Genomic DNA, 107,585 nt, shown 5'->3' on the forward strand with positions numbered 1-107,585 from the left:
CCATGCCCGATGTGAGTAACAGCAGGGCCAGCGCGCCCAGGAGCACATCTTTTTTGACCGTAAAGGAGACAGGAGGCCGACTCACTGCCTCGGCTAAATGGAGAGGGAATTTCAGCAGGGCCAGGGCACAGGCATGGACCTTTTTCAGCTGCAAGGGAGGCAAGAGCAAGGTGCGATGTAGGTCCCCGGGGCCTGCTGGAGGTCCAGGTCCATGCCCGATGTGAGTAGCAGCAGGGCCAGTGCGCCCAGGAGCACATCTTTTTCGACCGTAAAGGAGACAGGAGGTCCCCGGGTCCTGTTGTCGTACCATAGGCACGAGTGGTGTGTGTGTGTGGCAAAGAGTTTCTGTGCAGTGTACCAGGGGCACGGAGAAAGGTTGTTGTACCATAGGCTCGAGAAAAGTTGTCGTACCATAGGCACGAGAAAAGTTGTCGTACCATAGGCACGAGGAGAGTTTGTGTGGCAAAGTGCTACTGAGCGGTGTACCAGGGGCACGGCAAAAAGTTGTTGTACCATAGGCACGAGAAAAGTTGTTGTACCATAGGCACGAGAAAAGCTGTCGTACCAGGGGCACGGAGAAAAGTTGTCGTACCATAGGCACGAGAAAAGCTGTCGTACCAGGGGCACGGAGGAAAGTTGTCGTAGCATAGGCACTAGAAAAGTTGTCGTACCATAGGCACGAGAAAAGTTGTCGTACCATAGGCACGAGGAGAGTTTGTGTGGCAAAGTGCTACTGAGCGGTGTACCAGGGGCACAGCAAAAAGTTGTACCATAGGCACGAGAAAAGTTGTTGTACCATAGGCACGAGAAAAGTTGTTGTACCATAGGCACGACAAAAGTTGTCGTACCATAGGCACGAGAAAAGTTATCGTACCATAGGCACGAGGAGAGTTTGTGTGGCAAAGTGCTACTGAGCGGTGTACCAGGGGCACGGCGAAAAGTTGTTGTACCATAGGCACGAGAAAAGTTGTTGTACCATAGGCACGAGAAAAATTGTTGTACCATAGGCACGAGAAAAGTTGTTGTACCATAGGCACGACAAAAGTTGTCGTACCATAGGCACGAGAAAAGTTATCGTACCATAGGCACGAGGAGAGTTTGTGTGGCAAAGTGCTACTGAGCGGTGTACCAGGGGCACGGCGAAAAGTTGTTGTACCATAGGCACGAGAAAAGTTGTTGTACCATAGGCACGAGAAAAATTGTTGTACCATAGGCACGAGAAAAGTTGTTGTACCATAGGCACGAGAAAAGTTGTCGTACCATAGGCACAAGCAGTGCGTGCGTGCGTGCGTGCGTGCGTGTGTGCGTGTGTGTGGCAGTTCTTCTGCGCAGTGTACCAGGGGCACATTTCAATGTGCTTTCTGGAGTATCAGGGGCATTTTGCCAGTGGTGTTCTGCTTTGTTAGTGGGAGGGGGCTTAAGTGTGGGTCCCCGGGGCCTGCTGGAGGTCCAGGTCCATGCTAGATATGTGGTACAGGGTAACTGCAGGAGGGGGGGGGGGGGTAATGTGGGTCCACGGGGCCTGCTGGAGGTCCAGGTCCATGCTAGATATGTGGTACAGGGTAACTGCGGGGGGGGGGGGGGGGGTAATGTGGGTCCACGGGGCCTGCTGGAAGTCAAGGTCCATGCCAGACATGTGGTACAGGGTAACTGCGGGGGGGTAATGTGGGTCCACGGGGCCTGCTGGAGGTCCAGGTCCATGCTAGATATGTGGTACAGGGTAACTGCAGGAGGGGGGGGGGGGGGGGGGGGGGTAATGTGGGTCCCCGGGGCCTGCTGGAAGTCAAGGTCCATGCTAGACATGTGGTACAGGGTAACTGCAGGGGGAAGGGGGGGGGGGTGCAATGTGGGTCCCCGGGGCCTGCTGGAGGTCAAGGTCCGTGCTAGATATGTGGTACAGGGTAACTGCGGGGGGGGGGGATCTAATGGGGGACTAGATCAGGGGAGGATGTAATGGCCAGTTCGACAGCAGCATCTTTTTCGGCCGTAAGGGAGAGAGGAGGCCGACTCACCACCTCGGCCAGGCCCTTTTTTTCTCCCCTCTCCAGTTGAGCAATCTAAGGGTAATGAGTAGCAAAGGTGCCCTCCGTCATTTATGGGAGACGGGTGTCTGAAGATGCGCAAGTCAGCAGACACCCTCGGCAATGCTCGGACGGCACTGGGACGGCGCGAGAGAGCGAGTTGCTGCCACAGCAGCCTCCTCTTCCGGCCCACCTGCCTGCCAGCCTTCCCTCCCACCCCGATCGACTGGCAAACGTGGCCTGCCATCAGAGGGCTGCCGCCGGGCCCGGCGCCTTCGGGCGGTCAGCTCCTCCAGCCCGCAGGCTCGCCTCTAGCGCCGGCCGGGGGTTACAGCGCGAAGGTCGGAGGGGGTGGTGGTTCTTGGACCCCGCCCTGTCCTCCCCGCGCTTCCCCCCGCCAGTCGCGATCGCTCGGTAGCGAGACCGAGACGCCCGGTCCGTCCCGGTGGTCATACCACGGCGGGCCTCGTCGCAGAGTGGGTAGGCAAACCCAGAGTTTGCCCACCCCGCGAGGGCGACGGGGCCCCGTCCGGCAAACATGGTTTCTCGAACCCTCGCCCCGGTCCACACCTGCGTCCGGAAAGCCTCGCCCTGGTCGACAGGGCTCAGTAGCCCCGAGCGAGCGAGCGCGCGCATGCGCGCCGCTGCTGCCGCTGCTGCCGCCTGAGGGGCTACCTGGTTGATCCTGCCAGTAGCATATGCTTGTCTCAAAGATTAAGCCATGCAGGTCTAAGTACATGTGGCCGGTACAGTGAAACTGCGAATGGCTCATTAAATCAGTTATGGTTCCTTTGATCGCTCATCCGTTACTTGGATAACTGTGGTAATTCTAGAGCTAATACATGCAAACGAGCGCTGACCCTCCGGGTATGCGTGCATTTATCAGACCCAAAACCCATGCCGCTTTGGTGACTCTAGATAACCTCTAGCCGATCGCTGGCCCTCCGTGGCGGCGACGTCTCATTCGAATGTCTGCCCTATCAACTTTCGATGGTACTTTATGTGCCTACCATGGTGACCACGGGTAACGGGGAATCAGGGTTCGATTCCGGAGAGGGAGCCTGAGAAACGGCTACCACATCCAAGGAAGGCAGCAGGAGCGCAAATTACCCACTCCCGACTCGGGGAGGTAGTGACGAAAAATAACAATACAGGACTCTTTCGAGGCCCTGTAATTGGAATGAGTACACTTTAAATCCTTTAACGAGGATCCATTGGAGGGCAAGTCTGGTGCCAGCAGCAGCGGTAATTCCAGCTCCAATAGTGTATCTTAAACAGAAAGCAGTCCTTTATTTGGATGATTGCAGGGGTTAAACAAGGAACCCTAAGCAAACTAAAAAACACTAAGAAACAAATACTACGAAGTTCTATGACTATGGTGGGGATAACAGACGACCCGACAATGACATTCAGAAAACAGAGGACTTAAATACACACATGAGGTGATCAGGGGAAGTGGAGACACATGAGGAAACAGCTGACTAGGATAAACATACTGATGCACAGGCAAGAGTAAAACTAACCACATGAACACAGAACACAAGACCCTTTTCAAAATAAAACAGGAAACATGCAGACTTAGACACGACAACACAACTTAACAGGCCTAACACGCATGACAGACTAGACAAGGAACCAAACATAACCACACAGACATGACACATGAACCAGGGAAACTTAGTACAGGGGAGATGACATAACTAAGAAACAGGACTACACAGTAATCTAGAAATTAACTAGGTGCACTAAGCTAAGGCACAAAATAAATACAAAAGATACATAAACTCAAACACTGGGTCGCTTGACCCAGGACCATGACACCATTGTAACCATATCACGGGAAACCCAACGATGTTCACATGAACATGCTTTTCAGCATCTCTTTATTGACCACTTTTCACAAATGGTTGCTGTACACATATAGCTTTCCAGCTCACAGCCCAACACATACCAACACAACAGCAGACAGAGCACAGACTATAAGCTGACAAGGCGTGATTGCGGATGCCACTCAGGTGCGTCCGCCTCCCCTGCACCAGCACCGCAGACCACGCCCTGCCACACAGATTAACCGGGTAAAATAAATATTTATGCAGATATTTTGCAAATATTTTTTTTCATTGTTTAATGACATCGTTTTAACCCACTCCTGTGTAAGCACACAGGAGTGGGTTCAGGGAGGAGCTGGACATGAGTGCGCATAATCATAACACCCAGGAACTTCAGTTAACTGTGACTTTAGTTTTAAAGAGCTAACAGTTTCACAACAAAAATAACAATCAGAGCCCTTTACAAAATTGAATGAAAATGAAACACATTGTCCTTAATCATTTGAATTGTCCCTTTGAAGGTATTTTGTTAGGTTGCAACCTTATATTTTAGTTTGTTCCTCAGAGTTTTATAGAGTTGAGGGTCAGTCAAGTCAAAGCACAGATCAGGTGAGGGAATGATCTGTAATGATCTGTCAGTCAGCAACTCACAAGTCTAGTGAAGTTTCACGCTTGGTGTATTTATAGTCTAGGGGGTTGGCAACCCTGGGCACGCGATCCACAGTTGGCACACGAAGGGTTAACTGATGGCATGACCATAGCTGGACTGGCCATCGGGCATACTGGGCATTTGCCCAGTGGGCCGATGGTGATTTTTCGTTTTTATGAATTTTATTTTTTTTGTAACGGTATAAACAATGAAAGCTCTTGGATTGGCCAGATGCTGGCCGATGTATAAAAATAACCCAGTTGTTTGGTGGTGGCTATGGCAGAGCTGCCACAAGAGGCCAGGTGGATGAGGGAAAGGTGAGGCAGGAGGAGGAGAGGAGGAGAGACAAGGAGGAGAGAACAGGAGGAGAGGCGGCTGAGTGTCAGGTGAACTGAACTTCAGGTAAGAAGTTATGACCTGCAGTCTACCTGGGTCAGATATAAACCGAGTTTAGGTGTAGTTTATTTTCATTGTGCTGACTTTTTACAGTCAGTTATAATAACTCGTACTGCGAACTAGCTAGCATGACAGAGTTTCTACAGCTGGGTGGGTGCTATGACGTTACTGATAGTGAACTTTATTTTATTCATAAGGTTACCCATATGGAAAAGAAATAGTAAAAACTTATATGTGATTACTCATGAAAGTGGCCACTTCCATGAGTAAATCATATAAGGCTTACATGATTTACTCATGAAAGTGGCCACTTTCTCATTACTTTCATACATTGTTTTAGTAAGTATCCAAAACATACAAGTTTCATTATGTAATTTTTCAAGGGATCTTATATCCGTTTTCACTCTTATATGCTTTTCATACAAGTTTCACACAAGACAGATACAAGCTTTATAAGATTTATACAGTGGGGCAAAAAAGTATTTAGTCAGCCACCGATTGTGCAAGTTCCCCCACCTAAAATGATGACAGAGGTCAGTAATTTGCACCAGAGGTACACTTCAACTGTGAGTAACAGAATGTGAAAAAAAAAATCCATGAATCCACATGGTAGGATTTGTAAAGAATTTATTCTTAAATCAGGGTGGAAAATAAGTATTTGGTCAATAACAAAAATACAACTCAATACTTTGTAACATAACCTTTGTTGGCAATAACAGAGGTCAAACATTTACTATAGGTCTTTACCAGGTTTGCACACACAGTAGCTGGTATTTTGGCCCATTCCTCCATGCAGATCTTCTCGAGAGCAGTGATGTTTTGGGGCTGTCGCCGAGCAACACGGACTTTCAACTCCCGCCACAGATTTTCTATGGGGTTGAGGTCTGGAGACTGGCTAGGCCACTCCAGGACTTTCAAATGCTTCTTACGGAGCCACTCCTTTGTTGCCCGGGCGGTGTGTTTTGGATCATTGTCATGTTGGAAGACCCAGCCTCGTTTCATCTTCAAAGTTCTCACTGATGGAAGGAGTTTTTGGCTCAAAATCTCACGATACATGGCCCCATTCATTCTGTCCTTAACACGGATCAGTCGTCCTGTCCCCTTGGCAGAAAAACAGCCCCATAGCATGATGTTTCCACCCCCATGCTTCACAGTAGGTATGGTGTTCTTGGGATGCAACTCAGTATTCTTCTTCCTCCAAACACGACGAGTTGAGTTTATACCAAAAAGTTCTACTTTGGTTTCATCTGACCACATGACATTCTCCCAATCCTCTGCTGTATCATCCATGTGCTCTCTGGCAAACTTCAGACGGGCCTGGACATGCACTGGCTTCAGCAGCGGAACACGTCTGGCAGTGCGGGATTTGATTCCCTGCCGTTGTAGTGTGTTACTGATGGTGACCTTTGTTACTTTGGTCCCAGCTCTCTGCAGGTCATTCACCAGGTCCCCCCGTGTGGTTCTGGGATCTTTGCTCACCGTTCTCATGATCATTTTGACCCCACGGGATGAGATCTTGCGTGGAGCCCCAGATCGAGGGAGATTATCAGTGGTCTTGTATGTCTTCCATTTTCTGATGATTGCTCCCACAGTTGATTTTTCACACCAAGCTGCTTGCCTATTGTAGATTCACTCTTCCCAGTCTGGTGCAGGTCTACAATACTTTTCCTGGTGTCCTTCGAAAGCTCTTTGGTCTTGGCCATGGCGGAGTTTGGAGTCTGACTGTTTGAGGCTGTGGACAGGTGTCTTTTATACAGATGATGAGTTCAAACAGGTGCCATTCATACAGGTAACGAGTGGGGGACAGAAAAGCTTCTTACAGAAGACGTTACAGGTCTGTGAGAGCCAGAGATTTTCCTTGTTTGAGGTGACCAAATACTTATTTTCCACCCTAATTTACGAATAAATTCTTTACAAATCCTACCATGTGAATTCATGGATTTTTTTTTCACATTCTGTCTCTCACAGTTGAAGTGTACCTCTGGTGCAAATTACTGACCTCTGTCATCATTTTAAGTGGGGGAACTTGCACAATCGGTGGCTGACTAAATACTTTTTTGTCCCACTGTATATATCTTTTCCATATGGGTAGTTAGTAGAGTTGCCAACCACCTTTTAAAAAACGGAATCGTCCCATATTCAGAGAAAATATTACATGTTTCGTGTTGACGTGAAAAGGAGCTCAGTTTGTCCCGTACTTCAGCTAGAATGAAAAAAGACACAAAGCTGGAGTTATTCTGTGTCTTTACGCTGTCAGCTGCCTCTTCTTCTCTCATTCAATCATGAAACTGATCAATGAGCAGCTGATCGGTATTTCTGACGCAAGTCCCGTCTCTCGTTTGTTTATCTAATATATATATATATTTTAGGGGTGCAACGATACACAAAATTCACGGTTCGGTTCGATACTTTGGTGGCACGGTTCAATATTTTTTCGATACAAGAAAATGTTCATGCCTTTTTAATTTGTCATTTATTACAATTATAAATATATATTTTAACTCAAAAGTACAGTTTTTAAATTTAATGTTGCTGAAACAACAAAATAATAAAAAAAATAAATCTATCTGATCGAAAAATCACTCATCTTTGGAAAAGAGAGTTTATTACAGAGAAATGGCTCTTTCCAAAATGAAAGCTATACTATACGCTTATTCTGGGGTATATTCTCAGCAGCATATTAAACATATCAGGTCCCCATAAGGAGAATCATGTGCTAATGGCTGTCTAAATGACTCGGATAAAGTTTGTAGCATTCGTGCTTGTTGTTTTTGTCTGCTTCCACTTGTCTTTGCACTAGGATAATGTCGGCGTAAATGTGCAGTCATATTCGTTGTGTTCCCACTACTGCTGTCAGCGTTAATCTTGTTAAAATGACGTAAACACCATAACGTGGCAAATCTCCGTTAATGAGTTACCGTGGATCCCCCCGTGCGTGGGACTGGACAGCGTCAACACATTAACGAGCTAACTGCACTAATGCACTAGTTCCCACCAATGTAATTGAGCATTGCGTGGCACATCCGACATACTGTTTTACATTTGGCCATGACACGCTTACCATCAGGGTCATACTTCACATGAAAACCAAAATAGTTCCAAATGCCAGATCTAAATGAGGGTGGGGGAGGTTCAATTTCGGGTAGCGTTGAGGCAATTGCCATGTTGCAACGAGCTTAACTTCTGTCTCGCTAGCTTGCACTGCGCTCAGTGGATCTGCGCTTGACAGTGTAGCCTAGGCAGAGTAGTCGAACGCTGATCCACTGAGCTCTCAACACAGACAGCATCGTCAGAAGAAAAGTTGATGAAATAAATTTTGTATTGTTCGATACATATGCGTACCGAACCGAAAGCACTGTCTCGAACGGTTCAAAACCGATACATGCATTGTTGCACCCCTAATGCAACAATACGTGTATATATATATATATATATATATATATATATATATATATATATATATATAAACACCCAGGATCGCCTGGATCAACAAGGTCCGCGTCAGGTGTTGAGGAACCAGGGCACCCTGACGAAAAGTGGGCTACTGGAACAAGAAGGCATCGGTGGGCAAGAGACGAAAACAGGGCGTTGTTGGAATGCTACTACGCAAGTAACCCCGACGGAAGGGGCTACATGAATAGGATATATATATATATATATATATATATATATATATATATAAAAAACACCCAGCACGCCCCTGCGGGCGGTTTATCCTTCAAGCTCGGGTCCTCTACCAGAGGCCTGGGAGCTTGAGGGTCCTGCGCAGTATCTTAGCTGTTCCCAGGACTGCGCTCTTCTGGACAGAGATCTCCGATGTTATTCCCGGGATCTGCTGGAGCCACTCGCCTAGCTTGGGAGTCACCGCACCTAGTGCTCCGATTACCACGGGGACCACCGTTACCTTCACCCTCCACATCCTCTCGAGCTCTTCTCTGAGCCCTTGGTATTTCTCCAGCTTCTTGTGTTCCTTCTTCCTGATATTGCTGTCATTCGGAACCGCTACATCGATCACTACGGCCGTCTTCTTCTGTTTGTCTACCACCACTATGTCCGGTTGGTTAGCCACCACCATTTTGTCCGTCTGTATCTGGAAGTCCCACAGGATCTTAGCTCGGTCATTCTCCACCACCCTTGGGGGCATCTCCCATTTTGACCTCGGGACTTCTAGGTTATACTCGGCACAGATGTTCCCGGCCACTTGGTTATGGCGTTCCATGTATGCCTTGCCTGCTAGCATCTTGCACCCTGCTGTTATGTGCTGGATTGTCTCTGGGGCATCTTTACACAGCCTGCACCTGGGGTCTTGCCTGGTGTGATAGACCCCAGCCTCTATGGATCTTGTACTCAGAGCTTGTTCTTGTGCTGCCATGATTAGTGCCTCTGTGCTGTTTTTCAGTCCAGCTTTGTCCAGCCACTGGTAGGATTTCTGGATATCAGCCACCTCCTCTATCTGCCGGTGGTACATACCGTGCAGGGGCCTGTCCTTCCATGATGGTTCCTCGTCTCCCTCCTCTTTCTTGGGTTTCTGCTGCCTGAGGTATTCACTGAGCACTCGGTCAGTTGGGGCCATCTTCCCAATGTATTCTTGGATGTTCCTTGTCTCATCCTGGACTGTGGTGCTGACACTCACCAGTCCCCGGCCCCCTTCCTTCCGCTTAGCGTACAATATATATATATATATATATATATATATATATATATATATATATATATATATATATATATATATATATACATATATATATATATATATTTTTTTTTAATTAAATAGAATAAACAATAAAATAAAATATACAGAGGTTGGCAATTGGACATGTGCAAAACAAGTGGCATTTATATACAGTATGGAGTGCATAATGTTGAAGTTCTGGTAAGTGAAGGTGAGGTGTCTATGAAGTGTTCAGCAGTCTGATGGCCTGATGGAAAAAGCTGTCTCTCAGGCTCTCAGTCTCAACGATCCTTGAGGGCCGCGTACTCAAAGACCGCTAAGGCCGGAAGTGCGAGGCTTGTGAAATGGGACGGTCTAGCCTCCGTTGCGCTGCCCAGGTTGCCTAGCAACCATGATACTAACAGCTAGAAACGTTTCATACAGCTTTGTTTGACAGAAATGAAGGAGAAAATCATTTGTTCATTTGTTTGTTTGTTTCTACATGAGCTTTGATCATTCTTTGTAAGATTAAGCTCAGCTATTGAACGGCGTATATTTTAAAGTAAAGGCTTTAAAACCAAGTTAGTACAAACGTCACTAATGTCACATAACTTTGCCGACAAGTGGCCAACAGTAATGTTTTAATGTTCTTCGTTATTAAACATTTGCACATAAATAAGTGACATAATTTTCAGTACTTACTTAAAGTTTACTCTTCGGGCGCCCCTCATCCGCTGTTATTTTTTGGCAAAATTATCCACACCCACCGCCACGTCCTTAAAATTCAGGGAAATGAAGGACGCATTTGAGGGCCGCATTTTGAGCAGCCTTTGAATTGGGACAGCCTTCGTCATGTCGATGTGACATAATCGGCCTTAAGGCTGCAGACCCTGAATTGGGATACAGCCTCAGTCTGCTGGTTCGGGACCGGATACTGCAGAACCCCCTTCCTGATGGAAGTAGTCTGAACTAGCGGTGGGCGGATCGATCGGCCTGGTGATATCAATTCTTTACTTTGAGTTCTGCTCATTTACAACGCTGTGCTTTCGGCAAAAACGAAACAACCAGGTTGCTGGACTCACCGCTCCTGTGTCAGCTGAGAGCAGGCACACTTTGCTCCCTCTCACCCACTCTTATGTTTCGGTGTTGCACTGACACGTCACGTGACTTAGACACTTTGGGGGTCGTTAAGTTGTTTACATATTAATTATATTTTTTTGAGGTTTTTTTGTTGTTGAGAATTTTAATTGTAATTTTTGTATTAGTTCATCAACAGTATTTGTTTTAATTTGTTTACTGGTTTGCGTGCACTTAAGATTTAAAAAAAAAAAGATCGCCACCACAGCAGACCCGATGGCATTTTCATGCTTCGCAGCATCATTTATTCTTACAATAATCACACGGTTGTTGTAACAGTACATTCAACGGCTTCAGCTCTCCTGCTGGCAGCCATAAACATCACCACCACTGTTACGGCTGTGGCCATAAGAACACTGTGTGGGGTGTTTTGTTCTGTGTCTCTTTACTGTGCTTAGGACCTGTCACTACCCGATCCGTACCGGAAACCCGATCGGTACCCCGCATGCGCAAATCTTACGTCACTTCCTCTCTTTGCCAACATTGCGACATTCATTATATTTGAATGATACGGTTAGCGCCCAGTTAGCTCCTAGCATTTCTCAGCAGCTCTGCCTCCTTTTTGACTACCGGGACATTTAAACAATGAATAATCCGTATCCGCAACAAATTTTTGCTTTTCTCCTCAACAGAGAGCGTCCCCCGATTGAACAACAGTGCCGTAAAATAAGAAGAATGGTGCCTAATGACAGAGTTAATAATACAGACTTTATAATATGTCACGTGAAGATTCAGCAGCCAGATGAAGTGTTTACTGGCAATTGACAGTGATAGCGGACATCATCATCACTATTCCAACAATCCTCTCCACACAGACAAGCATAAACACACTCGATTATCACTAAATCAAATTTAACACACCTTAGAACACATATGCATCAACACTACAATGAGCGGGTGGAGGGAGGTTTGGAGTCTTCTCCCACCCCCATTCTCTGCGGCCTGCTGGAGCGGGAGGGCTAGTAGGAGGAGTTGGCCGTCCGACTGCGGTCTGGGGTGTGGGGCCTCCCTGCTGCTGTGGAGTCGGGGTGGTCTGCCTCTCCCCACCGCAGGGAAAAGGGTAACACCACCTGGGTCTGGGTGCAATTCCCCCCTCCAGGGGCAAGGGTACCTAGACCCGGTTTGTAGAGTACGCTTGGGGAGTGTGATTGTGTGTACAGCGTCTCTTTATGTCTGTCTCCACGTTGGTTGAGTATGGAGTGAGTGCATATGAGAGCATGAGGGTGGGAATGGATGTTTGTGTCTGTGTGTGCCTGTATGTCTGTGTCTATATGTCAGGTTGGGTATCAGACGCCACCTCTCTGGGGACACCTCAGGCCCTCCAAGGTTTGGAGGCCTATCTCCACCCACCACCACTTCCCCTGCCGGTGGCGGACTCCCTCAGGTGTCGGTGTGTTGGTGGTTCTTTGTGTCTGGGGGTGGGCGTCCGGGTACACACCGGCTCACTCCTTGGCGGCCGCTTGTCGGGGCCTGGGGCCTGGGGCTTGCTCGGCCCCCTTTGGAGGTGGGGTGCCCCCGGCCTCTCGGCCTGGGGCTCGGTCACTCAGGCGCAGCTGGGGGCCGGCGGAGCTCACGGGCGCGTCACAGCAACTCCCCCTGACTTCTGCTCCGCGGCTGCTGGGCGAGCCCTCATCTGGGACTCTCCTCAGCTCTTACTGGAACAGTGGCGCGGCTGCCCCTCTGTTGGTCTTCCATGGTCTCTTGTGTTCTGGGGGCCTCTGGATGTCTGGAGTTTTGATCTCCTCCATACCCGCTTCACACCCTGGAGGACGGGGCTGTGGCCCCCCCACACTCCCTAGCAGATCATTACATGGAGAAACCTTTGGAATGCAAGCATGCTGATCCACACAGGTATGCACACATGGGTATTCACAGACGCGGACTAAAGCTTTCTTGGCTGCTGCCTCAAAGCACACTGTGCGCTGTCTATCTTGCGTGCTGCACAATATCGTTTATTATTTAGTAAATATTGATATCTATGACTAGCTAGTTTATTGTGATGGTGCTTTGTTTTCTCTATTATTATGTTGCTCTTTGTTGTTTGCTGTCTCCTCTGTTTTTTTTTTTTGTTTGTTTTTTTTTTCTCCATACAGGTGACCCAGGAGTTCTTTTTTTTTTTTCTCTCTCTTCCCCCCCCTTCTCACAGTCTCTTCTCCCCTTTGGTTTTCTTTCTTTCTCTCCCCCTCTTTCTCTCATTCATTCCCCCTGTCCTATTTATTAAAAAAAAAAAAAAATGACAAAGGATGAACTGAAGCTCTGCCATCACGTAATGTCGCATACTGCTGTTTCTGATGTCATTTAAAAAAAAAAAAAAAAAAAAATTTAACACACGTTTGTAATGACGCTAATTCAGTTTACAATAGGGTTCATTCGCTCAGTCAGCAGGTGGCGGTATCCTCGTACACTGTGGAGTACACTGCCATTAAATGAACAGAAGAAGATGAAAACCCCTGCACATGCGTGGTACGGATCGGGTAGACCCGATTTGTACAGTCCGACTTTGCACATGCGCAGTTAGGCTCGGGAGTCCCGATCTTTCGCTATCTTTTTTTTTTGTTTGTTTTTGTCTACATTATATTAAATGTTTCATTATCGGAAACATTTTAAGAGATACTTGTTATTCTTAACATCTTAACAGATACTATGACCTGTAACTATCATAAAATGCTTCGACCGGAAGTAGACACCTCTCGTGCATGCGGGGTACCGATCGGGTTTCCGGTACGGATCGGGTAGTGACAGGACTCTTTGCAGGTCCCTCCCCTAATGAAGAGTAGTGAGCAGCTGATTGGACCGTGGAACACGTGACCGTGTTCAAAAAGCCGCTCTGACAGCTCCCACCGGAGAGAGAGAGAGAGGAGCGAGTGAGCGAGTGAGCGAGCAGTTTGACAGCTGACTTAGTGCTTAGGCACCCTTAAGCTGAAGCGAAAGGGGCGAGCCGCCTTTTTCTTTGGAAGAGTTTTCTCCTGTTTTTCGGGTTAGGGAGCGAGGGTTAGTACTGTCATTTGTTTGTTCTGTGTCTTTCTTAGGGTTTAGTTAGTTTTCTCTGGTGGGACTTAGTTGGTTTTGTTTATTATTTTCGCCTGGGTTCATCCTGGAGCTATGCCTCATTACCTTCAATAAAATCACCTTTTTTACTCAACAACTGGTTTTGGATGTTTGGCTTGGGAACCAGGGCGGGTATTTGTCTCTCTCTCCTCCAACCTTATGTGCGTCTCTACACGCCTAGACTCGAGGTGTAACATAAATGGGGGCTTGTCTCTTTTAGTTCGTGTGATTGGTTCGTTTCCTTTTTGCATTTGCGGTGGGGGGGAAACGTCGTGGAGGGTGTGGGAAGACAGAGAGTTTCATTCGTCTATGCGGTAGGCGCGAGTTTTGCGGCTCTGGAGTGCGCGGATGCGGTTAGTTGTCTACAGAGTTGTGTTTTTCTTTTTTGCTTTGCTCGTGATGTCGTTTGACATGGATGATTTTGCGCAACAGCCCCGGTTAGCTCCTTTTCGACTAATGTCCCGGTAGTCGAAAAGGAGGCAGAGCTGCACAAAAGCAGTGGTGCATAAAAGCAGATTTGTTAGTAGTGTCTAATTTATTCAATGTGGATGTTCCCTTGCATTCTAAGAAGGCGGAAATTAAGCAATGTTTGATAGAGAAACTAGTGGACAGGGGAGTGTTTGGCAGGCAGAAAACTTCGCCGAGTGGGTCTGGGAGTTTGGAGACGGCAGTGGGGGCGGAAGCTGCTGCGGCCGTCCCGAAACCATCCAAGGGGTGGATGACGTCGGGGGTGAAAGCTCCTGTCGCTGTTCAACCTCCTAAATTTGACCCGACTGGCCAGGTTGCGGCGGGTTTGGTGACGGAAGATCTCAAGCTTGCCCTTCACTTGAAGGAGGTGGAGCTGGAGGCTAAGGCTAAGGAAGTCGAGCTCATGCATCTCCGCATACGAGCTATGGAGCTGGATCCTTCTCGAGCGAAAGACGCTGTTCCCGTCCCTGTAAGTACACTCCCCGACACTTCCATCGTAGACCAGTTTAACGCTAGCAAGCAGATTGTTTTGGTACCTCCTTTTAGGGAGGGAGAGGTTGATTCTTATTTCACTGCTTTTGAGCGCATCGCAACCACTTTAAAACGGCCAAAGGATGTCTGGAGTCTGTTGTTGCACTGCAACTTAGTAAGAAGAGCGCAGGAGGTTTGTGCGAGTTTTTCCATGGCTGACAGTCTGGATTATGAGATTGTCAAATCCACTATTTTGCGGGCTTATGAATTAGACCCCGGGGCGTATCGGCAAAAGTTTCGTGCCTGTAGCAAGTTTGACAGTCAACCTTATGTCCGTCTCTACACGCCTAGACTAGGGGCGTAACAACCACCAAACCTGCAGCAGCATCGCAGAACATGCCTCCCTCGCCCGCTTCACCTCACCCCGAGAGCAGGCGAGGGAATCGGCCCGGACCATCGGCGCCCCATGCCCCCGCCAGAGTATCCACTCCGCCCGCCAGAAGTGTCCACTCTGGCGGTCGCCCGCACCTCCAGCGGAAGCCCCGGAGCTGGCCTGATGGCCACCCATATGGGAAACAGCGGGGCGCAGCAGGCGTGGAAGTGAGCTGGGGCTCACGGGCAGCTGGGCAGACGGCCGGCACGCAGGACTATGCAGCCTGCGTGCGGAAGTGGACAGCACGCCGCCCTGTGGCAGAACCCCCGTGCACCTCGACCTCCGTCTCCAGCTTGGCAGGTCCTGCTGGCGCGCCAGCCTCCGGCTCACCCCGAGCCGCGCGCTGTCCACACGGTTGCTGTAACAGTAGCCTACATTCAATGGCTGCAGCCCTCCTGCTGCAACAACAACACCAAAAACAACAACAGCACAAGCAGCGCACAGTTTTAAGCCGGCGAGGCATCATTGTAGATGCAGTGAAGGTGAGTCCATCTCACCTGCAGCGGCATGGCAGACCACGAGATGCCACATTAATAAAACATTTTTTATTTAATTATAAATAAATTATTTCTCCTAATTATGTCCTGGGTTTTAACTAATTAATAATACCAAAGGAAACATCACAAAAAACACTTAAGGTTATGAAAATTAATTGCGATTTAGCAATTCAATTAGGCATCCGCCTTATTTATTGAAAAGTATCGGTATTGGTATCGGTGATACTGGCCCGAATTTACTTGGTATCAGATCGATACCAAAATATGCAGTATCGCACACCACTAGTATGAACAGTTTATGGCTGGGGTGACTGGATTCCTTGATCCTCCCCGCTTTCCTCAGGCACCACTTCCTGTAGATGTCCTGGAGGGAGGGAAGCTCATCTCCAATTATCCGTTCAGAACACTGCACTACTCTCTGGAGAGCTTTGCGTTTGTAAGCAGTGCTGTTGCCATACCAGGTGGTGATGCATCCAGTGAGGATGCTCTCAATGGCACAGCGATAGAAGGTCCTGAGGATGCGGGGGCTCATGCCGAATCTTTTCAGTCTCCTGAGAAAGAAGAGGTGCTGTTGCGATTTCTTCGCTGTCTTGTTTATGTGTCCTGACCACGTAAGATCCTCAGCCAGATGTACACTGAGTTTAATAAACTCAGCCGTCTGCTCTTTGCTATCTAAAATATAACAGGACACTGGCGTAAATTCTCAATCATCTCAGACTTCTGTTTAATCAGTTTTCCGTTTGATGTTTATTCAGCTGTACTCTCAGCCAAACCAATTTACTCAGGAACAAATAAAACACTGACAAAAGCCAAAAAAGAAAAATTTTAAGTTATCTAAGTGACTTATATATCATGTTTAACCTGAGTAGCGAAAAACCGCGGGGATCTGGAAACGATGTGCCGGGTGTCCAGTGTTCTCGCCGGCTCTAGTGAGCCTCGACCTCCTGGTCAGCTTCAAACTGGTGGGTAACAGACGTCTACGAAACACTTTTGCAAATATGTGATCTCTTGATAAACCGAGCAGATATTTGAAATTTACACATCTACAATCTCGCCTGAAAATATCTGGTGACCCAGAAAGAGTAGTATGAGGAATATTAAACTAAGTAGCTGCCGCCATTGCTGGAAACTGGAATTGGCTGGGCTGTACTATGAATTCTGGGATAGGTTGGGCCACGAAGGATACACCCGACCCATCCTACAAATTGGGGGAGATGAAAGACACATTTGTCATGTGCCATGTTTCTTTATATTTTCTGGCTCCTCCCTTTAGAATGTTAGTGAGTGTGTGTAGCTCTTTCTCCTCACTTCAAAAACTCTTGTGTATGTGTTGGCTGTTGTGACCAGTGTTGCCAATTTAGCAACTTTGTTACTATATTTAGCAAGTTTTCAGACCCCCTTAGCGCCTTCTTTTCTAAAAAGCAACTAGTGACAAATCTGGCGACTTTTTCTGGTGTTGTTGGAGACTAATGATGACTTTTTGACATGAACACATGTATCGCTCTTACTCTATTTGTGACCCGTGGTAGGTACCTATTTAAAATAGGACAAAGCCGTAGGCGCGCAGTCAGTTAAGAAGAGTTTAATCTTTAATACAAAATAAAAGTAACAGTGTAACAGCGGCACCTAAAAACAATTAAAAAGCTTTACCTTATTAAAAATGATAAAACTGTATGATTGCCCGTGAGACAGGACAAGCGCTGCGGGGAACCGTTTAAGAACAAATCGACATAGCACACAGGTTAAAAAGGGAGGGCAACTCACACATGACCCCAAATGGGCAAAACACTATAGAAAAAAACCCCCAAAATCTTCAGTGCCGTCTTCACTCAGGCCCACCGCTGTGCATGCAAAAGCGGCAAGACAAAAAAAGGATTTGTTTTCCCTGCAGCGCCTTCGCGACAATATATATATTAAAAAGGGGTTAAAATACTAAAAGAATCAATATCTGTGGTGCCTACTGATACAGAAAAAATTAAAACAAAAAAACAAAACAATCGACAGCTGCAGCAGTCAGTCTGTCGACTTACTTTTATTAATCCTTTATTTATCCAGGTAAAAATCTCATTGAGATTAAAAATCTCATTTACAAGAGAGACCTGGCATCATAGCAACAAAAGTCACATACCACATAGGTATATAACATTTAAAACAAATACAATATCCCATACAAACATGTGTAAAATATACAATAACAGATCAAATTAAGAGTACATTAAAAACAATCACACTGAGTAAAAGAGCTGTTCTCTCGTTCCTTTAAGACAGACTTAAACTCTCCCAAGGTAACCAATTCTGATAATTTCAGTTCCTTCTGCAGATTATTCCAGGAAGCAGGGGCAGCGTATTTAAAAGCCCTTTTCCCCAATTCTGTTCTGATTTTTGGGACAATCAATTGAATGATTTTGTTCGAACGAAGGTTGTATTGGTTGTGGTTTTTACACATATAAATACCAGTTTAAAACAAATTAAAACACACTGATGTGTCGGGTCCTTTGCCCGCAGCCAGAAATCCACCTGGCAAAGCAGCAGCTCGGTACTCTGTGAATAAAAGGCAGGAGATCACTTAGCTGGACAGTAAAACACAGGAATATTCCTCAACTGAATTGGTTTTGTTACCTGTCCACAAGTTCGTGTCACACCCTAATAAATGTGGGTCAGTCGTGCCAAAGGCGTCGTGCCACAGGCGGCAGGTAGTCCTCATGCAGCAGTCGCCCCCAGCTGATGTCTGAGCAGGAGATATTCACCCCTACGCATACAAACTGCAAATGAATCACGCATGAGCGAAGCCGCTGCTTTTACTGCTCTTTTACTATTACTTTTTATGGATCACAAGGTATAAAACTACGCACACACACACACACACACACACACACACACACAAAAAAACACTCCACTAGAGTGCCTATTTCTGGTCACTTTTGCTGGTCGCAAGTCCGGATAAAGGAGGAGGGTTGGAATTGTGACATTACAAAAGCAATAATTGCTAAAAGAAATTTTATTTGTAGTTCTAAGTGTATTCTAAATGCTTTTAGGGTGTTTTTACTCACTTTATGTCTCTTCCATGATGTTATTTCTCTCTCCTACAGCATCTGTTACAATTACATAGGCATGACTAATTACGCAAATTAGGCGATGATGTCATTTAGCGACTTCTAGAGACTTTTAGGACAGCCAATAGTGATTTTCCTTACTGAGGAGTTGGCAACACTGATTGAGACAAGTGGGACTGCTGATTGGCTGGTTTGAAAAAGTTCCTGAATGTGGATTGATTGGTTGGATGGATAGCAGTCTTTTAGCCTCAAGACATCCACCTCGCCCTCTCCTTGCCTCGTCTTCAATTCAATTCAGTTTTATTTATATAGCACCAAATCACATCAACAGTCACCTTATATTTATTGTACGGTAAAGACCCTACAATAATAGAGAGAAAACCCCAACAATCAGATGACCCCCTATTAGAAAATACTTTGTGACAATGGGAAGGAAAAACTCAATTTTAACAGGAAGAACTCCTACCGCCATCTTTGGGGTAGGGAGAGGGAGACAGGCAACCCGTTCTCACTCCCAAAGCGTAACATTTTACGCTAGGTGACAAATCGTCACCATATTACGTTTTCGGCTACCCACCACGTTCCTAAATGAGAGCTTAGAAACACGCTATTTAACATCATTAAAGTCCTGGTTAAGGTCAGGAATAAGGTTATGGTCAGGGCTAGGGATAAGGTTAGGTTTAGGGCTGGAATACAGGGCTGGAACGCCTATTACCGCGGGAGCGTCATTGCACTGGATTCCAGCCATAACCCGCCACGTACCATAAGAACGCCGAAGGTCCTTTCACATTGTTAAGGTTCAAAAATTGAGGAAGGAGAGTACAAACCACCCTTGGTCCAGAAGCTCTTGGTCAAACAATGATTTTTAATGAATACACACGTGTGGGAAGAACACTCTGTGCGCAGACAGCAAGTGGTCTTCGACTTCCTCAAAGCATACACAGATTTTATACCGTCAGGGCTTGATTTACTGACGCCCCTTCATGCGTCACAGACAGGATATATACACATACGTCAATATCAAAACCACAACGACTTTTGACACAATTTAAAAGAACAATTGTCTTTTATCTTCATAACAGGTGCTTCCTGTCATTGCCGGATGCTCGCTTGTCATCTTGGCACCTCAGCAGCAGTTCTGCGACAAACTGCTCTTTTTGCAACCCCAAGCAAAACATGATTAAAACTTTTACCTATAAATGATTCTCTCTAACTGAGTGTGTGTGTGTCTGTGTGCTAACCACAATTGCACCCTGTTTCACCTCGCCGACTAGCTCCTGACCTCTAACCAGACAGAGAGACAGAAGCCACCCTCAGATATGTAATAACCGAACTGAAACTATGTATGTGTCATCTACTAAATAAATGTTTTAATCAAGAACCCCTACTAAAAGCTTAATACAAGAATATGAACATATAAAAGATATTAAAATGAACTGTTGTGTAAGCATGTATTGCAATTCCTTCTATGTTCTAGTTTTCCCTCAGCATGGATCATCTAGACACTCTCACTAGTGAAGCTTTAGACCATTAATGAACCTGAACATCAACTCAAATAAGCACAGATATGCAATATGTATAAAATAGTTATAACTGCACCTGGAATACAAAGTTAATTTAATACCTGTATGCATAAAACCTTAAAGCCTTCTTAAAGCTATCTGTTACATTGTTAAAGCAATGATCAATTTGAATAACCTAGTAATTCAAATGGCCTCGTCTGGCCTGCTGCTCAAAATAACCTAAGACTGGTTTCACTTCTGCAAACTCTCTGCAAGCCTGTTTCCTGTCAGCCTGTGACTTTTAGCCTTTTCTGAAAGACACACTGTTCAACCTCTGAATGCAATATAAACTACAGATTATATTATTAATGCAATGGTAATAATGATGATTATTTAACAATAGCAGTAAAATAATTTCCCTGCTCCACACTCCCTCTCTCGACCTCTGGAACACCAGAGGTCGCAATACATTGTGTCCTTGCTCAGCAAATCAGACAACCTCATGTCATCTAATTGGTCCAGTAATAAACACCAGCTCCCCTTCGAGAACACTCCATGTGTAAGCTTTGGTTTTCTCGGTCCCTCTCTTGTGGTCTCGGACCTCCCTGTGGTCGTCGAGATCTTCTGCAAAGGAAACAAAACACCTTTTCCTGCACCTCCCTAACTTATCCTATCTGTAATCAAAAGCCTGATCCTAATTATGTTCTTAACTTATTGAATTGTATTTATATATATTCTTCAACGTTACTCATCACTTTGAAACTCTTTAAGCGCTGCTTTCACGTCCGGTTGCTTGCTCTATTTTCCCTTATCTGATCATCAACATCCTGTACACACAAACTGTCGCTGCTGCAAGTGCCCCCACTCTAATCTTAAGTCACCTTTTTAACAAGAAAATCATTATAAGCGCCTATTCTACTAAAAGCTCCAAAAGAAAACAACCACTTTAATCAATTAAGTTTAAGCATATAAGCAATTACTCCTGTATACATTTCATCATAGTTAAATGCTGCCTAGAAACAACTCCTGTGTGTTAACACTAACTTCATTTTAACCTCACATTTCCTATGTTATAACCTGTTTTTGGTATAGCCTTTTTGTTTCATTTTGCTCCTTTTAATGTAACAATACCTTCTAATTTTAGTTTATCAGACTTAACCAAAATATATGCTTTCCTTCCTCTTTGGTCCTTCTTTAAGTTCAGTTAAAAGCTAAATGAATTTGAGGCCTTTTGCCTGGAATCAATACTGTCATGTGTGTTTCTGGACTCTGTGTCTGTAAGCGTGTAATTATTTCTATTTATAAGCTCTCCCATTTATCCTAAAAATAAATCTATGTAATATCTGTATGTGTAAGCCTACATTATAACCACTTCTTCTAGAAATCAAAAGAAATCAAACCTGTTCTCCTCCTTCAACCCTCACTAATTTTCCCCCTAAAATTTATTCACAGCTTTGAAACACTGGCATTGTATCTTCTAAACAGGATTCAGTTCTTTAATCCTTTAACCTTAACATAAAAATAACAGTTTCAGTTTTACCATACCCAAATGACCAAAAAACCCCAAAAAGTCCTGAAATAATCCTAAATTATTAAACCCTAAATTCCCCCTTTTATTTTTGACACATTTCATGTGTCAAAAATACTATACATCCACAATACTATACAAAACTTAAAATGCTCAGTTTTCCCCACTCATGTTCCAATCTATGTCATAAAAATAAACTTAAAACAGAACAATTATCAGTCATGTGTTCCTCCAATTAATGGTAACTGAGTCATAACCGAAAATGTTTCCCCTTTAACATTTGGCATTCTCCCAACAATATACTATAATCCCATAATCTAACCCCAGTCAACAAAACAGAAATTTTCTCTGGTAGAAGCCAATTGTTTGTCCACATTTATTCATTCCCCCACCTTCATCCAGTCACACACATTCACATTCAGTCACACCATATATTTGCTAATAGTGGAGCTTCAGATCAGATTCTCCACCCTCGGCAAAATGAGCTCATTTTTTATTTTCCATAGGAAAATATTTCTTTATGCTTTTGGACTGGATTGAATCGCCACAATCCTTTTTACAGGGACTTAGACCTGATCACAGGTAGCTTTCTCCTTAGCCAGTTGTAATCTGGAAAGCCCCCCTTACATTTGCTCTCCCCGAGAATTTGTCAGCGCTGTTGCAGGCCTGCTTAGAACAGAAATGAGAAAAAATAGAGCTGATCATTAGCTCACAAAACACAAAACAAAATCACCTGGCAGGTTTTCTTTAAGTGCACTGTTAAAAATAATGGGCCAATTTTTAGACATGTCCATGTTTCCTAAAACTCCCTCTATTAAAAACAAAAACAACCACAACCCTAACCTAACTGACAGAATCAACCCATCACCCCAACAACCTCAACAACCTTAAACACACAAGTTTTGCCACCACATAATTTCACCTCCTCAATACACCGAAAGTCTCATTAAAACCACACAATTTGCCCACAAAAATCACCCCCTTTATGCACTTTAACATACTTCAATTCAGCATAAAACATAACCCCCCTTACAACAACATATCACTAAACTATAAATTTCCTACCCAAATCTGCACTTCTCTTCTCTGCTATGCTTCCTCTTCTGAAAGTCACTTCCTCAGTCACACACACACACACACACACACACAGGAAGTTCCTCCGTCACCACTCACTCCAGCTAATTTGCATACTGAGTCATCTCTCAATGAGTTGCTGTAACAACAGAAACATATGTTTAAACATTACCACCTTATTAAATCATTTTATTTCTTTCTACAGTGATCACTGGTTTTGATCACTCAGTACGAGAGAACACTCCTAAGTCACTCTTTTTAAAACTACTTTAATCACTTTTATTTTCATAACTCCCTTTGTCATATAGCTTCTTTGAGTTATTCCTCAACTACAAACTCAAATGTATTCTATTAACCAGTCACACCATTCTACCACTCATATAAGTAGCAAGCTGATCTTCATTGCATATCTTGTGTTCTAAGCCAGGTTTAATCAGTGTCTATGCATTAATCTCCATGAGCTTGTCTTGTCTTTTTAAGGTTAATGCATTTTCTGTTTGTGTATGTGAATTTGCATATGTTGCTTTTGCAGTGTGTCCGACTCCTGCACAATTCTCCACTTAAGCCGTCAGTTCTCTTTCCCAAATTTGCTAACCCAAATTTTAAGTTCCCACCTTATTAACAGCATTCCTGCTCCTCAGCCAGAAGTCAGGGCTCCACTTGCCACTCTCCCCCTCTGCCTCAGCCCAGCGGCTTTACCCGTGAGGTCCCGTCTTCTTCACTTCATCTCACCAGTGAGTCTGAGCTCACAGGGACTGAGTGAGGCCGAGTAATCGTGACTGTGCCTGCCTTAGGTTGTCCCAGGGTTTCGAGGTGGGATCTTACCCGTCATGGGCTATCCAGCCTTCCATACTCGCCTGATACGGGGCCCAGGTGGGCAGGGCAGGGAACACACTGGCTCTGGAAATTAAAGGAGTGTAAGCTGCTTCCTTCATTGCATCTTATATTAAACTATCTCGCTTCTGATTCTTTCCTCGAATAATTTCACATATGGCACTTTGTGTATGTATGTTTTCTATTCATTAATGTGATTGTCAGTTATTTTCTCTCTTCATTTTACTTTTTTTTTATCTGTTTGTAACGTTCTACTTTAGTTCTACTAAATCTTGATGTAAAAACAATACACCCTTATTTCACGCACACACACTCTGCAGACTTCCTCTGTTCACACACTCGCCTATGAGTTATTATTATTAGTTATTTATTATTTTGTTCAAATCACACAGAATCATTCAAATCGAGTACTCACAGCATTCACATCACAACCTTCAACGTGCTCACTTTTAATCCTGCAAGACGCAGAGATCTCCTTCACCTAACATAAACTAAATTACCATATCAACATACAATTACTGAAATTCAGACTCAAATACACCGTCTGTTTTAATAAAGTCAAAGAGTAAACGGGTGTACCAAGTGTATGTACTTATGCGTTCTTGAACTGAAAGAAAAAGAAACTCAAACTCTTATAACATCACTCATGCCTCTCTCAAATTAAAAACACTTTCAAACTTTAAAACATCCTACTTTACATAACCAAAGAAATACCTCTCACACCTTTATTCCTCATTCAAAACCTTCTAGTCACCGCATTCACACTTAAACTGTGACCAGAGTTGAGGAATATAACTCAAAACACACTTTCCTAAGAGTATTTTAGACATGCTTGTCATAATCAGAAAGAGCAAGTCAAAAACAAACAAACGAAAAATTGAAACCTCCATTAATTCTCACCGCACACACAAGAAATTGAAAAAATAAACCACACCAGCAACTAATGCTGGAGAAAAGTTACTACTGAAAGTAATGTGTTAGTCTTAAATATATACAGTGCACTCAATATATTTATATATCTACATCCAAACTCAGTCAATTACTATACATCCACTACGGCAACTCAAAACTTTATTTATAGTCCTCTAATAAACATAAATGGCATCTTAAACACACACTCAACAATGTTTGCAGCAGTATTTGTAAAACCAACTGTGGTTTAAACAGTTCACTACTTACTCATTTGCATTTTCACACTCACACACACCATCTAAAAATAGCAGCAGACAGTCAGTGCATTACTGACTCGACACACAGCCTCCTCTCACTTTATATTACAAAGACGTCTTATATTTACAACTACTGCCAGATCTGTCAGCTTTAGCGCCTACACAATTTCGACAAATTTAAGTTAACGGTCCCACCGAAAAAGTCCAACTTTTTTGTAATCAATTAACCAGTATCTGTCCAACAGTTTCTGGCCTCATCTCTAAAGTCCCTAACAACTCAATTTAAAAGCGTCAACCAACCCAAACTTTGCCTGAAGCTCTATTTTTTGGCGTTTCCCAGCCAAGGCTTACCCCGAAGTTTTAAGTTAAAGTTACACGCCCGAAGTCCAACTTCTCCTGACCAAAAAAGCGCAGACTACCGTTCCAAACGGTAAGGAGACTCTAACTCCTAGCTTCATTCCACTCCACAACATTCCTCAGGAACGCCGTGGGACGTGACAAAACGTCGACATGTTACACCTCGGGAGTGAGAACGCTCTGAGACAGGACAAAATACATGCAACACCCAACAAAGCAGCCAACACAGAGCCAGACATTTGTTAGTAGCATTCAGTGTTTGTGTGTAAAGCCTGAATAGAAGGGAATTTTGAAAGCTGAGTTGTACTCCAGATATATTTCTTATTACATGAAAGCATTTTGTAGATAGTCTTTGTAAATAGTGATCCGTAAATACCACTCTACATATGGAACACCTTGTAGCAGTTCAGTAGTAGTGAGAAGCCTTTTTTGTTTGTTGGTTAGAAGCCTAGTTTAAAGAACTGTCATTTCTTTGCCTTTTATTTTCTGTTAGGGAAAACAGGGATCATTAGAAATTGTTTTGTTCTTTTGGCATTGCTCCCCTTTGAAGCCAAAAAAAACTGCTGCTCAGTAGTTTTGTTCAGTGCTGCTGGGCTTTCCCTAGGAGTGGCTGGCGTGGAGGACTCGAACCTCATGTTATGTCTCAGTTACTGCTAGACAAGGTTATAAATGACTGTAGCTACTACTGCCTCTCATTTGTGCATTGGATGGCTGATGAAAAATATGGAACTTTTTTAACATGTACGTAAAGCGCTTTTGTATGATGTTTTTATGTAAAGGGAAAATCCCTGATTAATTTAATAAAGGTTTTTATCCACTTGACCTTTTGATCATTGCTGCTTACTTTGTTTTTGAAATTTTTGGATGTTTGTTTGGAAAAGTTGGTTCAAGAACTTGGGAGAGCTTTACAAGGGCTTTAGTGACTAGTGTCAGTGCTTTAAGAGTGACTACCTACACATGAATGGTAAATGGCCTGTATTTATATAGCGCTTTACTAGTACCTAAGGACCCCAAAGCGCTTTACATATCCAGTCATCCACCCATTCACACACGCATTCACACACTGGTGATGGCAAGCTACATTGTAGCCACAGCCACCCTGGGGCGCACTGACAGAGGCGAGGCTGCCGGACACTGGCGCCACCGGGCCCTCTGACCACCACCAGTAGGCAACGGGTGAAGTGTCTTGCCCAAGGACACAACGACCGAGACTGTCCAAGCCGAAGCTCGAACCGGCAACCTTCCGATTACAAGGCGAACTCCCAACTCTTGAGCCACGATCGCCCGTAGATGATCTGATATCGTCGTGTTGGTGTTGTTACCAGATCATCATGAAAATGTTGTTCCAGGTTCAACATCGCAAGTGACCAATCACATTGTTGTGACGTTATTCTTTTGCGCGCCAAGCCATTCGTGCATTTATGAAATTCCAATGTTGCAAGGACAATATCAATTCTGCTTACCGTTTATTAAAGGGTTATGGTTAGGTTTAGGGTTAGGGTCCGTTGATCGGCAGACAGAAGCGGTTTCTCGCAGCTTAAACTTAGAGTCCCCCGAGAGCAGCCATTTGGCTTTTCTACCTTTAAAACCATTTGTACAATATGTGTACAAATGGTTGGTTTTTTGTACTGTTTTTATCAATAAATCTCAGCAACAAAGGAAATACACCCATGTGTGTTGATTTCTCCCTAAGATGGCAAACTGAAACACTCCAAGTTGGTGACTTTTGGAGATTTATTTCCCTGGATGATTGAGAATGCATCAAGACGAACACAAAAGGAAGTTCACAGCTTTTAGCAGCTCCCCCACCCGCTCATTCACACACCCCCACTCCCCTCCAGAATTCCCAGATAACAACCTAATTTACATATGAATGACTAGACAATTTAGCTTCCACTTGGCTGAATCTAAAGCCTAGCTAAAAGCCTACCAGCTATTTGGCTGGAAGGCGGGTTTTAAAGGTAGAAAGGTAGAAGGCAGGGCACTGCTGCTCTCGGGGGACTCTAAGTGTTAAGTACAGTCTTTGGTTTTACGGCGTTTTTTCCTGAAGTCGCAAAAGTATGACGTCACAACATTCTGATTGGTCACTTGCAATGTTGATCCTGGAACAACATTTAGTATGATGATCTGGGAACAACTCCAACACGACAATATCATATCATGCACCTACACACATCTTCAGGAAGTGGGGTAGAACTGTCACATTCCTGATATCAAACCACTCTGGAAGCATAGATAACGACAGAAGCATCTTACATAGGCTATGGAGAAAAAGGATTGGATTGTTGTACCGGGGTCCAAAGTCTTGGTTTCACATGAAAGTGAATTTTACATTTCTTTTGTAACTCGGCTCCTTTTGTCTGGAGGAAGAACGGAGAGGCTTTGAATTTCAGTGTGAAGGTTCTGTAGTCTGTGATGACTATGATGATTATTTGTTGGCCCACAGTGTTTTATCAAGTCAGCATAGCATCAACCAGGACTTTTTTTAGAGGAAGATCAGAAACAACCTGGGCTTCAATAACAGCTCAGCAGTGCCAGAAGCTCATCATTTTAATACAATATAGATGCAGTTATTCACTGTAAAGGAGCCCTAACCAAATGCCGAATATGTAAATGAAGGTACTCTTCAGAAGAAAAGATTTTTTTTGCAATCTTGGAAATAGAAAAAAGAGAGATATAATCCCTGATGTGTCAATAGATTAATAAAACTCACTGTAACCCACTCTGCAACACATAACAAAGATTTACCAGTACCGATGCTCTCCCAAATAACCAGAGACTTTGTTTTTAAATGGTAATTGCTTGGCATCCAGTCACAGGCTAAATGGAATGTGGTCAATGTGTGGCCTTTAATTAAGCCCTTCCACAGGGGAGAATTTACTGCTTTGGAAGGAGAAAAGAATACGTACATGGTATTTTCCCCACCCACTTAGGCCAGTAAGTCATAAAGCATGTATGCTGTGGGTACACAAGGGAATTCCTGCTTTACTGATGCATACAACAGCATTAACATAATGCACTATATCTCCAATGGGATGACACAGAGTGGCTAAATTTGAAAAGACCTTGCCTCAAAGGGCAACACATATGATATGATACAAATATGTCTTGTGCCCCATTTCTTTCTGACTCAGCTATGAGCTCTTTTTGTGATTAGATGAAGGTCTTTTCTGAGGGCTACTATGGATGAGCTGATAGTGTGTCACAATAGGCTAGGCTGTTCTTCTCAAGTCCTCAACAATAGTTTCTACTATGAAAATATTTTTGAAATGCCCCAAAATTCTAAGGAGATATTTTTCTTCAAACGTTTGCAGAGATTCGTGCTGGTCTAACGGGCAGGGACCGCCGTGTATCATTTACAGTTTTTGCCCGTTGCTTGAACACCATGAACCCATGCCTAGACTAAAGTAACACAAGTTGTAGCTTTTGTTACCATACCTCAAACACATGTACCCCTACCTTAAACAAAAGCGCTGCTTTGCACCCCAGTTCCAATTATGCAACACACCTACTCCTTTATGCAACACACATGGTCCTGCATGCTACACTCCATTTCATACATAAGACACTTCGCTCACAAAATGAAATTTCAGGGTGCCATTCGGAAAACACATGTATCCAAAATACAAAACACATCGGGTAATTGCAACCACTCAAATACACACCTGAAGGCACTTACTTGCAAAACCGAACACCAATTAGCCAACTACAAAAAGCCCTCAGCGTAGCCATTTCAAGAACTTTGCAAGCATGGATGGAGGGAGAGCAAGAGGAAGAGGAAGAGGAAGAGGTAGAGGTAGAGGAGGAGGAGGAAGAGGAGGAGGAGGCCGAAGAGGCCATGCACGGACCCATATTTCTGATGAAATAAGAGCAACTTTGGTGGACCATGTCATCAACCATGGCCTGACTATGAGGGAAGCTGGGCAGAGAGTCCACCCACATCTAAGCCGCTTCACAGTGGCATCTGTAATACGAACATTTCGACTAGAAAACAGGTATGTCTTCACCTCCATACCTTCTGCTCTACTCAGATGGTTTTATAGCACTGTTCTACAGTATATCACATTACCATATCAAGTGTACGGGGTGCTAATGCTCCTTTTGCAGCCAAAGTGGCTGATTCCTTATATTGAAGTACAGTGTTGTACAGTGGATGACACAGTACATACAGTAAAGTACTGTAAGAAAAATAAGCAAACCGATGACAATATGTCGTTGTATTTCTCCAGAATGACTCGAAGACCTTCTGGGGGAGGACGGCAATGCCTGTTCACACAACAGCAGGAACTTGCCGTTGTGGACCTAGTGAGGGTAGACAATGCCATCCGTCTCCACCAGCTACGACGGAAAATACTTGCAGACAGGCGAGTGTTCAGCAACATAGACCATGTGAGCATCACCACCATCAGACGCATCTTGGGTAAACACAGCATCACCATGAAGCAGCTCTACAGAGTCCCATTCGAGAGGAACAGTGACAGGGTCAAAGGACTTCGAGCTGAATATGTACGGGTACGTGTAACTGTCCCTTACATTTACAATAGAGTATTGGTGAAGTCCAGTAGCAGCTGAATATGTACCATATCAGTACCACTTGGATCTATTCTGAGAGCTACACAGGTACCTGTGTGATGGGGTGAGGGTGCTGTATGTGTAGCACTGTAGTACAGTGATATAAGATCAATCTCGGAGCTGCGGACGGTGACCTGGAGCTGGCAGAGGAGCTGAATATCTTCTTTGCCCGCTTTGAGACCAGGGTACCGGAGGTATTGGAGCCACAGCAGCAACACGCCACCCATAGCAGCACCACCCTCACCCTGGAAGAGCACGAGGTGAGGCGCATGCTGCAGGCTGTTAACCCGAGGAAGGCGGCGGGTCCTGATGGTGTGCCAGGTCGAATATTGAGGGATTGTGCAGGACAGCTGGCTGGGATCTTCACCAGGATTTTCAACAAATCCCTCGCACAGGCGACTGTCCCACTCTGCCTGAAGTCCTCCACCATAGTCCCCTTGCCTAAGAAGCCCCACATCACCGGCCTGAATGACTACAGACCAGTGGCACTCACCCCAGTGGTAATGAAATGCTTTGAGAAGCTGGTCCGCAGACACATCACAGCAGCCCTGCCCCGCAGCCTGGATCCACACCAGTTTGCCTACAGAGCAAACCGATCCACGGAAGACGCTGTAGCCACAGCACTCCATGCTGCATTAACTCACCTGGAAGAGCATGGTAGCTATGTGCGGATGCTCTTCGTGGATTACTGCTCAGCTTTTAACACCATCCTTCCACACAAACTGGTGGCCAAGCTACAAGACCTGGGGCTTCCATACAGCACCTGCATGTGGATCAATAGCTTCCTCTCGGGCCGTAGACAGAGAGTCAGAGTTGGCCATCACACATCCTCAGCCCTGAGTCTCAGCACTGGCTCACCCCAGGGCTGTGTGCTCAGTCCACTGCTCTACTCTCTCTACACACACGACTGCACTCCTCGCCACCACAGCAACATCTTTGTGAAATTTGCAGATGACACCACAGTGGTGGGGCTCATTTCCAAGGGAGACGAGTCTACGTACAGAGACGAGGTGGAGCAGCTGACGTCATGGTGTAAGGCCAATAACCTCCTCCTCAACACTTCAAAAACCAAAGAACTCATAATAGACTTCAGAAGGAAAAAGGCAGAGATCCAACCACTATTCATAAATGGGGACTGTGTAGAAAGGGTGGCAAGCTTCCGCTTCCTGGGAGTCAATATAGAGGAGAACCTTTCCTGGAGTGTGAACACCTCCGAGCTGCTGAAAAAGGCCCAACAGAGACTGTACTTCCTGAGAATTCTCAGGAGGAATAACATCACACAGAGACTGCTGGTGTCCTTCTACAGAGCCACCATTGAGAGTGTTCTAACTTACTGCATATGCATCTGGTACACTAGCTGCACAGGGGCTCAGAGGAAAGCACTCCAAGGGATCATTAACACCGCCCAAAAGATCACTGGCTGCCCTCTCCCCACACTGGAAGTTCTACACAACGCCCACTGTTTTAAAAAGGCCCAAAACATCATAAAAGACACCTCACATCCTGGCCACTCCCTGTTCGAACTGTTGCCCTCAGGCAGACGGTACAGGGCAATCAGAGCAAGGACTAATAGACTCAAACACAGCTGTTATCCAACTGCAATAACACATCTGAATACTACAAAAAAATGTCCATCACGCCACTCTTGTGTTAATCTATGCACGGTCTGAAGCATGTGTGTGGGAATGTATGTGAATGTTTTACTGTTATATCTTATTAGTATTTTAAGTATTCTATCTATTTTATTTATTGAATTTTATTGTTTTATTTATATTTTGATATTGCTAGGGATGATGCAATGATCGGGGACCATTCTTAATTTCGTTGTTCTCATGACAATGACAATAAAGTTTCTGATTCTGATTCTGATTCTGATATGATCCCCTTTTTTTCAGAGAATCTTGGCCATGGATGGAGCTGCACAGCCTCATGAATACATTTTCATTGATGAAGCTGGATTCGACCTGAGCAAAACAAGACGACGGGGTCGTAATGTAATTGGCCAAAGGGCAATTGTGCACGTCCCAGGGCAGCGCGGGGGAAACATCACATTATGTGCCGCCATATGCCTTCGAGGGCTTCTGCACCATCATGCAATACTAGGTCCATACAATAGCCAGCACATACTCACATTTCTAGATGCTCTCCATGATATAGTTGTACAGAACAGACCAGATCAGCCCAGGTTTGTGGTGATATGGGATAATGTCAGTTTCCATCGGGCTGCTCTGGTCCAGGCCTGGTTCTCCAACCACAATCAATTTGAAGTGGTATACTTGCCCCCTTACTCACCATTTTTAAACCCTATAGAGGAATTTTTTTCGGCTTGGAGATGGCGTGTATATGACCGCCAACTACATTTCTCCCACAAAACGCTACGTCCAGATGAACAGAATCAACTTTTGGAGATGTGTCTTGTCATGTTTTCCTGTTTATTTTGAAAGTCCAGTTTTCATGTCGTTGTGTTTTAGTTTACATTTCCTGTGCATCGTTATGTTCATCCTAGTCAGCTGTTTCCTCATGTGTCTCCACTCCCCCTGATCACCTCATGTGTGTATTTAAGTCCTTTGTCTCTTACTGTTCATTGTCAGGATGTCTGCGAATTTCCCTCATGTCATCTAGTCACAGTCATAGTTTTACCTTTTGTTATCATGGTCAGTCATAGGTTCGTCATAGTTTATCATAGTTATGCTTGGTGTTTCATAGTTTCATGTTTTCAGCCGAAATAAAGGCTCGCCTTCAGTTTGCAAACCAGCTCCTTGCCTCCAGTGTCTGCTTTTGGGTCCGCTCCAACAAACACACCGACGCACCCCGCCGTGACAAAGATAATTATAGTTATTAATATTTTAGTAGAAGTAGTGGTATTTTTTTCCTAATTAGAGGAAGTGGTGTGAATTCCAGTCCATTTATAGATCTTTTGGGATGTTTTAGCATTATTTATACTCTTTGCTAGTGTTATTACATTCTGGAATTTATTATTTAAATTATGCTACTAGCAACCATTACTAGCCCCAATTTTGTATATCTGAGCTGAGTGTGTCAAAATAGGATAGGTTGTTTATCTCATATTGCTAAGATGTTATTGAAGCCCAGGTCACTTTTGATTTTTGGCTCAGATGTCCTTCCTCTGGACAATGCCCCACAGATTCTCTATGGGCTTCAGGTCATAGAGGCGGATTGGCTGGCCAGTCAAGCACTTGGTAGTAATTTTGACACATTTTTGTCTGTTTTATATTTGTCTATGTTTTACAGTTTTTGCCCGTTGCCTGAACACATTTTGCAAAACTTTGCTCATTGTGCCAAAACCCTAAACACAAGTAAACATGACACAACACTGGGAAATATACCATTCACATCTGCACCAAATTGAAACTCTACTCTCAAAACCTAAACTCTGCTATCAAAACCTAACATTCCTTTGTCAAAATGTAACTCTGTTGACAAAATGACACATACTTGCATCATATGCAAACACTTACAGAGCAGGAGGAACACACTAGTCTACTTTATATAAAGCACTGCAGTCTTTGATTTCCATTGTTCATTCAGAAGGCATATTTTCAGGAGACACATTTGCAAACAACCAAAAAAGCAAATAGACCTACTCAATATTGTACATTGCAGTACTATGAATTCAGATAAAGCAAAAAAAAAAAAACCAAAAAAAAAAACCATAATACAGTAATAGAAAAAACACTATACTGTAAACAAAAAATCATGACAATTGTGCATACGTGGGCTCATGGATCCCGCCGTCTGTTGGGGTCTGGCCACAGGACCTCATCAACATCGCAAGCAATGTCTTCTCCCGCTAGGCACCGGGGAAAATATCCTCTTCCATGTCAAAACCATCCATGGATTGCTGTCACCTGAATGTTGCCGCAGGCCTGTTCCATTGCCTGCAGAAGAGGCATGCAGGCATGTAGTTGGCGGTCATATACACGCCATCTCCAAGCCGAAAAAAATTCCTCTATAGGGTTTAAAAATGGTGAGTAAGGGGGCAAAAGCATACCACTTCAAGTTGACTGTGGTTGGAGAACCAGGCCTGGACCAGAGCAGCCCGATGGAAACTGACATTATCCCATATCACCACAAACCTGGGCTGATCTGGTCTGTTCTGTACAACTATATCATGGAGAGCATCTAGAAATGTGAGTATGTGCTGGCTATTGTATGGACCTAGTATTGCATGATGGTGCAGAAGCCCTCGAAGGCATATGGCGGCACATAATGTGATGTTTCCCCCGCGCTGCCCTGGGACGTGCACAATTGCCCTTTGGCCAATTACATTACGACCCCGTCGTCTTGTTTTGCTCAGGTCGAATCCAGCTTCATCAATGAAAATGTATTCATGAGGCTGTGCAGCTCCATCCATGGCCAAGATTCTCTGAAAAAAAGGGGAACATATCACTGTACTACAGTGCTACACATACAGCACCCTCACCCCATCACACAGGTACCTGTGTAGCTCTCAGAATAGATCCAAGTGGTACTGATATGGTACATATTCAGCTGCTACTGGACTTCACCAATACTCTATTGTAAATGTAAGGGACAGTTACACGTACCCGTACATATTCAGCTCGAAGTCCTTTGACCCTGTCACTGTTCCTCTCGAATGGGACTCTGTAGAGCTGCTTCATGGTGATGCTGTGTTTACCCAAGATGCGTCTGATGGTGGTGATGCTCACATGGTCTATGTTGCTGAACACTCGCCTGTCTGCAAGTATTTTCCGTCGTAGCTGGTGGAGACGGATGGCATTGTCTGCCCTCACTAGGTCCACAACAGCAAGTTCCTGCCGTTGTGTGAACAGGCGTTGGCGTCCTCCCCCAGAAGGTCTTCGAGTCATTCTAGAGAAATACAACCACATATTGTCATCGGTTTGCTTATTTTTCTTACAGTACTTCACTGTATATACTGTATCATCCACTGTACAACACTGTACTTCAATATAAGTAATCATGGTATGTTTCACAGAAACTACCACTTTGGCTGCAAAAGCAGCATTAGCACCCTGCAATACCCTGTACACTTGATATGGTAACTTTAGAACAGTACTATGAAAACCATCTGAGTAGAGTAGAAGGCAGTGAGATGAAGACAGACCTGTTTTCTAGTCGGAATTTTCTTACAGTTTTTTCTGATTGCTTAAGCACATTTTTTGTAACTATTGGCTAATTTTGCAAAACTCTTCACACAAATAAGAAAACCTGTCACCCAATCATCAAAACATTGTAGTTCTCTTGCAAAAGCGAACACAGCTAGACTAACTCTTCACACCTTCGTAAAAGTGGTGTTTCCGTATCAAACAGTACACACAAGCCATCATCTACTAAGCACACAATGCGCCAACTGCACACTGATGGTATGAATACAAAACACATCTGGCTTTTGCTTTCTCTGTGCACAAGGTAGGCTATGTCAGTTTGAGCTCATACTTCTGTCATAGATCCATAAGCATAGAGGGATCCAAACTTCAAGTACTGGTGTTTATTCAAACACATCAAAACAAACACAAGTGTTCATTTCCAAGTATAGGATTATTTGCAATCGCCATAATGACTATATGGGTTACTTGGTCTGCAGTGAACATGCTTCCTCTGCCCCCAGCATCTGGTCATCTAGCAATTCTGTAAAGTAACAATTTCAGTATTTTTACATCAATGGTATTGGTGTGTTTCTCATTGGCATATGGCAGTGCTACAAGTCTTTGTGCGAAGTGACTGTACTAACCGATTCTCATTTCAAGATGTCCCTATGGTACTTGCTACAGTGTAGCGGCTCGAGTTAGGCTGGACCCGTTGGCCAGCTACCCTCAGGGTCATTCCACGGTTGATTACATGGTCCACTATTGTAGCTCTGATGTCATCAGTAATTCTATTTCTTACTCTTCCTACCCTTCCTCTCCCCCCTCCTCATTTTCCTCTCCCCCCTCCTCATTTTCCTCTTGCTCCTCCTTGTCCTTGTCATCCTCTTCATCCTACTTCTTCACCTCCACGTCCTCTTCCTCGGCCTCCTCTTCTTCTCACTCTTTCTGCTCCCTCCATTGTACTCCGCACACACAGCTTACCTGTATTATAGTGCTTAGGCAGATTGCAAAGTGAACGAATTATCTAAAAAAGTTTTCACATGTGAAAGTGTGCCAGACAGTTGGCAAATTAGTGTTAATGATAGCCATACATGTGTATACTTTTGCTAGGAGTGTGTTGGAAATTTGGTAATTGAGTGTTGTGCAGTGAATTGTGCCTACAGTTTTGCAAAGTGTGTGTTACAAAATTGCAAACTGAGTGCAAAGCAGTTTTTGTGCTTTTAGTTTTGCAAACTCAGTGAGTGGTTTTGCTATAAGTCTGAATAGTTTTAGAGATTGTGCTACAGGAATCACAGTTAGGGTTTAAGCATTCAGAAAAAACTGTATTACAGATGCCACTGTGAAGCGGCTTAGATGTGGGTGGACTCTCTGCCCAGCTTCCCTCATAGTCAGGCCGTGGTTGATGACATGGTCCACCAAAGTTGCTCTTATATCATCAGAAATATGGGTCCGTGCATGGCCTCTTTGACCCCCTCCTCCTCTTCCTCTTGCTCTCCCTCCATCCATGCTTGCAAAGTTCTTGAAATGGCTAAACTGAGGGCTTTTTGTGGTTGGCTAATTGGTGTTCAGTTTTGCAAGTAAGTGCCTTCAGGTGTATATTTGAGTGGTTGCAATTACCCGATGTGTTTTGTATTTTGGATACATGTGTTTTCCAAATGGCACCCTGAAATTTCATTTTTGAACGAAGTGTCTTATGTATGAAATAGAGTGTAGTATGCAGGACCATGTGTGTTGCATAATTGCAACCAGAGTGCAAAGCAGCACTTTTGTTTAAGGTATGGGTACATGTGTTTGGGGTATGGTAACAAAAGCTTCAAGTTGTGTTACTTTAGTCTAAGCATGGGTTTATAGTGTTCAAGCAATGAGCAAAAACTGTAAAATCTATCAGTTGAGCCCTTGGATCCAGGATTTGCTGAATTACATTATTTTCTGCTTCCACGATTACAACCATATTCTTCAAATTTGTCCCCTTGTTTCATGATGGTCCATCAGCCATCAGTGAATAACGGAAACATTTAATTATCCCAAACTGATGATCAGCATGCCAGTAGCAGAGTAGCAATTACAGTTTTTTCTGAATGCTTAAACCCTAACTGTGATTCCTGTAGCACAATCTCGAAAACTATTCAGACTTATAGCAAAACCACTCACTGAGTTTGCAAAACTAAAAGCACAAAAACTGCTTTGCACTCAGTTTGCAATTTTGTAACACACACTTTGCAAAACTGTAGGCACAATTCACTGCACAACACTCAATTACCAAATTTCCAACACACTCCTAGCAAAAGTATACACATGTATGGCTATCATTAACACTAACTTGCCAACTGTCTGGCACACTTTCACATGTGAAAACTTTTCTAGATAATTAGTTCACTTTGCAATCAGCCTAAGCACTATAATACAGGTAAGCTGTGTGTGCGGAGTACAATGGAGGGAGCAGAAAGAGTGAGAAGTAGAGGAGGCCGAGGAAGAGGACGTGGAGGTGAAGAAGTAGGATGAAGAGGACGACAAGGACAAGGAGGAGCAAGAGGAAGACGAGGAGGGGGGAGAGGAAGATGAGGAGGGGGGAGAGGAAGGGTAGGAAGAGTAAGAAATAGAATTGCTGATGACATCAGAGCTACAATAGTGGACCATGTAATCAACCGTGGAATGATCCTGAGGGTAGCTGGCCAACGGGTCCAGCCTAACTCGAGCCGCTACACTGTAGCAAGTACCATAAGGACATCTTGAAATGAGAATCGGTTAGTACAGTCACTTCGCACAAAGATTTGTAGCACTGCCATATGCCAATGAGAAACACACCAATACCATTGATGTAAAAATACTGAAATTGTTACTTTACAGAATTGCTAGATGACCAGATGCTGGGGCAGAGGAAGCATGTTCACTGCAGACCAAGTAACCCATATAGTCATTATGGCGATTGCAAATAATCCTATACTTGGAAATGAACACTTGTGTTTGTTTTGATGTGTTTGAATAAACACCAGTACTTGAAGTTTGGATCCCTCTATGCTTATGGATCTATGACAGAAGTATGAGCTCAAACTGACATAGCCTACCTTGTGCACAGAGAAAGCAAAAGCCAGATGTGTTTTGTATTCATACCATCAGTGTGCAGTTGGCGCATTGTGTGCTTAGTAGATGTTGGCTTGTGTGTACTGTTTGATACGGAAACACCATTTTTACGAAGGTGTGAAGAGTTAATCTAGCTGTGTTTGCTTTTGCAAGAGAACTACAATGTTTTGATTATTGGGTGACAGGTTTTCTTATTTGTGTGAAGAGTTTTGCAAAATTAGCCAATAGTTACAATAAATGTGCTTAAGCAATCAGAAAAAACTGTAAGTGGAGAAATACTAGATAGACTCTATAGAAATGTATTTCTATACCTTTGTTTCAGGGGTTGTCTAGTGTGCTCAAAGTGCCTTAGTTCCATCGTTTCTCATTGAGATGAATCCAGGTGTGGCATAACTTCAATGAAAAAACATTTTAAGCATGGCACTAACAGCAGACACTAAAGTAGACTTTGGCTAGGATTTACTCAAATTGCAAAACAAAAGGAAAAAAAAAGAAAAGAAAATTGTCCAGTGTAAACTCTTCTGCAAAAACCTTAACACTTTTGATTCTACAGTTTTTGATTGATAATATAATTAAAAAATCACCTGAATTAAAAAGCTTGGCCAGTCTATGACATGGGAAATTGTCCATATCTACAGTGGGGATTAAAATATGAATGAAAAATAAAGGCGGAGTGTTGGAAAAATTGTTGGTTAAACATATTACATTAGGACAATTTTTTAATAGATCCTAATCTGAAAAAAGCTTTGACCTGATCAACTTGCCTACTTAGATAGAATGGTCAGAGCTGCAATCATCTTTCTATTATTGTCACAGATTTTATTGCTAATGTATTATCTTAGTTAATAATAACTTTTTCAGACTCCATTCTCTACATCACACATGTTGTACAAGCTGTTCACGAAGATGAAGCTCCTCTGTTACAGTGATAAATCGCTAAAGCTCTTTCACTTGCTAATGCTAGCTGTGTTTCCACACAAAGGGCATAACGTAACTGACCTCAGAGCAATGAAAGCTGAGCCAGCAGAAGCTTGTCTTGCAGACTGATCTCCCATCAATTAACCGTGAAAGATCAGAAGTTTATCCACAATGTACAAGTGCAATCACCAGAAAATGCTCCTGGACTCAGATTGTCCAGAATTGAGACAGCTGCAGTTTCCTATGAACACAAAACAAGTGCAGCTTTCAGCGCAATAGCCAACTGTGGCTACAAGATGGCAGTAATGTAAAGGATAGATGCAAACAGGCGAGACGTTTTATGACAACACTGTCCAAGATGAGGGAGCGATTGATTTGCTTTGGTACCTTTTATTAATATCTATTTTTAGATTTGTCAAGCCTTTCTTGTCCTGACAGAACACCACTAGCTAGTGCTGTTCCCACAAATGGACAGAAATTATCCAGCCTTCTCTGAAACAAACGTCCTGATTAGAACTGGATTACAAAGTACTCTCACAAACAGGTCTACACCTATTGTAGCCCATGTTACATATGCTGATCAGAAGTTCCTCTTTCTGCTATATTAATGGGTGTCTTAAAGCTTACTACTGTACATTTACATTAAGAGACTCCTTTACCAGCAAGTCAGACTCCACACAAAGTCACACTTGTCATTGAGTGGGGGGTATAGAACCCAATTTGGAATTGTTCCAGTGTGTCTATGGACATAAGCTTAAGTAAAAGGTGTTCTAAATTACCACAGATGTCATCTGCTCCACAGACATAGTGTTACTATTCTTCACACTGTCCATCAATCAGTTAATTAATCTTCTCCAATTCAGGAATACTAGGTGGGGGAGGGGGAAGTGGAGCCTACGCTACTACGCTATATGTGGAGATGTGGAGAACATGTGAATATCACACAGAAAAGCCCCAGTCAGATGCGGATTCAAACCCAGGACCTTCTTGAAATAAGGCAACTGCACTAACCACCACACCACCATGCACATGAACTCTATGCTATGGGTTTGCTGTTACAGAAGTAGACATCATATGCTAAGAGTCATAATCAACAGCCTCCTATTAGTATATATATTCTTTTGTTAATAAACAGCCTTTTGTGTGACTGTGTTTTATATGGAGAGAATAGCAACGATCACATCCACGATCACAACTCTACTCAGGTTCCTGTTACTAGATCTCAAAGATTCATGTTTGTTTGAATAAAAAAAAAAAACCACTTCATATTAATTTTCCCATTTTTGTAGTCTAAGTGCCAGTTGGTGCTGGTAAACTATATAATCCTTTTCTGGTTTGTGTACATTTTGTGGGGGGCAGGATATATTGAAAAATAACTAATGTCACTAAGATCTCTGGACAAGTACTAAGGGAAGGTTTGCAGTATATGCTGACTCATGAGTGCCCATATGCACTTGAAGACTTGAGAGTAGGACAGGCCCCATACATTTGGCAGGAATGAACCTCAGATTCTGTGAGTTTGCAGATTGGGATTGCGCCACTGAAGAGCAGGTGCATTCATTGAAATTTGCTGTGACGAGTTCTAATACTGCGCCAAAAAAAAATAATGCCATGGCACCTGCGTCTCATGATTATACACATGGTTTCCTTTGGCACAGATGTCTTGATGCACCAGCATCTACAATATTAAGTCCTTGAGAGATAACTGTCGCCCTAAGATCTGAGATGGCAGGAACTAGCGCAGGTTATTGGCTGGTTGGAAGGTTGGTGGTTTAATTCCTGGCTGTTGCTCCAGGATGCATGCCAAAGCATCCTTTGGCAAGATACTAAACCATCGATTGTAACTGTGTGTGAATGTTAAATATAAAGCACTTAGGCATAGAAAAAAGTGCTTTTGTGAATGAGGCATGTTGTTTAAAGAGTGCTTCAGTGGAGTAGAAAAGCCCTACACAGGAACCAATTAATTTACCAAGACAACCTGCCATTTGGTCTTGTTGGACCTTTGCTCCCTTTAGCATGTCTATACCAATTCTAAGAAAAGGATGAATCAAGGTCATTTCTGAGAACTGCAGTCCATGTTAGTGTCCATCCAAATATAAAGATATATCAAGAAATATCTTTATGCACTTCTCAAATGTCCATTTAAATTGTGGAGGATTTTGGCAATATGAACGTGAATAACTGGACAACTTACAAAGACATACTTTAAAAAAAAAACATCAGGGAGGTCTGTGCTGAATGATCCATTTACACCACCATGCCTGGCCTGCACAAACCACTCAGCGTGAAGCACTGCACAAGTTGGGTTTTCCCCATTCATGAAGCTAACACTGACTCATTTCTCCAAGTGCTGCTGGTCATTCAGCCACCTGCGGGAGCATTTCACAACTATCATGTTGCCTCCCCGGTTCCCAAAAATAACCACGGGTCACCCCTCTCCTCCCTCCCGCCACATCCATCCTTCCTCTTCAACCCCGCCACATGGTTACAGTTAAGTACATAAATCAGGCGCCACCGCTGGTGTGAGAGCTGTAGAGGCAGACAGAAGGCATACACACACATACTCACACACACATGCACATCCCACTGCCGCGGCTCGTCGCTGCTACTGCAGCCGGTGCAGAGCAGGAGACTCGCAGCATTCTCTCCATCACACGCAGGCGGAATGGCTTGAGATCAGACATCATGGACTCGTCTCGTTCGGCTCACGCACTATGATTTTGTGACTGTCTGAGTATGCGTGCGTGTATGTGCGTGCGCGCGCGCGCGTTAGCCCGCCTTGCCGCGAATTGCTGCAGTGCTGTTTTCCAGGTGTGCGAGTGCGTGTGTGTGAGAGTGTGTAAGCGTGTGTGCATGTAAGAGTGTGTGCATGGTGTTGTAGCCTGGTGTAATTCTCTTACGAATTGTACTAAGCCGGGGAACGGAGTCTGATGTCACATGTGCTTCATCGGAGGACACGGGGCATCTGCAAGCTGGATTTTGTGGAGGATGCTGCGGCAAGTGATACACAGAGGGCTCAAGGCTTCGTTCTACTGGCTGGGCTTATTCGTTAGCAGACATCCCGTTTTCTTCCTCACCGTCCCTGCGGTGCTCACCATCATTTTCGGATCTACAGTGCTGAGCCGATTCAAGCCGGAGACGGACCTGGAGGTACTGGTCGCCCCGACTCACAGCCTCGCCAAGATCGAGCGGAGTCTCGCTAACAGCTTGTTTCAAATCGACCAGTCAAAGCACAAGCTGTACTCGGATTTGCACACCCCGGGCAGATATGGCAGGCTGATCCTGCTCGCCAAGTCCGGGGGGAACATCCTGGAGCTGGCCGATCAGGTCCTGCAGGTCCACAAGCAGGTGTTGGATCTGCGCGTCAATTACAAGGGATTCAATTTCACGTTCGCGCACCTCTGCGTCTTGAGCCACAGGGACAAGCGCTGCCTACTGGATGATATCATCACCATCTTCGAAGACATCAGGCAGGCTGTGCTTTCCAACAGCACTTTCCACAAGGTGCCCATTAGTTATCCGAACACAACATTAAAGGTGAGGGTTTTTTTTTCTCTCTTTCTCCCTCTCAGCCAGGCCCTTCACGTGCGCATACACGCTCCCCAAACCCATCTCCATCAGAGCAGCAGCCCCAGCAGTCAGCATGTGAAGCTCTGAGGCTGGCCCTCGGAGCTTGCTATAATTTCTGAATGAACAGAAAACACTTGTATACCAGACTGTAATTTGGGGCTGCACAGTGCCTCATATATCAGCCAGCGAAGGGGAAGCCTCTCCATAACACACACACAGCCGGCTTTTCAGTTTTCACCCTCCCTTTTTGGTGCAGGTGAATTGATTGGCTGCATGCCGCTTGCCCTGATCTGCTCCTCCACCTTCACTCACTCACATCACAAACGCACACACACACACACACACACACACACACACACACACACACACACACACACACACACACACACAGGGATATCCTGACTATATGACTTTTTTTTTTGATGCAGTGTCTCCCTCCTGGCTGCACAATCATTGGCCACAGTAGCTATGGCCTTACAGGTATCCCATCTTGGTTGCCTGTAGCTTCACCTGTACTGGATCTGCAGCTGTATTTATTACAGGCCACCCACCACAACATAAAAAAAGAATTCTAGATGCAACATGTAGACATTAAGGTATATTGGAGCTCAGAAGGCTCACATATATATGAGCTGTAAATCTGCTGCACTCTTGCATGATTTTCAATAAGGAATATTCATTTCCATTTGTTGTTGATAGAGATTAGCACACTTTGCAGTATTGTCACTCCACAAGGCAGGCAGTGGAGTGCATTGTGGGTTCAAAGTATAGACTGGATATAAAAAATGGACAGATCACTCTGACATCATCTATTAGTTAGCAAATGACTTGTTGTAAACATTCAAGCTGAGCGTTTTGGTTGTCAACATTAGTGACATCTTAGTGTTTTGAAACTGGTAATGTCAAGTCAGCATTAGTATTATGGCCACAACCATGCTAATCAGCTAATGCTAGCTTTGTTAGCAAGCCATATCAATAAACATAACTACCGCGATGCACAGACATAGAAAATGCTAATTAACACTAAATAATAGACTAATTCTGAAATTTCACTCATTAAAACTGCAAACTTTGGCTTTGAGTATTTGTCAGGTATTTCCAATAAAAATCTCTATAACAGCACAAACATGGTGGAGAGGTCTATCTCCCTAAATATTGGACTTCGAATAGATGTGCATATTGGGTCTGTTGGTCCATGATCAATTCTGGACATCTATATGGCGTCCAAACTAGGTTCACAATTTGGACGTCCAACCATGGCCTATCTTGGACGTGAATAAGACGTTCAGCATTTGAACTTTACAACTGGGCAATTCTTTTGGAGGTCATGGGGATGTCTATGGCAGGTGCAAGAAATTTACATTGTTAGTAAATGTTATATTTTTTTATTTACAAATATCAGTATTGTGTTATCAACATGATATGCATGAATACAAATTATTTATAAACAAACACAATCTATTAATCTATTATGTGTTAGTCTATTGATTTATTCAGTACCTTTTTTTGTTATTTTACATATTCCTGTTTTTTTAACTGGTTTATCTGCTTCAATTAAACAATTTAATTGTTTGTAACCAGGTTAAATCTGTCATATCTGTGATTCCTGAGATTAGGGACAAAACAGGTTTTAATTTTCTAAAATATAATTTTTGATTTTTCAAAAACATATTTACATATAATTGTTACACAAAGTTTTGGCTGTCTCACCATGTTTTGGTACAATCTCCCAGGTGTAACATTTTTTAATAATTTATGTTTTTGCTGGAGAAGTGCAAGGTTTTTGTCAACACCGTCAGACACAAAGAAATGCAAAAATATATATTTTAAATTAAGTTGTTTCAGCTATTTTGACTATTAGCAGCTTCTCTGTTCTATTGTTTATGCACATATGTTTTCAAAGTAATTATACCACATTTAAAAGTAAGATTGTTTTGGCTTTTTATTATTAGAGTTACAGTCATACATATTTTCAGAAGCTTGTATTTAATCTGTATAAGAAACAATCATATTAAGCAACATGCAAATTACACATTTATTGAGAAAATTACATATTTTTATTGGAAGATCATGAGGGAGGAAACTATATGGTTCTCCAAAAGAGAAAAATAAACAAAAACTCCATATTATGGAGTTGACAAGGTGCTGACGGTGGTGACACAAATCTGACGGTGGTGACACACTAGTAGAAAACAAGATATTATTTCTTTCAAAATGACAATTAAACCTTAACAACCTTTGTAATATCACAAGACACATCATAACAATTCTGTTTTTGCACATGTCAAGTTCTACATCTTAATAGTTCACCAGCTACCTACTACTCCTTGATTCCTAAAGTTCTCTGTGGTTGTGTGTTTAGACCTTGCTGGACTTTCTCTCCTTTAGACTCTCTGTGCTTGTTTCCAAAACCTTCTCTTCTGACTTTTTTCTCTTCCTTTCAGATCACTGGTGTTCTTTATTTTTCCCTCTTTCACTCTATTTCTCCATCTTTCCCTTTCCTTTATGAAAAACTCTTTCTTCAACTCAGGCTGGCTGTTATTTTTTTCTCTCTTTCTTTTTTGATCATCCCTGTTCCTTCTCTTTCGTTCCTCTGCTGACAGGTTCCCCTTTGCTATTCTAGCCTGAAATGTACCATTTTTTTAATTACTATAATTCTTCTGAACCTTGTGCTTTTTCACAGATTAAGGATGAATATTCACAACACAATTATGCATTAAGCAATAGAAATGCTATCCAGCCATTAAGTTTGATGTCATTAGCCATTTCCAGGTCCAAACTCTGCTGCAGATCCCAAAGCAAAGGAACTCTGCGGCATCACTGAGAGTCACAAACTGTCTAAATTCTTTCATCTTTAATAAAATGATCAGTGTGGCTGCACTAGCAGGTGTAACATCCAGGCATCCATGAAAACAGAATATATGAAATTTAAAGTTAAAGTTAGATTGCTTGTTTCCACCTGAACATGATATACCAGCTCTGCTACCACTTCCAACATAAATGGAGACAGAAAACTAAACAGCAGTGACTATTGTCAGGTTACTGAAGTTGGGCTAGCTGGTATATAGTGATGTGCTACGTGATCGCTAGCGACACAGCTGTGTTAGCATAACATAAACACAGTGAAGCTGGAGGATGAATGCTAACTTTTTTCCACTTGATAAAAGTTAACGTGAGGGTTTCCGATGGTTAGGCTGACAGTGATCACTGGCTGTTTTTAGGGGCTTGTTCAGATGTAATAGAACAAGATAAAAAGCATTAAAACATTTTAACAGCACAACAGGCTTAACAAACACAGAGTAGTTTGGGCCTGGAAGCAGGATTCATACATCATCACTTAAAGAATAGCTCTCGGGGGACAGCTAGCTCAGTAGATGCCACATGATCGAAAGGTTGGGCGTTCAAATCCAACAAACAGAGGCTATCCTGGATTGGTAGCTGCCCACTGCATCACTGAGTGAATGGGTTAAATGCAGAGGACTAAGCATTTTCCTACAGGATTAATAATGTATACATACACAATGAGATTCAAGATAAGGCAAATTTGATAATATTTGACACATCCGTGAAGCAGAAATATCAGTAAAATACACAAGAAGTAATATGACTGAAATATTAGTAAAAAATAACTTAATATAAATGGTGAATAGCACACTTTTGTGACATTTGTCAACATCATTAGAAAAAGGGTCAACACCGTCAGACAAAAATCCTGATGGTGTTGACATCTGATGGTGTTGACAAAATACCCTACTTTCTCTAAAGATTAGATCAGCAGACATCTCCAAGATGTCTGCTGATCTCTGTACAGAAAACATGCCCTCCACCCTCTGGAAACATTAGACTGCAGATACTATAGAAGCAGTATAAAAATGATGTCTAAGTTGTTTGATATTAATAAGACATCCACAATGGCCACGTTTGGATTATAGGTAGCCTGTAACACAGAGGTCAGACAGACGGCAACATAACATTCATAAACAATTCCTTCAGTGGACCAAAATTGTACATCCAAAAACAATTTATAAAAGATGTCACTCCAAGTCACTTTGCGCAGTGGGCATAGACTGCTTTGACTACCTAACTTGAAGTGCTACGAGTATATACCAGAGTCTATGAGGATTGACTTCCTGTTGGAGCCAGCCAAGTAGCTAGTAGAAGAACTAGAGTTTCGTGTTTCGTGTCAGCTCCAAAGTTTGTTGCTTACAGTAGGTAAAGCATATGCTGCTTTACTGTCCTGCTGGACACTAATGTTATCCATAATTTACAAAATGTACTTACTATTGTGTTCAGCGTGGCTTGAAAAAGTGACTAGGCCTGAAATCTAACCAGAAGAGTATTTACAGAGGTAGGACAGCAAAGAAGTTGAGGATCAGTTTCCCATAGAACCACAGGTCTTTGTCAACTACCGTTAACCAGTGATGGGAATAACGGCGTTACAAGTAACGGCTTTACTAACGGCAAGTAATCTAACTAATTACTCTTTCTATCATTACAACGCCGTTACCATTACTAACAAGAAAATGTAGTGCGGTTGCGTTAATATTTTTCAACAAACAGACGGTTGAAGCTGTGTTCAGCTTACCACATCTTATATCAGTTGCACGGAAGTAGCTGTCTACATAAGTAATCTGGGCACTACAGCTTTAAGCAGCTGCGCACGCTCCAGCGGACGGGAATCACTTTCTGGCAGACGATCACTTTTTGGCACACAGAAATAGTCACTCTAATATCCATTTTATACACCACTAGTTAATTTCATTGTGATGTACAGGCCACTTTACACTTTCTCTATCTGCAGCACATGTACAGTGGGCTCAGACTGAACACAAATTCAGAGTATCACATGCTTGGATTCCAGGATGGTGGGTTGTAACTTCCTCCAAGAGCTGCCACAGCAGAGCCATCCGAGCAGCATCAGTGTCTGAGCACAGTGATGAGGCCATCCATCGCGCTGTTACAGACTGTTTGGCTCCTAATATTCAGTTAGATAGACAGACAGTGTATTCTTCTTTTGGATGTCAAGTTGTAGCCCAGCGTGGTTTTAGAATTTGTGTTTTCTCTTCATTGAGCCGTTTTATTCAGCGTCATGTCATTTCCCAAAAAGAATGATAAAGCACTCTTTTAGAAGGTGGAAAACCATGTACCTGCCGATGTGGTACTTTAAAAAAGACATCATTTTGGCATTGAAGATCATCATAATTTGATCTCATTGCTTTGCTGTATTAGAATTTGTGTTGTAGATTGACATAGGCAAGTGCTAAATATCACATAAAGCAACACGTCATATTAGCAATATGTCACCATAAACCTCATGCAGACACTGATTCCTGCTAACTATTGTTTTGTCATATACAAATAAAGTAGTTGGAATTTCATTCACCAAAAACTGAAACACTGACAGGCTGTTACAACAAATAATAATACATGAAGCAATTCTTCAGATAACTGCATCCAAAATGATTCAAAAGGCACCAACAAGAGGCACACAGTCAAAAAGTCAAGGTTCACTTCAATTAGCAGGGGTGACACATAAGCAAACAGCTGCAGCCAGATGTTTCAGAACCCACCACAGATTCAAAGTAACCATGTTTCTAATAATCCATAATTCTTCAAGTCTTAATACGATTAATACAAGTTGTTTTAAGTCTAAAAAAATGGAAGAGAAAAACAAGCTATAACAAATTTTAGTATCAGGCTGTTTGTTTTCTGCTTTAAAGTTTTCCAATCCCCATGAACTTAAAATTTGGCAGTCTATGGGGGTTGACTGCCTTTTTCAGTTAGACTCAAGAGGACACTTTAGGAACTGCACTGGCTTCAGTTTTTAGCCCTGGAGGCTGATTTTTGGATGTTCAATCCCTCTACCCCATGTTTTTCCCTTTGCTGGCCTTCATCTTTTTCCTATTATAGTTCCTACAGCCACAAGAATCTGCTGTTGCACAAAAGTAAATAGAAAAAAAAAGATCTTTTGAGGCTGTTTTCTGAATGACAGCTACTGCTCTACATAAATGATCAATGTAATGCTAAAAGAAAATAAATGGTAGTACTGAAGAGCCACTAAATTAGAATGAGTCATTTCACTGTCATTTGCCACTTCAGAGTGAGGTAGTTTATTACATTCTTTATTACATACATTTTTTTTCAGTGCCATTTCCTACCTTGCCATCGTGCTGTGCCACTTAATATAAACATGTGAACGTGTTAACGTGGGGTACAGCTTCAGTAAAACAGTAATTTAATGTTTTTGTACATTCCTATAGCTGCAAGTTTATACCTTATATGGACAAAAGTACTGGGGCACCTACACATTACACCTCAAGGAGATCCTCAGCCATTAAAGTCCCATGCTGTGAAGCTTCTGGCACACAGTTTTTGTGCTGCTGTTAATGACAGAAGAGGTTTGGAACTGTTAATAACTGAACTGAGCTCTGGCAACTTTTATACACTACCAATCTCAGCACTCTGCCACCCTACTGTTTGGTGTGTTGGAGTGTTGTGCTGTGATGGAGATACCACACTTCCTGGGGAGCTGAACAAGTTCTACACACGGTTTGATGCACTGAACAACACGCAGGTGAAGAAAGCCATGCCCCCCACCACTGACCAGACCATCTCTCTGCCTGCAGCCGACGTGAGGAGAATTTTCACCAAGGTCAACCCACGGAAAGCTGCTGGACCAGACAACATCCCAGGTCGTGTGCTGCGAGACTATGCTGATCAGCTGGCTGATGTCTTCACAGACATCTTCAAGTCTTCACTGAGCCAGATGATCGTCCCAGCGTGCTTCAAGTTCACCACCATCATCATGGTGCCAAAGAAATCCTCAGTACCCCAAAAACTGTTTGACAAACTCAGCAAGTTGGGACTCAGCACCTCTGTTTGAAACTGGATACTAGATTTCCTGTCAGAGAGGCCTCGGTCCGTCCGAATCTGCGACAACATCACCAGCACCATCAGGCTTAGCACAGGAGCTCCTCAGGGCTGTGTTCTCAGCCCACTTTTATTCACCCTCCTGACACACGACTGCACCACACTACACAGCTCTAACCACATCATCAAGTTCGCTGAAAACACAACTGTGGTTGGACTCATCAGCAGCAACGACAAGTCACCATACAGAGATGAGATTCAACAGCTGGCGTCCAGGTGCTGCAAGAACAACGTGTCACTGAATGTGGAGAAAAACCAAGGAGATGATCGTTGACTCGGTCCACCCACACTCAGCATGCGCGGTTCCATGGTAGAGACCATTAACAGCATCAAGTTCCTGAGAGTTCACATCTCAGACGACCTCACCTGGACCACCAACACCTCCACCATCATCAAAAAGGCCCAGCAGCGCCTCCACTTCCTGAGACGCCTGAAACGGGCTAACCTCTCTCCTCCCATTCTCACCACATTCTACAGGGGCACCATAGAGAGCGTTCTGACCAGCTGCATCTCCGTGTGGTTCGGCAACTGCAATTTTGGCGATCTCAGCAAACTACAACGAATTGTTAAAGTAGCTGCCAAGATCATCGGAAATCTCTCCGTTTGCTAAAGGACATCTACCACAACCGCTGATATAATAATAAGGCCTCTGGCATCATGCTTGACCCCTCACACCCCTCACATGGACTCTTTTCTCTCCTTCCATCCAGCAGACGCTATCGCAGCATTGGGGCCCGATCCTCCAGACTGTGGAATATGTTTTTCCCACAAGCCATCAGACTCCTGAACTCACTACCAGACCTCCCCCCCACCACACACACCCACACAAACTGTTAACCAACTCTTTTGCACTTTACATACCACTGCCTCTGTAAGACATGCTGCTCTATGGACAATTTTGTTTTACTCCATTTTATAAGCTGCTACACTGGTCACTTTAAACCACTCCAAACTGTAAATTGTAAATTCTAATTGTAACTTCTCTTGATCCCCTAAGACTTAAGTGTATATTTATTTTCCTCTCTTTTTATATCTATTTATTAGCTTTTTTTTAAACTGATGTAACCGGAGACTTGTCGCCTCATCTCTCTGTATGCTGCAATGGATATAGCAGAGATGACATTAAAGTTTAGTTTGACTTTGACTTTGACTTTGGTGGAATTACCGTGGCTCCTAAACATTTCTACTTTGCCTTAACATCACTAACAACCACTGAATGTGGAATATCTTGGAGGGAAGAAATTTTACGAACTGAGATGGGTTGCAAAGCAGTTTGCAGAACAACAACTACACAACAACTTTGAGCAAGTTAAAACAGCTCAAATAGATAGTGTGCTCTATATGGCCAATTGGATCTGCAGAATGTTGGCTTACTCTACTATGTGGGCTGGGCACTGAGATAAGATAATCTGCTGGGATTGTGGTTGAACTTGACTTCATGCCCTCCTGAACTGTGCTGAATTTTTTCACTTTGTGCTAACACTAGAAAGTACACAGCATTTGAAAGATTTCAGCTTTCTTCAGTATCATAAAATACTTTCTTTAGAGAGCGTCTTCAACTATTTGACTTTTGATAGGAACAACAAAACAAAACCAAATTCAGTGTCAATTATCAAATTTTCTCATCTTGAAAATTCACCATACCATCGTCCAGCCTTGTCTTCAGTCTTGTTTTTAGGTGAAAAGAATATGTAAATTACATACAAGTTTCCAAGTTTTCTTATAATTTCTTATAATATAATGAATTTAATGTAATATATTTTCAGTCTTACTCCCATCACTCTCTCGAACTAAAATATCGAACTACAATATTACCGTCTTGAAGGTTTATGTGACCTCCAGCTCTCCCTGCACTGTGTCAGTCACTCTGCACTCTCCGTGTTCCTGAATCCTCCCCCTTGCTGTTTGCCAGTGTGACGAGCTGTCTGGGCTAATTAATTTTTCGGACTTCTAATGCCTTATCCTACTCTTTGATGTTACAACCAGGGTTATTTCTGTACATACTTGTATACAGAAATAACCTATGAAAAAAACTTTTTGCCAAGTTTTATTCCCAGGAGAAAAAGCTTAAAATAGATGTTGCTATTTTAATCTGTCTGCTATATTTGAATTTTCTAAATAAAAACACAAAATATTATGAAAAAAATGTAGAAATGTAGCCACTGAAACAACAGGAGAAATGTTCATGATACTTAAGTTGTCTATAATAATGTCAGTAGAATTACACTCTCAGTACTTATTCTAATATTTAAAAAAATGATTTTCCCATGTAGTTAAACATAAACTGCTTGATTAGAAACTTGTACTAATTTAAAATGTTAAAATTCTATTTTGTTGACAGGACAGATTAAGATGTTGGGAAGGCTAGAAGGAACTAGGGATGGGAATTGAGAACGGGTTTTTGGAGAGAACCGAATCCTGGTAGTTCAGTTTGAATTGTTAATCTGCTTCAGAACAGCCGCACTAGATGCCATCTTTCATGTTTGCTGTGCTTGTGGGCATCATTCTTCTTTTTTAGCCTAAACTAGAACACCTGTCAGCATATTGTAGCCTTGGCATATATGCTTCCTATGTGCCTGTGGTAAAGAAAAAAAAAGTTTGACAAGTATTGTAAGTATTAGTTCCAGTGACATCCCTTGAAATACATACTTTTCTATTTAACCCCTAACCTTAAGCAATACACCATTACCCAAATACTTGGGTGTACCTAAAACTAAATTTTGTCCAAGGTCATACAGATATTAACTGCTGCTCTCCAGCTCATTAGTAATTATAGGTTAACACTTGTTTATTGGATAAGAAGCATGGAGCAGTAATGACAGTAACAGATTTCACAACTCTTAGAGAAATTATCTTTTGCTCAAGGGTTTACATGGTTAATGTTTTTGAATTATGCACACAATAAAATCACTGCCTCAATAAATCAGTATTTTGTACTTGAAAAATGACCTTGGTATTTAATTATAAAACTGTCAATTCCCATACAATATTTCCCCAAATTCATTATCAAAATAAATAAATAATAGATAAGAAATAATAATAATGGCCTTTTCAATAATGGGCCATTATTGAAAAGGCCCATTATCTTTAATGGGCCTTTTCAATAATGCAATCTGTTGTTATAACAGCTTATGTATAAAATGAAGAATACATTTTATAAAATGAATATTAGCTTGTAATGTTTGAGCAAATACTGACTTCTTCCTAGCAGCACGGCGGTTAGCACTGTTGCCGCACAGCAAGAAGGTCCTGAGTTCAATTCCACCATCAGGCCGGGGTCTTTCTGTGTGGAGTTTGCATGTTCTCCGGCTTCCTCCCACTGTCCAAAGACATGCAACTTGTGGGGATAGGTTAATTGGATAACTAGGTGTGAATGGTTGTCTGTCCCTGTGTGTTGGCCCTGCGACAGACTGGCGACCTGTCCAGGGTGTACCCCGCCTCTCGCCCTATGACAGCTGGGATAGGCTCCAGCGCCCCCCGCGACCCTGAAAAGGATAAGCGGAAGTGAATGAATGAATGGATGGACCTTTTTAAAATTATGTGAAAAATAACTAACTTATGAAATCCTTATGATTTTTCATTATATCATAGGAACATGTAAAAAATAGTATAAATAAAGGTTCAAGGTTCAAGGTTCTTTATTTGTCACATGCATAGTTATACAAGTATAACACACAGTGAAATGTAGCCTGACACGCTCCTCGACATGTGCAAAAATTGGGGGGGGGGGGGGGGGGGGGGGTGTAGAGGAAGAACACTATATATATATATACATACATATAGTATATACACTGGGTGAATGTGCAGTAGTAGCAGCAAGCAGGTGAATTCTGTACATTAATATGAATAGACATCTGACTATTTTACAGGATAGACAATATAAACATATTTAAAATTAAAGGAATTGAAATGTACATTGTGCCTTGGTTTAGAGTGTCTGGAAGAGAGTCCTGTCTCAGTCAATTATAGATGATGTGAGAGGGCGGGTGTGTGTGTTTAGGGCACGGATGGCTTGGGGATAGAGGCTCCTCTTGAGTCTCTCTGTCCTTGCCCGGAAGATGCGGAACCTTCTACCAGATTGCAGAAGTTGGAACAGTTTGTTGCCTGGATGGGACGGGTCCTTCAGTATCTGCGCTGCTCTAGTCCGGCATCTCCTGGTGTAGGTGTCCTGAAGCGGGGGGAGAGCAATCCTGAACCTTGAACCTTGAACCTTGAACCTTGAATGTATAAACCACTGCATTACATATACATATATCAGTATAGGGTTTCCTAGAAAACTGATACTAAGCTATTAATTAAGATTAAAATAATAATAATGGATTGCATTTATATAGCACTTTTCGGGGCCCTCAAAGCGCTTTACAATTCTACTATTCATTCACTCTCACATTCACACACTGGTGGAGGCAAGCTACAGTAGTAGCCACAGCTGCCCTGGGACAGACTGACAGAAGCGAGGCTGCCATATTGCGCCATCGGCCCCTCTGGCCATCACCAGTAGGCGGTAGGTCAAGTGTCTTGCTCAAGGACACAACGACTAAGACTGTCCGAGCCAGGGCTCGAACTGGCAACCTTCCGGTTACGAGACGAACACCCAACTCTTGAGCCATGAATAAATAATATTGATTTAGGCACTCATTTCAAAGAATATAATAATAGACAGGTCTGTTTTTGCCTCCTTGAGCTTATACACAACTTAACACAGCACTACTGTGGACAGACGGAAACACAGCTCCTCCTCTCACTGAAGTAGTTAATGTTCATAATGATTATTATGATGACGGTATCATATGAAGGTCAGTAGAGCTCCCATTTAAACCACAGTTATTATAATTTTTTTATTTTCTAATTAGCTTTTAATTTGTCTTGACATTCTGTTTTTATGTCACTTTAGTTTCCACAGTAGATTTTTTTTATTTCAGATTATTATTTTTTATCATTTGAAAATGTTTAGTTTTAATTTAGTTTAAGTTTTTTTCAGTGTACGTTTTATTCATTTCTTTTTTAGTGACAGGCAAGATTTATGAAAATTAGTGCATGTGTTACAATAAAAACACAACTTTTTGGAAACAGTGGACTCGCAGTCTTATAAGCATTCAGACTCAAAAAAGTCTATCAGTGACTCACTAATAGAGAAGTTGTAATGTTTATTTATTTTTACATAGCTAACAGATACCAAAACTAGGGATACTTCCTCTACATTTGTATTTCATTTTGGTTAGTTTTAGAAGTGGACAAAATTGTTTCAGTTAGTTTCAAAAATATTGTAGAAGTATAGTTTTTATTTTAATTTGACTTAACCTCTAGTTCTAGTTTTGTTTTAGAAACTATACTAACCTAAGTTTGAGCAACATTTAAGTAATAAAAATATAATTAATGTTAACCTTTCAGCTTAGACATTTACCATTTAACTGTTAGTTTTCGTGATAGCCACATTACATTGGGTGACATTAACGTAGGAGCTAGCACATTACAGGCTGGGGATATAATATTAAGCTCAGTATTGTATAGTGATGAAATCTGAAAAGTCTTGTACATAATTATAAGCAGTCTGCTTTCCCTGATAGCCTTTTACCATATCTGCAAACATTCCTGTTTTGCTGTTTTCTACCAGAAAACTCTTGTAATTTATATGACTGTTAAATTTTATTATGAATAACTGTAGCATCCCTGAGTTTTAAGTGTTCATTTGCACCAATGGGAACCCCATTGGTGGTTGTGGGGGTTGAGCTGAATGGGGTTAAAAGTGTTTCAGCAGTCAACTTCTGTACAGAAATGAAGACTTTTGCCATCTTAGCTGTTCTTAGCTAAGAACAGCCATCTTAGCTGTTCTTAGCTAAAATGGCAAAAGTTTCTTTAACTCTTATTGCAAAGACACAGTAAAGAGCAAGAGTTAAAGAAACCCCAAACTAGCAAGATGAGCTTTTCAACAGACAAAAGCAAACCATGACAAGAAATATACCGTAGGACCTCCAAAACACAGGTTTAGGATCCAGGAATATGGTTTGGTTTGTTTATGGAACTACACGTCAGGTTGATTCAGTCTGCAACAACTTGAATGGCGTGGAAGGTTGTGGTGTAGGGTTAAGAAGGTTTTCTGGTTACATCGTAAGTTAGAATTCAGAGTTCCCACAGAAGTCTAAATCCAGTCGTATGTTTCACCTCAGAAGGTCACTATGAGTGAAAACATGTTTGGGTCAGGTTTTACTTTCTACTCCTCAGTAATTTTGACTTGGACATCTTTTTGCACGTCCAATCACTTTAATTTCAATAATGACTACTGTTAGGTTTATATTGTTGGATTGTGATGTATGTTTAGAAATATATACTCATATATGCTTATATGAGTATATATAATCGATTGCATATTGATAGGCTGTCTGATCCTTAGTAGTGTGCCTTCCAGAGGGTTCTGGCATGCACACACACCCTAAGGTCATGAGAGAGGTCGTACCTTCTCTTACTGATTTATGGTATAGGAGGACACCTACTCTGTATCTGTTTAATTATAAGAGCCCTTTGTTTAGGTGGACCGCTAGACTCCTGGCACCAGCTCTGGGGAGTCGTTCACAGGGTCACATCTTGACACACACACAAAAACACACACGCATACCTACACATACACACAGATGGTACTCTTTGTTCACGTGTATGCCTATGTAAGATGTCATATGTTAATGAACCTATGCATATTCATGTAACCACAACAAAGAGCAGTGCTACGGGGGAGCTAACTGAGAGTGACTGGGGTTCGAGCGTCAGGAGCAGCGCTCGTCACAGTTCTCTCCCTCGTGCACGAGATCACACAAAGAGCTCTGCCTGGTGTCCAGTGCTTTTTGCCATTGTAGTAGAATTGTCTCTAATTGTTCCAGCGAGGGGTTTGTGCTAAACAAACCTATCAACTACCTGTCTTAGGTGTAGGATTTGGTTTAGGTTACTATCTTAAAATCCACCCGGTCAGTGCCAAACCAGCTACAATTAGGTTTGCCAACAAATATTCTGCATTTTATTCTGCAATCAAATATTTAAAACATTCGCTCGATCACAAAATTTGTGAGTGGGGTGTGGGGGTTATACCCTTGGCAGAACATAATGCAAAGCTGGATTTTCACAACAAACGTTGTTAGAGACTGTGCTGCTGGGGAGCTAACAGAGTACTAGCCACCTTTACTTTTAATACCAGAATAGGTGTGTGGTGTAGGACAAGGTGTAGCTCTCACTGCACCAGTAAGAGGGAAAAGCGAGAGAGTGGTGAGTGATTACTATATCACCTAACACATAAGCTGTGAGAGACATAAGCTATAAGCTGATGTAAGCAGAACAACTGAAGGTAGATGGTTTTCAGAAATCTCATCTGTCTGAGTCTTTTAGAATACAAGTCTTTAGTTCTATTAACTCCTTTAGGCTGTATTTATCATTTATGTAAAACTATCCCAACGTAACAGGTGGCTAATAACAAACCTGGGCTAGCATAATGGTTGTAGCATATGTTTGAAAATTCAAACCTTCCTGATTCTTACTGTAGGTCTTCTTACCCATTTTTTTTTACCTTTTGCTTATTTAATAATGTGTTGGTTTGAACCTAATGTGGACTTATTGAACATAGTGAAAAATTAGGTATTTTAAAGAAAACTCAAATACTAGTAGGGGTTGGACCAGGAAAGCTCTTTCTCCACCTCTTCCACCATCACCACCTCCATCTCACCTCAGACAGCAGTGAGGTGTCACCTCCCTCTTTCACACATCACTCAGCACATTTATCACACACAGTTCCTTTTTTGTCTCTCTGTGCTCACCTGGCCTCACTCTCATACGCAAGTATATTTTGTCTTATAAGGACTGCCACAAAAAAGAATAGAGAACAAAGCTGATAATTCTGCAGGCACAGAAATTGTTGCCCCGATTATGTCTCATTACTCACTTTCTTTAAAGCTTCAAAGGCACGCATGTTTAAGACTGCACACACTCTGAGCATGTATTGGCTCAGTGCAGATATTTATACATAAGTGTGCTGTGACTGTTGAGATTCATTTGAAATGCTTTAGTGAAACCAAGAAGTGAGTGTGATAGAGTAATTTGAGCTTTGCGAAATTACACAAGTGAAATTGGAGCAAAAGCTTTTTGAGCTCCCTCAGCAATGTAATGTGATTACATTACATAAACATGTTCGTACACTGTCACGAAATGACAAATCTGAAGCACCGAGTTGGGATTGTTTTCGAAGAATGATAAAGCTCAAAAATAACATGCAGATCTCGCTCTTATAAATGGATCGATTTGAAGCAGACAGTAATAAAAGTCTCAGACTCTGACAGAAAACCTGACTTTTGAGTTATGGATGAGCTCAATCATGTGACTTCAAAATGCAGTGTCCACCACCAGTTTATTCTGCTGTTCACATAATCCCAGAGTGGAATAACTCCTTTCTCCTCACACTGAAGTAAATTGTTTACTGAAAATGAAGCAAACAATTGCAGGGATTTATTTATCTAGAAGCCTCAGATTTTTATCAAGCTCCCTGCTGTGAAACAGTACATTGCGACTATTTGATTGTGCTGGATTATTGTGTTTGTGACAAGATAAAGCACATCTACAATAAGCTGCAAATTAAAACTGAAACTGTTCTGGTTGCGGAAACCAGGCAGGAGTTTCACAGTTTCACTGGTGCGTGTCTTGATTTAGTGATTAAATAGACCAATACAATATTTGCGCTGCAGCTTTAAATAATTGTATAATTACTTTTGAGGCATAAGCTTATAGCTATAATGTGTGCATTATTAGTTTAATGACTTTACCATACAGTCACAATAAATACACATATTTGGACACATTACCTAAAAATCTAAACCAGGCAAGGGAAATAAATGATGAACAACAAAAACTATACTATTTTTTTATGTCTTTCATATATACTTTCAATGCAGGATCCTCATATAAAAAAGAAAGCCCACCCTCTTTTATGTATCAGGGTAAAATGAGAAATTATCTGGTTCTAAAACAATTTAAAGAGAACATCAGCTGAAGAATAACATGAAATATTTTACTATGTAATTGTTGTGCTGTTTTTCAAAAACTAAACCAAAATCCAGAAACAGGGTGGGCAGTATAGTCTCAAAATTGGAGGAAGATATTTCAAGAAAATCTGCAATAACAATATTTCTGATGATATAGAGAAAAAAATTGTGAACATTTCATGGACTCGAGTTTATAGCCTTTATAAGTGCAAGTAAATGAAGACTATTTTCGATCCATCTTTCCCAAACATCTACTGTCACTGAGGACAGATTTCCTCATTTGAATTTGAATTTCCATTGAAATAAGGTCCCATTGTAGTGCAATATTAGTCGCAATATTAGTTTTAAATAAAAAATGTAGATGGATAACATGAGTGTGTGTAAAACTTTGGTTTAATTATAACTAAAGTAAATACTGTATCTAGTAACTCTGAGCCGACAATATTATGACAGAATACAACTGAAAAATATTTTCTATTTTCTGCTTTTCCACCATTTAACTGCATTATTATTGTCCATCCAGCATTTTTTCTTCGTGTCATCTAGAGTGTCAGTAGCACGTGTAACCAGTGAGGCTGCTAGTTTTTTGTCTTTCACAGCCTGGTTCTATGCAGCAGTATGTTTTTGCCTCAAGTAATGAAACATGTTAGCTAAGTTGTGCTGCCGTGCTCTGTTTAAAGAAAGGACCTTTCAGACCCTTCCAAACAGACTCTACTTGTTCAGTCTTTTTCTAACTGTTCTTTAATCTCCTAGGACCTGGCGTCCACATATGTGGATATCACATTTTGGGTTGTCTAGACCAAAATAGTCAATTTTGCTCTACAAGCCCATATGGAAAAGAAATAGTAAAAACTTATAAAAGACTTGCATAAGATGTGGCCTACTTCATATAGTGAATCATACAAGGCTTTTATGATTTACTCATGAAAGTGGCCAATTTCTCATTACTTTCATATATTGTTTTAGTAAGTATCCAAAACATACAAGTTTCATTTATATAATTTTTCAAGGGATCTTATATCTGTTTTCACTTTTGTATGCTTTTCATACAGGTTTCACACAAGACAGATACAAACTTTATAAGTTTTATATATATCTTTTCCATATGGGAGGACCTGATATCCATTTACGAGGATGTTATACTGCCACTGTTCTGTCAAAATTTACAGTGAATGTCCTCTTATGTGGATCTCGTTTTTTCTCAAAAATAAAATCAGGTAAAAAAAATAAAATCACGCAATTCTTTGTTTTTACATTCATCAGGTCCCAATCAGCCCAAATAGCAAAGAGAAATTAAAAATGCATGCCATGAAAGAGTTTGGGTCTTAGGAGGTTAACAGTGAAGTTTAACATCTGAAAAGTAACTTTTGATTCATTTCCTTTATTCTATTTATTTTTGTGCTTTTTCTTTGATCATTGCACAATCTTACCTTGGGGTGAAAATGCCAGAACACCCTCTTCTGGGAAGATTAATAGCTGTGTTAAATGTTTTCCACTTATGAATAATTAAATAATTAAAATAATTAATCTTAATGTTCTATTAATGAATTTTGTTGTCATTGCCTTTTTTTTCAGAATTGCTTTTAATTTCGTTTTTAGTTTGCTTGACATCATCACTGGTGTGATAACTTTGACCTACCTCAGGATGCCTTCAGCAGCCATTCCTGAAAAGAAAAAAAGTTATAATGTACCAGTGGCATTATAACTTTTTTTTGATGTAGTCTGTGGCGCAGTAATGGCTAATATAACAGGAACAGGTTTAAGGTAATTGTGGAAACCCCATTACCCAGTGACACATCTTTTTATTTCTCATTTGGAACAGTTAAATTTTTCTCAACGAGTCACCTTTTACCTGGGTGAAGCCAAGAGATTGATGCATATTTTTCATGCTTCTGTTTGCATCAGACCCTTATAGCATGTAGCATTATTTGGTCATCCCTTGCCTTTGCTGGGCTGCACTGCTGTATCATTTGGCACCTTATACATCAGTAGTTCTGCCAATACTTTCAACTTAATAATGAATGGTTGTGTAACAACAACCAACAGGCTTCTATTATAATCTGACTTCTGTGTGATAGACTAATGCTTACTCACTTTTATTGTTCCAGCAGGCTTATTGAATTCCTCCTGTGCAATTCTTCTTGGACTTATCTCCATGCTCTTGTCACTGTGACGTCTTGTTTGTGCTGTACAATCTGATTAATGAAAAAATTAGTACAGAGCAGCATCAGTCCTGTCCGCAGCTGTGAGGTGGGTTCATATTAAAAAGTAAAGCAAATAGAACAAAAATGAAAGCTGGTATCAAAGAACGTATAGTGAGAAGCAGGACATTTGCTTTGAAGTTACTGGACTCCTGTGCCTTCCATGGTATGCTACTTTAATTGCAGCTAATATCTAATACCTCTGAATTCTGTGCAGGATGGCCGTGTGGCCTTCATCGGGCACCAGCTGGGCGGTGTGTCCTTCTCACCCAACAGCCGTGACCAGCAGGTCAAGTTTGCTCGTGCTGTCCAAATCACATACTACCTCCGAAATCATGGACCCGTGGTGCAGGATGCTATTGCAGAGCGCTGGGAGAATGAGTTCTGTGCCCTGGCCAGTCGACTGTCCACAGCCGAGGTCCCCCATGCAGCAGACCAGCTCCACATCCAGTCACTCACATCCTTCAGTCTGTGGCGGGACTTCCACCAGACGGGCCTGCTGGCCAAGGGTGAGGTGTTGGTCAGTCTGGTGCTGGTGCTCCTGGCCGCCACCATCTCCAGCTCTATGCGGGACTGCCTAAGGGGGAAACCTTTCCTGGGACTCCTGGGTGTGCTGACCATCTGCATTGCCAATGTGACGGCTGCAGGGATCTTCTTCATATCAGATGGGAAGTTCAACTCTACACTACTGGGGATACCATTCTTTGCAATGGGTGAGTGGCAATATGGGTCATAACAGAAAATGTGTGTTCATGTGTGTGTGTGTATACAGTTGTTTGGGTAAAAATGCTTATCTTAGGTTCACACTGATAGTGAGTTGATTGTGGTTTGCAAATTGTGATGGGCAACACTGCTGCAAAGTAATAAGCATGATATGTGTTTGTTTGGCTGATCTTTATCACCACAACCTTTCTCAAGGCAATCCTATCCTTACTGAACAGAATTTCAGGTTGAACTCCATCAACATCCAAACCAAAATTTACCATGAAGTCACGTCCAATATAATTAAAATCTAAATTTGAATTCAAAGTTATGTTTAACTTATGGCACATTTCAGTCATTTGATAGTCTTGATTCACTGCAGGAACTCCTTTTTGTGTTTTTTAAATTTTTTTTGTCTGAATCATGAATGCCCAAGTCATCAAAATTCACGAGTTTCTACTGCAGTGATGTTGTGGGTTTTTATTTTTAAGTGAATGAGTTATTGTTTGCAAATGTATACATACCACCGTGTACAGAAAAAAAAAAAAAAAAAGACATTTACTCTTTTCTCTGTAGAGATCACACTGAAGTCCCATCCAAACTAGAGGGCAAAGCAAGTTCACTGAAATACTGTGAAGGTGCATCCTTATCTGGTAGCACAAGACTAATTAACGCCTTAAAGCTTTTGTGTGATGAGACTCACTACCAATAAGTTATGCCCATGAGGTCCAAGTCATCCTTGGTGATGACTCTATCCTATGGGATTATGTCTTTATTTTAAAAATTGTGTTCCAGAGTCTTAGCAATGAGACAAAAAACATTCTAACATTCTAACTGAAAATCAAAAATGTATTTCCTTTTATTTTTATTTTTTTACAAAAAAACCCTACAAAAATCAAACAGTTTGCTAACATACTAGCTTGCTGTTCCTGTTAGCTAAGGCCATATACATCTTTCAAATAACAAACTATAGTATAGGATGCCAATGCAGTAAAATGTTAATGCAATGTAAATCTAAGATCTAATCTAAGAAAAACATTTACTCAGTATTTCATGGTATCGTAAGTTACATGTTGTAGAGGAGAATTTTCCCCTCCAGCAGGCTTGTTTTTGTTTTGTATTTTTTATTTGTTTGTTATTTTTTGTTTTTTTAGAAAATTACAGAATATGCCTCGATTGCATAAAGTGTCATAAGATTTTTTTTTCCCCTGTTCAATCCTTTCAATTTTATTAGAAAAATAGAAAGCAGTACAATACAATATCAGTATTTTAATCCTTGACATTGACAACTAAAAATGCAGGTACTGAACATTGCAAATTAACATAAATATTACTTCAAAAAATGACCTGAATCACATTGTTTCTTAATAACCAGTTATCAGTATAAACCTTAAGCTACAGTCCCACACACCAACACAAATCCCTATCCTTATGAAGACACACATATGATCTTTGTTTTCAAACTTACCTATGAACACAAAGTCGACAACACCAAGCAAAGATGAAAACCAGCACAAAGAGACTTCAAAGCGATTGCCACACTGACTCTACTTTAGAAATATGAACAGGTAGAATTGGAGGCTGTGGCCTGACTTCTAATCAGTCTGTTACCTGTTGAAGTTCACTCTGGCTGCTGGCTGTTGGGTATACACTTAGCTTTATCATCACTCATTTTTGGCTAGCTTTGCGTTGGTGTGCAGATAACTAAAGAAACTTTGTAACATGATTAATGATAGAAATGTAAGTGTAATTTTAGTAATGAATTTAGTTCAGTAATGGGTTGCTGTGTTATTGAAAAATGTAGTGTGATTACAATAACTCAACAGTGTTTGCCAGTAGAAAACCTGCTGAATCAGCAACATGCTAGCAGTGAGATGTGCATTTTCAGGTATTCTTGATGCCAAATTGGTTATCAGTTTTGGATGATGTGGCAAAGAAGAAAGATTCTTTTTGGTTTGTAAAGGTAGGAGTAGGGCTGGGCAATATGGCCTAAAATCCATATCACTGTATAATTTGAAGCATGTATCAGGGTCATCAGCATCCTTATGTATGAATTCTGACCTCGAACCGATTTTATGTAGTACAAGGCGCGCAGAAATCTGTCAAAAAATGTTTTAGTACAACTTTAGTAAGCTATGAAGGATCAGTGTTGCCAACTCTTCAGTAAGGAAAATCGCTATTGGTTGTCCTAAAAGTCGCTAGAATTCGCTAAATGACGTCATTGCCTAATTTGCATAATTGGTCATGCTAATGTAATTGCAACCTATGTTGTTGGAGAGAGAAATAAAATAGTGGAAGAGACAAGAAGTGAGTAAAAAACATTGTAAATGCATTTAGAATTTATTTAGAACTATAAATTTAATTTCTTTTAGCAATTATTGTTTTTTAATGTCACAATTCCAACCCTGCTCCTTTACCCGGGCTTGGACCGGCATAAGTGACCCAAAATAGACGCTCTGGTGGAGTTACTTTGTGTGTGTGTGTTTATAAGTAAATGGCCTGTATTTGTATAGCACTTTTCTAGTCCCTAAGGACCCCAAAGCGCTTTACACAACCTGTCATCCACCCATTCACACACACATTCACACACTGGTGATGGCAAGCTACAATGTAGCCACAGCCACCCTGGGGCGCACTGACAGAGGCGAGGCTGCCGGACACTGGCGCCACCGGGCCCTCTGACCACCACCAGTAGGCAACGGGTGAAGTGTCTTGCCCAAGGACACAACGACCGATACTGTCCAAGCTGGGCCTCGAACCGGCAACCTTCCGATTACAAGGCGAACTCCCAACTCTTGAGCCACGATCACCCCAGTAGTTTTAAACATTGTGATCCACAAAACAGAATCACAGTAAAAGAAAAACTGACTGCGTTACAGTCAGTGCGGAAGCAGCGGCTTCGCTTATACGCGATTCATTTGCAGTTTGGACGCATGGGTGTGAACGTCTCCTGCCCTCAAAAAGTTGTCATAAATAAGTCTCCAATAATACCAGAAAAAGTCACCAGATTTGTCGCTAGTCACTTTTTAGAAAAAAAGTCGCTAAGGGGGTCTGAAAACTCGCTAAATATAGCGACAAAGTCGCTAAGTTGGCAACACTGTGAAGGATGGATTGCCAGAGCATTACGGCTGCCGTAGTCAGAAGCCTTGCAGAGTAATCTGGGTCCAAAACTCCGTCTGCTTCAGGCCCCAAAATCAAACGAACACTGCGGCATCACTGAGAGTTATAAACTGTCTAAATTCTTTCATCTCTATTAAAATAATAAGCATTGCTGCTTTACCAGGTGTAACAATTAAGTTTAACATCCAGGCATCCATGAAAACAGAATTTATTACAGGGAGTGCAGAATTATTAGGCAAATGAGTATTTTGTCCACATCATCCTCTTCATGCATGTTGTCTTACTCCAAGCTGCATAGGCTCGAAAGCCTACTACCAATTAAGCATATTAGGTGATGTGCATCTCTGTAATGAGAAGGGGTCTAATGACATCAACACCCTATATCAGGTGTGCATAATTATTAGGCAACGTCCTTTCCTTTGGCAAAATGGGTCAAAAGAAGGACTTGACAGGCTCAGAAAAGTCAAAAATAGTGAGATACCTTGCAGAGGGATGCAGCAGTCTCAAAATTGCAAAGCTTCTGAAGCGTGATCATCGAACAATCAAGCATTTCATTCAAAATACTCAACAGGGTCGCAAGAAGCGTGTGGAAAAACCAAGGCACAAAATAACTGCCCATGAACTGAGAAAAGTCAAGCGTGCAGCTGCCAAGATGCCACTTGCCACCAGTTTGGCCATATTTCAGAGCTGCAACATCACTGGAGTGCCCAAAAGCACAAGGTGTGCAATACTCAGAGACATGGCCAAGGCAAGAAAGGCTGAAAGACGACCACCACTGAACAAGACACACAAGCTGAAACGTCAAGACTGGGCCAAGAAATATCTCAAGACTGATTTTTCTAAGGTTTTATGGACTGATGAAATGAGAGTGAGTCTTGATGGGCCAGATGGATGGGCCCGTGGCTGAATTGGTAAAGGGCAGAGAGCTCCAGTCCGACTCAGACGCCAGCAAGGTGGAGGTGGAGTACTGGTTTGGGCTGGTATCATCAAAGATGAGCTTGTGGGGCCTTTTCGGGTTGAGGATGGAGTCAAGCTCAACTCCCAGTCCTACTGCCAGTTTCTGGAAGACACCTTCTTCAAGCAGTGGTACAGGAAGAAGTCTGCATCTGATAGGTTTGTAGCTTGAACCTATTCGCTGGAACGTTGAAGGCAATATAATTACACAGCAAGCAAGACACGAAGTAGGCAAAGTTCTTCTTGTTACTCATGCATGAGGGAGACCTGCCTGGAGCCAAGTGTTGTTCCACCACTTGACCTCCATCAGACTCTCAGCCAGGTTCCCCATAGCACTCCTTTTATTGTGGTTACATGAATATGCATAGGGTCATTAACATATAGCATCTTACATAGGTATACATGTGAACAAAGAATACTCTCTGTGTGTGTGTGTGTGTGTGTGTGTGTGTGTGTGTGTGTGTGTGTGTGTGTGTGGGTGGGGTACTGCTGATCAAAGGGTCATATAACATGAAAGCACAAAAGCAAACATCCTTGGTCAGGAAGAGGGTAGTCTCCCCCTCACCCTAGATGGTTCACCCTAGATAACATGGTGAGGAAGTCCAGCAGTTCATCTAAACAAAAAGTACTTAGACTAGAACAGACGTAGCTACGTTAATCCTACTGTAAAACAATAAGACAAGGTACGACCTCTCTCGTGCTCCCAGAGTGCTCTCTAATGCACACAAAGTTTGCAGACTATTAAGGATCAAACCTCTACCAATCTACAACTAATTATAAAACTCTAAGCATATATAAGTAGATATTTCTAAGCATAAATGACAATCAACAATACAAAACCTAACAGCATCCTTCAAGAAAAACACGATTTTCATGCAGAAACAATGCTCCATCACACGCGTCCAAGTACTCCACAGCGTGGCTGGCAAGAAAGGGTATAAAAGAAGAAAAACTAATGACATGCCCACCTTGTTCACCTGATCTGAACCCCATTGAGAACCTGTGGTCCATCAACAAATGTGAGATTTACAAGGAGGGAAAACAGTACACATTTAACACAGCCTCCCAGAACAGTGTCTGGGAGGCTGTGGTTGCTGCTGCATGCAATGTTGATGGTGAACAGATCCAAACACTGACAGAATCCATGGATGGCAGGCTTTTGAGTGTCCTTGCAAAGAAAGGTGGCTATATTGGTTGCTGATTTGTTTTTGTTTTGTTTTTGAATGTCAGAAATGTATATTTGTGAATGTGGAGATTAGGGGTGGGTTTTTATAATCGATTTATCGATTAAAATAGATTCTGGCTTGGATAACGTAAAATCGATTCATTAAAATCCTGAATCGATTTTTTAATATTAATTTATTTTGCCCGAAATGCCAGAATCTCAGGTGAAAGATCACAAAATTTCAACAACCACCAAACAGCTAACACAGTAAATGAGAGCAGGTACACGGCTTCTGCACAAAGACGTAAACACACAGCGCGGACCCGCGGATCAGAATCAGTGAGATGTCGCCTTTCTCAGCTGACGGTCGGGGCTGAAAGCCGACAGCTCGCTGATTCTGATCCGCGGGTCCGCGCTTTTTGTTTATGCCCTTTTTGCACTGATCATATGGCTGTTAGTTTTATCTCTCTCCAAACAATATTGACCGAACCAGCAGCAAAAGAAGATCCAAACTACGCTTCACATAAACATCGTCATGAATTCCCTCTGACTTTTGCTGACTTTTCAGGATAAAAAACAAAAACAAATCACACTTCATGCACAGCTCTCTCTCTCTCTCTCTTTTCTGCATTATTCGCTTGCTTGTTACGCACAAGTCTACCGTTGTTTACAGCGCTGTCGGACAACGTTTTTTTTTCCCTTTTACTTACTTCCGAAAAGTAAACCTAATTTCTGCCGTTCAATATTGAACAAATTTTAATTTTTTAAAATTAAGCAAAATGCAAAACGCTTAGCCGTGTCTCTAATAAAACCGCTGTAACTTCAGAGGTAATGTTCATGTGTTGATTAATGGTTTTCTTTCGTTTTTGATGTACTGCAGATTATTTTTATAAAATCCCAGGCCAGGAAAATCACCTTCATGTTTTTCTGTGTTTTATCTTCAGCTACTTTGACACAAAGGCCTCTGCTGTGATGCTCACACCTCTGATAAAGTCTTGCGTGTGTCAGCTTCCTTTTAATAGATACAAAAATATGTAAACGTACTGATCTGAATTATAATATTTCTGACTGTCAAAATTTCCCAGATTCAAATCGAATCGAATCGAATTAAATTGAATCGTGGATCGAATCGATTCGGGACCTTGTGAATCGGAATTGAATCGATTCTAGAAATCAGTGACGATACCCAGCCCTAGTGGAGATGTTATATTGGTTTCACTGGTAAAAATAAATAATTGAAATGGGTATATATTTGTTTTTTGTTAAGTTGCCTAATAATTATGCACAGTAATAGTCACCTGCACACACAGATATCCCCCTAAAATAGCTAAAAGTAAAAACAAACTAAAAACTACTTCCAAAAACATTCAGCTTTGATATTAATGAGTTTTTTGGGTTCATTGAGAACATGGTTGTTGTTCAATAATAAGATTATTCCTCAAAAATACAACTTGCCTAATAATTCTGCACTCCCTGTAAATTCAACTTTGTTAGAAGTTAGCAGGAAGTTAGCTTGCTAGTTTCCACCTAAACATGATATGCCATGTTCTGACTGAGAGATTTCTGAAAAAATTAAACCATACAGCTCTGCTATCACTTCAAACATAAATGACGACAGAAAACTAAACAGCAGTGACTTTTGTAGGGTTACTGAAGTTGGACTAGCTGGTATGTAATGATGTCCTACGTGATCGCTAGAAAAACAGCTATGTTAGCATAACATTAGCGCATTGAAGCTGAAGGATGGACGCTAACTTTTTTCCACTCAATAAAAGTTAACGTGAGGGTTTCTGGTGGTTAGGGACAAATGCACTTGCATGGCAGGATGCTATAAATGGACCAAACTTCAGTTAGGAGAACAACTGAGATAATCCATCCACAATATGAGGTTAGTCGTTAATATGCTGCAACAACATGGGAATAAAGCAGCTGCGAGAGAATTCAGCATTAAAGAATCAATGGTACAGAAGTGGAGGAAGTGCAGTTTTTGGATTTCCCCATATTCCAAAAATGCTTTGTCTCTTTGCTATTACTGTCACCCGGCATAATTTGCAGATGATGTTGTTTACATACGCTGCAATGCTTTCGACCAAAACAGGCGCAGTCTGATGATATGCGCTATCAACATGCACTATTGCGGTAGAACAATATAGTCAAAATCTCTACCGTTGGCCAAATTTATATAGTTTCTACCGTATACCGTTTATACCGCCCACCCCTAGGTGGGAGGTGGTCTAGATGTGTGGAGGTTAAAATGAAGGCTGGCAAAATAAGAACTGACTGAGAATTTATTTAAGGTAGTTTTCAGGATTACAAGCTTAATAACATGTGTCACATTCAAACATACATTAAATGTACATTTTCCACATTTTCCTCCATCATATCCTCTCTTTCCTTATCTGTCTCCCTTTCGTTCTTTAAATATACCTTGTCTATTTACTCTACAGTATATCTTTCTTCTCTATGTATTACTAAGGTCACCAGATCCCCAGAGCTTTGGTAGAGCTTGGCTGCATGCCAGCTGACATAACTTAAGTTTAAGTAAGACTCAGGAACAAGAGACTGGCTCAGCTCCCTCCTTATGACCTAGAGGCAGAGGAGAAGGACAGGAGAGGAGATGAAGGGCTAGAGGTGTGAAAGAAGCTAAAAAAAATCAAAGAGAAAAAAAAAGACTGATTTATTGGAAAGAAAAAGGTCCCTTTTTTCTTTCCAATAAATCACATTCTATTTTTGTCTCTTTCCTTTTCCTCTTTTACTCTGCAGAAAGGTAGGACAGAGACTGAATTTTAGGAGGGAGGAGAGAGGGGAAGAGGAGAATGGAAGATGAAGAGGAAGAGGCAGGAGGTGGAGACAGAAGAAGGAGATGGAGAGGAGTTGATGAAGTCTGTAATTTCATGTGACAGGACCTCAGAGGTAGCAGATGTCCACCCTCCTTTTGGGAGGTTCTGACTGAGGCACACCCCTATCACTATATCAGTGCCACATCAGGACAGACACTGAGAACTGTAATAGAAACTGATACCAAATGTGTCATGCCAGTGTAGCACCCCCTGTGGACATATTTTAGTTAATTCAATTTTATTTATACAGCGTCAAATCAAAACAAGAGTATCTTATATTGTAAGGTAGACCCTACAATAATACATACAGAGAAAAACCCAACAATCAAGTGAGCCCTGTGTGTAAGCACTCTGGCGACAGTGGGAAGGAAAAACTCTGTTTTCACAGGAAAAAACCTCCAGTAGAACCAGGCTCATGGAGGGACAGCCATCTACACACTGCTCCCGTGGCGTCCAATGGCTGCCCACTGCTTCACAGAGTGAATAGGTTAAATGCAGAGAGGAATCAGTGTTGCCAACTCCTCAGTAAGGAAAATCGCTAGGCACATTAGGGGCTTAATATGAGGGCCCAACTGAAATCAAAATGAGATATCCCCTTTTGCAGTCAAAAACTTTTGAAGAACCAGAAAGCATATATGATTTACATACAGGATTTACACATGTGGTTACACATGCATCTACAGAGAAACAGTGTGTGGTCCATGTGGTAATAGAGCTCCCAGAAAACTCTCTAATTGCCTGCGAATGACCAAAACTTCTCTCTCTTTGTGCTGGTAGAGTGGCCAGATGAAAGCCATTCCTGCATAAAAGCCAAAAATCTCTTCGTCTGTCTGATGGGATGGAAATTGATCTCTGACCTACTATAAAGGCAGAATGCTATGCATGATGAGGCACCAATCTTCATTGTGAAACGTAGCAGTTACACATAGTAATGCAATTTGGAAACTTATCAGGGCTAGAAAACGCTAAGGTTTGAGAGAATGATGGTTAAGGTCAACTAAAAACTACATAAAGGAATTTAAGGTGACATAATTTGTAGTACAAGACGCGTGTAACAAGGGCAGCACTTTCTTTGGAAATGTAGTACTGTAACACTGGTAAAATAACATGGTATAAAATTAGCACAAAAGGCCCAATCATTATAACACAAGACTATGAAGACAACAGCTGAATTTCACATAAATGTAGCAGAGAACAAAGTAAATGATTTTTGAAATAGTTTCAAAAAAGTCCCATCCTATCCAAATAATACAAAAGAGATGTCGCTCCTCTCTAAAGTTGTATTGGCTTGTTAAGTGTAAAGCTGTGTCATGGTTTCTCTTTATCTGTTTCATCAAAGCCTCCCTTCACACTGTAGTAAAATTAATCCATTATTCTCTCTCAAATGTCTAACTAATGTCATCTGTGGCCTTTGAATCATGTAGTGGAAGCAGATTTGCACAGGGCAGGTACCGTCAGATGTCTTTGGACCTTTGTTTAATATGGAGCACCCTCTCCTCTTGTCTGTCTCCCTTGTGCCTATCTGCCGTGTCATATGCGAGCTGGCCAATTACTGCTGAGTTGAGCTTGTCACTTTCTTCTCTCTCTGGATATGTGATGGCTGTTAGAAGTGTAAAAACAGGCAGGGGGAAAGAAAAGAAAGCAGAACAGCACTCATGAAACATACATGCTGGGACGTTGCAGAGGTAGTGCTGGCACTTTTTTCCTTTCTCTTGCTGACAGGTTTATATAAATTCAGGATATCGACCATCCAGACCTGCATTTTATTTAGTTAATACAACAGGCTGCTATTGTTTGTTTCTCTGGTGCATGATGAAGCTCCACAATGCCAGTCTGTATTCATCAGCCTTGTATGAGTCATAATGGAAGTATGTTGGAAGAATGTGTTCCTTTTAGGTCAACCGAGAAATCTCAAAACCAGCGAGACCAGTCACAATACTAAACTCTAATACTAAAATCCAGATAGCAATGAGGTCTTACTCTGTATACTATGGAGACCAACTGTGAAGTTGGAGTCAGTACTAACTTCAGCTGTGAGATCTTTGTTTTTCCTCTCATGGACACAGTGTTTATGTGGGATCTACTTGTTTAACAGTTCCTGCGTAAGTTCAGTCAGCGTAAGAGGCATCATAGAATGGAATAGAAAATAGTGGGAGTGAAAGGAGACCTTACATTTAGAATGTTAAACAAGCAAGTGGTTCTTTTGTAGGCACAACAACATAAGCCATGGCTGTCCAAGAAGGTAAGAGGAATATTACAACCGTGTACACACCACTACACACCACTCTCAGCCACGTGGACAAGAAACAGGGTAACTATGTGCGAATGCTGTTTGTTGATTACAGTTCAGCGTTTAACACAATAGTGCCCTGCAGACTGTTCACAAAGCTGAGGGATCTGGGACTTAACAGCCGTCTGTGTGCATGGGTGTTGGACTTCCTCACTGGCAGAACTCAGGTGGTGAGGGTGGGTAGATGCGTCTTAAACAGCATCACCATCAACACAGGAGCACCTCAGGGATGTGTCCTCTCGCCCCTGCTCTACTCCCTCTACACTTCAGACTGTGTGGCCACCCATGGCTCCAACACCATTGGGAAGTTTGCTGACGACACAGTGGTGTTGGGTGCCATCTCCAACAACGATGAGATGGCTTACATGGATGAAGTGAAGAATCTGGCATCATGGTGCCAGGACAACCACCTCCAGCTGAACGTCGGCAAGACCAAGGAGCTGGTGGTGGACTTCAGAAGGGGTCAGCACAGAGACTACAAGCCCATTATCATCAATGGAGCTCCAGTGGAGAGGGTGCAGTCCTTCAAGTATCTTGGTGTCCACATCTCCTCAGACCTGACATGGGCTGCCCACATTCAGGTCCAGACCAAAAAGGCTAGGCAGCGCCTGTATCACCTACAACAACTGAGGAAGTTCAGGGTCTCTCCAAAGATCCTCAGGATTTTCTATACAGGCGCTGTGGAGAGCATCCTCACACAGAACATGACATCGTGGTTCGGGACCAGCTGTGTGAAGGACCAAAAAGCTCTCCAGAGAGTGATCCGTACAGCAGAACGCTGCTGCAGGATTGCTCTCCCCCCGCTTCAGGACACCTACACCAGGAGATGCCGGACTAGAGCAGCGCAGATACTGAAGGACCCGTCCCATCCTGGCAACAAACTGTTCCAACTTCTGCAATCTGGTAGAAGGTTCCGCATCATCCAGGCAAGGACAGAGAGAGGAGCCTCTATCCCCAAGCAATCCGGGCCCTAAACACACACACCCGCCCTCTCACATCATCTATAATTGTCTGAGACAGGACTCTCTTCCAGACACTTTAAACCAAGGCACAATGTACATTCCAAATTCCTTTAATTTTAAATATGTTTATATTGTCTATCCTGTAAAATAGTCAGATGTCTATTCATATTAATGTACAGAATTCACCTGCTTGCTGCTACTACTGCACATTCACCCAATGTGTATATATATATATATATATATATACACACACACACACACATATATATATATATATATATATATATATATAATGTTCCTCCCCCAATTTTTGCACATGTCGAGGAGCGTGTCAGGCTACATTTCACTGTGTGTTACACTTGTATAACTATACATGTGACAAATAAGGAACCTTGAACCTTGAGCCTTGAAGTGTAGCTTTTTTTTTTTAATATTTATGCTTTTAATTGTCTGTAGGGTGAGCGGTGCTACCTCTGCTACTGCTCAAACAACATAACTGGTTAATGGTGTTAGCATTTAAAATAACATAATGATACAGTTCCAGTTTAGGAATCATAAGGTGTTACTCAGTAATTATAGACTTTTAAACCTCTTCTGGCATTAACATCAGCACAAAAGCTGTGCTGGTAGCGTCCTGATTTCCTGAAGCTCGTGTAGATTCAGATTTTACACTCCAAACAGCTGAGATGACTCTTTAAAATTCAGCAATTAAAGATAGTTGCCTGAATTAAATGGAAAGTATTGATTGGTGAGCTTCAGTGCTAATGGGCTGGTGTTATTACCTTCAACAGAACAAGGTTGGCTGCTTGCCAGCTGTTTTCACCGTTGCTGTCTTGACTGAAGTTTTTGACTTAGAAACTAAGCGATAATTCATGTGCTCAAAAGCTATAGACTGATACTATAAAGTCTACCATGTTTTATCTACTTTTTTCCTCTAATTTGTACAAAATTTACAAATTTAACATCATGTTCTTTTCATTCTGACTTTAAAGTAGCAACTGATCTCATAATCCCAACAAGTGTTTACTAAGGTCATAGAGCAAAGAAGCTGAAGGGTCATGTTTTCCCTCGACTTTTATACAATCAGAGTAGTCTTCCCCTACTGGGCACAGAAATACAGATCTAAGGCAGTTCAGTAATGGCTTCACTACCTCGTATCTATTTCCAGTTTTGTTTATGGGTATAGTATTAGGATTACCTTGCTAATTACATTATTTTAACCTGATAAATAAGTTTTAAAAAGTGTCCACAAATCCATCAGATTATAATTTTAAAGTTTGCTGCTGAGGTTCTTATTTTGTGATCTTAAACTGACAATAAAGAAATTCTAGTTTCTGACCTATAAGGTCCCATGTAAGGAATATCAGTATATTCTGGCTTCGCCTATGGGGAACTGTCATGTCATGTCTAGCCTGTGGTCTTTCCATCTGCCAATATGTCAATCAAAGCTTTATTCGTCACATGCAGGTTGCCCTGCAGTGAAATGGGACCCCCCCCCCCCCCCGACCTTACACATATAGCACAAACATTACATGGGGATACAGGTCGGAGATTGGTAGAATCAGAGAAAAACATTGAAATGTACATTACAGTGGGGAAGTACAAGAGGAAAAAAGAGACCCCTACTCATGCTGTGCTTCCATGGTAGGACAGCATGAGAACAGGAAACAAAAAAACTCCTTTGCACAAAAAAGCACATAAATGTCCACAGCACAACATTGTGAAGACATGACAAGCCACAGAGGTGGGTGGGGGGTGAGGAGTAATCCGAAGAAACACAGCAGCCACCCTGCACAGCGCTATCATTCCAGCGCGGCACACAGACCCGCCGTGTTCCCTCGCCGGAAACAAGCATCGAAGGCGTTGGAAAGGGAGGGGGGATGAGTGAGTGCCTATCAGTGTAAGTGTATGTGTGTGCGTGTCCATAGTTCAGCGGAGACAGTGTCCTTCGCTCTATCAGGCTAAGTAAACAGTCTGCCAGCCAACCCAGGTGGCCTTCATGGGACGGGAAGAATAGTCATCACACAGTCGTTATCAGGGAGTTGTTTTGGTGGGCTCCAGCCTTGGGCCTAGCAGCTGGAGCCGTGGTGTCCAAATGTTGAATATTGTTGATTGTCCATCTGCTTCCTCTCAGAATATGTATACAATAATGGATATAATGCGTTTACCTGAAAGTTATCTGGTTGCCAAACTGGTGAGCTGCTTTTGCAAGCTCGTCCAGAGCACATGAGTGGGTGAAGTTCAAGGTTCAAGGTTCAAGGTTCTTTATTTGTCACACGCATAGTTATACAAGTATAACACACAGTGAAATGTAGCCTGACACGCTCCACGACATGTGCAAAAATAGGGGGGGGGGGTTCTGTAGAGGAATATATATATATATATATATATATATATATATATATATATATATATATATATATACAGTATACATAGTATGTACATTGGGTGAATGTGCAGTAGTAGCTGCAAGCAGGTGAATTCTGTACATTAATAAGAATAGACATCTGACTATTTTACAGGAAATACAGAAATACTGGTTATTAAATTTTTTTCATGAAAAGTTCTTAACCATGCTCTCAATCCTCATCAATCCAGGCAGTGATGTTCCTGTCAGCGCCGCTGCATGATTTACAAGGTGGTTGGAGCTTTCTCTTTCTGGACCTTGATGCTTTTATGGACTGATATTTTCTTATCCTGTGAGGGCAAGATGGATAGTGACACTTAACATTCGCAGCCAGTCACGCGCTATGGCCGTCTCTGCTGATGGTGAAAAGCCTTCTAGGAATTCTTGCCTGTTTCTATAAGTAGGGCTGGATGACTGATGATCGATCTGTGGATGTTATTGCCATGAGTACCTCTGGAATGGTGGTAGCATGACAGCTTCAAGGTCGTTATTAAAGCCTGCACAAAGGAGTCATAAACCACTTCTGCACATCAATTAATACTCCTCCATGATGATATGACTTAATGGAAAAATACACTGTTTCTGGGAGAGCGAGCCATTTGGAGTGTATATAATATACTTCTTTATATGTTTCTAGCATAATTGGATCTTGCTTTGGGGAAAAGAAATTTCTACTTGGAGTTGTGTATATTCCTTGTCTTTTCCTTGGATTTATCTTTAATACTTATCTTTAGGTTTTCAACTGATTGCTTCCCGTTCTCATAACATCATCTCTCAGTATTCAGAACCACGAGCCTCTTGGTGTGCCTCTAATTGGCTGTGTGAAATTTTACACCTTACTGCATTTACAGTGTAAGAAGCCTCCATGTTTCCTGCAGCTAAAACTGACTGCAATGGTAGCAGTGAGTGTTAAGTTGAAGTAGACAGCAAAAAGAATAATACAGTTCGTGACTGCAGCGTTTCTCTCCCTCTATACAATACATCATATCTACTCGGCTTCTTTGAAAAAATGCTTTGTATACACAAAATAGGCCAACTGTAAAATAGGTTATGGACAAGACACACGAAAAAAGAAAAAACTATATATCAAGCAGTTTTTTTTCTTAAATAAAATGACAAGTTCTTCAATATGTTGAATTTTGTAAATTCTGTCACTATGCAAAACAGCTTGAGATGTTTTCAGAGACATTTGTTGTAAGTAAGTTAAAATTCGGTTGGAACAGATTTCCAGGGGTCTGAATGACTAAAGGGAGCTGAATATGTGTAACAGCGTGTTTGTGCAGATTTAAAGAGAGATGTTATGGTGCAGCTGCTCCTTTTGACGTCAAATAGTATTGATCTTCACATCACTGTCAGGGTAATGTCGTTTAGGAAATAGCAGACCTAGAAACACACAAACAACACTTGTCATGTGAAGTGATATGTGCATGTGGAATATCCTTTTATAAACATGCGTGCTCTTCAAGTTCGATTCCTGCCTGGGGCGTCTGTATCCAGTAAGGGTCCTACGGCTAGACCTCCTATGCTAAGCAAGCCTACCGCAGACATGAGCGAGACAGATAAATATGAAGGCATGCCAGCTCGGACGTCGCCCGGATCAACAAGGTCCGCGTCAGGTGTTGAGGAACCAGGGCACCCTGACGAAAAGTGGGCTACTGGAACAAGAAGGCATCGGTGGGCAAGAGACGAAAACAGGGCGTTGTTGGAATGCTACTACGCAAGTAACCCCGGCGGAAGGGGCTACATGAGGGACCTATGGATTCTTCGATACCCAACATCCACAATGAATGCGAAACAACTAGTAGCTCAGTGTTCAAACATTCGAAAGAAGGGACTGCTCTCACAGCTAGAGATTGACGAGGTACAACACAAATGCTACGGCAAGGAGGAGTCAGGACGCCAGGTCAGGGGGGCGATATCATCACCCCCACCCGAGATTGGGTACATAGCCCCAAGTGCGATAGGAGAAGGATCGTTGAGTGCGAGAGGAACTGACCTGAAAAATAGGATCATGGCCAAGCTTGAAACCTGGATCCCCCGTAGCCGGTTACCAAGATTACGTGAAGTACCCTCAGAAGGTCTGCTAGATGATGTTAATACAGCACTACGGGCAATACCTACAACCACGATTACCGACACTAACAAGCTGATCTACAATACAGCTTGGATGATCAGTGAGATGCTTGGCTACAAGTTGAACAGCGACAAGGGGCAGTACCCTCCATGGAGAAGGAGGCTAGAGGGCAAGATCAAAGTAGCATGGAGGGAGGTTAGCCAACTAACGGAGTTGCAGAAAGGTGCGACAAATAAGGTGCCTAAGAAATACAGCAAGCTGTCCATACCTGAGGCCTTGGAAACTGCCAAGCAAAGACTCACAGCCTTGGCCAGCCGCTTGAGGAGGTACACCAGAGAGATAGAAGGCAGGAGAATAAACCAGCTGTTCTCCACAGAACCAGCAAAGGTGTACTCTCAGTGGCAAGGGAACAATAAGAGAACAGCACCACCAAGGCTGGAGACGGAGCAATACTGGAAGAGCATACGGGAGAAGGATGCAACCCATAACGGCAATGCTCAGTGGCTAGAGGATCTGAGGGCAGACCACAGCGACCTCCCTGAACAGGGTCCAGTAACCATCACAGTGGCAGATATCCAAGAAAGGGTCTCCAGTATGAAGAGTTGGACAGCACCAGGGCCCGACATGGTTCACGCCTACTGGCTGAAGAAGCTGACTGCACTCCACGAGCGTCTGGCAGCACAAATGAACCAGCTGCTAGTTGACGAGAGACACCCGGAATGGCTAACCGAAGGCCGGACGGTCCTGATCCCCAAGGACCCCAAGAAGGGACCGGTCCCCTCCAACTACCGACCAATAACCTGCCTCAGTACTACATGGAAGCTCCTGTCAGGCATCATATCGGCTAAGATGAACAGGCACATGGGTCAATACATGAGCGGGACACAGAAAGGAATTGGCAAGAATACGAGAGGCGCAAAACACCAGCTACTGGTAGACAGAACAATCAGCCGAGACTGCAAGACCAGACTGACCAACCTGTGCACTGCCTGGATTGATTACAAGAAGGCCTATGAGTCAGTGCCCCACAGCTGGATACTGGAATGCCTAGAATTGTACAAGATCAATGGGACCCTAAGAGCCTTCATCAGGAACTCAATGGGGATGTGGCGTACAACACTAGAGGCCAACTCCAAGCCCATAGCACAAGTCACCATCAAGTGCGGGATCTACCAAGGAGATGCTCTGTCCCCACTGCTGTTCTGCATAGGCCTGAACCCCCTCAGTGAGATCATTAACAAGACTGGCTACGGATACCGACTACGGAACGGAGCAGTTGTCAGCCACCTCCTGTACATGGATGACATCAAGCTGTATGCCAAGAGTGAACGAGACATCGATTAACTGATCCACACTACCAGGCTATACTGCAATGACATTGGAATGTCGTTCGGACTGGAGAAGTGTAGTCGGATGGTAACAAAGAGAGGGAAGGTAGTCAGAACTGAGGGGATTGAACTACCAGAAGGCAACATTGCAGACATAGAGGACAGTTACAAGTACCTGGGGATCCCGCAGGCGAATGGGAACCATGAAGAGGCCGCTAGAAAAGCTGCAACCACCAAGTACCTGCAGAGGGTCAGGCAAGTCCTGAGGAGTCAGCTGAATGGTAAGAACAAGATCCGGGCCATCAACACGTACGCCCTGCCCGTGATCAGGTACCCTGCTGGGGTAATAGGCTGGCCAAAGGAGGAGATAGAAGCCACTGACATAAAGACAAGAAAGCTCCTTACCATGCATGGAGGGTTTCACCCCAAGTCCAGCACCCTGAGGCTGTATGCTAAGCGGAAGGAAGGGGGCCGGGGACTGGTGAGTGTCAGCACCACAGTCCAGGATGAGACAAGGAACATCCAAGAATACATTGGGAAGATGGCCCCAACTGACCGAGTGCTCAGTGAATACCTCAGGCAGCAGAAACCCAAGAAAGAGGAGGGAGACGAGGAACCATCATGGAAGGACAGGCCCCTGCACGGTATGTACCACCGGCAGATAGAGGAGGTGGCTGATATCCAGAAATCCTACCAGTGGCTGGACAAAGCTGGACTGAAAGACAGCACAGAGGCACTAATCATGGCAGCACAAGAACAAGCTCTGAGTACAAGATCCATAGAGGCTGGGGTCTATCACACCAGGCAAGACCCCAGGTGCAGGCTGTGTAAAGATGCCCCAGAGACAATCCAGCACATAACAGCAGGGTGCAAGATGCTAGCAGGCAAGGCATACATGGAACGCCATAACCAAGTGGCCGGCATAGTGTACAGGAACATCTGTGCCGAGTATAACCTGGAAGTCCCGAGGTCAAAATGGGAGATGCCCCCAAGGGTGGTGGAGAATGACCGAGCTAAGATCCTGTGGGACTTCCAGATACAGACGGACAAAATGGTGGTGGCTAACCAACCGGACATAGTGGTGGTAGACAAACAGAAGAAGACGGCTGTAGTGATCGATGTAGCGGTTCCGAATGACAGCAATATCAGGAAGAAGGAACACGAGAAGCTGGAGAAATACCAAGGGCTCAGAGAAGAGCTCGAGAGGATGTGGAGGGTGAAGGTAACGGTGGTCCCCGTGCTAATCGGAGCACTAGGTGCGGTGACTCCCAAGCTAGGCGAGTGGCTCCAGCAGATCCCGGGAACAACATCGGAGATCTCTGTCCAGAAGAGCGCAGTCCTGGGAACAGCTAAGATACTGCGCAGGACCCTCAAGCTCCCAGGCCTCTGGTAGAAGACCCGAGCTTGAAGGATAAACCGCCCGCAGGGGCGTGCTGGGTGTTTTTTATATATATATATATATATATATAGAGAGAGAGAGAGAGAGAGAGATGAAATGAGCTTCAGGTAAGAAGTTATGACCTGCAGTCTCTGGGTCAGATATAAACCAAGTTTAGGTGGAATTTATTTTCGTTGTGCTAATGTCACGACCGGGCGGCCAGACACAGGTAAGTGGACTCAAATGCAGACACCACATGGAGGTATAGTGCAAACTAGCAATTTATTTGGCACTCAAAAATGGCACAAGAAACCAAAATGTTAATCGTGAACTAAGTGCGAGAGGGAAAACAAACCTCTGAACATTGGCTACCTACTAACATAAAGTTTCTGATTATGGTACTAAGAAGTAGGGGTGGGTTTTTATAATCGATTCATCGATTAAAATCGATTCTGGCTTGGATAACGTAAAATCGATTCATTAAAATCCTGAATCGATTTTTTAATATAAATTTATTTTGTCCGAAATGCCAGAATCTCTGGTGACATCTCACAAAATTTCAAGAACCACCAAACAGTAAATGAGAGCAGGTACAGGGATTCTGCACATAGACTTAAACACACAGCGCGACCCGCGGATCAGAATCAGTTAGATGTCGCCTTTCTCACAGTCGGGGCTGAAAGCCGACAGCTCGCTGATCCGGGTCCGCGCTTTGTGTTCACGCCCTTTATGCGCTGATTCTAAGGCTGTTAGTTTGATCTCTCTCCAAACAATATTGACCGAATCAGCAGCAAAAGAAGATCCAAACGCTTCACATAAACATCGTCATGAATTCACTCTTTTACTGTTTTGCTTCCATTGCGATGCGCAGCTCTCTCTCTCTCCCTCTCTCCCTCCCCCTCTCCCCCCCCCCCTCTCTCGAACAGTTTCGCTTTCTTCATTATTCGCTTGCTTGTTACACAAGTCTACTGTTGCTTACAGCGCTGTCGGCCGCTGTTTTTTCCCCTTTTACATTCTTCCGAAAAGAAAACCTCATTTCTGCTGTTCAATACTGAACAAATTGAAACTTTTTAAAATGATTCAAAATGCAAAATGCTTAGCCATGTCTCTAATAAAACCGCTGTAACGTCAGAGGTAATGTTCATTAATTAATGGTTTTCTTTCGTTTTTGATGTACTGCAGAATATTTTTATAAAATCCCAGGCCAGGAAAATCACCTACATGTTTTTCTGTGTTTTATCTTCAGCTACTTTGACACAAAGGCATCTGCTGTGATGCTCACACCTTGGATAAAGTCTTGAGAGTGTCAGCTTCCTTTTTATAGATACAAAAATATGTAAATGTCCTGATCTGAATTATATCTCTGACTGTCAAAATTTCCCAGATTTAAATCGAATCGAATCGAATTAAATCGAATCGTGGATCGAATCGATTCGGGACCTTGTGAATCGGAATTGAATCGATTCTAGAAATCAGTGACGATACCCAGCCCTACTAAGAAGCTATAAACACACTGTGATTAGCAAGGGCTAGCAGATAAGCTTTTACCAGGAATGCTGAGAAAGTAAACAAGTCTAGGCTAGACCATCTCCAAAATAATTGTTTAACCAAATAAACAGGAATCACACTGCGTGTGCAGCAGCAAAGCCAAAAGGAAATAGTCTCTTTATCAGGCTGGGCACGTTATTTGGGATTTTCCGGAGCAGGCATACAAGGTACAGGGTCACAGGGTTTCTCTGAGTCACTGTAATGAAAGGAGTGTAGAGTCAATGCGTGCCCCACGCAGCAGTGCAAGAATTGGTGGCAACAAAATACATAGTCTTACTTGTCTGGGTTGACGGCGAGGCTAGGAGGTGTTGTGAAATCTGTTTATGTTGTCCTAGTAAGGCTACCATGAGGGCAGCCACTAGAGGTCGCTAGGAGACCGGTGGTATATGTGTTTTTCCAGAAATTGATGTAGCGACGGACACTGCTGCTACAATTGAATAAAAAGTGGTTCGTGCTTGAGAACCCTGCGTCTTATTGCCTCCGAACATGACATGGTGTCAGAATTGAGGACTTCACGCCGAGTTACACAAAGAAATGGCTAAATTTGGACCTCCGGAGCCGTTCGACTTTACACAGCCGGCAGAGTGGCCGATATGGCGGCAGAGATTCTCCCGTTTTCGAGTGGCGTCCAAGCTAGGGATGGAGAGCGGCGAAGTGCAGGTGAACTCACTTCTTTACTCCATGGGGAGAGATGCCGAACCAATATATGGCTCGTTTGTGTTTCCTGCTGCTATGGAGGCCAGGCCAAGTCCGCAGTTTGAGTATGATCTGGTTATACAAAAGTTCGATGAGCACTTTGTCCCAAAGAGAAACGTTATCCACGACCGCACGTGTTTTCACAAACGGAGCCAGAGGGCCGGGGAGACGGTCGAGGCTTTCGTGCGGAGCCTGTACGAGCTCGCGCAGCACTGCGAGTTCGGCGGCAGTAAAGACGAGCAGATCCGGGATCGTATCGTCATTGGATTAATTGACAAAGATGTTTCACAAAAACTCCAGCTCGAGGCGGACTTAACTTTGGATAGAGCCATTCAACAAGCACGCCAGAGCGAACAAGTCAAACAGCAAAGTGCAGACCGAGTGGAAAACACGGTGAATGAGGTGAAACAGAGGCATTATAACAGCATGAGAAGGCGTTACTACCAACCTCATCAGGTACGTGAGCAACAACATGGTGAGAGTAAACCAAAATGCCAAAGATGCAACAGGGTGCATGACAAAAGAGAAAACTGCCCAGCCCGCAATAAAAGATGCAGAAAGTGCAATAAGTTGGGACACTTTGAAGTTGTATGCAAAACCAAAATGCTAAAAGAGGTCAGGGCTGAGGCTGTAGAGGACTCAGATGAGGATTCATTCTTCATAGGGGAGCTTTTCCTGGGAGCAGTAATTGAGCCAAAAACAACAGTCATTGAGGAGTCAGGCTCAGATGGCAATTGGGACATTGAGCTATTGGTAAATGGCAGTCCAGTTGATTTCAAAATTGATACAGGCGCAGACACCACTGTTATGACAGAAACGACCCTTAATAAGCTACAGCAGAGACCCAAACTTATCCAGTGTAAGCCAACTGTGTACAGCCCTGGTGGAAAAGTCAAGTGCATGGGTAAATTCCTTGCTACTACAGAGTACAAAGGCCAAAAGTACCAGTACTGGATTACAGTTATAAAAGGGCAATATGCAAGTAACCTACTGGGGAAGACAGTGGCAAAGCGCATGGGATTAGTCACTAGAGTTAACAAAATCAGTAGTGACTTAACAGAGGATGTGTTCGGAGAAATTGGCCTGCTGAACTGTGAACCTGTAAAAATCGAGCTGACCGAAGATGCAGTGCCGTACAGTGTAACCACCCCACGCCGGGTGCCTTTTCCTCTCCTCCCAAAAGTGGAAAAGGAAATAAAGCGCATGCTCAAACTTGGCATCATTGAGGAAGTCACCGAGCCAACAGACTGGTGTGCACCAATGGTGCCTGCTCCAAAGCGCAACAAGGATGAGGTCAGGGTGTGTGTGGACTTAAAACGTCTGAATAAGGGAGTAAAGCGTGAACGGTACATCTTGCCCACATTGGATGACATAACTCCTAAGTTAGCAAGGGCTAAAGTTTTCTCCACTTTGGATGCCTCCAGTGGGTTCTGGCAAATACCACTGGATCCCAGCTGCCAAAAACTAACCACGTTCATAACTCCCATGGGCAGGTTTTGCTTCAGACGCCTGCCATTTGGCATAACTTCAGCACCCGAGATCTTCCAGCGGCTCATGAGCACCTTGCTCAAGGGCCTAGAGGGGACTGTCGTCGTGATGGACGACATATTGGTTTTCGGGGCTAACAAAGAGGAACATGACCAACGCTTAGGTGCAGTATTACAGACAATCAAAGCATCAGGACTTAAGCTCAACAGGTCCAAGTGCCACTTTGGAAAGAATGAACTACAGTTCTTCGGTCACATCATCAGTGCGGATGGTGTGAAACCTGATGGTGGCAAGGTGGAGGCTATTGCCAGGATGCCCAGCCCCACCAATGTAGAACAACTCAGGCAGGTACTCGGATTAATAAACTATGTTGGAAAATTCCTGCCAGGCCTGTCCACAGTGCTGCACCCCCTCTCCAATCTACTCAAAAAAGAGACTGTATGGGTGTGGGGTGAGCCTCAGGAGCAAGCATTCAACAAAGCAAAAGCAATGCTCGTGGCTGCACCAGCACTTTGTTATTATGATGCAGGCCGACCAACAGTTGTCAGTGCGGATGCCAGCAGCTATGGCCTGGGTGCTGCACTGTTACAGGACAATGACGGGGAGTTACGGCCTGTTGCCTTTTGTTCTCGCACGCTCACAGACGCAGAGAAAAGATATTCGCAGATCGAAAAAGAGTGTTTAGCATCTGTCTGGGCCTGCGAACATTTTACCCGCTACATCCAAGGCATGGGTCATGTACGTCTACAAACTGACCATAAGCCCTTGGTGCCTTTGATCAACTCATACGACCTTGATAAAACGCCACTGAGATGTCAGAGATTGCTGATGCGACTGATGCGATTCAATGTCACTGCTGAGCATGTTCCCGGTAAACAGTTAGTGGTGGCGGACGCACTCTCCAGACATCCACTGCACGGATGCTACCCGTCCGAGACAGACAGCCATGTCAAGGCATATGTGAGTAACGTAGTGACAAGCAAACCTATCAAGTCACATAAGTTGGAGGAAATTCGTAGAGCTACACAGAGGGACCCAGAGCTTCAAAAAGCAATCATCTTCATCAGACAAGGGTGGCCTCGGAGAATGGCAAAGAGCTCACCACTCCAAGGCTTTTATGCAGCCAGAAGCCACCTTTCAGAATCAGATGGTCTAGTGCTCTACCACGATCGCATCGTAATTCCCACGGCACTTAGACCCAGTGTCCTTGACCAATTACATGAAGGCCACCAAGGACTAACTAAATGTAGAGAGCGCGCAACATTGGACTTCAAATAACACATAAGGTGAGGTCATGCAACTTTTGCAGAAAGCACAAGCCTACACAGCGACGGGAACCTCTCGTGACTACTCCTCTGCCCAATGGCCCCTGGCAAAAGATTGATCTTTGCGAGCTTGAAGGTAAGAACTTTCTTGTCGTTGTTGACTATTTTTCAAGAGACATTGAGATTGCTTCCCTCACTACAACAACCAGCAGACAGGTCATTAACAAGCTTAAACACATGTTCGTTAGATGGGGCATCCCGTTAGAACTGGTCAGTGATAATGGGACGCAGTTCACATCATCAGAGTTCCAAGACTTCAAACTGAGTTATGGCTTCACCCACACTACGTCGAGCCCTCATTACCCCCAGTCAAATGGAGCTGCTGAAAGAGCTGTCCAAACGGCCAAGTACATTCTCAAACAGCCTGACCCCTGCTTAGCCTTAATGAGTTACCGCTCTACACCAATTGCAGCAACCGGTGCAAGCCCAGCTCAACTTATGACAGGACGTCAAATCCGCACCACCGTCCCAGTACTCGAAAAGACATTGCTGCCCAGTCCAGTCAATAGGGACACAGTGTGCCAAAGAGATGCTGCAGCTAAGGACTCTTACAGATTCTTCTACAACCGCAGACATTCAGCTCGTCCACTTCCTGAGCTTCTCCCAGGCCAGGATGTTGTAGTGAAGCTTGACGGGGAAAAGGGGTGGACGACTCCAGCCAAGGTCATCAGTAAGTCTAAGGAGCCGAGATCCTACTTAGTGGAGATGGCGAATGGGAACGTGACTCGCCGCAACAGACGACACCTTCAGCCTGTCCCAGGCACCGCTGATCCTGAGGAGCAGCAGCAGAGCACTGTTCCAGCTACACCGACTACTCCAACTAAATGGTAAAAATGGTAAATGGCCTGTATTTGTATAGCGCTTTTCTAGTCCCTAAGGACCCCAAAGCGCTTTACACAACCTGTCATCCACCCATTCACACACACATTCACACACTGGTGGGTGTGCCGCCCCCACTAAAGGGGCGGCTGCTTCCCAAGAACCACCAGTAAGGCAGACGTCGCCAATCCCTGTCCCGGGGTCTCCTCTCCGCCCTACCACACCTGTGAGAGTGACTTCCAGGGGGCGGGAAATTAAAGTACCTCTCAGATTCAGAGACTGAGGACTATCTCCTTTCTATGTTCTAAGGGCAGAATAATCCCTTATCAGGACTGAGGGTAGTCTATCCCCGTGATGTCCTGCGTTCTGACAACACTGTTTTATGTTTAAAGTACCTTTGTTAAAAGGGGAGATGTTGTGAAATCTGTTTATGTTGTCCTAGTAAGGCTACCATGAGGGCAGCCACTAGAGGTCGCCAGGAGACCGGTGGTATATGTGTTTTTCCAGAAATTGATGTAGCGACGGACACTGCTGCTACAATTGAATAAAAAGTGGTTCGTGCTTGAGAACCCTGCGTCTTATTGCCTCCGAACATGACAGGAGGGGATTAATGGTCCGAGTGAGGCTAATAGTGATGGGTCGTTCGCGAACGAAATGGCTCTTAGAGCCGGCTCTTTGACGTGAACGACGCGAGCCGGCTCCTTATTGCGAGCTGTTGCGTGGGTTATATTTTTTTTTCTCTTTCTCTCAGCCTCTCTCTCTCGCACTTTTTTCTGCTTCACTCAGCACGCAGCCTTGTGCTTTACGCTGGGCAGAGGGGGGGGGGGGGGGGTAGTTACACTCAGTAGCACAGGAACAGAGCCAGAGGGAGAGAAAGAGAGCCAGGGACAACAACACAGTGTTGCCAACTTAGCGACTTAGTCGCTATATTTAGCGACTTTTTGTTTTAGAAAAAAGACATGAAAGCGCGTATCGCTTTTACTCTCAACAAGCAGCGGCTCTTTTTAGTGAGCTGAACCGAAAGAGCCGGATCTCTAAAAAGAGCCGGAAATCCCATCACTAGAGGCTAAAACCAGTTCGTGTACACTCACTGTGAAGTGTAGGGCAGGGAGGCAGGCAGGTGAATAGCGCCGAGAATAGTAGCAGGCCAGCGACGGGGAGTTGAGTGGTTACAGGCAGCAAGATCCAATCCACTGTGAAGCTGCAGAGGTAAGTAGACAGGGTTAGCGAGACAAAAACAGCAAAACACAGTTTACCGAGCACAAAGAAATACTTTTCTTTCTTATTCTCATTTAAAATTTCTAGCTTTTAACAAATAATTATCCGAATCTTACAACCAAAGTTTTCATCTGATGTCAAATTTATAGAAATCCATTATTGTACATAGTAAGTTTTTTTCAGGGTCCCAACATAATTTCTTCAGAAGAAAGTACTGTACATGATGCCAGTATTTTCCCACATTTTCTAGATACTGTACTAGTACTTTGTGTAAAATGCCATCAAAAAGTCAGTTAAGTTTTATTCTTTCTCACCCGTCTTTCTGTCTCCTTTCACTTTTAAAAGGTTGCCATGTTAGAAAAAATATTTTGCCCTGCCATGCTGTTTATTGATGTGGTAAATAAATAGTTTATGAAAATACCACTAAATCTGTCATTTATTATTTTTAATATTCAGTAATGATCATGTCTCACCTCTAGTCTTCTCTGTCTTAATTTCAGGTTTCCACCATATGTTGTAGATAGTTCAGGAAGTTAACTCAACCAAGCAGTCTTTGGGTTTCGGCTAAGTACTGTTTAGAATACCAGAATAGGGAGGATGGTGTAGGTTTAAGTTTATTAGATTGATACATATATACCAACAAGACAGTGTACATCACTGTCACAACGACGTTTGTTTTCATTCAAAGGCTTTATGGTTTTTCCTATAATACCTGGTTGGCTGGTCTCTAGTCAAAATGCCCGGGCTGATTTTTTTGTCCCAGTCCAGCCCTGGTCCCTCCTGCGATGGACCAAAAAATCAGTCAGACTCTGCCATTAGGTAAAGCCAAGCCAATGTAAATTGACTTGTTCAAGTTTATGACATTACAAATATGGCAGAGACTTAATCCTTGAACATTGACAGGCCTTAATATGGAAATAATAAAATAAATAAAAAATATGAAGCTGTATTTTAAAAAATACCCAGCCCATTCTGAACTTAGGATGACACTGTCCCGTGTAATGAGAAAGTTTACACAGTTTCTCACCTCGTTTTCCTGTTATGTAGAACTGAGTGTTTAAATAGCTACGTTACTACAGTTCAGGACAATCAGTGTCCTGAAATCATAGTAGGAGTATGGCACTGCTTTAAACACATCCTCCTGAGCTGCCCTAAGGTGTGAAATGGCAAATTTGGTCTTTTGCATTTTCAAAGCCCTCTCCTTCTCAGTGTGTTCCTGCTGCTTGGCTGCTGCAAAATGCATGTATATTTTATATGTATATGTGTTTGACAGCCTGTATTTGTTGAAGCCAATGAGAATAGGCACTTCACTGTGTGTGAGTGAGCTCCTTGCATCTATGTGCATGAATATCTGCATCTGACCATTTCTTTTATGTTGTGTTTGCATGAAAATAAATACAGTTGGGTAAAAAAAAGTCTCATCCAGGGTTGGAAGTCGTTGTCATTTCAGTGTTACACCAGGTAAAAATTCTGTAAAGCTCTAACCCTAGATTGATCACCACTTACCTGATGTCAGCATGTTTTCCTAAGAAGACGACTGTGCTGTTGGATTGTTATTAGATTCTAAAAAATTTAATGAGATGACTGTATATCATTATAACCAGTCTGAGTGATGCAGTCACTGCTTGCAAGAAGAAATCCTTTGAATTTTGCTTCACGTTGACTCTTTCAGAAAGGTTTGTGATGTAATCACAGCAAGTGTATGTTTTTGTTGGTGTTGTGCTGAATTGTTAATCTGGCAAAGTGAAAATGAACTTTTGGGATTCATAAATTGAAGAAAGTGCTTTAATGTTTCTGAAAATGTCTGAAGTGATTATTTGTCAGAAACACCCATGTTTGAGTACCATTCCTAAAATAACACAAGAAAAAACAAATCCCATCACTCGTTCATCTTTGATGTGAAAAAATTAGACTTTTTTCCCTCTGTGCATTTTTAATAGATCAACAATCTTATGGCTCTTTGATGCTATATTTAGAACAGTTATGCGGGGTCCTTTCAAGACTCCACTTCCTGCTGAATATTGCAATTAAAAATTACCCCCTACCTTTAAACACACCTGCTTATTGACTTGTATCTTTAAACGTGGCTCTCAACCCCCAACCGTCCTCACTATTCACAGTCACACAAATGAGAGAGTTGAATAAAGATGGTAATGTTGTGTCCCAATTATACACTACAGGATTGGAAATATAGGTACAAATATAAGAAAAACCACATACAATATACCCTGCATCTCACCTTGATAAGTGCTGGGATATGTTATAGCACTGTTTGCCCAACTTTTGGAGCACCGATTTTCACATTTGAAAAATACCACCAAACAAAAATGTCACAAAAAAGCATATTGATAATTTCCCCCTGCGCACCAGGCATAGGTTGGTTCGGTTTGTCCCCAGTAGGGATGGGTATCGTTTAGGTTTTATCCGATACCAGTGCCAAATCGGTACTTTTGAAACGGTGCCGGTGCTCAAACGGTGCTCAAACCGGTGCTTAAAGAATGGAGAACACAAAATTGGTCCAAAAACCTCTCATGTTCAGCTGTTTTTTTGTAAAAATATAACAATGTTAGCCTTTTCTGCAGCTATGGGGCATATATGGTATCACTCTTGGCTGGAAGCAGTGCTTAAACAATGGAAAAAACACAAACTTTGTCCAAAAACCTCTCATGTTCAGCTGTTTCCCTCTTTTTCTTTGGTCATTTTAGCCTTTTTGGCCAGGGTGGAGGGAGTATCTGCCATCAAACAAGAAGACAACCGCATGTAACTATGATGATGTTTGCTAGTTGACCTTAGGGGATGTTGCTAACTCCGGGTCCGATAACAGGCACCACACCCGCAGCAGATGTGCTCGGTGTGAGGTCTCACAGCAAGCTATCAAATACGGCGCATTTTTCGGCTTTTTAAAAAAACGCTATGCGTCGCCAGGTGTTTCATCAGATTTGAGGTGTTACCTCCTTTGACAGTATCAGCTTAAAGCACTTGTTGCAGACTGCTGAGTTTGCATCTTTTGCTGTGAAGTACAGCCAGACTTTTGACCGCTTCGCCATGGGCATTTTTAATCTGTAGCTCTGCTCTAAAAGAACGTACGTACCTGGACCCGCCTACTATCCTCGGAAACGTAAAATGATTGGCTAGAAGTGTATCACAGCTCAGGAAAAAAAAGCACCGAAATAAAGCACCGAAATGTGCGCTGCTTTTCGGTCTGGTTACTGCCGTTTATGTCAGAACTGGTGCCATGATGGCACCGGACACCGGTACCCATCCCTAGTCCCCAGTATACCTTTTTAGCTTTTTGCTCACCACTACTCATGCTAGGGCCTTTATCTGGGTTGGAATTTTCTCCAGGACGCAAATCACACTGACTGCTTGTTCTTTTCAGATATTTATCTATTGCTATTAAGTGCTGCCTCGTCTCACAGCATGACTATTATGTAAATTCTTCTTCGTCTTCTTCTGTTTTACTGCCAGTTGGAAACCCATTTAATTAGAGTGGGTAATTGTACTGCCCTCTAGTGGAAAAGAATGTAATTGTTCTTCTCATTACTCACGTTGATAGCTTAGAGCAGGGGTGCCCAATCCCAGTCCTCGAGATCTACTATCCTGCAGCTTTTAGATGCATCCCTACTCCAACACAGCTGAATCAAATGGTGTGATTACCTCTTCAGCATGCCATCAAGTTTGGCAAAGGCCTGATAACAAGCCATTCAGTTGATTCAGGTGTGTCAGAAGAAGGATGCGTCTAAAAGCTGCAGGACGGTAGCTCTTGAGGACTGGGATTGGGCACCCCTGGCTTAGAGTACTAATCAGGTGGAACCAGAAAATCTTCCACGGCACAGCTGATCATTGGGGTGCCACGGCACAGTGGTTAGGAAACGCTAGGCTACAGCATCCTACTGACCGTGAACTGGATAAGTGGGGGAAAAAATGAGTGGATGGAGTCAAATGCGACTGGCTTGCATTTGAAACCAAATAATTGTTCAGGAAAACTTTCGCAATTTCACAGAAACTGCTTTTTTTTTTTAGAGGAAAACATGGCTCAGGGTGGTGAAATACATGTGTATTTGGGGGCATGAGGTTTGAAAGTAGCCAATCCAAAAGTGTTATTCGTGTCTCCTTATTGCATCCCCGGTGTCAGGGTTCCTGGGTCGTTGACCCAGTGTTTTCTGTTTTGTCATGTTCAGTTTATTTTCACATCTGTGTTTTCTGTGCCAGCATACCGCCTGCGTATTGTGTTCCAGTTATTTCCATGTATCATTAGTCAGACTAAGTTCAGCTGCGTACTCACCGGTTTCTAATCATTCATCACCCAGCGTGTATTTAAGTCCTCAGTTCCATCCGATCCTTGTCGTGTCATTGATGTACGTCTGATGTTAGTGTCGTCTGTATGTTCAGTTAGCCAGCCAGTCCTTTGTTCATTCATTCATTCATTCATTCAGCCAGCCAGCCAGCCAGCCATTTCCTCCCTCTGTACTGTTTGCTCACTCCTTCGGCAATAAACATCCACCTTCACCTACCTGCCTGTGAGTCCAGCGATTGGGTCCTCCTTCTCTCGTCCACGACACTACTCCTGACAGAATGACACGACCACGCGTTGTGGACCCAGCGGACTCTGAACTTTTCGAGCGGCAGGAGGCAGCGCTCCTTCGCTGGACGGAGGGGCTTCGGGGAAAACAGCGACTCTTCGCGGAGAGAGAGCACGTCTTCGAGGGGACTCGCCTGGCTCTGGGCGGGCCTCGGAGACGCCGCGTTCCCCCACCTGCTGCCTCACCTGCACCGGAGCATTCGCCGCGGAGATTGGGCGTCACAGGCCAAGTTTCGGCCGCTCGTTCTCCCGCCGCTCCGCTCCTCGCTCGCCCGCCAGCCGTTTTACTCACCGGACCTTCACCCTCGCCATGGCACAGCGGCTCCGCCTACCACCTCGGCTCAATGGAGGCTCCCGCGCCAGAGGCTCGGCTGTGTACCCCACCCGCTTCCTCTTCCCGGAAAAAGCGGCGCACACGCCGCCATAACAAGGACTATTTTCAGCTACTCCCGGTGGTGAGTTCTAGTGACTGTTTTAAACCCTCCTCATTTGATTCTTCACCTCAAATAACTAATAGACTTATCTCTGATTCATGGGGAGTCTCCCTCCTAGACGAGGACGTAGACTGGGACGAATTTTTCTGCTCTGCTCCCCCAAAAACTGTTCAGTCAAAGACTGTAAATAGTGGTGGCAGGAGGACCAGAACTATCCCAGAGAAACCTGCCAGTATCACACACCCGGTCGTTATCTCCACTCCCGTCAGTCAGGCTACACCCACTCCAGTGCCAGCTCCCAGGAGGAGGGCAGCTGCGACCCAGTCTACCTCCACGCCCGCCTGTTTCTCGGGTGGGGGTGACTGGTGTCCAGCCACCTCCCGTGCCTGTCCCAGCGCCCAGGCTGAGGGCAGCCAGAACCCAGCCAGAACTCCCTAGCGGCTTGGAAGAGCTAACCAGTTCACCTGCTACCTCACCACTTCATCCACCTCCTGACCCAGCCTTTCACGCCCTCGCACTATCCCTAGTTAGATTAGCTGAACTGTCCCCTGCCCAGGCACCAGCCTTACTAGCCCAAGCTGTAGCCTTATCTCCATCACTAGCTCAGTCTGTAGCTCAACCATTAGCCACGCCAACCTCAGCTCCGTCGTCAGCCTCGCCTACCTCTGTTCATCCCTTAGCATCTCCACTCCAGTCAGTTCCCTCACCTGCTGTTCAGCTTCCACTCCAGTCCCCTGTAGTCCAGTCTCCTGCCCTTCAGTCCCCTGTAGTCCAGTCCGCTCCTGCCCTCCAGTCCCCTGTAGTCCAGTCCGCTCCTGTCCTCCAGTCCCCTGTAGTCCAGTCTGCTCCTGTCCTCCAGTCAGTAGTCCAGTCGCCTCCTGTCCTCCAGTCAGTAGTCCAGTCGTCCGTCCACCATCCTGTTCAGTTCCCGGACCTGCAGCCACAGCACCCAGAGCCAGCTGTGAGCTACCCTGCTTCTCAGCCAGGGGTTTCCGCACCCGCTGGCCCGGCCGCTCCTCAGCCAGGGGTTTCCGCACCCGCTGGCCCGGCCACTTCCCTGCCAGAGGTCCCCGCACCTGCTGGTTCTGCCCTGTGTGTGCCAGGGGCTCCAGTGCCCACTGGTTCTGAGATCGTTTTCGCTGGAGGGCCCGAGGAGCCCGTCCAGCCTCATGCCTCGTCAGCTGGAGGGCCCGAGGAGCCCGTCCAGCAACCTTCCTCGTCAGCTGGGTGTTCAGGAGAACCGCACCAGCCTCATGCCTCGTCAGCTGGAGGGCCCGAGGAGCCCGTTCAGCCTCCCGTCTCCGCTGGAGGGTCCGAGGGGCCCGTTCAGCCTCCCGTCTCCGCTGGAGGGTCCGAGGGGCACGTTCAGCCTCCCGTCTCCGCTGGAGGGTCCGAGGGGCCCGTTCAGCCTCCCATCTCCGCTGGAGGGTCCGAGGGGCCCGCTCAGCCTCCTGCTACGTCAGCTGGAGGGTCCGAGGGGCCCGTCCAGCCTCCTACCACGTCAGCTGGAGGGCCCGAGGAGCCCGTCCAGCCACCACCTGCGGCTGCCTCGCTGTCACCTAGCTCTGCTTCTGCTTCGCCTGGTCCAGCTTCAGCCTGTGCCTCGCCTGGTCCAGCCTCTGCTTCTGCCTCGCCTGGTCCAGCCTCTGCTTCTGCTACGCCTGGTCCAGCCTCTGCTTCTGCTTCGCCTGGTCCGGCCTCAGACTCTGCCTCTGCTTCTGCTTCGCCTGGTCCGGCCTCAGACTCTGCCTCGGCCTCTGCTTCGCCTGGTCCGGCCTCAGACTCTGCCTCTGCTTCTGCTTCGCCTGGTCCGGCCTCAGACTCTGCCTCGGCCTCTGCTTCGCCTGGTCCGGCCTCAGACTCTGCCTCGGCCTCTGCCTCTGGCCTCTCCTCAGTCTCCGCCGGCTCCCGCGCCGCCTTCTGCAGCTGCTCCTTGGCCGCCTTCTCCTCGTCACCGGCGTGGTTGACCACCGCACCGGCTCAGTGGCCGCCGCCGTCTTCCTCGCTGCCGCCCACCGGATTGACTTCAGCGTCTCTGCCGGCCGCGTGGCCGCCCACCTGAACTGTATGGGCTCAGCCACTGGCCGCGTGGCCGCCCACCTGAACTGTATGGGCTCAGCCACTGGCCGCGTGGCCGCCCACCTGAACTGTATGGGCTCAGCCACTGGCCGCGTGGCCGCCTGCCTGAACTGGCTCTGTGTGGACTCCGTCCCTCCGTCCTGGGCCCCCTCCGCCCGCCCTGTTCTGTTTTTTTTTTCTTTTGGCCGTTGGGTGCCGGCCTTTGGAGGGGGGGGTACTGTCAGGGTTCCTGGGTCGTTGACCCAGTGTTTTCTGTTTTGTCATGTTCAGTTTATTTTCACATCTGTGTTTTCTGTGCCAGCATACCGCCTGCGTATTGTGTTCCAGTTATTTCCATGTATCATTAGTCAGACTAAGTTCAGCTGCGTACTCACCGGTTTCTAATCATTCATCACCCAGCGTGTATTTAAGTCCTCAGTTCCATCCGATCCTTGTCGTGTCATTGATGTACGTCTGATGTTAGTGTCGTCTGTATGTTCAGTTAGCCAGCCAGTCCTTTGTTCATTCATTCATTCATTCATTCAGCCAGCCAGCCAGCCAGCCAGCCATTTCCTCCCTCTGTACTGTTTGCTCACTCCTTCGGCAATAAACATCCACCTTCACCTACCTGCCTGTGAGTCCAGCGATTGGGTCCTCCTTCTCTCGTCCATGACACTACTCCTGACACCCGGCAGATGCAGTCCAGCATTCCCACATCATAACAGTTTACTGCGTGTACCTATCTCGAGTGTTTTTGTGTTTTTGGTTTTGTTGTTCTTAAAGCCCTAAGATGCCACCCAACAATAAGCATTTACAGGATTTTTTTTTTTTTTACCACATCAAAGATTTGCAGAACGCTCCAGGAATATTTTCACTTTTTTCATTTGAACAGGGTTGAGCTCACATCTAAGTAAAACACAGCATGGGCAACCAGTTGCAATTAGCCAAGCAGGTACTATAGAGGTTAAACTTGGGAGAAATTTACCTGTTGCTTGCAAAAAAAGCAAAGTGGTGTTTATTGCTATTGTCATCACCTAGATATTGATTTGGATGTGAAGATTGCCCCTGGGTTCCCCAGTGTTCGTCCTCACTTTCATTCCGCTCATCCGTTTTTATTGAGTTTGGGTCACTTTTCTTGTCTGAGACCTCCTCCTTGTGATATTGGCTCCTCTGTCATCTCCACCTGCGTGATAAGCCAGTACGTTTAACAGTCATCCTGATTGGGAGAATCCACGGTGGGCGGGAGCAGCTGGCATGCTCTCTCAGTATGTGATGGATGTGTTTTGGAAGTGTGTGTGCCCCAGAAGTTTTAGAGCAGTAATTTGGTGTAATTACTCGATAGCTTTTTGGTATGGGCCAGAGGAGGAGAGGGCAAATGCAGCCGAGACCTTCATTATAGGAGACCAATGGTCAGACTGTGGGACAATAGGACTGTTATTTTTTACCCTTACGCCTCCCTTTTCAGCAGAAAATAGCCTGCTGGACAGCTGGTGACAAACTGCCCTCTTACAATCCATTAAGGATTGTACCTGGAGCCTGGGAGAGGCTTGAGATACAACACCACTCACCTCTTCATCCTTTTATTCTGAGCTACAGCTTCTCATCTGTTGCCCTCTCTTTATCCCTCTCTGATTCCTGACTAACTGCTGTAGTGGTTGGCAGGCAGCACAGGCTGTACCACATTAGACAGAAAGGTAAAAGGTGAGTACATGCAAGTGTTCAGAGGGTGTATAGATGTGTCGAAGCTGCTGTCTCAGTGCAAAAGTTGATCACTGTTGTCAAAACAAATTATTAAAGATGATCACATCACAAATTAGTAATTGTGACCAGAAACCGGCCTGAACGAAACAGCCAGTGCTAGAGACAGGAAAGTCATGAGTGTAAGTACCAGCTTACAGCAGATAAAAGCTTGCCTGACCTCTTTTGGTTCTACAAAAAATAAGATTATGACCTGATTTTCGTGATTTGCCTTAATTGAAACAAAAGAAGACTGCAATGCTTTAGTGATCTGAATGTCACACTAGTGCTCAGAATCAAAAATCTACAATATAACATGCTTCTCTTTTAAATAGACTAGACATTAGAAAATATTGCAGGTACTGCACACCAGTACATCTGTGCAATGACTGAGGACAAATACACACCCACCTTTAGTTATGCCGGCCAAGGGAATTATGTTTTTTGTAGGATTTGCGTTCGTGTATGCATGTCATGTTTTCTGTCTATGAACACAATGAATTATGATAACACTTTATAGGAGTGTGGACTGTAGTATTTTAATCATTCATTAAATTTTGGTTTATATCCACCAAGATCTTCAAGGTCAACTTAATTATTTTTTATAGAATCAACATAAAGCCTTATAACTTAGAAACTGTGATTCTTACAAGTTTGGTGTGTACTGTGATCATATAGAAAGTATTGCGTGAAGAATTAAAATATGATTTCACTCTTGACTTTCACTCTTCAAGGTCAACAGGTTGATCTGAAGGTCAAAGTGACAGTACTATATAGAGGAATTTTCAAACTTACTACCAGTGTTTGTATTGACATCATATAGACTAATAGGGAATGATAAATGTGGAATGGTTGTCCGTGTTAGCCCTGCGATGGACTGGTGATCTGTCCAGGATGTACCATGCCTTTCACCCTGTGGTAGCTTGGATAGGCTCTGGCCCTCCCACGACCCTGATAAGGTTAAGCGGAAGAGAATAGATAGATGGATGGACATTACTTTAAACTGCTGACCTTTTCTTTAAGGTCACATAAGGTCACATTTTCATAAAATGTGCTATTTTAAAAACTATGATTAAAATTCTGCTGCCATTTAGGTAATTATATTGGTATATGGAGGATTCTAAATATTAGATTATAGTTTGCGTCCACACATCATGTCATATTTGAAATCTAAGAAAACAAAATGAATATATACAAAACACAATACTATTCCTTTAAAACTGCCTGAGTGGGGTGCCTTTATGAGTACTTCTTGTTGCTGTCTGTTTCCCCATTAAAAAAAATTGCATCTAGGTAGATATAAACTAACAAGGGATCTAGGATTAACCTCATTGGTAACCCCACTATCCCAAAGGTCTAAGTTGTCATCAGTGACCATCCCTTCCTTTAATCTAACCCCAGGCAATCCAAATATTTAAATTTAGATTTTGATACACTGTTTTTCCAAGTCATTCCAATTAGGAACAGGAAAATAATCATGCTAACTTAGCGGTCCCCAACCCCCGGGCCTCGGACCGGTACCGGTCTGTGAATCGTTTGGGCCGCGAGAGTTGAGGCTCAGGTGTGAAATGTATGGTTTTCAGGGTTTTTATCGGTTTTCAGCGTTATTTTGTTATCGTTTTTATCGTTAACTCGGTTTTCCTGGGTCTTTTCACATGTGTTATGAATAAATCTTCTTTTTTTCGGTACCAGTACTAGTTTTATTCTGTTGTATTTATCCGCGACACCTTAAAGGCCCGTTCGTGAAAATATTGTCGGGCATAAACCGGTCTGTGGCGCAAAAAAGGTTGGGGACTGCTGTGCTAACTGACTAAAAAAAAAATTCTAATTTTTTTCCAAAGACGTCCATTATGCTCTATTTCATAATATAGGGTTGTATAGGGAACAGTTGGGGTTAGGGTTACCACCTATAATCATTTAGAACTCCAAAAGTTAATTGCCTTTGCTGGTTGAAATTGGTTCTAAGAAGCTGTTATTCTCCACTTTCAGTCATTATACTTAGCTGTTCAGATACTGCATAAGAACCAAGTACTGAAGTTCCTCACTGTAGTTACCAAATGTATGTTAAACCACCTGCAGACTCTGAGAAAAGAGGGAGATGAAAAAAGCCAGAGTCACTTTTTTTTGCCATTTCTATTTGCCGTGCTTGTTCTGTAGTTCGTCTGTGTGTAGGTGTGTTTGTGTGTGGGTGAAGATGGCGAGAGCAAACAGCAAATGAGAGTGTGGTCTTTTCTGCAGACTTGCAGTCATAGCTCTAAAAAGATGGGAGTCACAGTGTTATTGTGTAGAGCAGCGGTCCCCCACCCCCGGGACATGGACCAATACCGGTCCGTGAGTCGTTTGGTACCGGGCCGTCAGAGTTCCTCTGCTGATGTGTTACCTCTCACCAATCAGCCTTTGTCATCCATTTGTATTAGCAGGGATGCACACATTAAAATTTGGACATTCAATTTTGCATAATTCACCATCGAGACAGTGAGAGAATTGTCAGTTTCCTTCAAAGATGATTAGCATTGAGCGACAGTCATGCTTCCAGCCATGTGCTATTCTCCCTCCTGCTTCTACATTCATTGAATAAATTCCCCCCGCTGCCTGCTCATAGAAAATCTCTAACCACAAAAAAGAAAGTTTGGAGTTTGAAAACAGTGGCTGGCTGGGGAAGTTTTCTGAATGGCATCTTGGATTTTCTCTCACAGTCCGAAGACATGGGCTCGTTGTTCATGAAATTGGAATGAGTAATGACTAACCCAATCCTATAGCTATACCTCCAAACCCTAAACAAAAAGAGAGAGAAGCAAAAGGGAATGTAGTGATAGTGTGAATATTGCTTCATACAAATCAGTTAGATTAATTATTTTTTCCCCACTGATCCTCAAGACTTTTTTGCTTTGTTTTGTTTTTAACTCTCTGAGGTCTAAGTCTAAGTCATCAGTGGTGATGACCACTTAGGTCCAAACTCTAAACTGATGTTTTTGAGAAAGCAAATGGGAAAATTTTGGAATAGATAGAATTTATTGAGTGAATGGAGGCATAATATGGTTTGACATGGTGACGAGTCGTAGTTACAGAGGACTCACAATTAAAGAACCATTAAAAAACCATTAAAATACAGTTTCCCCCCCCCTTATTGTAGTTTTACTTTCAGAAACAAACCAAAAGAAGCAACAGGACACATGCATGCAAAAAAACAGATTTGAAATGTAACATCTTTTACTTTGTAAATGAGTCTTGCTAGCATGTGGCTTTAACAAAAAACAACTTTAACTCTAAATGCCTTTACACACTGAGCACACGGCAGAAAAAATGACATGAAATTTTGAATTTTTCAAATGAAAACTTGTCGTTTAAAGTATATACACATCAGAAGTATTTTGCGAAAATATATTCCCAAAACATAAACTACGGGGGGAAAAGGGAGCTGTAGCTGCCTTTAGAGATATTGAAATATCTCTAGCTCATTTTTTTTGTCAGTTGGGCAGTTTGAGCTCTTGTTGGCAGAGTTGGGACCACATCTGAAGAGGCAGAGAAAGGATTGACCCTGAGCAGCGTTTAGTGATGTGTCTGAGGTACAAACAGGATTATTTTATTGTTTCCCTATCATTGTATATTCAGTAAAGTATTGAGCTATGAGTGCACTTGTTGCCAAATGAAGGGTGTCTGATTGGTCACACCTGTTTATTTGCTTGCAAAATCAGGAAAATCGAGAAAATAATTGCTGCAAATTTGTCACGTGAAATTATGGTGTCTGTGTAAATGGCTGAAGAAAACGTGAGTCAGAAAAATACTTTTTTTCAAAGGCCTCAACCCCATACAAGTCTCTGCTAAGCCAGTCGCTGCTAGGAGTTTTACAAGTTCCTCAATAAATCCTGATCAATTTTCGTTGTGTTAAAAAAGCAGGTCTTCGGAGGTATTCATCAATGCAACTGTTTTATCACCTCTGAGATAAAGTCAGTGTAGAAAAAGAGTAGATAAAAAGGCTTGCATTCACCCAGATGTTCAAAGTCAAATGTCATGAGTTTGACATCATAGTTTTGTGCTGTGCAACTGTTATCAGAACATTTATGAGAAGAATTGATACGCTTGGAGACGTACGATTTCAATGGACTGGACAGTTTTCAGGTGAAACCAGTACATCCCTGTTCACGCCACATGAAGTGTCTGACTTGGTTTGACATGGCTGTGAACACCCATTACCTCAGCGAGCATGTCACTGTTTTTGATCTTTCCATGCACTCTGCTACATCATTTCTACCTTCTAATTGGGATTCTTCTCACATTGGAGCAGCACAAGCTTTCAAAGACAAAGGCATTTTCACAGAGACAGGTGTGAAGCCTCCCAAGTGTTTGTCAGTGATAAAATGAATTATACTCTTACTAGAAAGCAGCCTTGATCATAACACTGCCAAACTTACTTTCTTAATGCTTCTTAAATCTGAACTGTTTGAAGAGTCTTACCAGTGTGCACTACATCAGAACACCACATGCTTTTTAGACTGTTATTTTAAGCAGACAGCTGCTGGTGTTTGACCATGTTGGTTTAGCATGAGATAAAATATGGGACTGAAACCAAGATTTTTGGTGTTTACTCGTAAACTGTAGATGGATTTTGTCTTGTTGTGCTGATTTGGAAATAAAGGTTTAATCATATGTGTGTAATGTACATTGGAATTGACATTAGATTGAACAGATGATTCTAGATATACAGTGTGTTAAAAGGAAGGTCTGGGGCACCAGTTCAGCTCAGTGCGTTGAGCATGCGACCACATGCCATATGGCCGAGAGTGGCCGGCCTGGGTTCATAGTCCGACCTGCGGCCCTTTGCTGCATGTCTGCCCCTGCTTTCCTATCCTCTCTTCACTTTATCTGTCAAATAAAGCTGAAGATATGGATCCCTGATTTTAAATAAGAATAAATTTACTGTTAGGTACTTACAGTGCGTTCTACATATTCTCTCTCTCTCTTACTCATATGACAGTTTTGTTCTCTGCTTTTTTTTCTGATAAAATAAAATGATCCACCAGCAAAGATTGTTCAAAACAAAAATGCAAATTTGTGCAGTCATGAAAATATCTTGGTTAGAAATGTTCTCTTTCAATGTTAGTACTGCTACTAACCAGGGACGCTTTACCAGATGGGCTCATTATTTTTATCCACTTCCACCTGCCAGCAATCAGTCACCGTAATGAATCCCAGAGCTTTTCCAATCACGTCTAGAAAATGACACAGTATTTAACATCCTATTTGGTAACTGGTGAGGGGTAACGTATGTGGACTCCCTCAGTTTAATGCTGTAAAAACCAAGGGAGTAAATTTGCTCTCTCTCTCCACCTCTAAACCAGCTGACACTAACTAATTGACTTGCTGTACGGCATAATAATACTAAAAGCAGGAAGAGCCATCTAGCCAACTCATTACATAGGACTAATCCTTTATAGTTAATTAACTTTTATTTTTCCAGTGTGTCAAACACGGGAAAATGTATAATGCTGTCAAGGGTGGCAATTTTTCTTACTTCTATATCCACCTGCTACATGTGAGAGAGACATTTTAATGCCAATGTTGGCACAGAAATGTACAAATAGGCTAAATGCAGTATGCTGAGATATTTTCATGCTGGAAAAACACTAAGTTGATTCTCATGTTCAGAAATTCATAACACATTTGCTTGTAGCATTCCAGCTCCAGCATCTTACAAATAAATGAACAGCATGCGTGGGTGGGCGGGTGTTCCAGCGTGGGAGGTTTTGCACTGTGGCTTTTCTCATGCCTTTGAAGGTTGTGCATTCATGGCTGTATTTTTGACTGGTGAAAATCCCACAGATTTGACTCACATGAATGGGCCTGCTGCAGACATATGTGGATGCTGTTTAGTGATGTGTGGTAAAGAGGATGGTGTAAAACTCTATCTCATAAATGAAGAGAGATGGAAGAGCGATTACCATATTCAGATTTGAATTTGAACTTTTATTCTGGTTTGCCAAAATAAGAGTGTACTAATAATCATGGTCTCTCTCTCTCTCTTTCACGAGGCCGGCGTGGACACCCAAGTTTGTGTATGTAATCCTACGTCATTTCAGAATGAGGTGACGTAGAATTTTGAAATTGATACAATAGTACTACTAAAAATATCGAGTTTGAGGTTTTCGAAAAAGGGGGCAACACAGAGTTTTCAAATTGATACCATAGCTTCATCTATTCGAAGGCTGGCGCCTGTACATTATTTTAATACTGAGTTTAGGGATTATTGTCAATTGCTCTTATTTGGCTTTTTCAAACACTGACATTTTTAAGGAAGAAATACAGAAAAATGATGACAACTGCAGACGTCTGTCCAATGCATGTGTATATAACCAAGTTCCAAGTACCTCATTGCATATTTAAAGATTTTAAAGATTTAAAGTCCTTCCATCCTAGACCCCTGGTTTAGTGTCTGAAAATGTTTAAATAAAAGCTTTGTGAATATTCTGTCAAGTCATTACATCCAAAGCAGATGCATCCATATATAGCTTTTGTGTGTGCAAAAATTAACAATGATTGCGATAACTGTCTTTTGTTGTTTATCTTTTTATCTATGAAGTTGGATTTTGCATTGGTGGTTGTTGCAGAAAAAACACATACGTGAACATTCAACAAGTCCCATGCTAGAAGTACCAGTACATTGTGAGAATTTTCAAGGTCACCTTGATTGGATTGTTCTTTGGTTCACATCAAACAGAACTTGAATGAAAAATATTAATGCATACTTTCAAAAGCTCTTAATCTGTCACAAATCTTACTTGCTGTCAAGGTTTCACAGAAACACAGATAAATAAATAAACTGATGTAATCATTTCGGTGTATGTATTATTTCTGCAATATTTTTAGTTCTTCAAATTAAATTTTTGTTGTGGGTTTGTTGTTTTTCAATTCGGTCTAATCACACAAATTACACCATTAACCACATTGCTTAGAGGTAAAAAAAAAAAAAAAAGGTACTTTTAAAATCTTTATATAATGCAAGTAGAGTAGTCGTAGCCTGCTTTGGTAGCATGTACATATTAGAATTTACACATTTCTCTTTCTTGCTTCTAGGTCATGGAACCAAAGGGGTGTTTGAGCTCTTGGCGGGCTGGAGGAGAACCAGGGAAAACCTCCCCTTCAAGGAGCGAGTTGCAGACGCGTTTGCCGACGTGATGGTGTGCTACACTATGACCAGTTCACTCTACATCATAACGTTTGGCATGGGAGCTAGCCCTTTTACTAACATCGAGTCAGTGAAAATCTTCTGCCAGAGCATGTGTGTGGCCATCCTGGTCAACTACTTCTATGTTTTCTCTTTCTATGGCTCCTGCCTGGTGTTTGCTGGACAGCTTGAGCAGAACCGCTACCACAGTGTTTTCTGCTGTAAAATCCCCTCAGTGGAGTACCTGGACCGCCAGCCCACATGGTTTAAAACCATGATGAGTGATGGCCATGACCTGTCCACACACCATGACAGTGTACCATACCAGAATCACTTCATCCAACACTTTCTGCGAGAGCACTACACAGAATGGATTACCAACACCTATGTCAAACCATTTGTGGTCATTCTCTATCTTATTTATGCTTCTTTCTCATTCATGGGATGTTTACAAATCAGTGATGGATCAAATATTGTGAACCTGTTGGCGAGTAACTCTCCAAGTGTTTCGTACGCTCTAACTCAGCAGAAGTACTTTAGTAACTACAGTCCAGTGATTGGATTTTATATTTATGAACCCATTGAGTACTGGAACTCCACAGTGCAGGAGCACTTGAAGACTTTGAGTCACGGTTTCAACAAGATCTCCTGGATGGACAACTTTTTCCACTACTTGCGGGTAGTGAATGTGAGTGCATCAACTAAGAACGACTTCATCACCATCCTTAAAGGTTCCTTCTTGCGTAGCCCAGAGTACCAGCACTTCACAGAGGATATCATATTTTCCAAGAACAGCGAGACTGACGAGTATGACATCATTGCTTCAAGGATGTACTTGGTAGCACGAACCACTGAGAAGAAACGTGAGGAGGTGGTGGAGCTTTTGGAAAAGCTTCGGCCCTTGATGCTGATCAACAGCATCAAATTCATTGCCTTCAATCCAACGTTTGTGTTCATGGACCGGTATAGCTCCTCTGTCATCTCCCCCATTCTGACCTCAGGCTTCAGCGTACTCACCATCCTCATCCTCACTTTCTTCCTGGTCATCAACCCATTGGGAAACTTTTGGCTCATCCTCACAGTTACATCCGTGGAGCTGGGTGTCTTGGGTTTGATGACTCTCTGGAATGTCGGCATGGACAGCATCTCAATCCTGTGCCTTATTTATACCCTCAACTTCGCCATGGATCACTGTGCACCACACCTGTACACTTTTGTGCTGGCCACCGAGCACACTAGGACGCAGTGCATCAAGTTGGCACTGGAGGAGCACGGGGCTGCCATCCTGCAGAACACATCTTGCTTTGTGATTGGGATCATGCCCCTGGTGTTTGTGCCTTCCAATCTGACCTACACACTGTTCAAGTGCTCCCTCCTCACTGCGGGCTGCACTGTGCTGCACTGCTTTGTCATTTTGCCTGTCTTCCTGACCTTCTTCCCGCCGTCCAAAAAGAGGCACAAGAAAAAGAAACGGGCCAAGCGGAAAGAGCGGGAGAGGGAGCGGGAAAGAGAAAGGGAAAGGGAAAGGGAGGAGATAGAGTGCATTGAAGTCAGGGAGAATCCGGATCACGTGACAAACGTCTGAACAGTTTGTAAGGATAGCAGTCAATAGTAGTGCTGGATGCTGAGGTACCTCTTGAGGTGCAGGGGAATATGACATTACCCCTGAGGAGTGAGAGGTCATCACTCCTAGCCAATAGCAGCTAAGCTGGCCAGAATCGAGTACAGCCCTACTGGTCAGTTGTGTAGTCCTTCAGTCTGGACAGTGTATCTCATTTGCACAAACTGCAACACGGTCATGGTTCTAAGGCTCTTTTCCAACTCTTTGGTATATAGAAACAAGTTAGCTAGCAGAACACATGCTTGCTCAATCTGTAAGTAAATCTTGAACACACAGTATGTTATTCCATTTAAATATTAGTAATTATGTGTTTGTCTCCTGCAGCCCTCTTCTCAAAATGAGTGAGGATCATAGCAGTCTATTAAGCCAAGGACATTCAAACAAGTTGGCAAAAGCAGCAAGAGCGATAAAGAGTGTACAAATTAAAACTGTGCAAACAATGACTGTGCACACACATTACTCCTCACACCTTGATAAAGGTGAAAAGAAACAAAGCCAAATTGCGTGGAAAGAGAGAAACAGTGGGCTGAAAGCACACTGCATGCTTTTCTGTATCATTATAAATAACCGAACAGCTGAACTGGGCAGATGGCATACACTGTGTCCATTATGAAGAATTATCTTGCACATTGCAGTGTGTGATTAGAACTGTCAAGGTTTATATAAGCGGGAAGCAAATATTTCTGCTTTAATTCAGAGGTTGTATCAGGTCTTAGGCAACAGCAGAAGGAACTGCAGTGGGCTGCAGCATATGAAGAGGAAGTGATAAGTGACAGTCATGCAGGAGTCTTTGAGAAGGCAGTAAGCCTGATTCTTAGAGTATGACTTAACTAAATCCTAAACTGCTTTTGAACCCAAGCAGCAAAACCAAAAGTAAAGAGTGTTTCCGTGGCTTGAAACGTCGAACTTCCTACCAGAAAATGTTCCCAAAAAAAAGTGTGTGACTGTCCCCAAAAGCTTACTGTTACTGAAATTGGAAGGTCTGAATATGAGTCAGTACAGCAGTGGTGCCAAACAGTGTACAGAACAAAAGTATTGGCAAGATTGAACATTTACATGAAGTCACAAGTTATTTGAGCTTATTTAAAGGATTGCTGGTTGATGTTGCTCAGGTTGTGATGTGAATTATAGCACAGGCTGTAAAGTATAGTATCAGTGTGAAAAGAAGACAAAGGAATCTAGCTTTTGTTGCACAAGTAGGAAAACAGAAATCAGGAAAGCAAGAGTTATTCAGAGGTCAAGTTAAAGAAATCGTTAATGAGTTATTCCATCAAGGTTACAGAAAATAGTGGGCAACAGTTAGCATGGGAAGTGACAACAACACTGTAAAAGTGAGGGTGAAGACCATTACTGCCACCTGCAGGGTTAAAGCTGGTCTTGTCAATATAGTATCAGTGCATTTGGATCTAATCCTTCAAAATAAAATTCCATCAAAAACTTGAGTTGTCCTCTGCAAATACCCTTTTCAAAATTCACTTTTTGAAGTGCAAAAATGGCTCCCGTCTCCCCCAGAAGGTAAACAGAATTATCTACGTGTGCCAAGGCCCGATAAGGATCTCTGTTGCAGCCCCAAAACAAACACACCCAAGGTCAGCTGCCCTCAAAGATACCAATCACACTCTGACCTCTAGCAGGCAGGTCTTAGCTGGTGGCATGTGATAGAGAGACCCCATATGTGAGCAGATGTGGCTGATTAAAGGCCAATACCTTCTTAGGGGACGAGCTGCTTCTTACAGGGCTGTCATTGAGGGGACACTGCTGTTTCATCCCTTTGTGCTGCCATCAAGAAAGTGACTCACACAGGGAAAATAATCGGGCAGCTTGGGGGTGGGGAGGTAAGAATGTTCATTTGGACCAAATGTCAGTGTGAAATATGTGCATATGTTCGCAAAATGAGTGCATACATCTGTGTGATGAATGGCTCGTTCTCAAAAACACTATTAAAATGACTTAATGTGTAAATCAGTGAACGAATGATAGACAATTGTGGAAAGGAGACTTCAGCCTGTATTAATTTACCATGAATGGATTATTTAAAGTTTCTGCTATTTGAAAATTGGTGTAGTTTCACTTTCATCAACCAGGCCCTACTAAGAAATGATGAGTTTTATACAAGCTACTTGCTGCAGCAGCTGCAGTCTTATGTAAAAGCCATGGTGTGTATGTATAGCAAGAAGGCATGAAACGTTGACAGAAATGCAAATGAAATGGGAAAGAAATGCAAATCCTAAACAATTTACTTCCCAGACTGGACTGTGTTTGCATGGCACTGTATTGTATGTATGCATGTATTTAATTTCTCTCTATGAAGACTATGTATTTTTTTCTTTTTTCTATTATTTTGCTACACTGTAGTGACTTACGTTTGTTGTTTGGATGCATACTCTGTAACACCATGTGCTGCAAAAGAACAAAATGTGTCATACTTGTTTCAAAACAAAAGCCAGAGGATATTTGTGTAATATAGCTGTAAATTACTCTTTTCTATATTTTCTAAGAAAACAAATATACTATAGAAAGATTTTTAATGACAAATTTTCTTAAAACAAGCAAATAAAAAAATTAAAAAAAAGGGGGGGGGGATGTTGAACACAGTAGGCCAGTAATAAACAGTGGAATGTTACCAGTATACTAGATCGTGTTTCTTGCAAACTGCAGTGTCAATGTTGATGATTCACGTTTTTATATGGGAAACTGTGGCCACCATTTATTGTTTATGTGTCTTGACTCCATTATAATCTTTACTTGGTACTCACATTTAAGGAAATTGAACCTTAAACAGCCCTTTGTCAGTCTTCTGAACAATCTATCAAGCTTTGTAATGATTACTTTGAACAGAAAACCTAGATTAGAAATTTACAGAATATTGGGAATAATGTTGTGATGAACATCTATTATAGTTTGCTATATGACAAGTCAAGCTTAGCAGCAAAAATATAAATATCTAGCTTAACTCTTCTGGAACTTTGGTCCTAATTATTAGTGTCCTCTTACTGTATGGAACCTGCCATCACTGCCTGACGAGCTGTTGTTTGCATCATATCCACATTCAACGCTTTTTGGCTTTTTTGTAATGACTTTAATACCTAGTGCCATCTGTTTCAGCTAAAGTCTGCTCAAAAGGGATACTAAAACAAATAGAAATGAATCTTCTATGACAACATGTAGAGTCTTTCCAGTTGAA

General features: G+C 43.0%; 1 protein-coding gene and 1 pseudogene across 1 annotated transcript; both read left to right on the forward strand.

Moving 5' to 3' along the window:
• Positions 1-2,693: 2,693 nt before the first annotated feature.
• Positions 2,694-3,325, forward strand: LOC146558606 (18S ribosomal RNA; annotated as a pseudogene; the record flags this gene model as incomplete).
• A 38,032-nt stretch (positions 3,326-41,357) lies between these two features.
• Positions 41,358-107,109, forward strand: ptchd4 (patched domain containing 4). The gene is made up of 3 exons (XM_085246983.1): positions 41,358-42,315; positions 60,711-61,206; positions 102,690-107,109. The coding sequence occupies exons 1-3, from the start codon at positions 41,716-41,718 to the stop codon at positions 104,363-104,365; spliced, it is 2,772 nt and encodes a 923-aa protein (XP_085103109.1). The 5' UTR covers positions 41,358-41,715; the 3' UTR covers positions 104,366-107,109.
• The last annotated feature ends 476 nt before the right edge of the window (positions 107,110-107,585 follow it).

This window comes from Mchenga conophoros, linkage group LG15, assembly GCF_057382185.1.
Source record: "Mchenga conophoros isolate Kocher_MC1m ecotype Shallow Benthic linkage group LG15, M_conophoros_male_GT1.1, whole genome shotgun sequence".
Lineage (NCBI taxonomy): Eukaryota > Metazoa > Chordata > Actinopteri > Cichliformes > Cichlidae > Mchenga > Mchenga conophoros.

What these genes read in the sequence shown, in the direction of transcription:
- ptchd4 (XM_085246983.1), top strand. Translation starts at nt 41,716, where the DNA reads ATGTGCTTCATCGGAGGACACGGGGCATCTGCAAGCTGGATTTTGTGG. An exon ending in ATCCGAACACAACATTAAAG is followed by an intron (nt 42,316 to 60,710) that starts GTGAGGGTTTTT and finishes AATTCTGTGCAG; the next exon opens with GATGGCCGTGTGGCCTTCAT. An exon ending in GATACCATTCTTTGCAATGG is followed by an intron (nt 61,207 to 102,689) that starts GTGAGTGGCAAT and finishes TCTTGCTTCTAG; the next exon opens with GTCATGGAACCAAAGGGGTG.